This window comes from Danio rerio, chromosome 18 (genome assembly GCF_049306965.1).
Source record: "Danio rerio strain Tuebingen ecotype United States chromosome 18, GRCz12tu, whole genome shotgun sequence".
Lineage (NCBI taxonomy): Eukaryota > Metazoa > Chordata > Actinopteri > Cypriniformes > Danionidae > Danio > Danio rerio.
Genome location: NC_133193.1, coordinates 9,966,210 through 10,088,105, shown reverse-complemented (window position 1 = coordinate 10,088,105; position 121,896 = coordinate 9,966,210). Strand labels below are relative to the sequence as shown.

The window sequence follows — 121,896 nt, the reverse complement described above, 5'->3', positions numbered from 1 at the left end:
TCGGAAACGGCCATGACATATCAAGATCATTGCATCACAGGGCTCAGTGACGTAAGAGAGAGAAGTAAAACATCTAACATGACTAATCCAGCTCTCTGTGAACTAAAGATGCAGCTTAACCGAATGAAGAGAGACTTGACGGAGTCGGGATACTAAAAGGGGGTGTGTCAGGCAGCATGCGTGTGTGTTCATCCATGCGAAAAACAGAGGTGTGTGTGTGTCATAGAGAGAGAGAGAGAGAGAGAGAGAGAGAGAGAGAGAGAGAGAGAGAGAGAGAGAGAGAGAGCAAGCAGTAAAACACACACAGGCACAGTCAGAGTCAAATCTTTTCCGCAGCAGGACGGCAGGCTGAAGGATTACTCCTATTTTAGCCTCTTCATCCACGCGTCCCGAGGTGAGCACATCTCTTCTGGCGCAGTCAAACTTTGTGTGTGTGTGTGTGTGTGTGTGTGTGTGTGTGTGTGTGTGTGTGTGTGTGTGTGTGTGTGTGTGTGTGTGTGTGTGTGTGTGTGTGCAGTGAGCTCCCTTGCTGGTGTGTGGATATGTGTCACTGTATGATGAAGAGAAGATGCGCTAAATACTGCTGCACTGGTTGATAATGTAGATCAGCATCCCCGTCTTTCCTGCTCTCTTGCTGAAATATAAATGATAAATATGCTGCATCCCGTTACCAGGAAAGAGAGTTGAGAAATATTAAGGAAAGGGTTGTGAAGTAGCCTAGGTCTTACTCTGCAGTAGTGGTTTGGATATTTGACATAAATATAGGCTGAATAAGATCTACTTCTCTGATGGATGGTTAATGGTTGCTTTAACGCGCGCGCGTGTGTGTGTGTGTCCTGTTCTCTGAGGTGCGTTTTTCTGAATTGGGTCACATGACTCGAGGGGATCGACTAAAACTGATGGTGTGTATGTAGGTCCAGTTTTGATTATGCCAAATTATAATTTAGTTTGTAATATATATATATATATATATATATATATATATATATATATATATATATATATATATATATATATATATATATATATATATATATATATCACGTGAAGAGATTCAGGATGTATCAGAATATTGGTTTTCAGATAAAATTACAGATAAAGGCTACTTAATTTAGCATTATTTTATTCACTCTTTCATTTTCTTTTCGACTTAATCATTTTATTAATCGGGGTGGCCACAACTGAATGAACCGCCAACTTATCCAGCATATGTTTTACGCACTGGATGCCCTTCCAGCTGCAACCTATCACTGGGAAACATCTATACACACTCATTCACACATATACATTATGGACAATTTAGCTTACCCATTTCACCTATATTGTATGCCTTTGGACTGTGGGGGTAACCAGATCACCCGGAGGAAACCCACACGAACACGGGGAGAACATGCAAACTCCACACAGAAATGCCAACTGACCAAGCCGAGGCTCTAACCAGCAACCTTCTTGCTGGCAGGAGATTGTGCTACCCACTGCGCCACCGTGATGCCCTACATTTAAAAAAAATATCTAGTAAAATATTATATAGTGTCATCACGGCAAAGATAAAAGAAATCAGTTATCAGAAATGAGTTAATAGAACTATTATGTTTAGAAATTAGTTTAAAAAATATTTGAGTTAAATTGAAAGCTAATAGGGCTAATAATTTCAATTTTATGAAATTCAGCTTATATATACAGTTAAATCCAAAAATATTTAGACATCGACACAACTTTAACATTTTTGGATCTATACACCAACATAATGGATTTGTTGAATTTGGAAATAAAACGAAAAGATGTGCTGTAACTGCAAACTGTCAGCTTTAATTTGAGGGTATTTACATCTAAATCAGATGAACGCTGTAGGAATTACAACAGTTTGCATTTGTGCCTCCCACTTGTTAAGCGTCCAAAAGTAATTCGAAAATTGGCTTCTAAGCTGTTCCATGGCCAGGTGTGTGTTATTCCCTCACTATCCCAATAAGAATGAGCAGTGAAAAGGTCCAGAGTTCATTTCAAGTGTGCTACTAGTATTTGGAATGTGTTACTGTCAACTTTCAAGATGAGATACGAGATGTCACTATCAGTGAAGCAAGCCATCATTGGGCTGAAAAAAAACATAGGAGAGATAGAAAAAACATTGGGCATTGCCAAAACAACTAATTGGAACATTCTTAAAAAGAAAGAAAGCATCAGTGAGCTCTGCAACACAGAAAGACCCAGAAGACCACAGATTTATTTCCCTGGTGAAGAAAACACCCTCAACAACAGTTGGAAAGATCAAGAACACTCTCCAGGAGGTAGGTGTATATGTGTCAAATTCAACAATCAAGAGAAGACTACACCAGAGTGAATACAGAGGGTTCACCACAAGATGTAAACCATCGGTAAGCCTCAAAAACAGGAAGGCCAGATTAGAGTTCTAAAAAAGCCATCACAGTGCTGGAACAACATCCTATGGACAGATGAGACCAAGATCAACTTGTACTAGTGTCAGGATCAAAATCATTCCAAGATGTAGAAAGATAAGACGGTTGAGGATTTCTCAATTTTGGCGCCTTGTCCAATCCAGGTAACACTGAAGAGATATTGGACTCCTGGCTGGCTCGCCAATTTGTCAGGATCAAAAATTATTCCAAGACTCAGGAAGATTCATTATAAAAGATTTAATGTTCTTGCAGCAAGGGGAATACACAGAAAAAAAAACACAAGAGGCTCCATTCTGGTTGCTCAAAGGGCAGTCCTTCAAGGCCAGTTTTACACAGGCAAACAGATGATGATGCATTGTCTTTAATCATTGGTCTAAACAGTGTGTTTGGTAGAATCCTATTGATCATATAATCAAATCATTGTCAGCGCAATATTCCTGCAACTGGCACATTCCAACCATTCAACTGACTGAAAACTACAGTTCAGCATGTGATTATATCAAGAAGCACACAAATTTAACATTAACTTTGGGTTCCTTTAAAAGTATACATATATATAAAATAATATAAATAGAATATAATGAAATGAATAAAATTAATTTATCTAACAACTAGAGTGATGGGAAAAGTAGAGTATGGAGAAAGAAAGGAACTGCTCATGATCCTAAGCAGTGAAGCATGGTGGTAGTGACATAGCGTGGGCATGTATGGCTGTCAATGGCACTGGTTCTCTCATATATATTGATGAGTGCTGACAAAGCCAGCAGGATGAATTCGGAAATGTTTCAGGCAATATTTTCTGCTCATATTAGGCCAAATGCATAATGGAGGATGATCCAAAGCATACTGCAAAAGTAACCAAAGAGTTTTTGAAGGGAAAGAAGTGGAATGTAATGCAATGGCCAAGTCAATCACCTGACCTAAATCTGATTGAGCATACATTTCACTTGCTGAAGACAAAACTGAAGAGAAAATGCCAAAAGAAAAAGCAGAAACTGAAGACCGTTGCTGTAGAGGCCTGGCAGAGCACCACCAAAAATTGAACCCAGTGTCTGGTGATATCTATATGTTCCAGACTTCAGGCTGTAATTAACTACAAAGGATTTGCAATCAAGTATTAAAAAGTGAAAGTTTGATTTATCATTATTATTCTGTCCAATTACTTTTGGTCCCTTAACAAGTGGGAGGCACATCTGCAAACTGTTGTGATTACTACTGCATTCATCTGATTAGATGTAAATACCCTTACATTAAAGCTGACAGTCTGCAATTAAACCACATCTTGTTTGTTTCATTTCTATTGCGTTGGTGTGTATAGAGTATAGAAAAATGTTTGACACAATGAATTATGTCAATGTTCACTAACTTTTTATATGTATTTAATATGTATTTAATAGTTTAATAACTATTAATAGTTTTTAATAACTGATTTATTTTATCTTTGCCATGATGACAGTAATATTTTACTAAAAATATTTTACTAGATGTTTTAAAATAGTATAATATTTTAAAATATTTATAATATTTATAAAAATATTATAAAATATTTATCGTATTTGTAAAAATAATATTTTATAATATAAAATAAATACTATTTGACTAGATATTTTTCAAGACACTTCTATACAGCTTAAAGTGACATTTAAAGGCTTAACTAGGTTAATTAGGATAACTAGGCAGGTTAGGGTAATTAGGCAAGTTATTGTATAATGATGGTTTGTTTTGTAGACTATCGAAAAAAAAATTGCTTAAAGGGGCTAATCATTTTGTCCCTAAAATGTTTTTAAAAAAATAATAACTGCTTTTATTCTAGCCAAAATAAAACAAATAAGACTTTCTCAAGAAGAAAAAATATTATCAGACACACTGTGAAAATTTCCTTGCTCTGTTCAACATCATTTGGGAAATATTTAACAAAGAAAAGGCAGCTAATAATTCTGACTTCAGCTGTATGTATATAAATAAGCTTTAGTTTTCTGTTTCATTTTCAGATCCAACACAGAATGTAAGCTTGAAATGGGATCAGCGTTGTGTGACAGTGAGGTGTAAGATCTTCAGAGGAGTGTCAGCATGACCCCTCACCGTCAAGCTCTACTGCTGCTCTTCACTCTCTCCCAGTGTGCCAGTCTGTCTTTAAATAGAAATGAACAAGCCCACTTTTTGCCCAGCACAGACCCAGAGCCAGGCAAAAGCTCATCATGGACAGCAAAAATGGACCCAAGTTTATCCCCTGATGTACATCCCAACAGAGACCTTTTGACTGAACCAAACCTTTATATCACAACAGCCTCAAAAACGCAGTGGATCAAAACTGTAGTTTCCAGTAAAACCGAGCTTCCCTCGGATATCCAGAACGATGAAGAGGGAACTCAAACCGAGCAATCTGATTGGACAAATTTCAAGCAAGACAGATCGTTTAAAACTTCACTTGCAACGCTCCAGCCTTTTCCTTCTCAAACCTCAGAATCCAAATACAGGAATACATTTAAATCCAAAACTGCTGCAGAAACCAGCACCCATCGGACACTTAAAAAGTCCTTTAGTGCCACCCAGACACCATATGTTAGAGGAACTTTAGATGGCACTACATCACCAAAAGACCCATCCGAGAAAACAAAGAATTTAACAGACGCTCCTACAGGTAATCAAATTAAAGCTACATTAGAGCCAACTCATGCGTTTCATGACAGAACTTGAGAGCGTGTGAATGTGCAGAAAACACAATGCAAACATGTGCTGCTGTTTGGTTGACTTGGTTGATAAATTTCCACTGCAATAATAGAACCGGATATGGCATCTGTGGCTTTATGCATATTTAAGGTGGCATAGATGCATTTGCATGACTATTTCAGCTGTATAAGTTGATGTGATGGCTCTGAGCATGGATAATTTAGTGTGGCAATAATGCAGCATTAAGTCTATACTGAATTTTAAGCTGGGGGTGACATGGTGGCTCAGTGGTTAGCACTGTCGCCTCACAGCAAAGAAGGTCGCTGATTCCTGGCTGAGTTAGCTGGCAATTCTTGAGTTTGCATGTTCTCCCTGTGTTCATGTGGGTTTCCTCCGGGTGCTCCAGTTTCCCCCACAGTCCAAAGACATGCCTATAGGTGAATTCAATTCAATTCAATTCAGCTTTATTTGTATAGCGCTTTGACAATGTCGATTGTGTCAAAGCAGCTTCACATAAATGGTCATAGTAACTGGATCAGGGTGGTTCAGTTTTTAGTGTTTAAGTTCAGTTCAGTTTAGCTCAGTTCAGTGTGGTTTGAAGTCGTTATTGAGAGTCCAAACACTGAAGAGAAAATTCACCGATCCTGAACCATACAAGCCAGTGGCGACAGAGGAGAGGGAAAAAAAACTTCACCGATAGGGGAGTGAAGAACAAAAACCTTGAGAGAAACCAGACTCAGTTCGGCACGACCATTTTAATTTCTCCGCTGGCCAAAAGTCTTGTGCAGAGCTGCAGTTTCAGCTATTGGATGAACTAATTCAGCAGTTTCAGAATTGGATGAACTAAATTGGCCATGGTGTATGAGAGTTAATGAGTGTGTTTCCCAGTACTGGGTTGCAGCTGGAAGAGCATCCACTTTGTAAAACATATGCTAGATAAATTGGTGGTTCATTCCACTGTGGCGACCCCTGGTGAATAAAGGGACTAAGCTGAAAGAAAATGAATAAATAAATGTTGAGTCTGGGAACATCCAGTATTCTTGCATGGTGGTTTATGTGATGTATCATTGTGATTTCTAAAAGTAATCCTGACTTATGAATCATATAAGCTTCTGACAGTGACTGCTGAACTGGTATCTCCTTTTACTCAACCATTAAACCAGTCAGCTCATATGAGTCATTGATTTAGGTTTTACACTATGGGCCGGTATAAGCTTCTGACAGAATGATAACCTTGGATAAAAATATCATGGTTAGACGGTATTGTGATTATTACAGCTCTAAAATATATTCTTTTTAAATGTCTGGATAAATTCAGATTTCATCATGTCAAATAAAAACTTTTTAAGACTGTTTTAAGAATATTATCAATTAAATTTCCGACTATCACAGTGCAAAACGCTAATAATTTAAAGTGGGTTTTTTTTAATTGCGCAATTAAAATTACAATTCAGTTATTTCTTAGCCACATATTTTTAATAATGTGTCCAAACAAGCAAACTCTAGTTAAATACATACACCTCATTAGCAAAACCTTTCTTTTTAAAAAGACACGTTTTAAAAGATGTAATAAACAAAATGTATGCACAACATAAATTTAATTCTTTAAAATATAATTTAGTTTTCTAATGTTCAATAAAATATTTTCTGAATTCTGAGGTCTAAATCAAGGTTAATATTTATTTTGAGGGTAGCTACTAGCTTCTAGATTTTTTTAAAATGCTATATTAAAAAAAAAAACTGTATGTTTTGGTATCATTTATTTAATCCACACTAACAATGAGATACTAATCTAAAAGTCTTCTGAAACAGAATATTTTTCACTGAATATTTTTCAGTAATGCAATGTAGCATAAACAATATTAAAGATGTTCAGACTGTCTCAAAGTTTTAAAAGCTATAATAAACAACATTTACGCACAACATAAATGTATGCATAAAAACATGAAAACATGCAGAACTTTTAAAGAAATGTTATTGTAAGGATGTACGGAAGACAATTAAACCATGTTGCTAAATAGTTAATAAGTATTAATTTAAGCCTTTAAATGTCACTATAAGCTGTATAGAAGTGTCTTGAAATATCTAGTAAAATATTATTAACTGTCATCATGGCAAAGATAAAATAAATCAGTTATTAGAGATGAGTTATTAAAACTATTATGTTCAGAAATGTGTTAAGAAAATCTGCTCCCTGTTAAACAGGAATTGGGGGAAAAAAATAAACAGGACGGCAAATAGTTCAGGCGGCTAATAATTTTAACTGTACATTATGAACATTTCATTCATTCATTTTCCTTCAGCTTAGTCTCTATTTCAGAGGCTGCCACAGCGGAATGAACCTCCAACTATTACAGCATATATTTTTATGCAGTAGATGTCCTTCCAGCCACACCTCAGTAGTGGGAAACACCCATACTCACTAATTCATACATATACATTTTGGCCAGTTTAGCTTATTCAGTTCACCTATACCAGGGGTGCCCAAACTTTTTCGTATGAAAAGCCAAAATCCAAATATCACAGAGAGCCATGGGCCGAAGGTAAACATACCAAACTATATTACATTAAAGTTGCCATGGATATGTTCCTAATTTATTTCATATGATTCAAAATAAATAAAAAACAACTTTTTAAATGAAAACTTATTGCACTAAAAACAAACAATCATCTTTATCACACAGCGAAGTTCAATGCTGAATACACTGGTCAAGCCTTTGACTTGATTTCCTCACCAAAGTCTCTGCATTGTCGGGTGACCATATGGACATGTAAACAAAATCTGATTAATTTACATCATTTAATAATACCATTTAACAATAAAACAAACAAACAGTTACTTTAGAAATGAATTGACAATTTAGAAACCATCCCCCATCATTCTCCCTCTCTTCTCAAATGGGATGGTGGGCCAAATCAAAGGTTACCATAGGCCAACTTTGGCCCACGGGCCCTAGTTTGGGCATCTCTGATCTATACCGAATGTCTTTGGATTGTTGGGAAAACCTGAGCATCCAATGGAGCCCACTCCATGCAAACTCCACACAGAAATGCCAACTAGTCCAGCTGGTAATCGAACCAGCGACCTTCTTGCTGTAAGGTGACAGTAATCACTAAGCCACCATGCCACCTATGAACATTTTAAAAACCTAAAAAAATAATGGCTTCTCTTCTTAATGGGAATGTTAATGGAACATTTTCAGAACCTAAAATTGTTAGCTGGGATCACACAATATGCTTTTGATTCATAAACAAGCCATTTCTTTATGTGTCACATTATGATTCCCTTAAGATTCGTTTGAGTGTATCGATGTTTTTTTGCCTACAGTCAATTTTGCCTACAGTCTTGAAGGACGTCTCACTAGATAGAAATTCTTGCCATTTATTTGCCAAGTCTTTTTACTGCATCAAATGTAATACAGGCATTCACATTCTCTCAGGCACATTATAGTTGAGCACTAACATTTCTGCTGAGCAGCAATGTCCCGAAAAGATGATGACACGTTTTAAATTGGATAAAGTGTCGGCTGTACACATCATAATTTTGTAATAAAGGGACATCAGCATCGTTGCACTGCCACTCCTTGTTTAATACTGCTGTATTGACATGAATAAAATCAGCTCAATGTCTGCATCAGTGGTGCATCCTCATCATGCTCTGCCTGTGTTCCACAAACTGCAGTGAAAACATCAGTATTCCAGCAACGCACAAACCGTTCATCACTGCAGATGTGAGTGGGATACAAGCCCCCTAGTGACTCATTGTGAAACTGATAGCAACTTCTTTTCTTTTTTGGGGTTTGGAGTTCTGCAGGGAATGAAAAACAATAATGAAAAAGTTACCCTTGTTTTAAGTTTCACGTGTTTAAATGTAAACTTCACTGTATTTCAAGAAACATAGGCTCATTTTACAACTCCCAGTTAAACAGTTGAGTTTTACCATTTTTAAACCCATCCAGCCAATCTTTGAGTCTAGTGAGGTTTTCACTCATGAGCTTTTCACTCATCATAGCACACGTGCTGCTGATGATGTGTCAGTAAAATTAATTTGATTTGATTTGATAATGGGAGCACTTTTAGCTTAGCTTAGCACATAGATATTGACATTAGATGTCTCCTACCCTGCTGTTGTCTATTGGAAAGAAAGCGTCAATAAAGCCACCATTTTAGTACAGGGTAGCGCTCCTTTGAAATGAAAGCGTGACCAAGCTGCAGTGGAGGACTGTGGCCATCCAGAGCCAGCGATATACACAAATATTTCAGTATGCAATTATTATTTTTTTTTTCTAATTACGATAATTACAATTTTTCATCCCTTTTCTACATTGATAGATGAGTGACTGCACGGGCGTTGCCGACAAAGAGTGTGTTTGTGTGTATGGAAATATATTATATATATACAGTTGTAGTCAGAATTATTAGCCCCCCTAAATTAATTATCAGCGCCCCTGTTTATTTTTTTCACCAATTTCTGTTGAATGGAGGGATTGTTTCAGCATATTTCTAAGCATAATAGTTTTAATAACTTATTTCTAATAACGGATTTATTTTATCTTTGCCATGATGACAGTAAATAATATTTTACTTGATATTTTTCAAGACACTTCTATACAGCTTAAAGTGACATTTAAAGGCTTAACTAGGTTAATAAGGTGAACTCGGCAGGTTAGGGTAATTAGGTAAATTACTGTATAATGATGGTTTGTTCTGTAGATTATTGAAAAAAAAATAGCTTAAAAGGGCTAATAATTTTGTCCCAAAAATGTTTTTAAAAAAATTAATAACTGCTTTTAATGTAGCCGAAATAAAACAAATAAGACTTTCTCCTGAAGAAAAAAATATTATCAGACATACTGTGAAAATTTCCTTGCTTTGTTAAACATCATTTGGGAAATATTAAAAAAAAAAAAAAAATCAAAAGGGGGCTAATAATTCTGACTTCAACTGTATATATATATATATATATATATATATATATATATATATATATATATATATATATGAGCTTAGCATAGATCACTGAATCAGATTAGACCATTAGTATCTCACACAAAAAATTTATAAGAGTTTTGATAATTTTCCTTTTTAAGGCAAGGCAAGCTTATTCATATAACACATTTCATACACAGTGGCAATTGAAAGTGCTTTACATAAACAAGAATAAAAGAGACAAGTATAAATAAAATAAAAACAAATTACACAAAAACAGATGAAAACATCGTAAAGTAGCTTTTCCATATATTCCGAAACACTTGTGTATCATATTTTCTTACTTTACTCTGGGACTTCCCCATTCTGGTGAAGGTACCCTCTGAATGTGAAGAGAAGCGTAGCTGCTTATGAGGTCGTTCACATATCATGTCTTTTGCGCGCAGACATATTGGGAGCGCATATTGTATGAGTTCGCATTTCCCAGGAGCACGCAGTTGAACACCTTGAGTCATGTGACAAGAACTGACTGATCGGCTTCATACTTTGTAATATACACATTTGGGTAGACTATTACCTCAGACAAACACGGAACAAATAAACACTGCAGTGCTTTTTCATACGATGGATGTCAATGGTATCCAGTTTTCCAGGATTGGAAAAAAGTGAATGATGAGGTTTTGTGCAAAGTATTTTGAATATGTCAAGCTGCTGTGATCAACCCATTGTAAAGTTTTTTTTGTGAATACTAAATTACCGAAAGAGCTGCAGTTTATTTTGTATTTTTATAGGTATATTTTATAAGTTTTAAAGGTAAAGTCAAAGTAAAGGAATTAGCAATCTGATTACTTTTTACATGAAGTACAGTAATTAGTAATGTAATCAAATTACAATTTTCTAGTATAATCAGTAAATTGTAATTACTTTTTTAAAGTAACTTACCCAACATTGTGTACTAAGAAAAGACTAGGAACTAGGTACTAGCAAAATTAAAAGTTGCTATTTTCTAAGTAAATATGTCTAGCGTAAAAATTAAGTCACTTTAGTGCTGTACCACGGCTGTAGCAGGCGCGATGATATTACGCAGCACCTGAAAATAGTCCCAAGGTACAGTACGTCTTAACATGCAATGTAAGAACAGAAGAGTCAAGCTTTGGAAACAAAAACTATGAAAGCTCTATTTTTAAATGTTTTGAGCGAGATGCTAATGGTCTAATTTGTTTCAATGATCTATGCTAAGCTAAGCTAAAAGTACTCCCTCCAGACCCAGAGATTGGCTGAATCAATTAAAAATGTATCAAACTCAACAGATTAACTCTAGGGAAGTCATAAATGAGCCTATTCCCCCCAAAAAGTGGAGTGTTCCTTTAAGATTTGTAATTCTATTTTGTCCGACAGAAACGACCTTCATTATGACAAGCCCTGAGCGTGATCGAGAGGAGCATGAGGGTGTTGAACATGTGAAAAAGGAGAAGAAAGGCCAGTCGACCAGTATTGTGATCAAGGTCACTGAAACCTCTCCTAAAACAGGTACGGAAGCATTCACTGTCAGAATGACCTCTATTTTAAATATATTAACTTTTGCTGCTGGATAAAAGAGTGCAATGGCTTTTCTGTGCTCCACAAAGTGCCTAAATGAAAGGTTACAAGAATCTAAAATTAGTATCTGTATGCATTTTAAATAGTCAGGGTCTTTATTTAAATTATAAATTTAAATAAATTTATGAAAATTCAGTCTTTAAAGGTGAGAGTTAAGCCAGACCCTGTGACCTTAATTACCACATGCTGAACGACTAATGCTAACTCTAATGCCGCAGTGAATTCCCCATCTTTATCAATACAGTAACAATCTCAATCAATCCTGCAATAATAAGAGTGTCCACAATATTTGAAAATAAAACGAGTCTGTATTGTGAAACTTTACTTCCATGCGCAGGTGTTTAAGTGACGTAATGCTATGAAAGTGTGTCAGTTTCTAATTTTTAAATAGTCACACACACGCGAGAACGGCAACAGGGTCAATGCCCTCTTATCTGTGCCATACGTGAATGTGTGTCAGGGATGAAGTGTGCGACCCATTTACAACAGCCTACTTCCACATCTCTTCTAGCTAATTAACATAGTCATTGCTTTATTTGGGCTTATGGTAATGCTGACATTCATGATCCTCCATTTTATACTGAAGTAACAGAATCTACTGTATGCTTTAAGATCCCTGTGAAACATCAGTGTGTGGTTTTGGTCTGTGTTTTCACATGCAAAATAATGTGTAAAAATAATGAGCTGCTTTTGGACAGTATTAGCTTTGTTTTTTGTGAATATAACCCAGGGCGCATAAACAGACCAAGATTAAGGCTGGATTACATTATCCGACTCAATTTTAGAGACATCATATAATTGTAAACCATTCGAACGGAATAAATACAGATAAAAACAGGTAAGCTTTACCTGACATGTTAAAAAAAGACACATGTAAAATATGTGCAATGCTTTTGAAATTTAGTTTTGGGACATTTTTGATGTGATCATATGTGCCTCATGTGAAATTGTTTTAAAAACAACCTATTTCAGACATTGATACATGTTCCACATATTTACCATGCGATTGCTCATGTTAAACTCATGTGAAGCTTGTGGTTTTCTGAAAGTATTATAACACATACAGTGTTGGGCAAGCTACTTGAAAACTGTAGTGAGCTAAGCTATTAGCGGCTCTACTTATAATGTAGCTTAACCACTAAAAGCTACCCTCGGAGAAATGTAGCAAGCTAAGCTAAAAGCTACAAGGCAAAAGTAGCTTAGCTACATCCAAGCTATTTTTGCATTTTTCATTTTTAAATCGAAGCAACAAATAGAGTGAGTCATGTCTTAGTGATCAATAAAACTGTCAGTAAAACATATGAGGCACAATTATTCAGTTCAGTTATTTACTGAAAATAATATGCTGTACTAAACAGAAACAAATTAAAGCATATAACAGTTAAAACAAAAAATTCCAATAAAACCAGGAGTTACACATTTAAAATACTATAGTAATTTTTAGTAAAGGGAATTATTAAGGAATAGGCATTAGCTTGTATTGTATATCTTTACAACTCTTCATTAATAAATTACACTACATTCTGTGGTATTATTAGTAACTATCATGAACTAATACTAATTACCATAGTATACTTTAGTCTTTACTACAGTATATATACAACAAATCAGGGGCTCACCCGTAAAACAGAAAGAGGAAGAAATCATCATTCTTGCCATCATATGGATTTACTTTCATCACTAGACATCGGCCTCACAGCTCCATGAATGTGGGTGCGGTCACTTATTGATCCGCGATCGGTAAATGTAGCTTGTGTGGACGCTACTGCGCTACTTGACTAAAAAAACTGCAGCGTTACTGAAAAGCTATTTGATTTAAAAAGTAGCGACATTGCTACCACGCTACTGAGAAATGTAGTTTAGCTAGTAGCGTCACTACTTGTAACGCTACTGCCCAACACTGAAAACAGTCATCTATAATACTTTTAAAGTACTGAAAGTTCGATTTCCAAAAGGTGTGTAGCATAATTAAATAATTTTATAATTATATTTATTATATTCTGTTTATAAAATCATTTACAAACCAAATAAAGTCTGACACTAACCTAATTGTTGTCTTTTAGCATCTCCTGGTGATGACTGGAGCAGGTCTGCCACACTTCCGGACTGCAACCTGGTTGGCTTTGGGATCTGCCAGTCATCTGACGCTTCAATTAACAACACTCTATCTACTCCACCTCCGGTTTATTTAACCACACCCCCTGGTGTCATAAACCCACCCCTTGAAGACCTGACTCCACCTCTACTGGTCCCTTTACTGACTGACTGGAATGCTGCCATGGCGACATGGGGCCTGGCATGGGAGTTGCAGGTTTACGTACTGGGCTGCGTGTTTATGCTTGTGGCTGCGCTTTCTGCGCTCAGCCTGATGTGTTTGCCATTGCGCTGGCCCTCTGGCTGTGCCCACTTCAGCCTTCTCCACCTCCTTCAACTACTAACAAGTTCCAGCCGGGCTCTGTGGCTGCTCTACGATCCATACGGCCAAAAAGAGCGCCTTCCCATAGGCTGGGCTCGACTGCTGCATGAAGCTGCTTATCCATGTCTTACCGCATCATTTGGCTTGCTGCTGTTACTGCTAACTGCCCGCTCGTGTACCCAGCTACTTTCCCAGAACACCCTGCAGCGCAGCACCTGCCTTTTGGCAGCCCTAGTGCTTCTGCATGTGGCCATTGTGATGGCGTCCATGGCAATACTGCAACTTTTTCCTACCCTGCAAGTTGTGCCTCTATTACCCGCAGCAGCCTTCGTGCTGATGTCCTCGATCCTTTCATTCACGTATCTGCTTCTCTATTGCTGTGCCCGTGCTGACGTCAAACACATTTACCGCCTCAATGAAAGCTCTCCTGAACGGCCATCATGTCATGCCAGCAGGTGTCCATTTACTGAGGCGCGGATGTGGGAGAGGGCGGCCAAGGCTGGGGTGTTTTCTGCCCTCTTCCTCCTGGCATGCGGAAGTCTTCGACTCTATGCAATGCTACTTGCAGGAGGATTAACCGGTGGAGTCATGGTTGGTCTGATGCCCTGGCCCTGGTGGGGTTTCCAGCTCAGCTGCAGAGTGTGTGAAACAGGAGTGTGTCTTACTCTCGCCCTTATAATCACTCACCCTCTTCTCTGTTGCGGAGTGCCTCCTTCCAAACCCGGGGGCTGCAGCTGGCTCTTCAAAAATCAAACTACAGAAGGCACCACATCTGGAAAACCCACAATCCTCTCGAGTCGGTGTGGCTGGTCACTACGTCCTGCAGAAAAGCTGGGGTTGTGTGAAGGAATAGTACGGCGGGAAAGTGAAAGTGTGCCACTCTACACCTTGGTGGAGCTTCCGCACAGTGAATCCGACGGACTGGACCTTCACTATCCCAGCAGTCCTCAGCACAAGCCTTCAACACAGCTTGCCCAACCCACTAAAACTAACAAAGCATCTCAAGCGTCTTCCTTTGCAAGTTTGGACGCTGATTCTACAGCAGATCTGCGTCCCCCTTCACCTATCGACCTACGCCGAAGTATTGATGAGGCCTTGAACAGCGAGGCTCTGTTCCAGCATAGCCTCTTCGGCTCCTCCAGACTCTCTCTTAGCACCCGTGGACCCCCAGACGGACAACCCTGTCGGGGCAACTCCACTGAAGTCAGCCTATACCGCACTTCCTCCTGTGGGGATGTGGACCCTGCTACTGTACCTAGTCGGTCCAGACAGTGGAGCACTATATCTGGGAGACCAGCTCAGGTCTCGGTCCACTGCGGTGGGATAAACTCAACAGAACACTCTCAGAGCAGCCTACATAGGGGCTCTCATTCTGGGCAGCAGCTCCACAGAAGGTACACCACCTTAGGGTCTACATCCTCCAGAGGGAGCGTGGATGTGGATGCCACTTCTCATGTTGATGAGCTCGCAGTTCAAGCTGAATTCATTAACGTCTGCAGGCAAATAGATGCACTTAGTATTAGCAGCGACACGATTGATCTATAGGTGAAGAAATCTGTATTGAATCAACTACATATTGTGCTGGAGTGTGGATGCACTGTGCTTACATGCAGAATTAGCCTTAAGATTGTCTGGAAAGTTTAACAATTGGACGAATTGGTCCAAATTGGCTGTTGGAGGGCCACTTTGCTGTACAGTTTAACTCCATCACTGCTTGTAAGTTTTCTTTTTGAGAACCTTTCCTGTGTTTGAATATGCCTACTTACTTTCATACTATATAGCACACAGCATTCATAAAACTGTAAATGACCTATTACTTCTCCTGAGATTGGAGTGTGTATCCAATGGACACTTAAATCCCATGAGGCCACAGGAAAGGATTCGGGCATGGCAGTGAAACAATACAATTGATGCTTGTAGGTCGAATAACAGTGACAATATGATGGATACAGTACCTTTAAATGTCATATATACTGCACACATTCATACAATATCGAACATTCATTTTGAACAGTCATAGAGTAAGTTTCAAGACAAATAATTATATGCTGTAAATAATAATGTACAGTATGTGATTTAGGATGCAAAGCTGGATATGGTGGTGGAGGTGTTCAGGAACAGGATTGAGCACCTCTGGGTTTTTTATTTAGCTTGGTTTGATGAAAAGATGTTTAGCCTATGGCCTAATTGTTGTTTTTTCTTGTTGTGGAATGGAACTTTAGAAATCTATTGAAGTGTAAATATGAGAGAAAAGCAAAAGTTTGCATGAAGACGACAAAGACAAACAGAAAAATCTATGCAGTTTCTTTTAAAATGCTAAATGCTAATTAGCCATTTTGATGGATCACTTGCCATTTTAGTTCTACAGGTGTTCCATTTTTAAGAGTTACTTAATTTACATCACATCTGTTAAACTATACTAGACTCAAATTGTTGCCAATTTGCATTCTCATGGCAAACTGTGGCTATGTTTGCAATAACATGCGAGCATATTGCTTGTACTGTTTCTGTAGTATGTGAAATTTCATTCATTTATTGATTTTCTTTTCGGCTTAGTCCCTTTATTATTCCGGGGTCACCACAGTGGAATGAACCGCCAACTAATCCAGAACTTTTTATGCCCTTCCAGCTGCCACCTATCACTGGGAAACATCCATACACACTCATTTACACACATACACTATGGACAAATTAGCTTACCCAATTCACCTATAGCGCATGTCTTTGGACTTGTGGGGGAAACCAGAGCACCCGGAGGAAACCCTAGTGAACACGGGGAGAACATGCAAACTCCACACAGAAAAGCCAACTGACCAAGCCGAGGCTCGAATCAGCGACCTTCTTGCTGTGAGGCAATTGTGCTACCAACTTCTCCACCGTGAAACACTATGTGAATGTTCTAACTGATTTACTGCATCTGCAATAGAACACTGAACGCAGGCACTGAATTAAATATGAAGTCACGTGACAACAATGTTGCTTAGCCTACAACTGTAAACAAATCTTTTATTGATGTCTAATGCATACTGTTGCACATGTACAGTACAGTGTGCACTAAGAAATATGCTAGTAGTTCATTTCAAGCATAGCCTCAGTCTTTGTAACACTGCAAAATATACACTTACTGGCCACTTTATTAGGTACACGTCCAACTGCTTGCTAACTCAAATTTCTAATCAGCCAATCAAATAGCAGCAACTCAATGCATTTAGGCATGTAGACATGGTCAAGATGATCTGCTGCAGTTCAAACCTAGCATTAGAATGGGGAAGGGAAGAAAAGTGACTTTGAACGTGGCATGGTTGTTGGTGCCAGACAGGCTGGTCTGAGTATTTCAGAAACTTCTGATCTACGGGGATTTTCATGCACAACAATGTCAGGTAGGATGGTAGGGACAGAATTTGGATTTGGATCCATCCTTCCTATATCAACGGTTCAAGCTGGTGGTGGTGGAGTATGGTGTGGGGGATATTTTCTTGGCATACTTTGGGTCCATTAGTACCAACTGAGCATCGTGTCAAGTCCACAGCCTACCTGAGTATTGTTGCTGAGCATGTCCAACCCTTTATGACCACAGTGTACCCATCTTCTGATGACTACTTCCAGCAGGATAACGCACCATGTCATAAAGCTCAAATCCTCTCAGACTGGTTTCTTGAACATGACAATAAGTTCATCAGTCACCATATCTCAACCCAATAGAGCACCCTTGGCATGTGGTGGAACGGGAGATTCGCATCATGGATGTGCAGCCAACATATCTGCAGCAACTGCATGATGCTATCATGTCAATATGGATAAAAATCTATAAGGAATATTTTTAGTACCTTGTTTAATCTATGACATGAAGGATTAAGGCAGTTCTTGAGGATAAAGGGGGCCCAAAATAGAAAGGTGTACCTAATAAATAGGCCGGTGAGTGTATATACTCATCATAGCTTAGCAGCATAGCATTGCTAAATATATGTGCCCATAAGCCCTCATAACGATTGTGGTGCACATATACTGCCCTCTGCAGGCTGTATAGACGAATAACATGAAATACAGTTTTTGCCTCCTGACAGACAAAGCCTATATAATGTAAGATCATCTCAATATTGGCTAGGAAAACGTTTTTATTTGTTGCCAAATCTTTAAAATGTGCTCTTTTTTTTAGTAACTGTCCCATTGACTGCTTTTGTTTCTAAATGGGGTGTAGAACATTACACATACACAGTTGTAAATCAATAAAAAGAAATTTTAAAACAATAAAGCAGACAAAACTAATACTTCAAGTACACATTAAAGAACCCAGTCTATAAAAACTCATTCTTTATTCTATAAACTGCATTATATTCAGAATAACAATCCAACAATCTGTGCAAACTACAAAATAGAGCTCAGTGTCACTTTCACAGCAAATGCGTACGACTCTCCTTCACTTCTGACCTTGTAAAATCTCGCAATTTTTTTATACTGTAAAATGTTTGATATATGTAAATCCTTCTAAGATGATGCAAGTGTGTGAAACGAATAAATAAACGTTGAGAAATGAGCGCCTCTACTGTCTAATAAATACATTATTGACTAGCATAAGGCGAGTAACAGTACAAACTCCCTGATTTTAAGGCTGATACTCATTATCCGGTCATGGTTCTAGTGCGATCTGATTAAACAGCAAGCAGCCTGCAAACGTATTCAAGAAAACTAATTCATTTCATAATAGATTTCAATAGAACTGAACTCATAACACTTACACATGTGGTGCACATGATTCACCTCAACATATATTATTGCTATTAAACCAACAGACGTTTTTAATTAGGATCTTTGGAACAAGACAGACTAAACATACCCTGTATACCACAAATATATAAGATACACTCTGTTTCACATACACACACGTATAGGATCTTCATATTTCAGAGTACATTCATAGTCTACATTTTTTTAGGGAAGCCCGAACAAAACAAAAATGCAGCTATGAAACAAAAGCTCCATAGGTTATTTAGTCCCAATGATGGCTTGCAATAAAGTGTTTTTTAAGTTTACCAAGGATTTGAGAGCCATCAGGAAGAAGGACAAAGGATTGAGGGTTGTGTAGAAATGGCTTTTTTTTTAGCTGCTGTGTTTAGTGACGGCCGGTGACGGGACATTAGGTCCAGCTCTTGGGTGCCCTCTGCTGCCAGGCTCAATATAACCGTTTCTCGTAACTGCCGGAAGACAAACAGAGCATTAAACATGAGCCTTTTTTCTCTACATATACAATTAAGAGTTTTTTTTTTTTACAAATATATTACCCATATAAAAAAACAGTTCACCCAAAAGTGAAAATATAAAAAGCACCATGGAAGTAAGTCTTTGTTTTTTCATGCACTTGTCCATTTTAAGTTGTTTACTGTTCATTTTTATTTACTCTTGGCTTTTGATCATTTTTTACAGCTTTATGTGAAAAAAAATCTAAAATACATGGCTAAATGCACCTTTAGTTGCGTTTTTTAAAATACGTGTCTGTAGATTTCCATTGCAATCAAGCCGGTGTTGTGCCGAGAAATGCACCCCCTCATAGACTTTCACTATAAAACCCAAAAATTTAAGGTAACTCAAACAACTGCAACAAACCGTTTGACTCTAATCCTAATGAGTACTGTGAACTTAATCAATTTGGGTAGACAAAGCAATTTGAGCACAGTAAAACCTAATAAATGAAGAGAACTCAAATCAACCGAGTACTGTAAAACCCAATAAGTTAAGGCAACTCAAACTGTCTGAGAAAACCGATTGGGACAAACCATTTGAGTTTAAAAAAAAAAAAACTAATCTAAGTACTGTGAACTTACTCCATTTAAGTTGAAGTAAAGAGGTATTTAATTAGCTCATTACCTTCAACACTGAGTTCAAAACTCTTTTCAAATGAGTAGAATTAACTTTCAATAAATTTTGAGTTAACCACACTCAGTTCATTTGATAAAGTTGACTGTTGGGTTTTATAGTGCAGCGTTCTCTGTTTACTTTTCAAAGAAAATAATAAAAAATCAAAGGCCAAAATTGATTAAAACCTAAAATGATTATTATTTTGATGGATAAAGCAAGCACACGATCTTAAAACACACTAGGTTTACAAATAAATGTAAAATAATAATATTAATAATATTGACTGTAGTGCTGGCTAAAATTATGCTTTTTGGTGGGTTTTAAACAGACATTTAGGCTACATGGAACACATAATTGTTGTTGCTGTTTTAAACTAAACTACACATTAAACAATTCACTTAATCTCATCGGTATTGTATTTAAAGTCAATCTATCTTTTTATTATATATATTTTGCAAGGAAAAGGTTCAATTCACGAATCTCACCTCAATCACTCTCATTAGAGTCATACCTCTATTATTATTATGTTTTAAATCACACATATACACTAAGACCAATTTGGTTTCTTCAAATCACCTATAGCGCATGTCTTTGGACTGTGGGGGAAAACCGAAGCACCGGAGGGAACGAAAAAAAATTTTTTAACGTTTTTTTTGTTGCATACAACTCCCAATTTTATTCATATCTATACTCTGATTATTATTTTTTTATTATTATTATTGTATATTTTTTATTCTGGCTGTTTTTAGTATTTTCTAAATATAAAGTGATAAAATACCAAACATTCTCTTCTGCAAAAACATTTGCCTCAATGCGAATCACTTCAAAAAAAGAAAGAAACTAGAATTTTCACCCGAATTAGACATTTGTGCAAGAAATATATAAAGAATATCACATATTTACACACTTAATAACCAACCTAAAATGTAAGTAAGTATTCACATTTAATTTACATCACCGACCAAAAGTTTGGGGTAAGTTTTTTTTTTAATTATTAATTTTATTTAATAATTTTAATACATTTATTGTTTTCGTCAAGGCAGCATTTATTATATGTTAAAAAAGTTAAATATTTATTTATTAAATATTTATTACTTATTGTAATTAGTTTCAAATGAAATTATTACTCCAGTCATTATTGCTTTTATTACTATTACCATGAATACTACTACTACTACAACTACTACTAATAATAATAATAATAAAATTAATAATATAATACTAATAATTATAAATATTAGAGTTATTTCTGAAGGATCATGCAACTCTAAAGACTTGAGTAATGAAGCTAAAAATTTAAAATCACTGGAAAAAATGATTACATTAAATTATAAACTGCATTTGAGCAGTTATTTTGTAGTGCAATAACGTTTCACAATTTCACAATTTGTACTGTATTTGTGATTAAATAAATGCAGCCTTGGTGAGCAGGAGAAGCTTATTTTAAAACATTTAAAAATCCTACTGACGCCACTCTTTTGAGCGGTAGTGTAAATGCTAATAAACATCCACACTTACATATTGCAGTTAGTTACAATGCACATGAAAACTGTAGCATATATTACTTTTATTACTGAATAAATAAACAAAATAATTGTTAAAAATTCTTACGAACCCCAAATTTTGAAATGCTAGTACACTTTCATGGTGCTTTCATCCCTTGGTCACCATACTATATGCATTCTTAGTGTAAAAAAAGACGCTTAAATCTAATTATGAAAAAGCATTCATTTTAGGGTTAAACGATCTCTTTTTACACTATGATCTCCCTCCCAAAGACAAATCAGTGAACATTTTACAAGTACACAACCACAGCAGGACACTAGCTTTTGTCTACATGATTAGACAGCAAGAGGTCACTAAAACAGTCTCAATGCCCACTAAAGAGCCCAGACGGCAGCACTGTTAACATTTCCAACACAATCCCCTCCACCAGTACTCAACGTTATCATCATTAGAGACATGAGGACTCGGAGTACTTACATGGCAAAAAAGAATATCTATGATGATGGCATAAGAGAAAGGAAGAGAAGACATTTTCACATGTAAACTCTACTTTTCCTTGATTGTGTAACAAAGGATGGACTGAGGGTCTCTGGGAGGAACTTTAATAAAACACACAGAGGGGATTGCTAAAGTTTTACGTGAACCATATTAATACTAATGAAGTCAAATGTGGTGTTTTAAGGGAAATGTGCTGTGGGGAATAAATCTTGCTGGGTAAAACAAGGCGGGGTTAAAGTGAGTGGGCGGGGACTTACGAATGCAGTCCATGAACTCCACCCTCAACCTGAGCAGACATGGTCCTCTTCTCGAACTTCAGCTCTCCAGAGTACATCATCGATCTACATGTAACGCAGGTGAGATGCGTAAAAAAAAGACAATGTTCTTTCCGTATTGGAATTTGGAGCAGAACATTTTAAGTCATAACCTGGATGTATAAATGATCTTCATTTTTTGTGTTCACAACAGATAACAAATAATGTTGATGCATTGTCATAACTTAAGACGTACATTAAACAGCCGATTAGAATGTTATCACTTGATTGAATGGACGTTATCAGTGGTTATCAGCTGATATATATGGGCAAGCAGAGGCCCTCTGATAGGCTCAGAGGGCTGTTATCATCCATCCACATGTTTAATCAGCTATAGATTACATATGGCAGCGACCGTAAGTCAACCAGAATTATTTAAATTATTTATTAATTTTCCCATAATGGTATTTTATTAACGTCTACCCCTACCCCAACCGTCACAGTAATGTAAAAACAGATCTGGATCTGGAGTTTTCTCTAGAAGTACAGCTGATTAACCACGTGGATGGATAATGACAGCCTTCTAAGCCTACCAGTAGGGGCAAAAGGCCCCTACTGGCCCATACCTATCAGCTGATAAACACTGAAACCATTTAATCAAGTGATAACATTCGAGGCAGGTACATTAAAGGATGAATTAGTATATGCTAACAAGATAGCTGAGAATTGGTTTACTGAACACAATTGGTGCAGAATGTACCAGTATTTTAGTTATTTATTCAAAAACAAAAAAACTGATCAATATGTAGATCTGTCATGATGTCTATTTTTTGTTGTATGATATATTGAGCCAAAGAATATTGTGATAAACGATATTATTGTCATTTAAATACCATTTTATGCCGCTCATCTGAATTTCTGTAGGTTTCAAGTCAAATTTAAGACTTTTTAAGACCCTTTTAAGATCATTGTGAATACATTTTTCTTATACAAATCTAAATACTTAGGATTTTTGCAATGGCCAAGTTGGGCCAATAGAATTTTTTTTTTCTAAATGTAAATGTAATTCTTTCTAAGCCAAATATTTTAATGTCAATATTTTTTTCAACATTTTTTTAACCGAATGCATTTCTGTTATAAAACCTTAAGTTTCATGCCTATTCATAAATATTATATCCACTCCACCTTACTTCTGTAAATAGTTTTTGTATAAATGAAAGGCACATAAAGGCAAACATTGCCCTGTTATTGTCATGAGGAATTATGTAATTGTTTATAGTTTTCTTTTCCTGATTAGAGAATTTAATTTAGAGAATTTTCTGTCAAAATGTCTAAATGCTGTTGTGATTGTATCTCTTTGCAATAAAAAAATTAATTTTATTAAGATGGATTGCTGATAATTGGATGTGTTGGCCTGACTGGCTAGCTTTAGTTGGACAGGGAAAAATGAAGACCTTTTAAAAATGATTTAAGACCTACAACACAATATTTTAATGAATTTAAGACCTTTTAAGGCCCAAAATTTACTGTTGAAATTAAAGACATTTTAATCCTGATTAGATAATGACACTCTTATATAATGCCAGAATGACAATATATTACAATGCAAGAACACTCTTCCTAAGAACACATAATATTTTTTTCTTATAAATATTTAATTTAATTATAGTCATTTTTTAGAGTCATTTTGATGCGGGAATGCAATACCTAGTTCAACCACTGGGTGTCAAACTTTCATTCATTCATTTTCTTTTCGGATTAGTCCCTTTATTAATCTGGGATCGCCACAGCGGAATGAACCGTCAACTCATCCAGCATATGTATCCAGCATATAATAGCAAATAGACGGCCTCAAAGCTCCTAAACATGAATAAAAGCTTTTCAAATGTCTGTAAGATAATGTGACAGTCTTACCGCAGAATGGACAGACTCTTTGCACCGATATCCTGACAGCCGTGTTGAATTCCTGCAATGAGGTATGGAACAAACTTGTGTATCGATCCTTTATCCTGAACTGAGCCAGAGACTCCCTGAGCCACCTTCACCTTATCACCTTCACTGGAAAACACACACAACACATGCACATTCAGCCAATACCTAGGGAATAAAATGTCATGCATGTGAAAAATAAAGAAAGATAAAAGTGAAAAAAAAAATTTCTAGATAAATTTCATTTCGAATGCTAAAAATTTAATGATATTACAAAGAAAGAGTGAATAATTAACCATTCTAATATTTATTGCACAATAAGAAGTGATGGTGGTTAGCAATGTTGCCTCACAGCAAGAAGGTTCGAGCCTCGGCTGGGTCAGTTGGCATTTTTGTGTGGAGTTTGGGTGTTCTCCCCGTGCTCGCATGGGTTTGATGTGGCATGGTCATGTGATTATAATAAACAAGTCTTTGTTAAGTCATTACTGTGTTGATTTTTTGTTAAATGAAATGGTTCTACACTCAAGTACGATCTGTTTAATACCATAAAAGCAACATGATTTGTGTGGGTTAGGCATACAATAGCTGACGATAACTGTTTTCAAGGTATATCACGGTTTGGAAAAGTCAAGGTTTCCTTGACCATTCCTAAGGTATGTGTAATGTTACTTTTTTTTTTTTTGGACAACAGTATCTCCAGTAGAAAATATATCCAAAGATGCCATTTTAAATTGTAACGAAATCTATTTTTGAATCTAATGAAGACAGCAGAAGTTAATAATTCATCTGAATGATTTGGCCAGGCGTGTTTACAGCTCCAAAATATGTTCAATCCTTCACAAAATAAAATATACTGTGTTCAAAGTAGAAAAAAGTTTTAGTTTTTTTGTTTTTTACCCAGACATCTAAAAAGAACTTATTTTAGAGCAGTACTCACAATAACGTGAAACCATGATACTGTGATATTTGTATCAAAGGTTATCATACCATCAGAAGCTTATACCGGCTCATGCCTAGTACGGGTTCATTCAGATCGCCCCCAAGTGGTCAATCACTGAACAGGTTACATAGTTTTTAACCTGATCTCGGATCAGTTTTTTTTTTTTTTTAATATAATGAGATATTTGTAAAACAAAAAGGAATAATATTAGTTAATAGCCTCTGGTTGTCCAGTTTAGCAGATCCCACAATGAAACACTATTATAAGCCTTGAAAATTTATAAAAGGACATTAATTATGCAGACAATATTTAATATTAAACAATAGGATAAGTCACATGTGTCAAACTCAGTTCCTGGAGGGCCGCAGCTCTGTACAGTTTAGTTCCAACCCTGATTAAACACACCTGATCAAACTAATTGAGTCCTTCAGGCTTGTTCGAAACCTACAGGTAAATGTGTTGAAGCAGGGTTGGAACTAAACTTTGCAGGGCTGCGTTACTCCAGACACTGGCCTTGACACCTGCGGGCTAAGTTAATCTTATAGGTTATACTACTTTTAATTTAAAGTTGTATATTTTTTTATTTGTTGCACTTTCATGGTTTTGACCAGCAGGTGTCCCTAGCATGTGGTGTTTTGAACCTATCAAAACCGTTAATCACTTCGCAAAACTATTGGTTAAATTTTTTTCAAGCTTGGAAAAGCTTTCTTTTTCCCATCACTGGTAAAAACAATATTACTTTTCCAAAAATACATTTCCAATATTCAACAACAAAAACTATTTTTTAAATATTAGCATACTTGTCTATTGTCATGGTCCCGGTTACCTCACCTCTTTTGTTTTTGTTCATTGCCTTGTGTTTCCTGTGTGACACCCATATTAATTGCCTTAGTTACTAACTGTTCTTGTTACCATACTTGTTAGATTTCCAGTATACAGTTGAAGTGAGAATTATTCGTCCCCCTTTGAATTTTGAATTAAATTTTCTTTTTTAAATATTTCCCAAATGTTTAATAGAGCAAGGACATTTTCACTCTGATAATTTTTCTTCTGGAAAAAGTCTTATTTGTTTTATTTCAGCAAGTATAAAAGCAGGTTTTAATTTTTAAAAACCATTTTAAGGTAAAAATGATTAGCCCCTTTAAGCTATTTTTTGGTAGTCTACAGAACAAACCATCGTTATACAATAACTTGCCTAATTACCCTAAACTGCCTAGTTAACCTAATTAACCTAGTTAAGCCTTTAAATGTCACTTTAAGCTGTATAGAAGTGTCTTGAAAAATATCTAATCAAATATTATTTACTGTAATCGGAGCAAAGATAAAATAAATCAGTTATTAGAAATGAGTTCCTAAAACTCTTCTCTCTGTTTACCAGAAATTGTGGGAAAAATAAACAGGGGGGCTTATAACTCAGGGGGGCTATTAATTCTGATTTCAACTGTATACATTTCAGTCTAATAGCTGAACAATGGTTGTATAACAGCACAATAATTATTGTTGCATTAGTTGTTGATGTTAGTATAGTGTTCCTGCTTTGTTTCATGTCCTGTCTTTCTGTGTCCTTGTTTTGGAATATTTGTTAAATCTAATAACTGCACCATCTTCTTTGTTACATGTATATTTTGATTGTTACAATACTTTATTGCATTTGTGTTATGGAAGTGTTCAGTGTGAAAAGAAAGTCTTTTATTTTTAATTAATTACTATTATGATATAAATGGAAACACTGAAGGAGATCGCACATCACGACGGCGTCCCAGCTTTGGCTCTGCAACGGTCTAAAGGTTTAGCTTCTGCTTTGATTAAAGAACAAGGTACCGAGACTTCATGTTTAATGTGTTTGCTGTATAGAGTTTGTTTTGTATATTGAATTCAAGTGATGTCTGTTTATTTGTGTAATGCTTTCATGTTTGTTTCACGGTTTATACATTTGTTTTTGTTTTTCTTTCTATACAAAGCTCTTACGGTGATGGTGGGGTCGATTTTTTTCCAGAGACTAGTGTGAATGTTGCACTCAAATAAATCATGGGAAAACACCAGTGAACGAGTCAATCCTTTATTAAGACAGTTATCTACAGTAAGCCAGTTAGCTACAGATAACTACAAACAGTATCCCTTTAATATAAAATATGCATGTATAATTAGTTTTTTATATATTAAGCATTATTACAACCAAGCTGTAATTCTAAAAACATTAAGAAGTTGTCTAAAAATATAGATGTACTGTTTGTAAGGATAATTAAAATCACAAATTTGTCAATGTTATTGTCACCACTGTCCTTTCCACTAGAGGATGCTGTTAAACATGATACATCATTTGAGATGAAAATGTTCATGACTTTCAGACAAACAAAAATTATAATGTATGAAAAAGGTCTACAATACCAAAATGTATAGTTTTCATAGCCAAAGAAATATTCATTATCATCTATACAGTATGTACACCTGCAATTAAGTGTAAGAGGGTTTACCTGAAGTAGCGTTTCTGACTGCTGTTGTTTTTCTCCATGGCGTCTAAAGAGCCCATACCACGGTATTTCTTGAGCCGAACTCCATCTGAGAAGAAATACTCACCGGGCGCTTCTGTGGTGGCGGCTAACAATGAGCCCATCATTACTGAAACAAAACAGGCAGAAGGAGAGGCTGTAGTAAAATCCAGACAAGCAAATCCCAGCTATTAATAACAATGATCGTTCAGGCAAATCAGGCAGAAAAACACACAAACACACACACACACCTGTGGACGCTCCCAGTGCCAGGGCTTTAACGACGTGACCCACTGTCTGGATGCCACCGTCGGCAATGACTGGGACCCCAAAACGCCGGGCGTATTCAGCCACTTTATATACAGATGTGCCCTGCGGTCTCCCACACGCCATCACTAATGATACACACACAAACATACACCTACAGTTGCAATCAGAATTATTAGCTCCCCTGAATTTTTTGCCCCCATTTTTTCCCCCCTAATTTCTGTTTAACGGAGCGAAGATTTTTTTTTTCAGCACATTTCTAAACATAATAGTTTTAATAACTCATTACTAATAACTGAATTATTTTATCTTTGCCATGATGACAGTACAGAATATTTTACTGGATATTTTTCAAGACACTTCTATACAGCTTAATGTGACATTTAAAGGCTTAATTAGGTAATTAGGTTAACTAGGCAGGTTAGGGTAATTAGGCAAGTTATTGTATAACGATGGTTTGGTTTGTAGACTAAAATTAAATAAAAAATTTATAAAAATTAATAAAAAATATAACTTAAAGGGGCTAATAATTTTGACCTGAAAATGGTTATCAAAAAATGTAAAACTGCTTTTATCCCTGCTGAAATAAAACAAATAAGCCTTTCTCCAGAAGAAAAAATATTATCAGACATACTTTAAAAATTTCTTTCTTCTGTTAAACATAATTTGGGAAATACTTAAAAAAGAAAAGAAAATTCAAAGGGGGGCTAATAATTCTGATTATTAATTCTGAACAATAATTCTTTTGTTTTTACAAATAATTTAAAAAATGTCTGAGTAATTTACATTTTATATGCACATTAACATGTAAATGATTATTTTTCTTAAAATAAAATTCATGTCAAATACACAACAATTATGTCCCAAAATCATAACACATGAAAAAAAGAAACCAATAAACTCAATTTTTTTTTCTATGTAAATCCACATACACATTATGCACTATTTGATCCACAATTTAAATCGGTTTCTTTTATGAAACAGGTTAAATAGTTTTTTTACACCATTATATATTTAATTTTAACATTTTCTTGTAAATAAATTATTACAATCCTAACAATAAAACAATTAAATAACTAGAATAAAACTTTTGCCTTTTCAGACTTGAAAGCTTAACTATGCATTTTTATTGCTATCTAAATTGCTTATTCTTAATAATTTGTTTTTTATTAAAAACAATAAACAAAATAGCTATCCCAAACCTCCAGCCATAAAATAAATCTTTTGGCATTTGCTTTGCTATATAAATACACAATTCATTTTAAAAGATAATAAAAAAATAAGAAAATAATAAATTATATATATATATATATATATATATATATATATATATATATATATATATATATATATATATATATATATATATATATATATATATATATATATATATATATATATATATATATTTATTTATTTATTTATTTATTTATTTTATTTTTTTATTATTTTTTTTATTTAATTAAATAAAATAAAAAAAGTAATACACACACACCTTCCTGTGTGATGCAGATGGATCCACAGCCCATGCCCACTCTTAAAGCATCAACACCAGCATCTATAAGATTCTTTGCTTGAGCTGCAGTCACCACTGGAATCAAAAGAAGCAGAATCAAGTCAGAAATTATCACAAGTGTGTAACTGAAACATAAATCATTACAACATACAGTATTGTTTTACCTATGGGGATTAAATTACCAATTTAGTCACTTCCTATTACATCAAACCATGCAAATTATTACTATTATTTTTGTTATAATAATCATTTCAGTTTATTTAGAAATTCAGGGCGAATGTTTGAATAAACATGTAGAAATATAGAAACAGAAATAGCTATTAATAAAATATAAACCACTTTTCACTCAGATTGCAGACCTTTAAAAAATTGTAATGTAAAAATGTAAAAATCCTACTATCAGGATTGTAACTTCTATATAAGAATAACATGAGAACAACATCTCATGGTGATGTTACTCATGTTTCTGTCTGCATCCGTTTAATGATCTGCAATACTGTACTCATATAAATGGTGAACAGAACTTACAGTAAACTATGTACAAAATAAATGATAGAGCATAATATAAAATTCTAGACTTTTAATGTCCATACAACATATATTTTCATATTGCACAGCCCAATCTCACAACACTCAATTTAATGACATTTAAAAGTGATAAATGACACACTATTTGCTCATCCTCGAGTGGTTCCAAACCTTCATGATTTTGTTTAACACAAAATTAGATGTTTGAAGAGTGCTAAAAAGCAATTGACATCCATACAGCAGTAGAAAAAACTAATGCTATGGAAGTCAATGGTCTCACTTTCGGTTTGGAACAAGTAAAGGATAAGTAAATGATGACAGAATTTACAGTGTTAGGATGAACTGTAGCTTTAATGTGTCTTCAGATGAGGAAACACTTAAAGGGAAAAGCCTTACCGTTTCCTCCAACCACCTGCAGTTCTGGGTACTTCTGTTTGATGTAGTTGATCATACTGATCTGAAACACTGAGTTGCCCTGAGAAGAGTCCTGAGGCAGAACAGAAAAAAAAACATACCACATGATCAATAATAAATCAAACAATGTGGAAGCTGCCAAATATTTTAATCATAGTTTAGCTAGGGAACAAACTGTTGTATCCTTTGGTCCTGCTGAAATTACATCTAGTTCCAGCCCTGCCCTTAACCAACAGATAGACACTTTAGTACAGCAAAAGAACTAGATTAGCTGGTTTAGGTGTGCTTAATTAAAGATCAAGATGTGACAGGAGTTTGTGTCCACGATCTGCAAATAAATCAGTTTTATGAACATCATTTGTAAGCAATTATATGGTTTGTTTAGACAAAGCAGTCATTATTTGGCAAAATAAAAAAACACCTGTCATCAAATATATTATTCAGTGTTTGACCTGCAAATTCAGATCTGCACATCTAAGATTGACATTTTGGCTGGATATTTCACCAGCATGGACCACAACACACTTTGAGCAAGACTTTTTGGTAGGGATGAAAGGGATGGTAAGGGAAGAGTGGGATGAAGGGGAATGGAAGTAAGAGGATAAAGAGTCAACAGGTAAATAGGTCGATCGGGAGTCCTACAATGATGCCCTGAGACTCAGCTTGGGGGTACTGTCTTTGTAATGTTTTGGTAGAGTGATTGGACCCCCTGATTCAACCTAGGAGTGTAGAGAGGGTTATAAGATTGTAAATGGGAAGCGAGGAAATAGAGGGAGGGTGGACTCAAGAGATCGCGAAGAACAGTGCTAGAGGGCTGGTCTGCCTTAAATAAGCTTTAGGGAGTAGGTGATTGGTTAGAATTGAGTTTCCACCCTTTGACTGAACTTATGCCAGTAACTTCCACATATATAAACTCATCTTGATTTGCTGGTTCACACTTTAAGGGCATAGTTCACAAAATAATTCTGTCATCATTTCCTCATACTTGACTTGTTTCAAACCAGTTTGATCATTTTGTATTTTGATCTGTTGAACACAAAAAATAAACATTGAAGAATGCTGGAAACCAGTAACCATGGACTTTCATAGTATTTGCTTTTATTGATACGGATGTCAACGCTTACCGGCTAGGCGGCTTCCAACATTCTTAATGTTTTTGCTGAACTATCCCTTCTTAAGTGTGTTTTCACTTGCTTCATGTTATGGGCCTCAAAGCACACAAACTCTCCGAACTAGGCCACCCCAAACTGCCTTTCAAATACCATTTGCCCTTAGCAGTTTTGCACTGAAAGAATGAAAACAAAGTAATGCTGTTTTCCTCCATCTAACACACGAAACTAAAAGCAAATGCTTTTGTTAACTTTGCAGGTGTTTGACTATTTACATTGTATTTTTAATCATTTGCTAAACTGGTTTTTATTTATTTAAATCAAGAAATTTGACACTCTGATTCTTTTTTTCTTTGCTTAAAAGCTTTGAACATGAAAACCAACCTCTTTACAACAAGCCCTGAGAAGGATATGCCTTACAAATACAGTAGACACAGTGGCGGACTGGGAAAACATCGACTACGATCGGCGAGTGAACAGTGGGGAGGGAGGGGGGTTGGGTGCTGAGTTAGGTGGGTTGCGATCGGGAATTGTGGCAATCGGTAAATGAAAAAGAGCAGTTGACATATTGGTTGCAGTGATCCGTAAATAAAGGGGGAGGGGGGTGTTAGGGTGGTTAGGGGAGATCGGTAAGAGAAGAGCAGGGAAGGGTGTTGAGGCGATGCGTCAGGTCACCAGGAAATGTCCCTATGTCCTATGGCCAGTCCCCCCCTCAGTACACACACACCGTCAGTATAATCATGTATGAGGATAAATCATTTAGACTGCAAATATGCCATCTGTTGGAATAAATGATGTCTCATTTCACATAAATGTCACAGAAATTGCGGCAGGGAACACACACAGTTTGCTCCATTCCAGAAAGCGGAAGTTAAGACATGTTGTAGGATTTTTTCTGTCAGGTTAGCCCTCATTCCCACTGAACATGACTTTGCTTACAAAAATGCAAGAAGCAATGCAAAGCAGCATAAAGCACATCGGTATCCGGACACAACCTCTGAGTACCTGTACACAGAGGTTTGCAATGATTGCCCCACCTTTGAGCTCTTCTCATGGGTCCACTGCTATGGAACTGACAGTGATGAGCTGAACTGCCTGTTAAAGCTGATGGTCCTTTAAGGGGCTGTTCACACAGAATGAGTTCTTCCTTTCCAATGTAATACTTTTCTTTTGTTTTTCAATGTAAACACATGGTTGATGGACTTGTGTAGCAGTTACGCTTGCGTCTCGTGTATTTTGAAGCACAGCGTACGTGAACGCAGTGTTTTTTAGAAACCATGTCAAGTTGAAAGATCTGTAACTTTCACATGCAGCACAGCTCATCACTGTCAGTTCCACAGCAGTGGACCAATCAGAAGAGCTCAGAGGCAGGACAAAGGTTGCAGGTTTCTGTTTACAGGCGCTCATTGGCTGTGTCCAGATACCTTCGGGTTTTATTTTTCCAAATCACTTCGAACTGTTGCCTCTCTTGTATTTAGAAGCAAAGACGTGTTCATGTGACTTCTCTCAATGTGGAGAAGCAGCGGCTCTACCCCGAGCTCCTCCTGTGTCACAGAGCTCCTCCCTTTATGTCTATAAGGGTGAGCCCTGCCACCTTGCGAAGGAAACTCAATTTAGCCGCTTGTATCCAAGATCTTGTCCTTTTGGTCATGACCCAAAGCTCATGACCATAGTTGAGAGTAGGAAAGTAGATTGACCGGTAAATAGAGAGCTTTGCCTTTCGGTTTAGCTCCTTCTTTACCACAACGGATCAATACATTGACTGCATTACTGCTACCACTGCACCAATTTTCTTGTCAATCTCACGCTCCATCCCTTCCTCACTCATGAACAAAACCCCAAGATACTTGAACTCCTCCACCTGGGATAAGGACTTTCCTCCAACCTGAAAATGGCAAACCACCTTTTTACGGTGGAGCACCATGGCCTTGGACTTGGAGGTGCTGAACATAATCTGTGTGAACTGCCCTTTAGGATGTTTCTCAAATACAGAGGAGTCAAAGTCAGTTCCTGGAGTGCCGCAGCTCTGCACAGTTTAGTTCCAACCCGGCTCCAACACGCTTACCTTTGGTATCAAACAAGTCTAGAGGACTCAAATAGTTGGATCAGGTGTAATTAGGGTTGGAACTAAACTGTGCAGAGATGTGGCCCTCCAGGAACTGAGTTTGACACATGTGCTCTAATACCATCTAATTCGTTTTTCCTATTTGTAGTTAAGATAACACACATGCTGTTCTGTAAAAGCTTTTGTCCTAAATATGGTCCTAATTGAATTTACCAAACAGACAGGATTATGATCTCTCTGTAATAAGTCCCCTGTTTCATGAATCAAGCTGAATGGATCCCAGGGGCTCTCTAATATCAAGGCAGAATAAGATTTATGTCCCCCTACTCCCTTTTGTACCCACCAGAACGATCACGTCCACTCCAGCCTGCATGAGCAGATCTAGCCGGTACTTGTCGTCCTCTCGGGTGCCGATGGCGGCGCCGCACAGGAGCTGTTTGCGGGAGTCTTTGGAGGCCAGAGGATAATCTCGGTTCTTCTTCAAATCGGTACGAGCGATTATTGCAACAAGCTCATCACTGTCATTCACTATAGGCAGTTTACCTGAGAGAGAAAAAAATGATGTGATGAAAATATTTGCGGTAAACATCACAACATAAACAGGACTGAAGTTATTGCGTCTACCTTTTTTACTGCGCTGTAAGATGTCATTTGCCTCTTTTAATGTTACACCAGCTGGAGCAACCACTAAATCTTCTCGTTTTGTCATTGACTGGAGGATAGAAGATTTAGCATTCAAAAAGTTCAGGCTTATTATTGAAATTCGGGAGTCTTATCAAAGAAAACATAATCTCAAAATGTCACAAAGCAAAAAAAATCATCAGGAGATCATCAGGAAACAAAAAATCTAAACTTTTTCAGCTGGTTATTTTAATAATTTCAGCTATAGTTTTGATTACATGTGCACATCTTTTTTTTTTAAATATCGTACTCTAGACAGTACTTAATTAAGAAAAAAATGTGCCTCGAGACTCCTGTCTCAGCGGTCTACAGACAATTCCTTTGTCTTCATGCTTGGTTTGTGCTTTGTATGCACTGTCAACCCTGGGACCTTATATAGACAGGTGTATGCCTCAAATCATGTCCAATCAACTGAATTTACCACAGGTGAACTCCAATGAAGCTGCTAAAACATCTCAAGAATGATCAGTGGAAACAGAATGTACCTGTGCTCAATTTAGGGCTTCACGGCAAAGGCTGTCAATACTTATGTACATATGTACATTTTTCAGCTTTTTTATTTTTAATAAATTTGCAAAAATTTCAAAAAATATTTTTTCACATTGCCATTATGTAGAACTTATAAACAAACAACAGCAAAAAGTTGAGTGAAAAGTTATATTTGGTTTATCAAAACTATAGCAGCCCAGGTGTGCAATACATTAAAACCTATTGCCTTCCTGAGCACGGGCTGAGCCACAGTGATGTAAAAGCTAAAGGTAGGATCCCAACGACTGTGCCTATGTCTTTGGCTGAGTGGTCAGTGACTCAAAAGAAGTAACACCTATACATGTGAATAGGTACTATTATACTGATGAGATAAGGGCTAGGCAAATGCCATTTATCTTGCTGACCCCTGCACTTCATTTGCACCTATGTATTACTGCCTATAAAAATGCATTTAAACTGAGTGCCTGGCTGCACTAGTTTCAGAGATTTTTCAATGCATGCCACAGCGACAGTGAGTCCTCATTAAAGAATTCTGCTTTAAAGAGGCCCAAAAAGCCTCCTGGTTTTGTCTCTTCTTCAAATTCACAACACCTCAATCTATTTAGGCCAATGTACAGTATTTTCTGTCACTCCATCTAAACACAATAAATAATATTAACTAATTTCAAGGCTGCAGAGGATTTACTATTACTTAAAAGTTGTGCTAATTTACTTATAAGTTGTGCATTCTAAATTAAAATGATTCAAGCTGAATTAGAAATTGAAAAAAAATGTGCAAACACATACCTCCTCCAGTGGCCTATCATAGTCTTTTTCTGACAGGAAGTCGATGTCTCGTGACGTAACAATGCCCACCAGCTTGCTGCCCATCTTTCCAGTTTCAGTAACTGGGATGCCAGAGAAACCGTGCCGTACCTTCGCTTCAAACACATCTCCTACTGTGTGTCGTGGACTCATCACTACAGGGTCTGTAATGAAGCCCTGCTCGAATTTCTGCCAATATGACACAAAACATAGTATTTATCATCGCGAACTCAAAAAAATCTGTATTATCAAAGTCTGCGAGTTATAAATCTACAAATCTAACCACATTTTTACTTCCTCCAAAGTTATATCTCTTACATTTAATTTCACTAACCTTAACTTTCCGGACCTCGTTAGCCTGAAACTCAGGCGTGCAGTTGTGATGAATAATTCCAATTCCTCCCATGAGCTATGAGGAAAAATAACTGGTAATGAAATGGAAAATTTACACTTTATATATGTGTTTGTAAATGTTACTTACAGCCATAGCAATGGCCATTGAGGACTCTGTGACTGTGTCCATTGGAGAGGAAATGAGTGGCGTCTTCAGGGTTATTTTCCGGGTCAGGGCAGAGGTCAAATCCTATGATGTAAAACAAGACTCCAATGAAAATCTGAGGCGAAAGTGTATCATGTGTTAGCATACAGCAGATGTTATATGTAGATGATGCTATAGTATGATCAATTATTATATTATTGAGATATACATAGGTCTACAAAGGTTACGGCCGATTTGGATCACGTGCCTTGATAAGCAATCACATCCTTAACATGATCTGATTTCTTGAGTGCTGTGACAGTCAACACTGTTTGAGGACACCATAGATATTGAAAAGTGCCAGAAATGTAATCCTATCCATTGCAAACCTGCTTGACTTTTGACATATATTAGAATTTTTTAATTAAAGGTCCTGTGAAGTGCTTTAAATTTTACATTTTTGTATTTGATGTTTGATGTAATCTCAACTGAACAATAAAGAGAGGGTGGGGCATAGGATAGCTCCTCCCTTTTATCAGGTACCTCAAATAAAAAGCAAATGAGAGGTGCCTTGAAGGGGGCGGGGCATATCAGATGCTTGAGTGTATTTGATTGGTCAAGATTTGATGCGAAACTGAAGAACGAGTTGACCCTCTCAAAAGGTGTATTTTTTTGCAGTAATTTGTCTTATTTTCTATTCAGTTATGAAGTTTAAATGCTGCATTTGAGTGACATTAAGCACTATTTTTTGCTGGATTAGCTTGTCTGGTGGTCATCATAACACTTTCTGATGTGCCAAAAACATTTTCTAAAGATTTAGAATAAAGAAATATGAAAAAAAAGACAATATTTATTTTTAAAATACAAATGTATGAGATCATATATCATTAGGAAAATAATATGAATTTTATAATTTTTTAATAAATTATAATAAAATAAAAAACCTAGCCTTCAAATATTGTTATCTTCAAATAACAAACTGGCCAGCACATTAAACTTTCTTCAGTCAGAATTTGTGAGGCACGGTTTGACTTCTGAGCCAAGAAGAAGAACAAATGAGCTCATGTATGGGACAAAAAAGAAATGCTGGACCTTTGTCAGTGAGTGTGGTGGAAGTGACAAATTGCAAGCATTTCATTTTTATACCAGTTTCATATTTTTTAAACACACATTTTGTCTACTAACAGATCCTTAAAAATAATACACTGAAACTAAAGGCCAGCTCACACTGTGCAATTATTTATTTATTTTTATCCTGAACAATTGTAGCATGTCAGACTGCACGAACATGGCTCCCATGTCACACTGTAAGATCTAAGCACCAAACACGGAATAAAACTCCCCTGGAGTTTGACGTCATCCCCCCATGACAGTTTCACTATCCCGCATTCTGAAATGATTCCTCGCAGCAAACAAACAATCTGTAGTGGCAATTTTGCACACAGCGTGTCTCAATAATAAAGCCAGGAAAAAAAAAAACTGTTGACATTGCCCCATGGTTATTTGAATGGTCGCATGGATTGCGTCATCAAATTCTGTGCTACTAATGGTTCTTGGACGCTCATTGCAGCTGTTGCCACCCCGCAGGCAAGTGTCTGAAATCTTCTGACATTGTCAGTACTTCGACAGTGACATCGGAGAGAAAATCTGATTGCAACGACATTAAGCGGCTGTCAGTGAACATGTCAAACCAACAGTGAAATTTCACTGGTTTTAGCCTAGGATTTCAGTAATCTTTTAGGATTTCCCAAATTTGTCTTAGACGACAAAATCGTGGCTAAAATCTCACCGTGTGAGCAGGGGTTTACATTGTATTTTAATTTCACTGGACCTTTAATAGTAACTTCTATTATGAGAACTATAAAAAAGACATGTGTTGCAGATTAGCCAAAATTATGAGCCATGATGAGCTTTTTTTATCAAAAGCAGCTACTATTTTTAAATACTACTCTATGTATATAAAATGGGTCTTATCAATCCAGGATGCTTATTGAAATTAATTAAATCCTAAAATGAAGTAAAAACACTCCAGTGTCTTTTGACTCCAGCTGAAAGACACTGAATTTCACAGAAGGAAAAACTTACCATCAAACATTACCAACTTTCTTGAAATCTTTATTTAAATTATCTTTATTTAGGTTTAAGAGAAGAAAAAAAACCTCACAAATTTGAAGCAACTTTTTACAACAAATGTTTATTTTTTATTTATTTATTGTCTTAACTATCCCATTAAAATCACATAATACTATATAAGATACTACTAAAGTAGCATATTAATTACTGGGTTAAAAACTATACCTACTGTCATGTCATGTGTTGTTTTTTTTTCCTCTCAAACACCTGTGTCTCATCATTAGCCACAGCTCAGAGTAATATCAGAAGTGCTCAAAGAAAAGACAAACAATGTTGTGTGTCTGTGTTTACATCAGAAAGTAACTAACCTACTGGGATAAAAAGTAAAACTCAAGACTTTAAGTAGACTCAAATTCCCAGTTCTTCAACGATGTAAAATAACACTATGCACATATAAAAACACACACACACACACACACACACACACACACACACACACACACACACACACACACACACACACACACACACACACACACACACACACACACACACACACACACACACACACACATATATATATAGCTCTGTAAAAATTCTGATTTCTTTGTTAACACAAATAATATCTATCACACTTAAAGGATCTTCTGTTTATATGAGTCATTAACTTGTTGGGACAGATTATCTAATCACTTACGTTGAAGCAAACCCTCTTTTATACTAAGGTTTTACTGAGTCATTGGGAACGAAAAGGTGTGTTTTTTAAATAATTAATGAGAGAAGAGTATTTAAATAAATGTACTAAGGTTTACTAAGGTCAGTTTACTGGTGTTTATTTGCACTATTAACCCATTTTATGTCTCTGTTGTTAGTAAATTATGTCCATTTTTTCATCTATAATTCTGTTTATATTCTAATTTGAGCTCTTTTATGCACTGCATTAGACATTATAAAAGGATTTGAATTTCATTTGTGATTGTCACTAGAACTTTTCAGCTTTGCACTTTCATAGGATCACATTCTCACGCTCATTTGCCCTTTTTAGTAAATTTGTCCCGAAATGTAGCTGAGAAAATTAAATTTGCTGTATCTTTAATTAAAATGTGTTTAAAGTTGTGGTTCCATTGGGGACTGATATTTGTGCTCTTGTCTTTCTCTCTCACACACACCTGAGCTTCACAGCCTGCGATAACATGCCCAGCACACCAGGGAGAGTATGGATGCTAACACAGCCGTCTAAAGCTCCCATCCACACACACACTCTGTCCTTTGCAGATCTTCCTCCTCATTAATAGTTAAACAGCTCCTTTTCCATCAACTCAGGTGATCCAAAATGATCATGCACTGTTAACAATTTCCTGCAAAATCTACAGTAACTTACTGTCAATTACAGGAAAAACTCTATATTTACCACACCATTTATCTTGCTGTATATTTATTTAAAGTACTTTAAGATATACAGTAATTTTCACAATTCAATTTAAAAATACAGAAACATACTACATAACTGTCCAATAGTATACATTTCAAATTACAGTTCAGTTCACAACTTACTGTAAATCAATTACAGACAGAATACTGTTTAAATTTACAGCAGCATTTATCTTGTTTTATATGTAAAGTATTGTATATCTTTACTGTAAAATATACAGTTATTTCCACAATGCAACATTTAAAATACAGTAGCATACTGCATAACTGTCCTACAGTATAATATAGTTCATATTACCGTTCAGTTCGCAAGTAACTTGCTGTAAATCAATTCCTGACAGATTACCGTAGTTACATTTACAGCACCATTTATCTAAAGTATGTAAAGTATTGTATATATTTACTGTAAAATATACCGTCGTTTTCACAATTGAACTTTAAAATACAGTAACATCCTGCATTACTATCCTACAGTAAAATGTAGTTCATATTACATTTCAGCTCGCCAGAAACATACCGTAGATCAATTACCGACAAAATACTGTATTCAAATTTACAGCACTATTTATCTTGCCCTATATTTATATAAAGCATTGTAGATCTTTACTGTACAATATACAGTCATTTTTACAATGCAACTTTAAAATACAGTAATTTTTACAATGCAACTTTAAAACACAGTAACAAAGTAACAAAACATTTACCTTGCTGTGTATGGATTCACAGTATTCTACATATTTATTTTAAAACACAGTAATTTTCACAATGCAACTTTAAAATACAGTAACATCCTGCATGTCTGTCCTACAGCAAACATCAGTTCATATTACAGTTCAGTTCGCCAGAAACTTACTGTAAATCAATTAATGACAAAATACTGTATTAAAATTTACAGCACTATTTTTCTTGCTCTATATTTATTTAAATCATTGTAGATCTTTACTGGACAATATACAGTAATTTTCACAATGCAACTTTAAAATACAGTAAAATACTGCATAACTGTCCAACAGTATTATTCAGTTCATATTACCGGTAACTTAACTACCTACAAATTACTTTGTTCAAATTTGCAGCACCATTTACCCTCCTGTGTATTAATTCACAGTATTGTACATATTGACTTTAAAATACAGTAATTTTCACAATGCAACTTTACAATACAGTAACATACTGTATAACTATCCTACAGTATAATAATTAATACTTCATATTAACAGTAACTTACCGTAAATCAATACTGACAAAACACTGTATTCAAATTTACAGCACCATTTACCCTCTTGTGTATGAATTCACAGTATAGTATAACTTAACTGTAAAACATACAGTAATTTTCACAATGCAAACTTTTAAAACATCCCTGCATAACTGTCCTACAGTAAAATTTAGTTCATATTAAAGTTCAGTTCGCCAGTAACTTAAATCAATTACTGCCAAAATACTGTATTTACATTTATAGCACCATTGCTGTGCATGCCTTTGCAGTATTGTACATGTTTAATGTAAAATGCACAGTAATTTTCACAATGCAACTTATATATATATATAATACAGTAAGATACAGCATAACTATCCTACAGTAAGTTTCAGTTTGTATTACAGTTAAATATTTACAACAGCCAGTGCATTAAATAAAAAAAGTGCCATTTTCTGTAATGACTGCTAAACGTCTGGTACTCACCACTTCATCCGATATGAAGTCAATGAACCCAGGCAGTATCAGGAAATCACTGAATGGAGAAGGACAGATGGCACAGTTAGGCAACAACAATGACCTTTAGCTCAGCAATTTATGAATCACACATTATCAAAATTACTAAACGCTTGTATACACACTCAAATCTGTGTCAAATACAGCGGGACAACTCAAAACATAAAACAAACCACAGATGATTGTGAATATCAGATATTATTACTGTGTGGATGGTTTTATGCAAACACAACACAAACGATTACTGTACACTATAGAAATATGAAAAGAGATAAGTTACAGTGATATATAAAGCCAAAAAAAATTTTTTAGCATTCTTTTTTTGAGAATCCTGAAAGCAAATGCATCACAGTTAGCACAAGTACTGTAAACCTGCTGTTTTAATTATTGATAATAAGGAATGACTCCTGAAGGATCGTGTGACTGTAAAGACTGAAATAATGATTTTGGAAATCAGCTTCGTATCGAGGAATATTATTGATCATATATTCAAATAATGATCAGTTAAAAGGGCACCTATGATAAAAATCAACTTTTAAATGCTGTTTAGAGATGTGTTGGTATAGTGTGTCCACTGTTGGAGTGATATAAACACACTAAGTCTCTTTTTTTTTAATTTCCTGACGTTAAAATAGGATCTAAATCCTGATTTTGAGACCCACTGCAACATGATGTAGGAGTGTGGTTTCCCCGCCCACCGAACTGATTGACAGGCACCATGTTTCTATAATAACTTGTATGCACATGTCCACAAAACATATTTTTTTGCAAATAAACTGGGATTAAAATATTTATTACAACTTTCTGTAATTTTTATGAGTTTAAAACGTTTTTTAAAACAGAGCATGTTTTTAATAAAGAGAGTGTAAAATCACTATGTAATTCTTGACCGCTATAATCACCACAGCTGCATGGTGTCAGTAAAGGCTAATATATTTATGTATGTGTGTGTGTGTGTGTGTACTGCAAATAGCATTTGTGTGAGACTCGTCATTTCAGAAAGTCTTGAATGAACTCCACCACAAATACATGAAATAAACTTACTTGGTATTTTTGACTAATGAGCTATTTTAGATTCATCTGAGTCTGTCTCTGTCACTGACTGCTTATCTGATGTAATGCGTGATGAGAAGCAAACGCACACATCGAATCGTTGAGCGTGCAAAAGTAGCTCATTTTCATTTAAAGCCACAGGCTACAAAAACAGCTACAATATCTTCAGACACTAAAATGGGCAAATTCTGGAGGCTATAATAAATATTCTGATGGGTATTTTGAGCTGAAACTTTACAGACACATTCTGGAGACACCATAGGGGTAAAATAGAAGCCCTTTAAGTCAATTAACATATCGCATTTTTATTTGAAAAATGAAGTCCTGGTAATTTTTTTTAAACTATAAGCAAACGATTGATAGTGTATTGATAATGAAAAAAAAATCCTTAATTGGTTTTATAATTTTTTAGGGTAACTTCCTGTTTGCAAACAATTTATATGGGCTAAATTTAATCTTGACATTGAGTTGAACATTACTAAATTGAATCTGTTTAAATTCAGCCCACGGCGGCACAGTGGCTCAGTGGTTAGCACTGTCACCAAACAAAAAGAAGGTCGCTGGTTCGAGTCCTGGCTGATGCAGTTGGCGTTTCCATATGGAGTTTCCATGTTCTCCCTGTGTTGGCGTGGGTTTCCTCCGAGTGCTCCGGTTTCCCCCACAGTCCAAAGACATGTGCTATAGGTGAATTGAATACACTAAATTGGCTGTAGTGTATGAGTGTTTGAATGAGCGTGTGTATGTGAGTTTCCCAGTACTGGGTTGCGGCATTGGAAGGGGATCCACTGCATAAAACATACTGTATGACAAAACAGTTGGTAGTTCATTCCGCTGTGGCGACCTTAAAAAACAGAGACTAATCCGAAGGAAAATTAATGAATGAATGAAATTTAGCCTATATAAATTGTATATTTACAGTATATAACAGTTACAGTTACTGTATACCGTGAAATATATGCAGTTTGGCCTGCAACATGCATGCAATTAACTTGGACACATACAGTACAGTACAACTCTGGGCTTGTTAAGATGAGTTATATAATCTACTTAAGATGTGGCATACAGAGACGTCCTGTTAATGTTCTTAACAGTGTCACCAATGTCACAAGCACAAACACATTGGGTCCTTCCAATGCTCTGCAACTGTTAACATGTGTGAGCAATAAAAAAAAAATATTTTTTTAATAAATGTATGCATTTTTTACCCAGACTACCAATTAAAGTACATTATTTTACTCATTAAGGCTACATTGAAAAACACAGGGGAGAAAAGGTAACATTTTGACATTTATGACAATTTAAATGTCTATTTTCGACTTTAATATACTTTTAAGATCTAATTTAGGGTTGTGATGGTAAAGAAGTGTTTTCAGATGATTTCAATCTTAGTCATTATAATTTGATTAATTATAAGTTATGCAAATTTATCATTTTGTATAAATGTCTTTACTGTCACTTTTGACAATTTCATGCATGAAAGCATTAGAGCACAATAATATTTTGATACAGGAAAAATGGGATGTGATTTGTTTGTCTCAGGAGGATGGGTTAGAAGGCACAGTTCAGTATCCCGTCCCTTGTGGCCTAACGCTCATAAAACCTCCATTAGACCAGATTAAACACTCCAGCCAACATGATAAAAATAGACATGTAGAATACTGCTCTACCAACAAGAGTTTTCAGAAGGCTGGGAGAATATAAACAAATAAAATACACTAATGTCTATAAAAATAAATTGATATTAAAGACGTCATGCACTGAGAAATCTAAATTTTCTTTTGACTCATTAGGGGTTATTTTGCTGTTAAAACGTCCTGCAAGTTGAGAATGCAAAACTTTAGCATAAAAAAGTTCAGTCACTTACATTTTCAGGCAACACTTTTTTCAGTTTTGATTGTTCGCTTACACAGCAACAGTGTTTTTTTGACTGAAAACACATCCATCTAAAAGCAGGTTTCAAAGTGGAAGTTTTTGAAAAAACCAGTATTGTTGTGCCCCTGTAAACAGCCCAAAATGCTAAGTCTTTAAAAACAATGACATTTTGCATGTGCATGGTACTTGGAAGGTGTAGATTAAAGGTTAATGCAAATAATCACAAAAAAAATTGTGTGGATTTACTTTACATTACATTGCATAGACTGTTCTGACTGTATTTCTATAATCTGAAAACCTCGTTGTTGATGTCCATGTTCATCATTTATTGAATTAAATTCAACATACTTGCTTATTTTCCGTTTCTTTTTTATTCATATTCAATAAGGGAAGCAAGTGAAACAAATTACATCAATAAAACTACTAATATGTTTACCTGAGTGATTTTTTGTGGATGGGAGTGGGACAAAATAATATATATTCTTGTGGGGGCGGTAGTAAAAATCCATCCGCACACGTCTCTATTACACACAGCAAATTATACATACACATCAGCACCGCCAAATGCACTTCATGTCTTCCACTTACTAACAAGGTGACAGCGCTAAATCTGACTTGTTGTTTTTTTTGGTCGATTCATGGAAGTTTAAACGCAGAAACTTTTGAAAACGTTTTTTTTCAATGCAGGGGAAAAGCTTCTATTTTTGTCGACATCGTGTAAATGCAAGACTATCTAAAAACAGCTATATTGAAGCCAACCTCCCAAAATTACAGGTTTTGGAATGTGCCACGTTATTACGTAACACTGTATCTAAACTCAGTCTCCACAGCAGAAGATTAACACCTGTTTCTACACCCGTACCTGTTTAGCTTCATCAACTTAGCCTGTAATAGGTAAACAAAAAGAGAGGCAACTGCTGGGGCCTGTACCATGAATGGGCATGGGATGACCTCCTAATATTGTCCTAATTTTATTTTTATTTTTTTATGTTTTTAATGTAATGTTTTTTTTTTATGTAATTAATTTTATTATGTTTTTTGTTTTTGTTTTAAACCTTTTAGGACAACAGTATCTCCAGCAGAAATGGTATGAAAAGATTTTAAATTGTAAAGAAATCTGTTTTTTTATTTTTTTTTATTAATGAAGACAGCAGAGGTTCATGACTTATTTGAATTATTTAGCCTGACATGTTTACTGCTGCAAAATACTTTCTCAAAATAAAATATTTTGTGTTCAAAGGTGAAAAAGAACATATTTTAGAGCAGTAATCACAATACCATGAAACCATGATGTTTTATCCAAGGTTATCATACAATTAGTATCTAAGTCAGTATCTAGGTTTTTGTGTAGACCATATGGGGCTTAACCATAAAGCCAGATTTGCTGGCTAGCCAGTTTCAGTTTAGTTTGCATTAGATTGAACCTGGGTTCCCATGAAGGTAGTATATCTCAGCTGCTCAGTAATATAATGGCAACAAAAAGTTATAAAAAAACAAGCTGCCTTCATGTTACCTGAGAAAAAAAAATAAAATAATTGGTGCCAACTAAACTAAAACTTAACTGGCTAGCCAGCTAATCCAGCTTCATGGTACAGGCCCCCAGTTCTACACAAAAACAAAACAATAAAGATGCTCTGAAGACAACAAGAAACTGTGCTGTGACTAGCCATGGGCTGGTATATGATTCTGACGGTATGATAACCTTGGATAAATATATCACGGTATGGTATTGTGATTACTGCTCTAATATATGTTCTTTTTTAATGTCTGGGTAAAAAAAAAATACAACATTTTCCCCTTTGAACAAAACATTTTTTATTTTGAGAAATATTTAACATGTTGGAACAGTAAACATGTTATGCTAAACAGCTCAAATGAATCACTGACTTCTGCTGTTTTCATTTGTTTCAAACACAGATTTCTTTACAATTCAAAACAGCATCTTTGGATATCTTTCAGCTAGACATACTATTTTCCTAAAAAAAAAAAAAAAAAGTAAATGAAGTTTTTTACACATACCATGAAAATGGTATAGCAGAAAATGTTGGCAGTTTTAAAACTATGATTTTTCCTAACTGCGGTATACTAAGTACCTTGAAAACAGTTATCGTCCCATGCCTAGCTGTGACAAGCTGTGAATAAACAGTCATTTTGCTTCTGATTCCAACATTAGTGGATTAAATTTTTATTTAATGAAGCTCCAAAACTTGTGAGTAGGAACTTTGCTCCTTTGTTTACTTCATTTTACCACAGATGTGTATACATACCAGGCACAATTCCATGCTGAGATTTCAGAAAGATTGAGAAATGACGATGATGTGCGACTGTATTTGATTCAGTTGTTGCATCGTACAAGTGTGAGCAGCATTTTTTATTATGTTAACTTCACTTTGGGGCAAAGCAGTGGCGCAGTAGGTAGTGCTGTCTCTTCACAGCAAGAAGGACGCTGGGTCGCTGGTTCGAACCTCAGCTCAGTTTGCATGTTCTCCCTGCATTCGCGTGGGTTTTCTCCGGGTGCTCCGGTTTTCCCCACAGTCCAAAGACATGCGGTACAGGTGAATTGGGTAGGCTAAATTGTCCGTAGTATATGAGTGTGTGTGTATGTTTCCCAGAGATGGGTTGCGTCTGGAAGGGCATCCGCTGAGTAAAAATGTGCTGGATAAGTTGGCGGTTCATTCCGCTGTGGCGATTCTGGATTAATTAAAGAACTAAGCCGACAAGAAAATGAATGAATGAATGAACTTTGTCTGCTATTACAGATCCTTTAATATGTGATGAGCATTTACTCATTTTCAAACTAAATCCCAGCAGCTATAAAGGCACTATCAAACATAATGTACATGCAAAAGTTTGCACTGGTGGACATACAACCATTATTTTTCAAACTTTCGAATAACGTGAAATACGCTAACAGTTAGCCAATCATACAAGCGGATGCCAACTTGCGAGTCTCCAATCAAATCAAGGGCAGAAAATAGCTTGTAAACTTTACATCACAATGTCTTTTGATCCAAAATCATAGTAACATTAAAAGTGGACCTCAGAGAATAATTCAAAAGTAAAAAGACAGAACACGACCCCTTTAGAGCATATGATGAGCAAGCAATGACGTCTGTGTTGTGATTAAGAGAGACTACACATGCACTCTGCTTTTTGCATTGTCCCATAAACATAGGCTGCATGTGCTGGGACTGAGCACTTGAGCTCCCCGTTGCTATGGAGACGTGGTTGCCATGGAGCTGAGAGCCATCTCACTGACAGATGTCCAGAGAGATGCCTACCTAGAGTGCAAGTGTATTTATGTGTGTGTCAGGGTGAATAGAAACATCATAGGAGCTGCTTTGGCAACACGCTGTCGCCGTGCTTGTTAGTCTATTTAATGCATAATAGTGGTTCTGTAAAATGTATAAGGCAGGAAAGCTGTGAACATGATTTTCGACTTACTTGTATGTGAGACCATCACCGATGGCAAAGAGTTGCTGGGCAGTGAGTCCATCCTCTGGAACATACCCTGTTCCCCCGCTGATCAGGTAATCAGCCATGCTGCAAACATGCACACATACAACAAAGAAGTTGTAACACATGCACTTGAGATTTAGGTTCAAGTTTGTCATCAGCGCTGCCATTCATCCACAAACAAAATTAAATTATATGCATCATAGTGCAAACAGATGATGTTGTGTTCATAAACCGGTGTATCACCTTTAAACTAGCTTGGATAAGGCAGAAATAGCACATGTCTGAAACTCTGGCAGTGCGTCATTTACAATAGACCATTTTAACTATTCATTCATTTTCTTTTCAGCTTAGTCCCATTATTAATCAGGGGTCGCCACAGCGGAATGAACCGCCAACTTTTCCAGCATATGTTTTACACAGTGGATGCCCTTCCACCTGCAACCCATCACTGGGAAACATACATACACACAAGTTCCAAGACCTGGTGGAAATCCACGCGAAAACAGAGAGAACATGCAAACTCTACACAGAAACTTGGGCTGAGGAAATCTATGAGGGTTTGTATAATTGAAAAAAATAATAGATAGACAAACAGACAGACAGGTAAACAGACAGACAGACAGACAGACAGACAGACAGACAGACAGACAGACAGACAGACAGACAGACAGACAGACAGACAGATAGATAGATAGATAGATAGATAGATAGATAGATAGATAGATAGATAGATAGGCAGGCAGACGTTGTACGTAAGTTAAATGATGAAAAATAAAGCAAAATTACACACGACACAATTATATAATTAAAATACATTCAAACCAAAAATTAGGAATTTCTGTTGTACTAAAACTTTCATTAATGACAGAACATTCATTTTAAAAGCGTGTTAGGTCGAAAAAACAAATAAATCCACTTACAGTCTCGAGTTACTTTCTCTTTCGGAACACACTTCCTTCTGCTGAATATTCGCCCCCATGTACAGTAGCTCACATGATGACTGCTACATTTTTATATTAAAGAGCGTGACGGATCAACGCGGGGTTCACTAGTCTCTCCTTCCGCGCAGCAGAGCTCTGAAGGGCAAAGCCGCTGTGGATGAAGGGTCTCCGGGCTCGTGGTGAGACGCGCAGTCTGTGTGTGTTTACAGACCGACAACAGCGTGAACTGAAGTCACATGATACATGCTCGCATCTCAGGGAGAGATGATCATCGTATGATGGTACTGAAAACTCCTCAAACCTGTTTCTAAACATTTTTTCGAGACCAGTTTTTGAATATATTCTGAGTGAAAAACCGAAGTAAAATATTTACTAGTATTTTGGTGTTAGAAGGCATATAACGTGCATCGTTTCACCTGATATAAATCGATTTAAAAAGAGAGAGAAAACGGAAAATGTCTTTATAAGTCGCAGTAGACTCAACAAGCAACACAAGTGCAGTCTTGATTCGTAAACAAATCGTTTTCAGTCGGCTCTATTCAATGAATCGATTGAATTGGTTCACTATCGATATGAACAACGCGTGTTGTCTGATTATTCAAGCTTTAAGGGATAGTTCACCCTGAACATTCTGTCATAATTTTCTCTCACCATTTGTTTTTTTTAACCTGTCTGATGTTGTGTCTTCCATTGAACACAAAAGGAGATGTCTTGAAGAATGTTGTAAACTCGTAATACTAGTTTTTCTATATGGAGGTCAAGGTTAAAAATTTCAGATTTCTTCAAAATATCTTTGTTAGTGCTCTAAAACTCTGAAATGTTTTGAAACCACTTGAAGGTGAGAAAATGGTGTGTAAATCTTCATTTTTGAGTGAACTACGACTTTAACTCAGTGACTGAATGACTTAAATGAATGCGTGTTTGTAAAACAGGTAAAGGTGAATTACAAATATTTTATTATAATAAAATAAATATTTTAGCCAAGACATACTGGCAACAGAACTAAACAGCACTTGGAATTGCAATTATTGCCCATATTTGGCAAAAGAAAAAAGAGTTTTTGAAATTGTAGCAAATTTATTTAAAAAAAAAAAGAAAAATCACATGCACATAAGTATTGACAGCCTTTGCTTAATACTTTGTTGATGCACCTTTGGCAACAATTACAGCCTCAAGTCTTTTTGAATACGATGCCACAAGCTTGGCACTCCTGTCTTTGGGAATTTTTGCCCATTCCTCTTTGCAGTACCTCTCAAGCTCTATCAGGTTGGATGGGAAGCGAGGGTATACAGCAGTTTTCAGATCTCTCCATAGATGTTTAATGGATTTAGTTCTGGGCTCTGGTTGGGCCACTCAAGGACATTCTCTGAGTTGTTGTGAAGGTACTTCATTGATATTTTGGCGGTGTGCTTTGGGTGATTGTTCAGCTGGAAGATGAATCACGCCCCAGTCTGAGGTCAAGAGCACTCTGAAGCAAATTTTCATTCAGGATGTCTCCCTACATGGCTGCATTCATCTTTCCCTCCTGACTAGTCTTTCAGTTTCTGCTGCTGAAAACATTCCCACAGCATGATGCTGCCACCACCATGCTGCTTCACTGTAGGGATGGTATTAGCCTGGTGATGAGCGATGCCTGGTATTCTCCAAACGTAACACCTGGCATTCTCTCCAAAGAGTTCAATTTTAAGAATGATTTATATTTCTGCATCAAGCGCATGCGTAGGCTATGGCGCAGTCTACACATGGACGCATAGCCCCAACATGGCCGTCAGCGACGCTGACCCGCACCTCTCAAAAAATGTAACTACACGTCGCAACGACGCATAGCGCAAGCTCTGTGATTGGTCGGCTTGGTAGCTCTGTCGAGTGTGGGTGGGGGTAAGAGCCACGCAAGACAGATGCAGCAAGTGTTTACAAGTTTTAAGTCCCGTGAAGGAGTTCCGGATGGAGACTGTTGTTTTGCATTTACCTAATGATTAAAGTTGTTGCATGTCCGCAGATTCCAGCCTCAAAATGAGTGAGTTTAAGCCATTTGTAAGGTACCATTCAGAAAAAACAAAACACCAGCAGAGAAACTCAACACTGAGGAACATAAAAACCTACTGCCATTGGCTAGTGTTTCGGAAGTGTTATTGCAAAGCAACAGCAACAGCATGCAGATGCAATGTGCGTGGGCATGCATTTATACTTCTGGGCGCTGTTGCTGTTGTTCTGCAATAACACTTCCGAAACATTAGCCAATGGCAGTAGGTTTTTATGGCAGTAGGTCATGCCGATCACTTGACGCAGAAGTATTAACCAGGCTTTAGTCTCATCAGACCAGAGAATTTTGCTTTTCATGGTCTAAGTGTCCTTCAGATGCCTTTTGGCAAATTCCAGGCGGGTAGTGGCTTCTGTCTGGCCACTCTACCATACAGGCCTGATTGGTGGATTGCTGCACAGATGAGGTGGATTGCTGCACAGATGGTTGTCCTTCTATAAGGTTCTCCTCTCTCCACAGAAGAAAGTTGGAGCTCAGACAGAGTGTTATTGGATTATTAACCATCAGGCTATTGATCACCTCCCTGACTAAGGCCCTTCTCCCCCCTTCTAGAGTCCTAGTGGTTCCAAACATCTTTCACTTAAAGATGATGGAGGCCACTGTGCTCAATGGAACTTTCAGAGCAGCAGTAATTTTTATGTAACCTTCCCCAGCCTTAAGAGACAATCCTGTCTCAGAGGTCTACAGATGATTCATTTGTCTTCATGCTTGGTTTGTGCTTTGAAATGCATGGTCAACCTCGGGACCTTATCTAGACAGGTGTATGCCTTTTCAAATCATGTCCTATCAACTGAATTTACCGTGGTGAACTCAAATTAAGCTGCTGGAACATCTCAAAAATGATCAGTGGAAACAGAATGTTCAATTTAGAGCTTCACGGAAAAGGCTGTCAATACTTATGTACATGTGATTTTTCAGTTTTTTTATTTTTTAATAAATTTGCAACAAACTTTTTTCACATTGTCATTATGGGCTATTGTGTGTAAAATGTTGAGTAAATAAATGAATTTAATCCAATTTGGAATATGGCTGTAACAAAAAAATGTAGAAAAAGTGAAGCGCTATGAATACTTTCCGAATACACTGTCAAGAAAGAAAGCTTTATATTTTGGCTTTCAATCACATAACAAAATGTTTTTAAGGTATATTTTGTCCTATCAGGGGGTTGCACTGTTTGAGTAACCTGTAGGCTACTGGTCCTAAGAAATAAAATTAATTTTTTTAGAAGTGTTTTTCATATTTAACAACTCAGTAGAGCTTGATTTACAACACAGTGTCTGAAATGCATTAAAGTTGCACTGCATTTAACTGCAGTTTAAACCTCTTTAAATATATAGGCAGCATCTAACACTCAAATGACCCTAAGTGGTTCTGCCATCTATTCCTGATGGACATTTAATCTTGCCCTCTTAACATACACAGACGTGCTGTTCTTCCTGGTGGGATTTATACTCTAAATGGGAGATTAGACCTAAACAGTGCTCTATCAATGTAATCCTTCGTTAAAGTTCTCTTCTCATCTGTTAAGAGAAGTGAAGCAAATGGAAAGAGAAAAAGTGTTATGGAAAAATGACTGTAACGGAAAAGTCCCTCTGGATTTCGATCGTTTTACTTCACGCTTTTGCATCTGAGTTATATGGAACAGTGAGTAGGATATATTTCAGATTATTTATAACACAGGAAGATGTTTAAGATGCTCTGAAGTAGCTAACCGATTATCGTGGCTGATTATTAGTGCAGATATTAAACATGTTTTATGATTATCGGTCTCTGTCAAATATAGTAAACGGTGCTCCATCTGAAAGCACTGCAGGTTTGAGTCGCTTGTATTGTGTATTTAAAAAAAGTCATATATATATATAAAACATACAAATTATGTGTGTGTGCGTGTGTGTATGTACTGTTCAACATAAGACCATATTTAACAAGATGTTTTAGCTAACACATTTTGTAACATCAGTAGCAAAATTATTCAGTGAGACGTGGCTTCTCATGCATTTATTGATTTTCTTTAGTACTTTTATTATCAGGGGTCACCACAGCGGAATGAACAGTATATAATCACAGAATAATCAATAATGACAAAGACGTATCAATTTTGTTCTTAATTTTGACAAATTTTAATTTAATTTTCTTTACACCAGAAAAGTTATTCAGAGCCTTTGTTATTCTAAATTAGTTGACTCTTTAATTCTGGGTAAAACAAATTCTAGTTACCCTCTTAGGGAACAAAGTGTCAACCGCATAGGGGAATCTGTGAATGAGGAAAGCCTTTGCTTGACCCTTAGCGAAGCACTTGAGTCACAGGTGTTGTTTTCAAAGCTGCCATGAGATAATAAGCCGTGATTTCAGATCTATAGCTGAAAACTCATGGGCTTCTTTAAAAAGGTGTCTTTTGTCCTAAAAGTCAAAACAACATCACAAACTGTTGTTAGTGACTGGACTTTGAAATATATATATATATATATATATATATATATATATAAGCTATAGGTTTTGACAGTTAGGCAAGTTAACGATGGTTTGTTCTCTAAACTATCGAAAAAAAGGGTTTTATAAATTAAAAACTGCTTTTATTCTAGCTGAAATAAAACATATAAGACTTTCTACAGAAGAAAATATATTATTATATTATGTCATACTGTGAAAATTTCCTTGCTCTGAAACATCATTTGGGAAATATTTAAAAAAGAAAAGGAAATCAAATGGGGACTAATAATTCTTATTTTATATATAAATAGCCACATATATATACATTCATTCATTTATTACATTTTTTTCGACTTAGTCCCTATTAATCTGGGGTCACCACAGTGGAAAGAACCGCCAACTTATCTAGCATACGTTTTACACAGTGGATGCCCTACTAGCTGCAACCCATCACTGGGAAGCACCCATACACACTAATTGACACATACACACAACGGACAATTAAGCACAACTCATTCACCTGTAGCACATGTCTTTGGACTTGTGGGGGAAACCGGAGCACGCGGAGAAAACTCATGCCATCACAGGCAGAACATGCAAACTCCACACAGAAATGCCAAACAACTCAGCCGAGGCTCGTATCAGCAACCTTCTTGCTGTGAGGCAATCATGCTACTGCACCACCGTTATGGCCCTATATTTCCATTAATAAACTTTAGAACTTTAGAAGAACAGAAAAACTATTTTATATATATATATATGCAAACTGATAAGTATATTATGATACAATTATATTTAAAATAGCCAGTTTAGGCAGGTTTACTGAGTGGTGGTTTTGTTTTCTGAGTGAAAAAAATAATAATTCACTACATTTGTCAGTTATGTTATCAGCTGATCTACAATGAATGACTTGTTTTGACTGGATAACACACAGGTCATAATAGACAAAACAGAGCATCTCCTCCTACTTCTCTCTTACTCACTCGCAGCTGTTCTTTTTCTATTATTCCATCTGCATTTTAAAGTCAAAACAAGTTTAAAATATAAAGAAATGATTCACATGCATAAACAAAAGAAATCAAAATGCACATGAATTATTCCCACAACACTATTAATTATTAATAGCTCGAGATGCATTATTAATCGATATTTAATTCTTAAATAACTAAGCAAATTAAGTATATTAATGGACATTATATATAAATATACACAGAATATATTGTCTGTCATTATTTATATCATAAATAAATAAACAACTTAATGAAGTTGAAATATATAGTTTATTTTAAAATATATATGTTTTGTACGTACACAAACATGTACGTACATTTGTATTTGTCAATCCTTTCAGTGTATATGACCAACAATAATGTCTTAAAACAGAAAAAAATAAAATAAAAAACTCAAAACAGTTAAAAGACAAAATTTGGGGGAAATAAACAACACCTCTTTGGTTCTTTCATTCGTTCAATCATTTTGTGGGGTTCATTCATTCGTTCGTTCATCCATTAATCATTCATCCATCCATCCATCCGTCCGTTTGTTTGTTCGTTCGTTCATTCGTTCGTTCGTTCGTTCATTCATTCAATAATGTTAAGGGGTTCATTCATTAATTCAGTCATTTTGCATGGTTCATTTATTCATCCAACTAATTAATGATTTTAAGGGGTTCATTCAATCATTCAATCGACCAGTCATTAATTCAATCAATCAATCAATCAATCAATCAATCAATCAATCAATCAATCAATCAATCAATCAATCAATCAATCAATAGTTTTGTGGACTTCATGTATTCAATCAACCAACCAACCAATTATTCAATCAATCAATCAATCAATCAATCAATCAGTTTAATCAATGATTCATGTTGTGGGGTTTATTCATTCATTCAATCATTTGTGGGGTTCATTCATTCATTCTATTATTCAATTAACCAGCTAACCATTCATTCATTAGTTCAATCAAACAATCAATCAATCAATCAATCAATCAATCAATTTGTGGAGTTCATTTAATGATTCAATCAAACAACCATCATTCATTCATTCAGTTAATTAATCAATCATTTTGTGGACTTTAATCAACCAACCATTCATGTATTCATTCATTCATTAACTTAATCAAACAATCAATCATGTTATGGGGTTAATTTAATAATTCATTCATTGAATCAATCAATCAATCAATCTATCTATCTATCTATCTATCTATCTATCTATCTATCTATCTATCTATCTATCTATCTATCTATCTATCTATCTATCTATCTATCTATCTATCTATCTATCTATCTATCTATCTATCTATCTATCTATCTATCTATCTATCTATCTATCTATCTATAGTTTTGAGCGGTTCATTCAATCATCCAATCTACCAATCATTCAGTCATTCATTCATTCATCCATCCCATCCATTTTGCGGGGTTTAGTAAATCAACAAATCATTCGTTCATTCATTAACTGCAGTGTAAAAGATGTTGGATTGATTTGTGTTGGGACGCCATGAATAAATCAAGTGTACTTATCAGTTTTTTACATATGTAAGTGACTTGAACATAAATCGATTAAGTTGTCCCAATAATTGTGTTGTTTCAGCTTATTTTAATTAAGTAGTTTGAACAAACAACAAACATGATTTTTGAGTGCCTGTTCTCACCTCTCTGGCTCATATCCCGCCTGTATCCGTGTGGCACTGTAGCGCTGGGCTGCCGTCTCATGCCCATGCCCATGCCCATGTAGTGTACTGTGAGTAAACGGGCCATTACAGTGATGATCCGAGTCTCGTAAAGGCATCCGTGGTCTGGCCGGCTCCATGTCCCCCACAATACGCCGGTAGTCAATTTGGTAGCCCTCCCTGTCCCCATCCACATAGCGTTCATACCCAAGCCCGTCCATTTCAACAAAATCCAGCGGGTCGCCCTCCACCGTGGCTCCGTTTGAGCCCAGTCAATCACAAAGAAATCCTGATTTTCGTCTCTCCTCTTCCTCCGAGACCACCTCACAGGCTTAGTAAATCAACTTTTGACCAAACTTTTCCACACAGCTTAAAAAAGAAAGCAGAATGTAAAATAAATGAATGAGAGCTGGGCGTCCTGGGTTAGATTTGTATCCAATTTGCATCGGCTATTAGCCTCCTTCAAACCACAGGAGTTTTGCAAGTACAAAGTAGTTTGCCTGTAGCAATTCAGATCAAGTTGGACTGATTTCCCCAAATTAAAAAATGTCCAAGATGAGTTTTTGGAGACAAGATGTAGATAAAAAAAAAAAAATAATAATAATAAATAATAAATAACAGTTCACAGTAGCTCCAAATGGTAGTTAACCGGATGGCAGACAAGTAGAAACTGAATGAGCCTGTATCTCTCTCTCTCTCTCTCTCTCTGTTTCACTTGAGCTAAGCTCTGTTTCTGACAGAAGCGCGTCACTTTCACAAAGAGGATTGCAGCATTAAGTGTGCATGTGTGTGGTTGTGTGTGTGCTTTAACAGGGGGAGGAACTTGTTGTGTGTGCTTGCATGGTGCTCAGTAATGGAGCGAAGGACAAGGTTTTTACATGCCCCACCTCTTGTTCTCCAAAGGTAACATTGCAGTGGAAAAGCATGCACTTGTTTAAATTAGTATACGCTTATTTGGGAGTCGTATTCATCCTTTCGAGCATACATACAGTACATGCATGCATTTCTATCACTATGTGTATGAACGCATAACCTAGAAACGGCTTTCTCACAAACAAAGTCAAATCCCAGGGTGCACTGATGGAGAGTGCTCAACCCTGGAGAGGATTCAGGTTGGAGCAACAGAAAGATGAAGAGAGAGCCTCTTGATGGACTAATTATGTGCAGACGCTCCATAAGAAGTGCTCAAGCAAAAACTGTGGCTTGAACAAACATGTTTGTTGTGCAGAGCAAGGTTATTTTTGCATTTACTAATTTGCTTTAAAGGGAATCATTAAGTCCCTTTTACAAGATGTGAGCCTTGATGTCCCTAGAGTGTTTCATCTCGAAAACCCCATGAATAATATTTTATAACTCTTTGAAACTTCTTCTTCTTTTAGGCTTTTTTGGTGACTGTAACTTTAAATTCAAATGAGATTTTGCCCCCAGTGCTTTTTTTAAAAGAGGGCGGAGCTACAAACGCCTATGTGTCAGCGTAGCAGCAGATTGAAAATAGACTTAACGTCATCTCAACTGAAAACAATTAGAAGGTAGTCTATGGACACTACAGTGTTTATTTGTGCATCTTAAAACTCCACATTTATATTGTCTCTAATGCCGAGTTCAGACTGCATGATTTTCAAAGTAGTCGTGTCACAGATGTTTTCACACTGCTTGACTATCCGGGCTAGCATTTCGCCGCTGCTTTGTTTACACGGCAAGATGGATCGGCGACAGGGACTTTCACATTGCATGACTTTACTATAGGAAGAATCGTCGACAACTTCGTCCAAACTACGTCTCACAGCCAAAAACACGTAGTACATCTTTTGTTATAACTACATAATGAGAAAGAAGCCTTTAATGGGGTAGAAAATGTACATATTTGCTCACCTGTGTTTAAAGGGAATTAGCCATTTCTTCTCAACATTGATAATAAACTAGTTTCTTTCTGTATGAAACGTCAAACAGACACGGTTGCTCCTGAGTCCTGTCAAACCTGCACTAGTTTTTCCTCCATTTCGTGGGTCCAAATAAACCAAAAAAGAGCGCTTTTTACTTCTCCCCCAGCCTCCCGCTGGCCTGCAGCAGGTATACACACACGCACACGCAAGTGAATGCCGATCTCTCATTGGCTGTAGGCGATCGCTGATGTTATTTTCAGTCAAAACTCAATTCACACGGCATGATTTGAATCGCCGACAGCTCCAGATATTTATCAAACCAAATATCTCGCAGGCATCGTCGACTCATCGGCGACTCTCTCCGATCGCGTCTTTGATAGTTCATACTGTGTGATTTTCACTCACGTGCACAAGCACCGATTTGCTTGTGATTTCAGGCATTTGTCGGCGATTTCACAAAACCTGTCGTTGAGCCAAAATCTGGGCTAAAATCACGCAGTCTGAACTAGGCATTAGTTGCTGAAATTATCTTTGGCCAGTGCGGTCTGTAAACTCTAATGGCTGAAGGCTGCTTCTCACTCATGGCTGTCTATGCTGATAAAGAAGAAATCACCACTAATGGACGGGGCTTTCCCCCTCTGCTAACACATACAAAGGGAGAATGTCAATCAAGCTTTTTCTGCAGACAGTTTTTATGAAGTGTGTTAATTTTTACCATTAGAGGCTGGTTATATTCACACACAACCAGGGCCGGAGTGGGACTCCTTTTCAGCCCTGGAGTTTCAAGCCTCAGACCGGCCCACCTCAGTTCATGCCTGACATTAAAATAAGGTCATTTCCAAATCAGTTTATATTGGCACTATCACGTCTTTTTTTTTTTTTTTTTTTTTTGAGAAAACAGCTGTTGTAGAACTTCAAATGTTCAACAACCCTAACAGTATTATATGTCTTAACAATAAAAATGAAAAAAAAATTACTTAGGTGGGGATCAAACCCGGGTTAGCAGCGCCATAGGCTAACATGCTATCCACTGAACCACAACAATTAATGATTGTGTGATGACACATCTTAGTTATATCATCATTAACCTGCAGCCTGCATCTTGCTCACTGAGCTGCGAGAAAATAGATAAAGAGTAGAGCTGCGGTAAAATAATTAATGAAAAGGCTGTGGTCAATTAAATAAATAAATTTAAAAAGTGTGGCTGCTGAGAGCAACAAATTCTGGAGCTAGGGATACCGGCCCTCGCGGCCAAAAAACGGACCGGCCCACCAGGAATTCTCCTGGTCCTCCCGATTAGCCAATCCGGGCCTGCACACAACTATGTTTAAACCCTATATTTTAAAAAAAAATGCATAATAGGTTCCCTTAAAATATCAGATTAGTTTTAGTTGGTTTTATTAAAGTTTTTTTTACTTTGTTTTAGTTTAGTTTTTTTGTTTTATTAATTGTAGTTTAGTAGGTGGCACGGTGGCTCAGTGGTTAGCACTTTCGCCTCACAGCAAGAAGGTCACTGGTTTGAATCCCGGCTGGGCCAGTGGGCATTTCTGAAATAAAGGTACAGCAGCTTTCACTGGGGCAGTACTTTTTCAAAAGATACATATTTGGTCCACATCCACATTGGTACCTCAAAGGGACATATTAGTACCCAATTGTACCTAAAAAGTACCTTTAAGGAACCATTATGAACCCTTCTGGTACAATTTTGTACCTTTTGAAAAGATACTCCTCCAGTGACAGCTGAGAGTGCACAGTCTAAAGACATGCGCTATAGTTATATTGGATGAAATAAATTGGCCGTAGTGTGTGTGTGTATGAAAGTGTATGGGTGTTTACCAGTATTGGGTTGCAGGAAGGGCATCCGCTGTGTAAAACACATGCTGGAATAGCTGGCGATTCATTCCTCTGTGGCGACCTCTGAAATAGAGACTAAGCCAGAGGATAATCAACAAATGCATAATTGTAGTTTAACAAGGTTAACAGAACACATCTAGTGTGGCTCACAGAAAAGTTTAGTGCACAGCTTACAATGGTTCTTGTACAGAGAACTTTGTAATGAAAGCAAAATAACAGTTTGAACAGACAATTAACCCCAAAACAATGAAAGTGCAACTTAAATGTACAAAAGTAAAACAAAATATGAAGAATTCAGACTAACATCTTTCTATTAAAGATCATGTAGTTAAATACGCTTAGTTAACATTTTTAGCTGATGAAGAAGAGATACAATATGTCGCACCATATTGTATAGGGTGACATGGTAGCTCAGTGGTTAGCACTGTCACCTCACAGCAAGAAGGTCACTGGTTCGAGTCCCGGCTGGGCAAGTTGGCATTTCTGTGTGGAGTTTGCATGTTCTCCCTGTGTTAGTGTGGGTTTCCTCCCTGTGCTCCGGTTTCCCCTACAAGTCCAAAAACATGCGCTATAGGTGAATTAAAAAAACTAAATTGACCGTAGTGCATGTGAGAGTGTATGGGTGTTTCCTTGTACTGGGTTGCAGCTGGAAGGGCATTCGCTGTGTAAAACATATGCTGGATATGTTGGCGGTTCATTCCGTCAGCCGCAGGTAAGATTTTCGGACTCTGAATATATGCTTATTAATTCTGAAGATGATTCATATTTTTGCTAATTATCATTTTAGTTTAGCAAAAAAAAAAATTAAATCTTATTGTTTTTGTCTTTTTTCAGCTCCAAATATCTAAAAAAAAAAATAGATCCAAAAGCATTTTGTAGTCAAGTAAATGATTTAACTTATTTTAAGGAAAAACTCACTTAATTAACATTTTCTTAATCTAATTCTGAAAAAAGACAAGACTTTTTTTGGCTTGAGGATTTTTTGTCTTCGTTTAAGAATTGTTAGATATTTGGACTAGAAATTAGATAAAAAACACAACGTTGACAAAAAGTCATGACAAATAATATATTTAAGCTATACTTTAAATTATTTTAATAAGTTAATCAGGTTTCATTTATTTTATGTCAAGGGTTTTTTGTAGATATTATTTCAGATATTTTGTGACTCATAAGTTTTTATCAAATCAGTGTAAGAAAAGCATTTTTTGCAGTAGGTTGTTATTTTAGTTTTACATTTATTGTGATTTTTAAAATTTACTTTCAGTTAATGAACATGTTTTTTTTTCACACATAGTTTTCCTCTTTAATCAGACATTTGACCTATTTTTTTATGGAAAAGGCAATAAGCTCTTGATTGAAGGTGTGTACACGTCTGCATCTTGAAGGAGGAGAATGGGTACACAAATAGGTGTTTATGTTACAGGACTTTATGTTGCCAGCCAGGTATACAAATCCCCTTGACGTATACATGTGTCTCCCCATCACTAAGCAGGAAGAATTAACAGACTTATGTAAGGAAGGCAATTGTTGCTACACTGCCACCCTCTGGCAAAACTCCAGCTAAACAGGATGGGGTGTGTGTTCGTGGAAACTGATGAACTGTATGTTCAGCGGATGCCTTGCTGGGGTGTATAATTACCAAGTACAGTGCTGTGATAAAGTCTAAGGCCAATGGTTTTTATGAACATCTATATTTTTGTTTTGGTCTCTTCATAAATGTAAAAATATTGAATGTACTGTAGAAATTGTATAAACAAAAAAAGTGTTTTCTGTCAGAAGTACAGTGCAATAAAACTGACTGAAGTTTTACACACTGACAGCAATTTTTGGTTGGTCAGAGTTTTTGGGTTCTCTTAACCCAAACGTATGGTAATCTGCTCAATACGACCTGATTTTATAGTCAAAAGTCTTCCTTAGTTTTTTGGAAGAAAAACTTTGGGTCTTTCTTTTCTGAATGGCTACATGGACTTAACTCCACGTTATATTTGAATAGAATTAGAAACACCACCTTTTGGAACTCGGAAACTTGGAAATGTCTTATTTTCTAACACACTATAAGAAATAATAACCTTGTTTAATTTCTGAAGACTTGTAATGATTCTTTCATTTTTCTATAGATCTATTGCAGTGTCTATATGTCGTTTTTGTATTTTATGTTACCATTTGGCTTGTTTTTTATTTTTTTTCATGTTTTATTAGATATATCAGCCATATTACCCTGCAGCCCAAGACCGGTTACTTACTGAAGCTAAGCAGGTTTAAGCCTGGTAAGTACCTGGATGGGAGAACACCTGGTTGCTGTTGGAAGTGGTGTTATTGAGGCTAGCAGCTCATCTTGCACTCTGTATGAGTCCTAGCTATTGCCCCAGTAAAGTGAAAGGGACTCTATACTGTCAGTGAGCAGTCTTTCGGATGAGATCTTAAGCCGAGGTCCTGACTCTCTGTGGTCATTAAAAATCCCCTGGCACTTCTTGTAAAGCATAGGGGTGTAACCCCGGTGTCCTGACTAAATTCCCTTCTTTGGCCCTTACCCATCATGGCCTCATCCCCATCCACCAAATTGGCTCTATCACTGTCTCTACAAAAACCACCTAGCTGGCGTGTGGTGAGCACTGGCTGCCATCACATCATCCAGGGGGATGCTGCACACTGGTGGTGATGTGGAGATATCCCCACACAGGACTTTGAAGTTCTTTGAGTGTACAGCCATACATGATAAATGTGCGATATAAACACACACATCACATTACATTTTGCACAGATTACTGTTACATGAAGAGTTTGTCTGTCTGCTCTTCGATATAAAAAAAAGTTAAACTAAAAAAAAAAACTGATGATAAATGAAAATGGAAAAATGTCCCATATTCTGATGTCATTAGATCATTTTGTGTGAGAAATAAACAAAAAATTCAGTTCTTCTAATGTATTTAAAAGCATTTTTGCCAGAAAACATCAAATCATACAAGTTCGAACAGGAATAACTAACAGAATTGTAATTTCTGAGGGAACTTTAAAAAAAAACTCTATTTCTTACAAATTAGTAAAATGATTTTAGTGGAAAAAATTACAAATAAAAGGGATAGTTCACCCTAAAATAAAATTTTTATCATTATTTACTATCTACCCACTTTCTTATGTTGAACCTGAAGGAAGATTTACTGAACGATGCTTGGGAAAAAAAAACAACCATTTACTTCCATAGAATTTTTTCCAAATATAGATGTCAATGGCAGCTAACCTCGCCCCAAACATTTGTCGGAATATTTTCCTTTGTGTTCAGCAGAAGAAATAAATTCAAATAGTGTTTAAAACCACCTGAGTATGATTTTAAAAATCTTAATTGTATATTTGGGGTGAACTATCCCCTTAATTAATTACTAAAATGCGTAGAAAGCTAACTTGACACCATTTGACAAATATAAAAATATAGTGAATTTATAAACTTTTAACTTGTAAAAAAACACCTTGCAAACATTAAATGTCCTCAGTGACTGTCTACTATTTGATTATATTAGTGAATATGTGGCTCTCATTAAAGATATAGACAAGCCACACCTTTTACTGACATAAACAATTAGACAGTGTTGCCAAGGCTCTGATGAAAGGCCTCATCTGTAAGTGACAGAGTGCTTGTGACAGTTGCAGGGGATTGCGGTAGAAAAGCCTCTTATAGGCACTGACTGCAGCCTCCCAATGCTAAGAGACTGCAAGGTTACTTTACACACACACATGCGCACACACACACACACACACACACACACACACACATGCATGCAAGCACGCACACAGACACAGGATCCAGCTGAATGTTTATGAATGAATCTGCTGGAAAACTTTAATCTAACAGTCATGGTTAAACTAACATACTAATATTATGATGTATTATCTTTTGGTGTCATGGTAGGTTGTGTGGGCAGCACAATTGCTTTACAGCAAGAAGGTAGCTGGTTCGAGCATCAGCTGTGTCATTTTCACTTTTGTGTTGTTTCTGTATGTTCTCCCGGTGTTCATGTGGTTTTCCTCCGGGTGCTCCGGTTTCCCCCACAAGTCCAAACACATGCACTATAGGTGAATTCGATAAGCTAAATTGTCTGTATGTGTGTGAATGCAAGAGTGCATGGGTGTTTCCCAGTAATGGTTTGCAGCTGGAAGGGAATCCGCTGCGTAAAACATATGCTGGTTAAGTTTGTGCTTCATTCCGCTGTGTCAACCCCAGATTAATAAAGGGCATAAGCTGAAAAGAAAATGAATGAATGTATGTTCTTTTCATACTTTTGTTACGCATGACATAATCTGTTTTACCTTGCTTGAAGAATTAAATTGATCACAGATGTGCAAAAATAAAGTTCAACTGCAAAATAAAATGTTTTAGTGCTATAACTTTTCAGCAAAGTGTAACCTTTATGTTTTAAAGGAATGGTTCACCAAAAAATTGCAATTTTCTGTTGCACACACACAAAAAATAGATATTTTGAAGAAAGCTGAAAACCTGTAACCACTGACATCTATAATAAGAAAACCAAATACTATGGAAGTCACTGGTTACATGTTTCCAGCTTTCTTTGAAATATCTTCTTTTCTTTTCAACGGAAGAAAAAAACTCAAACAGTTTTGGAACAAGTGAACGGAAAAACATTTTCATTTTGGGTTCAGCCATCCCTTTAACATCCCTAAAAATGTTAAGAAGTCCAGTATCCCTGTGTTTGCATGGTCTATGGAAACATCAATTTGTTGACTAAATATTCTGGTTAAAAATACAGGGTGATTCAGATGCTCACCTGATGAGATGACAAACTAATCCAGTTTAGCATAGTCGCTGACATCATCCAGGTGAAAGTGACTTTGACGGCGACTGTGTGTTTTGATGTAGCTAGACTGTCGCCACAAATAAATTGGCAGTTATGTAACATTTCCTATTTGTAGAGTTGCTAACTTTTAAATATGTATCTGTATTTTCATTCACAACATTAGGCTGGCTACATTCTCTCAGTTGATTTACGATTAATATGTAAATCAAAACTTTTCCCAGTACTGCAGCTAGAAGGGCATCCGCTGTGTAAAACATAGGCTGCAAAGTTAGCGGTTCACTCCACTGCAGCAACTCCTGATGAATAAAGAGAAGCAGAAGGAAAATTAATTAGTAAATCAAAAATGGCCATTTTTTGGTTCAATCTCGTGAATTAACTCGTTTGAAGTATTACAATTACAATTAATCTGTTTGAATCTACTCATATGTTTGAATCTGAATCAAAAGATTCGAACAGCTGTGTGAAGCATTTTTAGCAGAGAAAGAAAGAGTAGCAATAGAAACCATAAAGGGAAAGGTGCTAACGTTAAAACACAGTATTTAAACTTGTTCGGGAAGTTTAGGGTTGTAAAGCCTCTATCAGTTCATTGTCATTAACGATGCCTGATTAGCGAAGTTCGTTCAATGAATGAGTTTGAATCTGTTCGTGGTTCTGAAGTAGATGTTGGTCGTCTCTGTTGTGCGGTAAAGACAGCGATTATATTCACCGTTCGTGACTATACAGGTAAAAGACTCTTCAGCAAACACCTAAGCATGGATTTAATACCTTTTTGAAATAGATTTTTTTCCTGCTTTGTAAAGATTAACTCGCAGTTAATTTGCTTTTCTTTATCAAGGAAGGCCTACTAGCCAGCTTGCTTAGCCAACATTTTCTTTTTGTAAGCAGGCACTTTTGAAAGGGTTGAATATTGTGCGTGGACTCGCTTATCTATGTGATGTTAGATGGTTGTTGAGTCATTTTTTTACCTTATATTTTCAATCGAAGACTGTCACTGTATCTGCTGTATTGTTCAGGTCCAGCAGAGGGCACTGTTGATTTGTAAATCCTGAGGAATTCCATGCAAATGCCAACCTTCCCATGAAAAAAATAGGTTTTTAACTTTTTACCAAAATAGCGATGTGTAGGCTTGTATTTTACAATACTCTAAAAATCTCTGTCAGTGTTTTCAAACTATTATATTTCATTTGCCAAAGTCACACAAGTGACAATTTCACATCTGTCACATTCATAATGGAGAGATGTCACATCCATAACCAAATTTTTCCTCATAAATACAAAAATGTCAAATAAATTAAAATCATTGATTTGTGTTCTATCGTGAGCCAACTTTTATCCTTTTGATTAGCATTGTTTCTTTTGGATTGTGCAGTTTAATTCACAGAATTTTCTACAAAGTATTTTGTATACTGTAAAGTCACATACATTGATAACGCATGTTTATTTCCCTAAATTAAACTATAAAAAGGATTCATATTTTTCTGATCCCATAACTCTGTGGTTAGTTATTTTAGAAAATATAAACAGATGATTCAATATAATGTTAACATATACTTTCTTTGTATACTTTCTTTGTACTGTAAACGTCACATCCATGCCGCTGGAATTGCTCACCTGGCTGCCTTCGTAAATTATTAATAATTATGAGAGGAATTCGATATTCGAGCAAATAAAATCAAAACAAATGTTTTGTTTAGTTGTTTCATCAAAACGTCTCAACCAAACTGCAGTATGTTACCAACTGCAAAAAAGTAACTAAAAATACAAGCTTTTATACAAAGAATGCACATAATATGGATTAAATTTGTTATATTATAATTTATTTATTATTATTTATTATATATAGAGAAATATAATATATTATTATTATTATTATGTTTATATTGAATGTCATTTATTACATACCTCCACCCTACTACTACCAATATCCTACAGTTATTTAATATCATTTGTTGAAACATTACATTCATTCATTCATTTTCCTTCGGCTTAGTCCCTTTATTCCTCAGAGATTGCCACAGCGTAATGAACTGCCAATTAATCCAGCATGTTTTAAACAGCAGATGCAATTCAGCTGCAACACAGTACTGGGAAACACCCATACAGTCTCACATGCGCAATATAATATATATTATATTTATATACTACTAATATCCTACAATTATTTAATATCATTTGTTGAAACATTATGACAATTATTATTGTATTTTTATTATATATTGCAAAGTGATAATCAGTCTGGTTTGAAGTTAAACACTTCCACTATTCGTCTTAAGCTCCTGTATTTCGAGTATAAAGTCATACATTATTGTTGTTAACATGCGCTTTACTCTGTGCATAAATGCTCTGCGCTCCACTTTGCACCGATGCACAGTTTGGAAAAGCATGTCCTTCATCAACCACTCAAAACATAAGCACTTTCAGACCCAATTCAACTTTATTGTGTGATATTATTATTGAATTCTCTTTTAAGCGCTTCATGCTTTATTAAATCAATATGGCAGAGAAAACAAATAACTACCAGCAGGTTCTTTCTCTCCTGTATTGCTCTGCCATGTTATACATTATTTTTAGAGGAATTTCCTGAAGCTAGTGTTTAACTTTAAGGAAGAAACATATGAACGATCACATAAAAAATTGAGTATTCATTTCTTTTATTATTTTTTTACAGTCATAAACAATGTGAAAGCATGAAACATTAGTACATGCCAGCTCAACCTTAGTTTATGTCTGGAAAACTTTAATTAGCAAATGTTAAATCTGTTCCTTTGGTTCCTTAATAGTTAGTTTATCATCTAATCATCGTTTACTCTTAAATTGTTATTCGTATATCAATAAAAAATGCAAGTTTTATGTCAGCCTGCACTATTATGTGGCCAGGTGTGAATGATTTATTTGTCCAGTGACAAGATCAATACAGATCTGGCTGCAAATTGCTACATGATAGACCTCTAAATGGTCTTCTCACAACATGCATTCAATTTAAGATGTGAGAAATATTGTATTTTTGATGCATTCTATTGCAACACAGTACCTTATATATTCATTTCAATGCATTGCTGTTAATTAATCTTTTAATATTGTACTGCAGTATGACTCATTTGGCAATGCATAAGCCAATTCACTTATCTAATGAATTTCTCTAACAGCTTTTGCATTATATTAACCGTATAAAAATAAATAAATAATAAATTGGCAAACAAAAATAATAATTAAAATCAATACTTGGAGACTGGAGCATTGATTTGGTTTTGCGATCAAATCTCATTGCAGTGCTAGACGGTATTGATTTCTTTCCCACTTGTAGTCTTTACAGATCCCAAGAGAGATACTTTATATTCTCAGCAGGTTTAGAGAGATTTAATTTAAGCACATACTTGGATTTTAGTTATTCATTTGCTTTTGCTGGTGAGTGAGGCTTACAGTATATATCATCAATGATTGTTTTACAGTGGGAAATAGTATAACGGTGTAAATTTGATGAGTTTATAAGGACTGATTTTATTTATTCACCTCATTTATTTTCATTATTTTTTCTTGACACTTTCTGACATTTACATATTGAAGGTTTTAAACGTATATAATTATAGCCAAATTGTTACCGCAATGCATACGTTGAGGACTAGTTAGTTTGGGTTTGTTCACAGAGTAAAACTTTAATTCAAACAAGAAATTTGTCAAGTTTGGTGAAGGAAAAATCATGGTTTGGGGTTACATTCAGTATGGGGGCATGCAAGAGATCTGCAGAGTAGATGGCAACATCAGCAGCCTGAGGTATCAAGACATTTGTTCTGCCCATTACATTAAAAACCACTGCAGAGATGGATTCAGTATGGATTCAGTCGTCCAAGCTCATGGGGAGTCATACACAATATTCAATCTTTTTCCACTGCACCATGATTATATTCTACTTCATATTCTATACTGTACATTATTTCTGTTAAGTGACAAGACTTTTGTCTAAGCAAAGTCAGACCTTACTGTGCTAATTAAATCATTAAAATCAAGGCCTGATCTTATTTTATTTTGGTAAAATAAGTGTAATCTAGATGCCTTTGCCTTTTATATAAGCTACTTATGAGACCAAATGATCAACTAGAAGTCAAGTTATTGTTTGTTGTTCCTAAATCTTGTATAGGCGACAAGACGTTTGTCAGGTAGTGTACAATTCAACCAAAAACAACTTAACAAAACATTCACAACATTTAAATCACATAGACTGTCATAAAAATTAGTTATTTTGTAAAGTGCCTTAATTAGTTCAAATTTGGCCTGATGAACAAAAGAGTGTTTTAATTCATTAAGTCATTAAATCTATAGACTTATAGATGGTAAGAATTTAAACAAATGTATTCACTTCAATTTGTTCAAATAAAAATACATTTCCTCTTTTTTTAGAAAGCAAGCTGACATATTCAGGTAGCATATATAATGTGCGGTGAGAGTGAAATCAGATGCCAAAAACTCATTTATAGAAGCTGAATCGTTTATGCAAATGAGACCTTTTCCACTCGTGTATGTGACACATCTTGTTTATTTTCCAGACAGTTTAAAACTGCAGCGGGATTTGACTTCAAGCGTATCAAGATTGGCCTTTGCCCTCCTCCCGGTTGCGATTTTTAGATCTTTTCTTCATCCGACATTTAAAACCTCCATAGAGAGGAGAGATGGAGGCAAAAGGACAGAACATTCCCAGAGGTCTTCAGCAGGACGTCTTACCTGAACTACACTGTCTACAAGTTCACAGTAAGTGCCTAATGAGGCCCCTTGTTTGGCCTATGATGATTTTTATAGTGAACTTTATTTCAGGAGATGCATGTCAAGCAGCATGGTGTCACAAAGATGTCTTTGTTTTTAATGGAAGGGGTATTTTAATTTGTAAGGATGCAATACATTGATTAAAGTGGACAGTAATGACACTTATAATATTACAAAAGTACTGTTATATGTTCTGTATCTGATTGTATATGTTCTGATTATCAAATAATCGTGAAAATAAACTGTATTAGAGTTCACAAAAGTATTACATTTACATTTAGTCATTTAGCAGACGCTTTTATCCAAAGCAACTTACAAATGAGGACAAGGAAGCAATTTACACAACTATAAGAGCAACAATGAATAAGTGCTATAGGCAAGGTTCAGGTCTGTAAAGTCTAAGAAGAAAAGTATTAGTAAATTTAAAAAAAAATTTTTTTTTTGAGTACAGTTAGTGGTATATCCAGAGAGGCAATTGCTGATTAGGAAGTAAAGTGGAGACTAAATAGTTGAGTTTTTAGTCGTTTCTTGAAAACAGCTAGTGACTCTGCCGTTCTGATGCAGTTAGGGAGTTCATTCCACCAACTGGGCAGATTGAACGTGAGCGTTCGGGAAAGTGATTTCTTCCCTCTTTGGGATGGAACCACTAGGCGACGTTCATTCACAGAACGCAAGTTTCTGGAGGGCACATAGATCTGCAGAAGTGAGAGCAGATAAGAAGGGGTGCAGCCAGAAATCACTTTGTAAGCAAATATCAGAGCTTTGAATTTGATGCGATTAATCAGCGCAACAATGTTATTATAGTTGTGCATTTTAAATATTTTTTTATCAATACCATTTTTAAATATGTTGTAAATGTTTTAGTTTGGTTCATTAATATATATATATATATATATATATATATATATATATATATATATATATATATATATATATATATATATATATATATATATATATATTTCTTGTTTAGTTTTTAATTTGTGAAATTTTTTTATTTAGTTTTTATGTATTCATATATATATTCCTTAGTTTTTCAGTGATAGTTTTAGTAATTCGAGTTTAATAAATTTAACTGAACACATCCAGTGTTGACCAAGCGGTGTAGTGTTCAAAAAACGTACTTAATCCCTTAATCAACTTCCTTATTATTATTTACTACTATTTAAAAAATTCATATTGTATAAACTGACACTTAAACCAAAACCATACAAATGCAACTTTCATGAAGAATTATATAAATTATGAAAAATTTAGAGAAACATCTTAATATTATAGATCATGTATGTAGTTTATTTTATTTATTTTTTCTCAAGAAAAACATGTTTTTTAATGTAAGAAGTATGTTTTTTATACATTATAATAACACACTTGACTAATGTGTATGTCCAGCCTGATCTCACAAGGAAACAACTATTTTACGTTTTGTCAGTTTAGTGGCTAATTTGTAAGAATTAGTATGAGTTCAGTCATTTAAAAATGTACGATTTTAAAAATACCCAACCGTCATTGGGGATTGGCAAATTATACTAAATTGTATGAATGAGATCGTACAGTACAAAGTAATACGAATTAAATAAAAAAGTTACGAGTTGTCGTGAATTGTGTTGGTAATTGTGTCGACTACGCCATCTACAGGTACATCTCTAAACAGCCGCAGGTCAGATTTTACGTCAGAGATTGAGTGCTTATTAATTTTAAAAACAATAAATATTTTTGCTAAGTAGTCATTTTTTTCAGTTTGTTTTTCAATGACTGTTGATAGTTTTGGTTATGATGGTTTTAAGCATCTAGTCACTTGCTCTGGTTTACCTGGGGGATGTTTTTCCTTTTACGCAAATTTTTAGCTTGAGTTAAATTATTTGAACTTGTGCAATAGATGCAATTGATTGATGCCTCTATTTTCATGTTTGCATTGACTTTGTGTGTAATTTACTCACATGAATACTTAATTAACACTATGGAAATACATATAAATATTTTTTAATATTTTCAGTATGTATAGTTGTTATTTATTTTCTTATAATATTTCACTATGCTATTATTTAAATTTTTTATCAAATAAATGCACCCCTGTTGGACATAGGAGACTAATTGTAATACTTATAATGTCTTTCTTCAAATTGTTATTATCTTTCTTCTAAAATATAATGCTTTATTAGCATTATTTGATCCTTTTTATATTTTTGCATGCCATTTTTTCCCAATAACATTTTCATGGATTATTTTTCCCTTTTAATTTTTACATTTTTATCAAGAAGATCAAAAAGATCATATAAATAATAGGAATACTGACATTTCTGAAAGTTTTACCAGATTTTTTATTTGACAGGTTTTCATGAAAAACACTAGAGTTCATTTGATTCTCTGGTTATGTTTGTTTCCTCTTAAAATGGGATGATCTTTTGGACTTGTACTCCGTAGTGCATTTGATCCATTCATCAAAGGATTAAAAAAATGTATACCTCACAATCAGTTCCCATTAGCTGTAGCATTTAAAAACAGAAGCGTATCTAAGCACATTACTGCTGTCTCATGAATTAAATCTCAGCATGCACCGTTCAGACCGAGCGGCTATAATTGACAGATCTGAAGCAAACATAAATAATGTACTTTTTTTTTATTCTGTCAGAGCAAACCAGACCCTCCGCCACACCCAAAACCACTCCCACCCCCCAATACTGACATCTCCAGTCAGTCAGACCGCTAGTGTGGCTTCATTTGTCTTTGTTAGTCCACTGCTGCACTGGAGGCATAATTAGTCCTGTGTGGGTTAGAAGAACCAGCCAAGGAGAAACTGTGTGTGTGTGTGTGTGGTGAAAGAGAGACCCAGGTGTGTGAGCTTCAGTAAAACTGCACAAAGTAAATCCTTACAAAGGGGTCCTGCTTTTAACCCTTTCTGAGTGAGAGTCACATGAGACTAGATCCCGTATGGAAAGTCTAAAAAAAAGGAAAGTGCCACCTTCTCACCTTGTGTATTCGGTACAGTATGTGTGAAAACAGAGAGGGAAAGTCGCTGTATCTAATCGTATGTTTAGGGAAAGTATGTTAGGTCCCCTGAGGATTCTCTCAGTATTGTTCTCGCTTTCTTGTTTTTTTTTTTTTTTTTTTTTACCATCACACACATTCATTCATTCAATGCACTAAGAACAAAAGCAAAGATTGGAAGTAGATTTTTATGGTTTTTGGTTAAAAAAAAAAAAGAAAAAAAGAAAAGCGTGGTTATTTAGTCATAAATAGATAGCTAGATTGATCTATCAATACTAACTCTTTCTCTAACAATGCTTTGTTTTTTTAGTGGTGCCAGCCACCACCAGAATTTGAAATGATTTTCTTCTAAATTAGAATATTTTCTACTTATGACTAGGCCCAAACTAGGCCCACACGGAATCTGCGTGAATTTTCCGCAGAATTCCGCAGATTTCTGCAGATTTTTTAGCCCATTATTAATTCTGTTTATTTACTTGATTAAATGTGTAAATCTGAATTTATTCAGTTTTTATTCAGTAATTTATTAATTTTAATTTAATACATTAAGGGTTTAGTTATGATACTCCGCTGGATACTCCTAAAGTAAATCCGCAGAAATCCGCAGATTTTTACCAAAATTTTTCCGCAGAAATAGCAAAAAACGTCCGCAGATTCCATCTGGCCCTACTTATGACAAAAGTATTACAGTTTTCTCAGTGGCTTTGGTGCATTTCTCACAACACTATTTACATTTGCATAACAGTTAATGCATTTCTTAAAACAATTAGTCATTTGTGCACATCATAGTAGCAGTTTCTCATTCCTTCCAACTAATTGCGAATGCTTTTAGACATGCATCAATTGCTTTCATACAACTCTCTGCTGTTTTAAAACATTATCAGTTGCTTATGTCATGTCAGTCAGAATTACAGTTTTTCTCAGTCGCTTTGGTGAATTTCTCACAACACTATTTACATTTGCACAACAGTTTCTATCAGTTTATCATTCGCTTCTGTCATGTCAGTCAAAATTAACTAAACTTGTGAATGCTGAATAGTCACTCCATATAAAACTAAAGCCCTCATTTCATTACTTGAGTCATTACATACAAAAAATAGTTGTCAAAATCTGTAAAGCAAATAAAAAAAAACATTTTAATCTTTTTTTTTTCTGAAAATGTCTTTTACAGTTTTTCTCAGTCGCTTTGGTGAGTTTTTCACAACACCAGTGTATTTCTGCACAACAGTTAATGCATTTCTCAAAACAATTAATACAAACTGCAAAACCTAACTGATAACCTGCAAAAGCGCATCACATGCTCAAAATGGATAGTTCATTCCTCAAAAGCAAGTATTCATGTCAATCAAAGTGTCAGTGTCATCAAAATAAAAGGTCCTGACACCATTGTTTATGAACAAGATTGTCAAATGGCTTAGTAATGTTTTCATTATGACAGTTTACTCTGTATAATTTTTCCAATGCAAAGAAAGTCAGATTTTGGTAACACTTCCTGAAAATGCTCAAGACAGCACTTTATACTATTAGCACAGCTATTTGAAAACTACAGTAAAGTTAGACATCACTGCATTTAGTTAGGTATTTGAGTACAAGACACTGAATATGTATGTTTCACATGTTTACTGCATTTGCTCGTTGCAATTCTAATTTATTCACAGCATTGTGCAAAAGAATAAATAAACCCTTATTTACAACAAACATAAACCTCCTTTGGGTATAGCAGCGCACAACTGTAAACAATATTGCAGAACATATTGGAACTGAACCTACAACATACACAGGTCTGTAAATCATTCATGAAACTGTTCAATTTTTAAGACATTTTCAGGAAAATTAAGATTTTTAATAAAAAAAAATTAAATAAAATTTGCTAGAAAGATTTTGACAGCTAGTTCAACATTTTTGTATGTAATGACTCAAGTAATGAAATGAGGACCATTAATTTTTTTATGGGATGACTATTCAGCATTTACAAGTTTAGTTAATTTTGACTGACATGACAGAAGCGAATGATAATGTTATCAATAGCAGAGAGTTGTATGAAAACAATTGATGCATTTCCAAAAGCATCTGCTATTTGTTGGAAGGAATGAGAAACTGCTACTAGGATGTGCACAAATGACTAATTGTTTTGAGAAATGCATGAACTGTTGTGCAAATATAAATAGTGCTGTGAGAAATGCATCAAAGCCACTGAGAAAAACTGTAAATTGAACAATTTTCATAAATGATTTGCATACCTGTATATGGTGCAGGTACAGTTTCAATATGTACTGCAGTATTGTTTAGAATTGTGCACAGCTCTACCTAAAGGAAGTTTATGTTTGTTGTAAATAAGGGTGTATTTATTTTTTTGTATAAATTAGAATTGCAAAGAGCAAATGCAGTAAAAATGTGAAGCATACATATTCAGTGTCTAATACTCACACACCAAACAAGTATTGCGCCGCGCCTGGCATCACATTGCGCTGGGTGTATGATAGGGCCCTTAAAAACAAATAAAAGTACCTTAAAATAATGTATAACGAATTGCAGCAAATCTTATTGTTATGCTAATTTGTGCAGATCATTAAACATGAACTACAGTCATTTGGTTCAAGCACTACATATTATCTTCCTGCATTATTCATTTTCTCTTTTCATTCAAGCAAAGTGATGCTAGTAATTGTCTATTGGCACTTACCAATTAATTCATTCAGAGAAAGAAAAGGTGTGTGTGTGTGTTTGCTGGTGTCCTAAGTGGCCTCGTGGTACTTGCTATGATTTCTGTGTTCATTGACGGGTGGGCTCTCTCTCTCTTTCTCCTCTTCTCTCACTCTCTCCCTCTCCGCGCTCGCTTGTATCAGTCGGATTTGTGAACGTGAGAGCGCTTGTGTGTCTGCAGTGCTGCTTGGTCATTTGAAACGGCAGTCTCCTCTCAGACCGCATGTGTGTGCGAGTGTGTGCGCGTGTCTGTCCCAGCTCTCCATCCTCAGGGAGGAGGGAGTCTAACAGGCTGTTGGAGATCAAAGAAGAGACATTTCATTCGGATCAAGGACGGAGCTTGAACAGTGCTTTGGGAATTCAGAGCGGAAGGGAAGACGCCGAGTAGGGAGCAGGAACTGGAAAGTGTTGCAACCAAAGAGCGTTAACTGAACAATTGGCTGGACAATATTTGCAGGTGTTACAAACAGTCGACTTCAGGCTTGTGGGGCGCTTACTTAAAACATTTGTTTGCCCGTAAAAGACATCATGGCTGTGCAACTGATGCCCGAATCTGCCGTCTGCCTGCTTATGGTGAGTACGATGATCTTTGGAGTCAACTCTAAACACCTAAACACACCCTCAGCGTTGAGTTTTAATGAGTTGTATCCGATCCGATGCTTTTAAATGCTTCTTTTTGTTTTGTTTCACACACCCACAAAAGCAAAGCACGTGCGCTCTGCAGTAGCGCCACCAAACGCTGACCGAATTGCAGCACACTAGTATTGCAGAGGGGAAAAAAAGCCTTGACAGGTGCCCTGACATCAGCATCTACAAAAGTGTGTCGTTTCTCGAGAGCGTGCTTTTTTCACACACCGGGGTCTCATTACTGCACCATGGGCTTCTTTTTTTTTTAATAGTGCTGATTTTTCTTTCGCTGACTTAGTATCTCAGCCCGTTTGGCTGAATAAGGCGTTTAGCTTCTGTGCATTGTGTGAAATCAGGTGGATGATGATTATTGATTGTGCGCACCTGTTCCCATTGTGCTTTTGAGAACGGTTTTGCTTCTGAAGAAAAGCTGTGTTGTGTGGGATCACCTCTGGAAAGACGAGGAGAAAGCATGTCAGCGCCCCACCCCTTCTGCCCTACCTGTAACAGCTGTCTGTCTCCATGGTAATAGGCCACGGCTCTTTCTGACATGTAGAGAGGAAGGCGGTTAGACAGGCAGAGAGAGACAGGGAGAAATAAATAGAGAGCAAAGTGCACAGCAAATAAGCCTTCGTCTTCTATTTATCATTTTCTTTTATCCGCCTCTACCACCTCTGACACCGGAGTCAGACGAATCAAATCCAAATCTAGCAATTGCTTTGGAAATGTCCATTCAGGGATGGAATGCATATTGGAATTTTGGCTGGGACTGATTTGAGATGGATAAATAGCTTGAAATGGGTTATACTGGATTGTGGCTTCAGTGTTGTGGCTAAAGATGCAATTCGAATGCTGTACCTTTCTTGAATGCTTGATTCTTATTGGCTGATGAATATTCTTAGGTGTGCAATTATGTGCAAATTTATCGCATGGATTAAGTAGTTCCAGGCAGGTTTTGGCCAAATTACACTTTTATTTCAGTACACCGAGTGATTTAAGCTTTTTTCAGCCTCCAACAGTTAAAAGGACAATAAAACAGGCAAATATGAAATAAAAAAATGATGAAATGCAACATCTGAACAGTCTTCAGGAGTGGTAATTAGTATAAACGGAATAACTGACTACATGCTGTTGAATTATTAGAAAGCAATGCACACCAGATATGCTTCTATCTATCTATCTATCTATCTATCTATCTATCTATCTATCTATCTATCTATCTATCTATCTATCTGTCTGTCTGTCTGTCTGTCTGTCTGTCTGTCTGTCTGTCTGTCTGTCTGTCTGTCTGTCTGTCTGTCTGTCTGTCTGTCTGTCTGTCTGTCTATCTATCTATCTATCTATCTATCGTTCTATCTATCTATCGTTCCATCTATCGTTCCATCTATCGTTCTATCTATCTATCTATCTATCTATCTATCTATCTATCTATCTATCTATCTATCTATCTATCTATCTATCTATCTATCTATCTATCTATCTATCTATCTGTCTATCTGTCTGTCTGTCTGTCTGTCTGTCTGTCTGTCTGTCTGTCTGTCTGTCTGTCTGTCTATCTGTCTATCTATCTATCGCTCTATCTATCTATCTATCTATCTATCTATCTATCTATCTATCTATCTATCTATCTATCTATCTATCTATCGTTCTATCGTTCTATCTATCTATCTATCTATCTATCTATCTATCTATCTATCTATCTATCTATCTATCTATCTATCTATCTATCTATCTATCTATCTATCTATCATCTATCATCTATCTATCATCTATCTATCTATCTATCTATCTATCTATCTATCTATCTATCTATCTACTTATCTATCATTCTATTTTGGTCAAGTTCTCATTCTCGCTGTTTCTCATCATTCGGAAATCTTGCCAGGATGGTCAAATGATTCACACATGCTCATTCACACATGCGTTCACATTTGAATCCCATTCCAAATATAGACAGCTTAACATGTTGAGTATTCCTAAGGGCACTTCATCTCCCCTTGTTTTTAGGCAGCGAGATGATTGCATTTCCGTCAGATAACGCATTCATTATAGAGCCTCGGCGGCTGTATGTTTTTGTAACACCAGAGTGCACATTCAAGTACACACTTTATCATGTTAAATCTGTGATAGCATGAAATATTAACATGAGTTTGGATGAATATTAATAATGTATTTGCAGCGAACATTAATATTTCAGTCGGAACGTTAATTAAGACGCTTGACATTTGTTAGAGGCAGCAAACCACAATATAACACAAGCCGAAAAATCCACGGGAAACACTGTGGCTGTGTCATTCTCATTTTCTCTCAGTCTCCAAAGGGACATCTGTGTGTAAATGTCTGCCAACCCTGCTGATGAAGGGCCCTCGTTCCTCTCTCCCTCATTAGTCTTCCAATAAAAGCAGCAAACACTTCATATTTTCATTCATCTCTTGCAATTCTCCGAGATGCTCAGACATGGTTCAGTGTCGCGGTGACATCACAGCACGCATCTTTTTTTTCCTTTGAAGCATAAAAAACCTAGATAGGAAAATAGGATCAAAGTTATCAGTCGATCTGGGGGGACGCAGAAAATTATGCACACAGTATGAGCAGAAAACGGCCTCTTTTTTGCGCTGTTTACGATTTGCATGCATCATGGGACTCAGTAATGCTGGGGTATTCATAAATAAAAAAGATGGTAAACTGAACATCTTTAGCTGGTTGTGTGAGTCAAACTGATGGGATGTTACCTGTGATCTGAGCAATATTTGTTTAAATAATCTGCATACATCTCAGCTTTTTAGTTGATACACTTATACATACAATATACATCTAAAAACAGTCTATAAACCAACATAGGCTCATTCTGAAAACGTAGCCCCTATATACATTACTGGAGATCACAAATTATGTAGCCAGAAGTACAGTATGTATGGCTGCATATACTTTTTAGAGTTCAAGTCCATTGAAGATCGGTTCCAGAAAGCAGCTTAGACAAAAACTAAAGCCAAAAAATTAAATAAACAAGTAAATAACAGGGTGAGAACTTGGTAAAACCTGAAAACGTGGTAAAAATCAGGCGAGGGCTTTTCTTTTTCTGGATTGGTTTTGAAAACTGCCGTTTAGGTTTAGGGAAGGCGGTGGGTAGGGCAGTCTATCGGTGAGTCTGTCATTTAGTTAGTCGACAGTGGCCTCTGGTGGATTTACGTGAGAACAGCAGGCGTGAATGGCACTCAAGAGAGAAATTTAAGATCTGAAAAAGCAATCACAGCGGCCTCTGGTGGATTTGTGAAAACAAAATCTGCAAAAAAACGTAGCTCCTGGAAAATATTTTGCGCTCTCCAGAAATGTATATAGCGGTACGTTTTCAGAATGAGCCTGGGTTGTCTTATACAAAGCATAAAGCAAAATATCAACATGAATAATAATATTAGTATTTGCATTAATTAATTCAATATTTACAATTAAATATATATTGCAATTTTAAACGTGTCCTTTATATTTAAATGATTTCAATTTTTTTCTGCTAATTCCCTGATTTAACAAGGGTCGCCACAGCGGAATGAACCGGCAATTTTCGGCATCATTAGTCTAATTTTATCCATTCTTCCTCTAGTTCTCCAGTCTTCTCCAGTAAATGATTCTTTATTATATCTTATTAATATCAATGGTAAAATTGATATACAATTGTTACATATTTACAGTGGGGGAGGTATTGAATGTGTCACCATTTTTCTCAGAAAACATTTCTAAATTTGTCGTTGACTTGTAATTTTCACCGGATGTTGGTAACAACCAAAGAAATCCATATATATTCAAAGAAAACAAATCTAATTAGTTTACAAATGAAGTTATGCATAATAAAATGAAATGACGCAGGGAAAAAGTATTGAATACATGAAGAAAAGGAGATGTAGAAAGGCAGTGAAAGCCCAGACTGCAGCTGAAATTAGTAGTTATTTAGCAACCCTCTGCCCGTCATCATTGTAAATGAATATTCGCTGCTTCAGTTCAACATCTACACTATTTGGATGATAAAGATGAAACCAGGGTGAACATTTTAGCAAGACAATGATCCAAAACACAGCCAAAAATAAATAAATAAAATAAATCTCAAATGCTTTCAGAAAAAGAAACTCAAGCTGTGGAATGGCCCAGCCAATCACCTGACTTGAATCCAATAGAGAATCCAAAATAAAGATCGGATTTGATAGACGAGACCACAGAACCATTAAGATTTTTTACACTCTTTTGAAAGTCTATTAAAAAAATCACACCTGAGCAATGCATGAGAGGTGTCTTTAAGCTTCCATTACCAAAAAAGCCTTTTATATAGTTCAATACTTTCTCTTTACTACAATTTTTTCATATTTTTTTTTTTTTACCAAAATCCGGTTCAGTTTCATGTCAACAGCTCTAGAATATTTTTCCCAGAAAAAAAACATGACGTGTTGAATACTTATATTTCCCTTGCTGTATAATTGTTATAGTTAATGTCTTTGTGAACAGTGAAATATTTTTCAATATTCATTGAATGGAAAGGATTGAAGCATACTGTATACAATATATACATACTTACAAAGCACATGTTTTTAGAAATATTTTCTCACATCAGTATCATTGCTTTCACTTTTGATACATTTTTGCTAAATGAAAGTGTCAGTTTAAAGAAAACTTGTTATCTATTAATAGAATACTGCACAATTGCCATTTACAATTGATTATCAATATTAATATCACTTAGCCCTTAACCTGCAGTAGCAGAATATATGGATTTATGACACAATGTCAGCTGATTCCCAGGTGGTGACACTCCCTGCCGCCCCCCCACCACATGCACTTTCTGTGCTCACCCATCTGTTCCATTGCCATTGTTACAATAATGCTACACATCCTCACCTTCAGTATCAGCTGCTCCTTATCCATCTTGCCAATCAGACTAAATTAGTGTATAGAAACTATTTGCCTAAACATGTTTGCTTTTCTTGTCATTTCATTTACAGCACTGTTGTGTTTACACTCTCTTAGAGTGGCTACGACAAATACACATCACACATCTCCATTTACTCTGCATTCTTTTGTAGTATCAGTAGCATGTCATGATTTTGCCAAGATGTGATCCTGAATTAACATCTATGTTGATCCTGGAACATCAATCTGGTGGAAAATGTAATCTATACCTATTCCCTACCCCTAAACCCAACCATAACTGTACTTTATTCCCAAAATCAAAGGGGAATAATTTTTGGATAGCAGCCATGTAGAAGTGCTTAAACCTAGCCGTAAACCTAAACTTAACATAAACAGTAAACATATGCCCTAATTCTGATTGGCTGATTGAAATGTTGTTCCAGGATCCACATAGATGTTAATACTGGAACATGTCCTACTTGGTGAAATCAGGTGGGCGGTATCAATATCCTGCTGTCATATTACCAGCATAGGGTGAATTAACTCAACAGTGCGAGCTTTCATTCTGGGAAACTCTTTTCTTTATGGGGAAGAATGGCATCTGAATGCACTGAATGCTTCATTATGAAGTCGTATCTTTTACTCAGTACTATTTGTGCCTTGATCAATATCCTTATCTGTCTGAGATCCTCTGGGATGTTTAGTGCAGCTCTGCGACCATTAGAATATCGTTACAACAGCAGATTGTGGTACAGATTGTGCATTAAAGGGATAGTTCACCCAAAAAATGATAATCCTGTCATCATTTAATCAGCTTTTACTTGTTCCAAATCTTGACTGTTTTTCTTCTGTTGAACACAAAAGAAGATATTTTGAGAAATGCTGAAAACCTGTAACCGTTAACTTCCATAGTATTCGTTTTTACAACAAAATAACGTTTGTGTTCAACAGAAGAACGAAACTCAAACTTTGAAACAAGTAAAGGATTAGTAAATGATGATTGAATTTTCATTTTGGATGAACTATCCCTTTAGTGTCGCAATGAGACCAAAATTGACACTCTTTATTTTTGTCTATACTGTAAACATTCACCGGCCACTTTATTAGGTACACTTTTCTAGTACCAGGTTGGACCCCATTTTGCCTTCAGAACTCCCTTAATTCTTTGTGGCATAGATTTAACAAGGTACTGTAAATATTCCTCAGAGATTTTGCTCCATATTGACATTATAGCATCAGTTGCTGCAGATTTGTCAGCTGCACATCCATGATGCAAATTTCCCGTTCCACCACATCCCTATTGGATTGAGATCTGGTGACTGTGAAGGCCATTTGAGGACAGTGAACTCATTGTCATGCTCAAGAAACCAGTCTGGGGTTTAGTAGTTCCCAGTAGATCAGCAGTTTCTAAAATACTCAGACCAGCCCATCTAGCACCAACAACCATGCCACATTCAAAGTCACTGAAATCCCCTTTCTTCCCCATTCTGATGCCTGGTTTGAACTGCAGCAGATCGTCTTGACCATTTCTACATGCCTAAATGCATTGAGTTGCTGCCATGTGATTGGCTGATTAGAAATTTGCATTAATGAGCAGGTAGACAGGTGTAGCTAATAAAGTGGCCGGTGAGTGGATAGTATATAGTAGTGCTTGTTTCTCTGCACATAACCTTCTCTTTCCCACCACAACTACTTTTCTTCACTTCTGGTCATGTGAAATGCGTTTATGGCAGGCTATGATGAGGGTGTGTGTCTCATTTCTGCTCTGCCTTTATCCATTTGTCAATCTTTCTTTATTTTGTTAGAAACTTACATCTCCCAACAATCCAATCAGTTCCTAAAAGATGAAATCATGAAATGAAAAAAAAGGACAGTCTTAACTTCTGTTTCATGGCGAGTTTAGATGCATTGTGGTATTTCTGTTTGTGCCTTTCCCAATTAGTAATGCATGGTGGTAGCAGTTTCCAAGGGCATGTGTTTGACGCATGAAATGACGAAAGGCTCGAGCTTGGAGTCGGCTTTGATAAAAGTGTCTACTTGTAGCAGCATGTACATGTGCTTGAATTTTTAAAAGTAGCAGTTAATTAACATAAATGATAAGGGACAGGGGCGACACAGTGGCTCAGTGGTTAGCACTGTCGCCTCACAGCAAGATGGTTGCTGGTTCGAGTCTCGGCTGGGTCAGTTGGCATGTCTGTGTGGAGCTTGCATGTTCTCCCCATGTTGGTGTGGGTTCATTCCGCTGTGGCGACACTGATAAAGAGGCTAAGCTGAAGGAAAATTAATGAATGAATGAAAAGGGACAATAATTATGTTTCCATCCACCTATTTTTCAGTGCATTTTGGATATGCCCATAAAAAATGGTTGATGGAAATGTCAAGATGCGCATACGTTTTGAAAATGCGTATAAAACCTATGTGCATAACTGAGTGAGAAAAACTTTTTATTCGATAAGAAAAGATGTACAAATTCCAGTATGCGTATTAAAAGGTCATGTGACTTTGGTATAAGAGATCATGTGATGATAAAAATGTGTGTGAATGAAAAATGTGCATTCTTAAATGCCTTAACCATCTTAGTATTAGTGTTATAATAATATTAATGGCCTCAAGAATCAAGAGCATCTGTGCTCCGCATCTCACGTCTTCAAACACCACCGCTTCACTGCATGTAAGGATTGCCTTCTGAGGCACAAGTCGTTTATTAAGTAAAGTTTCACAAACTAATTTCGAGAGGAGCCCGTGATATGATTGTGCACGACTGGCTCCTCCTCTGTAATCAGTAATAATCCAATCAGAGTGATCCAAGCTTACTATAGATGGATTGTTTTCTCTCTACTACTCTATCTTCATTTTGGAAGAATCCCTCCTTCCACCCCATCTCCTCCTTTTCCCCCCTTTTCTAAGGGGGAGCTCTCGAGACCTACCTGATCTCGGATCCCCTTATATGCTTATTGTCCGAGCTCAGGGTTCTCTCCCGGGACAGCATGCCAAACCTGCTATAAACGCTAAGCTTATCTAAGTGGGAACTCTTGAAATGAAGAAAAGATTGACGCAGCTTCTCTCATCGCAGCAAACTCGGTTTTCTCTGTGGATATTTGGCGGCAGATAATCAGGAAGAGACGATTTTGTTCTATGACTTGTTGGATGGAAAAACTGCTTTATTCACACGTATTTTATGCTACAATACAGTTTTGCGCATAAAATTAATTCCCATTTTTGGATGGAAACATAAACCATTTTTCTTTCACCTTTTTTTTAAACCTGTTTGAGTTTCTTTATTTTCACTCACTTTCCTTGGCTAAAAGTCACCACAGCGGAATGAACCACCAATTGTTTCTTTATTCTGTTGAACACAAAAGAAGATATTTCTTAAATCAAGAAGCTTTTCTAGAGCTTTTTTCTAAAAATTGTTTTGTTTTTAGAACTAATACTGTATGTCGAAATTAAGTGAATTTATAAGCAAAAAAATTTGCCAAGGTGAAACGGTGGCTCACTGGTTAGCACTGTTGCCCTTACTACAAAAAGGTCGCTGGTTTGAGTCCCAGCTGGGTCAGTTTGCGTTTCTGTGTGAAGTTTGCATGTTCTCTCTGTGTTGGCGTGGGTTTCCCCAAAGTCCAAAGAAATGTGCTATAGGTGAATTGAATAAACTAAATTGTCCGTAGTGTATGTGTGTGCATGTAAGAGTGTATGAGTGTTTCCCAGTACTGGGTTGCAGCTGGAAACAAATAGCATATAAAACAAATGCTGGATAAGTTGGCTGTTCATTCCGCTGTGGCGACCCCTAATTAATAAAGGCATTAAGCTGAAAAGAAAATGAATGAATGAATAATCTTAAAATCTAGTTACTATAGTTATTTAATACTTGACTTGATAAGTTTGATGAACAAAGGGACTAAGACGAAGGAAAATGAATGAATGAGTAATCTGCCAATGGGGTAAACAAGTGAAAACAAGATTATTTGGCTTTGTTTAAAAGAAAAACTCACTTAATTTTTACTTATTATTTCAGAAAACAAGACAAGATTGTTTGCTTATCTAGAAAATGCTTCTTGATGTAATAATCTTAGATGTTTTTTGCAGTGTAAAAAATGTCTGATGCACTTTTGGCAAAAATTAACTTTAAAAAACAAATGATCATTTACTTGGCTTTATTTTGTTTGTGAATTATTTTTAAGTTGACCCTGAATATTGCATACTACAGTGTAGTATTGTTGTAATCATTTCATGGTAAGCAAGCACAGTTGCATATTGCGGTTGTCGTATTGGCTTTGACAGTCTCTGCTGAACAATACACAAAGGCCAAGGAGATTAGAGTCAAACATAGCAGGAAACCTCTCAGAATAAAAAAAAGGTCTCTTTTTGTCATTGCCATTCTTTTGTTTCCTTTCTAGCCTGCTGTCATTGCATACCACAAACACACTGTAGAGTTGGCTGCTGCCAGTGGAGAATGCAGAATATATTTTACCCTTTCAAATAACTTTTTTTTTGCAAGAAACTAGACATTTTCTTGGCCCTGAGTTAAATTTTGCATATTTGGCCCAGAAGTGCCGTGGCAAAGGCGATGACATAAGCAAATTCTGCCAATGAAAAGATTTTATATGCACAGTGAACTGCACTCCCATGTTAAGTAAACATTTTGTTGCTATATTCAGACATTAAAATATCCCACAAGTATCAAGATATACAATTAATAAAAAATAAATAAATAAATAAATATATATACTAATTTGCATGTTTTATTAGGTTAGAAATATTTCTTTTAAAAAGGTATTAACCGTTATTTATTTCTAAAACATTATAAATGAACATTAACTTTTAAAGGAATAGTTCACACAAAAATAAAAAATGCATCTCTTTAAGTGTGTTATGCAAAGTTTTGCATTTCAGAATGTGAATTAATGCTAATGTTGTAAATAATACATAATTTCTTGCAGTTAGCAATTGTTTCACTTTATAAGAACACTACATTTTTTTAATTACACAGCATTTAACTAATGTACTGTATTTTACTGTACTTATGCAGTTTGTTACTGTATTTGAAAGTTGCAGTGTGAAAATTGCTGTATATTTTACTGTAGAGATATACAAGCAATTCTGTAAATACATATACAGCAAGTAAATGGTGCTGTACATGTAAACACAGTTTATGTGATTCAAACAGCAAAAGTAGGATTAAACCATCGTTGACACTTGTAGTGCTACTGTATACATTGCATCCAGAAAGTATTCATAGCGCTTCACATTTTCCATATTTATTTATGCTACAGTCTTTTTCCAAAATAATTAAATTCATTTATTTTCTTAAAATTCTACACACAATACCCCATAATAACAATTTCACTCAATGTCACAATCCTGTCTCAGAGGTCTACAGACTATTTCTTTGTCTTCAGGCTTGGTTTGTGCTTTGACATGCACTGTCAATACCTTTTCAAATCATGTCCAATCAACCGAATTTGCCACAGGCAAACTCCAATTAAGCTGTTAAAACATACTTAATGCAGACTAAAACCTTCTCAGAGTGTTTAATTGTGTACTCTGGTACATATAAAACCACCTTGTTTCTAGGTAGACTAGTCAACCAGTGAGAATGAAATTTGCTGCGCTCCTCCAGCTCTGGCCATTGTTGTGTTGTGTGAACTTGTTGTGGGCGGTCTGTGGGTGTGCTGTCTGAGACTAGCTTTTATATTTTCTGCAAATGCTAAAGTTTGAATGTCCCTGAAGAACCAAGGGCATCCTTTACATTCACAGTTCTGTAAATCCAGTATAAGGAAGTGCTGTGGTACAGAGAGGCTGACACACTTTCCCCCAGTGTATGTGGTTATTATAGAAGTAAAGCTTTTGTTGAAATGTTTCAGTGAAGGCTGGCGTCTCTTCTGCACCACAGTCAAACCGACAAGACAAAAAAATAGGTTATAAAATGATAAACACAGGAGATAAAAGTAAACGCTCACTCATCCTATAAGAGCTCCCCATAGACTATATTATTGCTTCTCTCAAAAGAGTCTTGACAGACAGCACTTCAAATGTTCAAGCAGGCACAGCATGTGTTTTTTTTTACAGCTACACTTACAGACATTTACTCGATTCTGCAAAACAATTATTAATATCAGTTCACGAGTTCACACTTACAGATATTTGACTGAATAGAAAATGCGTATTTGGCGTGCTGTCCGGGGAGAGGGCTCTGAGCTCGGCAAGACACCCCAACTCATGTTATTCCCCTTATCAGGATGAAGAGATAGGGTCCGAGCGCAGTGTGTATCCCGGCTCCAGAATGCTCCCCCCTCAGATTTAAATAGGTATCTGGTTTAATAGTGTGGAGTTGGGGTGGTGGAGGGACGCTGAAGTCGAGAGAAACGGAGGTATGACGTGTTTGACTATTTGTAGGGGTTTGCTCTTGAGCTGATTGGATAATAGAATGATTGTGTGTGTGATGAATTAGCCTCGTGAAAGACTGATCATGCTCCTCCCGAAATTTGTTTATAAAACATCACTTATTTGTATACGCCTAATAAGAAAATTGGACAACTGACTTTTTAAATCACTTCAGAGTTTCTAGTTATGTTAAAAAAAATTAGAGATTTAGGCTTGGACAGTAGTTTCTATGAGGAAAAGAATGTGGTAAATTCCTTTGTGGTAAATTGTGTGTGTGTGTGTGTGTGTGTGTGCGCGTGTGTGTGTGTGTGTGTGTGTGTGTGTGTGTGTGTGTGTGTGTGTGTGTGTGTGTGTGTGTGTGTATTTAAAATCAGCAATAGTCATAAAGTACAGTTTTAAAATATTCCGTAATGCAACAATCACTAAGGCTACACTGTAAAATTTGCTGTTAAATTTACAGTATTACTGGCAATTTTGGTGGTAGTTTAACTGTACAGTTGTAATTGTTTATTTGCAGTGCACTTGTAAATTTTGCCATTAATACAAAAAAACTTGCGAGTAATACTGTAGTACTGTAAAAAAATACTGTAAAAATTGCAAGTAATACTGGTAAAACTTACAGTGTGTTTGTAAATTTTGCCAGTAATAAAGTGAACCTTGCAAATAATACTGTAAAAAAAGTACTGTAAAAATTGCAATACTGTAAAATTTAGTGCGCTTGTACATTTTACCAGTAATACTGTAAAAGAATGCCAGTAATACTGTAAAAAATAATGTAATACTGTAAATATTGCACGTAATGCTGTAAAAAATACTGTAAAATTGTCAGTAATATCATATAAATTGCCAGTAATACTGTAAAAATTGTCAGTAATACTGTAAAAAATAATCTAATACTTTAAAAATTGCATGTAATGCTGTAAAAATACTGAAAAATTGCCAGTAATATCATATAAATTGCCAGTAATACTGTAAAAATTGCTATTAATACTGTGGAAATTTACCAGTGATACTGTAAAAATGGCCAGTTATACTGTAAAATTTACAATGCACTTGTACATTTTGCCTGCAATACTGTAAAAATTAGCCATTATACTGTAATACTGTAAACAAATATTGTAATACTGTAAAAATGCCCAGTTATACTGTAAAAATTGCCAGTAATACTATAGAAATTGCTAGCAATACTGTAAAAATTGCCAATTATTATGTAAAATTTACAGTGCACCTGTCAATTTTGCCAGTAATACTGTAAAAGTGCCAATAATACTGTTATACTGTAAAAGAATTTCGTAATACACTAAAAATTGCCAGTAATTCTGTAAAAATTGCCAGTAATATTGTAAAATTTACAGTGCACTAGTAAATTTTGCCAGTAATATTGTAAAAAAATACTGTAATGCTGTAAAAATACTGGAATACTATAAAAATGGCAGTAATACTGTAGAAATTGCCAGTAATACTGTAAAAATTGCCACTAATACTGAAAAATTTACAGTGTGCTTGTAAATATTTCTGTAATACTGGCCATTTATACAGTATAACTGGCTTTTTTTTTACAGCATTACAGTATTTGTATAGTATTACTGGCATTTTTTTACAGTATTACAGTAGTTTTACAGTACAACTGGCAACCAAAATAACCAGTAATACTGTAAAAGTTACATCACACCATACAATTTGTATTTAGCATTCCCCATACAGGGTTTCAGCATTTTAGAGATAAAACCGCTTGAATATAAAGTCCTTGTATACTTTTTATCCAGTTTCACATCAAAGTACATTTGTTTATAGACCTAAATTGCCTTCCATAATGCACACAATATTTTTACATTTACGCTAACATACTGTCTGTCTGATGATGTCACCTGTATGTTAAGTCGGCTATACATTACAGCAACTACATTAAATATAATCTGCCCTTGATAAAAGCGGCCCAGAGGTCTGCATCTTCATTTTAGCAGTAGGATGTCTGTTCACACACTAAGCTAATGGAGAGGAATGGATCATCTCTCTCTCTCTCTCTTACAGTACAGCCCTTGAATCCGCACTAACCTCATTAAACTGCCTGCATACGGGACATGAATGGGAAAATTAGGTTTGAGATGCACACATGAAGATCAGAGTCTCACACACACACACACACACACACACACACACACACACCAGATGTCTCTGCCACATTCATTTTTAATCATGTTAGAGCTTATTACTGAGCTGGCCTTCCGTTGTTTGGCTTTATCGATGATGTCACCTCTATGTCTGTGTTTGTGTGCTTGTGTGTATATATGTGTGTGTGTGTTCACACAAAACTGATATATTGAGGTCAGTGGAGCGCAACACCTCTTCAACAGCACATCCATCAGTGTTTAGTTCGCCTAGAGAGGAGAGCGAGTTTAGTATGTGCAGTCCTGCTGGTTTAGTCTACACCTCACACTGTTTTGCCTGCTATTATTTTAAGTCTAAAAAAATGTTTAAATCAATAGTTCACACAAAAATTGATGTTCGGGTTGAAACAATTCATGCTGCAATTACCAGTTGTGACAAAAGACAAACATTCAAAATGCACACATTCAAAAAAGGCATTGGTGTTGCTAATGTAAAATGTTCATTAATATATGAAGAGTTCAGATGAAAAAGCCGCTAAACGTGAATGCTTTAGGCACGTAGTACACCAATAACGAATAGATTTGCTTCTAATCATCCAAATCCCAGCGTCAGTGCATTCAGAAATATCAGTTTGTTGGCAAAAGCTGCTAAACGCCACTTGCCTTTGACAGCAAAGCCGCTATATGCTGAGAACCAGTCAGAAGCGCGAATCGAATCATATGTTTTCATTGTAGCAGCACGGTGATACGCTGGCTTTAATAAAGAGACTGTTTTATTCCGCTTTTGATTTTAAAAGACGGAGTTTGAGGAACTGGATGAGCCTGTCAGACTGTCAGTGAATGGCAAATGAAAACGTCCCTTACCTCAAAACTCTGTGCAATATAGGAAAAGGAGAACACACTGTACAGTCGGAAGTGTAGCATGGATTCATAACGTGCTTTTGAGCAGCGACGCTACTTCGAATGAGTCCGATTTACTATACATTAAACAGCAACTGCATTTGACAAGAGACCGAGTTAAGATGCCGTTCTTTTATCCCACGTGAATGCTATGAGGATAAACAGGCAACCAAGATCTTAAGTATGGTGAAAATGAATGAATGACAGCTTTTCTGAACGGCATCTCCTTTTTGCCCTGTAGACCTACCTTGGGTTTTATTTAGTAATTTAAGTTATTTTTTAAAATATAAATATAAGGTATAAAAACTATACGTCATTTATATTACTTTATTATGCCTATACGTCTGATAAGCTTTATAATAATGGACAATGCACAGATATTGATGTTTCACAATGTTTTTACACTACATTATTTGAATCTACCAAGCTTAGGTTACAATGTTTGCAATGTTTTCATTGTTCTACTTACATTAAATTTAAATCAGAACATCAGAAATGACAACACATTGTTAAGATTTAATTAATGTGAGTTTTAAGTTATTGATTAATGCACTTACTTTACAGATTTCATTCATTCATTTTCCTGGCTTATCACAGCGGAATGAACCGCCACTTACTTGACAGATTTATATATTTTAAATTTCAGGTGGTTTGTGTAATGTGTTTTATATTTGGTAAAATAATTTTTAATGGCATCTTCATTGTCAACGAATTACACTGTCTTGTTCCAATAGGAGAATTTAGAGGTTTTTGCATAAAAAACATGAGTGGATTTAGCTGGTTTTGACGCAAAAGAAAATTTACCTGGTTAAAAAAAGAAAGAATTGTCTAAACACAATAATTTTTTTTTTATTTACTAGCTAATAACATTTCATTACGTATAAAATGAAACTTCTTAACCCTATCATATCATCATTATGATATATTGCCTTCAGTGATTTCCTGAAGATAAATACCAAAAAATAACGCAACTAGAAAAACTACAGCAGTCACTGTCGTCGATCTCACATAAAACAAGAGATTGATATGACCATATGATGATGTGTGCAGGTGTTGTAGTGCTGTCCCATTTCTTAGAGGTTATTTTGAAGGGGAATTGGAAGGAGTAGAAGTACAAAAATAGAATTGAGATTGGGCCTAAGTCTAATGATTATCTTTTAGACTAAACATGTTGTATGCCTTTAAAAGACTTAAAGAAGGGTTAACATTAAAGGATTAAAACACAAAAGCTGTCAGATTTGTGAACTAATGCTATTACAGATCATGTCTGGTTATTGAAATAAGGCCAAAATGAAATGTAACTAACCCTTCAATGTTAGTTTGGTAAATAATAGATTTAAATTTAGATTTAAACTGAAATAATGGAATTAATAAAACAAAATAAAGATATCTAAAAATATTTTTTAAAAATTAATATATGCTCAAACAAACAAACATACTAACTAACTAACTAACTAACTAACTAACTAACTAATTAACTAACTAACTAACTAACTAACTAACTAACTAACTAACTAACTAACTAACTAACTAACTAACTAACTAACTAACTAACTAACCAACTGACTACCTAGATTGCTTGCTAACTAACTAGCTAACTAACTATGCTACAGCTATAAGCTATATAAATACCGTTTAAATATTAGTGCATTTCATATTTTTATCTATTCTGTCTTATGTTTACAATTATTAAATATGGGCTACTTTGTATTATCTGTCTTTCTCTTTACACATTCGTTCGTTCCTTCCTTCATTCATTTGTTTGTTCGCATTTTCTAAACATGACCAACACATCCTAAAACCATTAGATTGCACTAATGACATTGTCATTGTTTAAGTAGTTCGCATCTGTAAAGACTTTAATTTTCAAAAATAACCTGACATAGTGAGAACAAAACTTTAATTACTTTATGAAATGATTGCATGTACTAGAGCTGTGCGGTTAATTGTAATCGAATCACAATCATAATTTGAAACGTTGCGATTAGCTAATTGCAAGAGTCTGCAATATGAAATATGTATTATCTAATTTCACCCTCCCACAGCAAATGTGTGACTGCCGTCTGTGTGTGATAGTCTTACTAGCCAATTGAGTGAGCACACTTTCATTCTGCCCCATCTGAACAAACAAGCAGAAAAGTGCGGACAAGTGAAATGATGGCATCTGCCACTTCAGAAGCATTAATAGACAAATTCATAAAAATAAAAAAAAGAACATCAGTAATATGGGAATATTTTAGTCACAGACACAAACAAACAGGTAATTTGTAAGACGTTGCAGAATTGTTGCCACAGTACGAGAAAATACAAAAACCAGCACCTAAAAAAGCACCACAGGCAGCTATAGGAGGATTATCTTGCTAAAAAGTCAACTAAATGAATTGCCAGCAACACTCAATCTAGTAGCAAGCAACAGCAAAGTACAATTTCAGAGTTGTTTCAGCCATGTTAGTTTGCAAAGTGTTCTGTATTTATATAATTATTATTATTTTTTATTTTATTTTCAATATTTTTATTGCATTTTTTTCCAGATAATACACAAACTTACAAATGTATATGAAAAATAGAAGTCCTATCAGCAAAGAGATGACATGAAATATATAGCAACAAAAACAAGAAGACTGTAGAACTCTTAAATCGGTCCCACTTTATTTTGAGTGGCCTTAACTATTATCTTCTTGCATCATAAACTACCTACTATGTACTTACTGTGTTCATTATTGTATTGCAGACAACCTCTGGTGCAATTTTGGGTGAGTTAGGCACAGGTTTGGTGGTATGGGTAGGTCTAAGAGTGGGTAAGGAATGGACAACAGTGTATTTAAATAAGTAATTACAGGAATTTCTTACAGATGATATTACATACAGGTATTTAATCAATCATAAGTACAATGTAAAAAACATGTATTTACACAATAAGTACATTGTAACAAATGATAAATTTCAGTGTAAGTACAACCTAGTTAAGGTCACTTAATATATAAAGTGGGTGGGACCATTAAATCAAACTTACACTTTTCTACCCCCTTCTATGCACCATCCCTCCCATCTCCCACCCCTCCCTATTATCTGAGGCCTTCAATAGGTATGCAAAGATGAATCAAGACACAGATAAATAAATAAACCAACTGAAAAAAATAATACGTAAATTATTAAATAAATAAATTAATTAATACATGGGTAAATCAAAAGAAGAAAATGTTATTATTTATTTATTTTTATTTTTTCATAATAATCTCCCTAATTTGCCTTCAACTTGTTCACAGAAAGTTAAGGTCATTTTATTTGTGTTTACTGTTTGTTCAGTAAACAAAAATGAGTGTTTAATTTCTAAATATTTATAAACAAATTTGAATTAATGTTGAAGTATGTTAATATCTTTTCAGTTCCTTTATTAACTAACACTCACTGCATTTTAGCAGTAAGAAGCTACAATTCAGAATATTGAGCTGAAGCTTGACTACAAAAATGTATTGCAAATTAAAATCGAAATGGCAATATCTGTCAAAATAAAATTGCAATTAGATGTTTTCCCCAAATCACACAGCCCTTGCATGTACAAAAAACTATGAAGTATTTCTTTCAAGGCTCAGATCAAGAAGAAAAAGCCATTTAAGCTGGTGACTGTATATGCTTACGCTGTATTTTGAGAGTCCTGGTCCTGTGTGTGTGTGTGTGTGTGTGTGTGTGTATTACTTGATATTCTGCAGAATGACATCATGCAGAGGGTCTAAGTGGAAGGAGGGAGAGAGAGAGGATGATTTATAACAGTATTGGGATATATAACCCCCTTCACACACACATAGCTAGAGTACTACAGTGACACCCCATATTGCTCTAAACATATAAAGCTACCTCCTTATTAAAAAGTGTGCATACAATTAATGAATTCCCTGCCAGTCTCTCTTTTCACTCGTCAGCTCGTATCCCGCGAGTAAATCCATCCCGGATGCGCTGCTTTCCAATAGGACGGAGGTTATGATATTGCTGCAGGAGGCTGCCGGTGTGTGTGTGTTGATCTCTGAGCAGTGATCAATATCAATCTGTGTGTATGAAGCAGCAGAGACTGTGGATTAAATATCACTGTCCGTAATTGAGGTGATCAATGGGGTGCTGTTTCCTGGGACCCTCTATTTATACACCTTATAGATCTGCTGGCTGCACTGCGGAGCTCAACCTCTCACCTCATGCGGCGGTTTGTCCTGTCCTGCTGGGTTTGTGTGTGTCGGAGGGGAGATATAGTGAGGTAATGTGGCAGAGAAGGGAAGATGAATAGATAGTGTGTTACAAATACTAGACGCTTCCTTTTTTATTTATGAAATGTATAATTATTAAATAATAAATGTGTTTAAATAAACCTATAATTAATAAAACATATTCTTGCATTGTTAATTTGAATAATTTAACATTTAAACATTTTAATTTTAAATTATTATTAAAATGTTTAAATGCCTGACTTAATAGATTAAGTATTAAATAACTATAGTAAATTAGATTTTATGATTTATAAAAATAAATGTAATAATTCTTATTCGAATTAATAAAACTTGGCGACACGGTGGCTCAGTGGTAAACGCTATTGCCGCACAGCAAGACGGTTGCTTTTTTGAGTCCTGGCTGGGTCAGTTGTCGTTTCTGTGTAGAGTTTGCATGTTCTCCCTGTGTTCGCGTAGGTTTCCTTGGGGTGCTCCGGTTTCCCCACAGTCCAAAGATTATTTATTATACCTTTCAGAATATTTTTGGAATTTTCAGACCTGAACATATTGTAGCTATTTTTGTTGCCTGTGCATGAAGCAGATCTCATGTTACGTTTGTGAGAAATATTACAGTAAGATCTTTCCCAATGATTATTTGATGTATTTGTTGTGGAGTTAATTCAAGCCTTTCTGCATTGATTAGTCACACACAATGTCGTTACAAAGTTCACGCACACACATACAGAGCGGACACACACAGCGCGCACGTTTAACTTTGCACTGTTTTTGCAGAGCAAATGTGTCAGTATACACGTTAGTATACACTGCTGTATGGATATCCATTATGTTGATATACAAAATAAACCTGATTTAAGCCCAAACTGGGATCTTCTTTTACAATTGTTCTGACATGCAGCTGTGGTGATGAATTACATAGCGATTTTAACGTTTTTAACTTACTTTATAACAAAAGGTTTTCAAACTTGTAAAACTCATTCTTGATCACATTTGATGATGATTGATGATCACAGAGAACTGAACAGATCTTTTAAACCCGATTGCTTTGCGCACGTCCTGACTTTTTGAAATGATTATATGCGTTACTACGGAGACATGTCAATACATGGCTGTCAATGAATTTGGTGGGGGGTGAAATCACACTCCTGCATCATGTTGCGGTGGGCGTCAAAATAAGAGGGATTTGGATCCTATTTTAACGTCAGGAAATTTTAAAAGAGAGACTTATTGTATTTATATCACCCCAATATGATTTTATTATTCTTTACGTGAACAGTTAATCTGTGCAAGCTAATTCACTGTAATAATGCATGTTTCAGTAATCTTCGATCAAATTCTGACCATTTGCTTTCATGTTTGTAATGGTGGTCCTGTTTAGTTGATTTCAGTTTGATGGCTTCAGTCACAATGTTTTTAGTCACACCCCTTTTACCATTAGTTTGCTACAAGGAAATGATGCAACATCAACATACTAAAATAAAAGTCTCAGCAACTTCAGTTTTAGACTTTATAATAAATTCTGAAGATGTGTTTAGTCCTCTTATTGCTTGTGGGTAACATTTTTTTATATACCTGTAGTTCCAAAGACACGTGATTTCTTCTAATTCATGTGTGTGTGTTGTTTACATATTCACATGTCAGTGTGTGTCTGCATCCATAGGTGTTTGTAAAAATCCTGGACCGCTGAATGTTTGAGCGCCACAGATAATTATAAATCCCATCTGCCGGCGAGCTCTTTGAACGCTTGCACCAACTGTGCAAAAAAAGGAGCAGCACAACAGTGTTTTTGTCTTGCGCTGTGGATCATCTCACTTCATCTTCCCTCATCCGAGCCCTAAACTGGGGCTTTGCTTTTGATTCCGTAGATTAATGTATAGGAACAGACTGTGTGTGTATGCATGTTGGTTTAACAGATTGTGTGTGTCTTTCAAGCCAGATGCATATTTGACACATGGTTAAGCAAGGAGGAACTTCAGATTTAAAGTTTGAAGTTCTGCAATAGGAGCAGACTATTAGATTTTTATCAGTTTATGACTTTTTTTATGCCATGAAAGAGCAAACCAACTCCTACAGAAAACCTGGGTGCTTGCTGTAAATGGGCACAGAAGCATTCAGACTCTTTTCAATACCAAATAGCTCTGAAAAGAAGCAGCAGAAGGAAAAACACCAGTGAAAGAGTGTGTGGCAGTGGTGTCTAGCTTCTGCGGATATTCAGTCCAATGCAAATTCATGTTCCAGTTCTGTTTGATGTTTACACAGTTTCTAGGCCAAATGCTTGCGGAAAAACATTTAATCTACACCATCAACAAGCAAGCGATGCTGTAGTATTTTTGTATGTTTTAAATGACACTTCATCTAATGTTTAATTTGTTTTAATTCATTTTTCAAAAACAAATACTCGTGATACCCGTGTATGCGTGGACATGGTCTAAGACACAACATAGGAACGTTCTCATAAACAGCAGTGAAGAAAAGTTTAGTTTGAGCATGGGTAATGTGGTGTATGTGTATTTTACTGGCCATTTTTACAGTACATAATTGTAAAATTGCAGTAAAAAGTCTTAACAGTGTAGTCTCCTTCTTTCTGATCAGTCTTAAAATTGTCGTGAAACAGCATGGATGGATCTTTATTTTAACCAAACTTAAACCGAGGATGACAATCTCTCACAGATCATGATTTTAAGATTGCTTGTATTCATATGTGACCCGAAGTGTGGCTGGGAGAGCCTTTTAATTAGCCTGTATATTTTCGCTGGTTAACTATTTGCCCATTTAAATTGATTTGTGTTATGGTAATTGCAAACATTATAGACTGAGCGGTGAGTTAAATAGAGGCAAACGAAGTATCGTATGTTGCTTGTTCTTACTGGATGGAAAGAAAAGTCTACATTTTCTTTAGAAATATATACTCTGAGAAAACATTTCTATAGGTGTTTATACAAGAAGGCAAGATAAATAGGGGAGAAAATGTTTGCAGGATAGAAAGGAGGAGAAAGGGTAATGTCCATGACTCGCATCGCTGACCGAGAGAAAAGATCAGATCAGATCAGCTGAACAGAACAGAGTTTATTTATGGGGTTTATTATTATGGAGGAGGTGTTAAGAGGAATAATGCATTCTGATCAGACAGCCTTGAACTTTACCTGTGTGTCTAGAGTCACAATTTCAGCACAGTCAGGAAGAAATAATAGCAAACATATTTTATCCAATGGATGGCTCTGACTTTAGATTCTGTCTTCAAGATAAATTAAAACAAGAACTACTAACACACACACTCACACACACAGACACACACAGACACACACACACACACACACATGCACACACACACACTACACAGATTACACACTACACCGAGTCTATAAGATGTGTACATATGCTGAAGAACCATATTATTTTTGGAAGAAATGGGTACATAGGTACAGTATAGATTGTTATTGACTATTTTAATCAAATGTATGTATATATATATATATATATATGAGCAATATCACACGAGTAGCAATTATATGTGGTTGTATATCAGCACTAGTGGGAGGTGTGCGTTGTGCCTTAGTGTCCCACCAGTGACAATATACAGCCATATCACACTGCTACAAATGTGATATTGCGTTTATACAACAGTTTGACGGCATAATTGCCTATATAAAAAAGAAAATCAAACACGGAGAGTCTCAAAACCCTTTTGTAAGTGGAACTACTTTTCTTCCAGGATTCATTCACGACGTCAGAACAGCAGAAATCGTTGCTCGTTCACCAAGCCACTTCAGAGCTAGTATTTTAATGATTCTCTAACGTTATGTCTAAGGTGATGACAAAACTGGTGATTTTGCTCACATTTTAAGATTATAAGGCTGAACGGCATGAAATGCCCTCCGTCTACAGCGATATCTCCCAGTATTTCTATTATTATAAAAATATACTATTATTTAGAGAAAATATATTTAGACGTATACAGTTGAAGTCAGAATTATTAGCCCCCCTTTGAATAGTTTTTTTTTTATATATTTCCCAAATGATGTTTAAGGAATTAAGGAACTTTTCACAGTTTGTCTGATAATATTTTTTCTTCTGGAGAAAGTCTTATTTGTTTTATTTCGGCTAGAATAAAAGCAATTTGAAATTTTTAAACATCATTTTAAGGACAAAATTATTAGCCCCTTTAAGCAAATATTTTTTTTGATAGCCTACAGAACAAACCATCAATATACAAAACTTGCCTACAGGGCCGTAGCGTCCATAGAGGTGACCTAGGAGGCCGCCTAGGGCGGCAGAATAGAGAGGGCGGCGTCCCCGACTCTACCCTCACCACCTGCGCCCTCAGTTATATCCACGACTAAGAGAGGGCGGAGTCTGCGATACTACCCTCACCACCCGCACCCTCAGTTCACGTCTAGGGCAGCAGGATAAAGATGGCAGTGTCCACGACACTGCCCTCACCACTCACGCCACCAGTTAGGCTATATCCGCGTCTAGTGCGATAGAATAGAGAGGGCGGCGTCCGCGACACTACCCTCACCACCCGCACCCTCTGTTATATCCGTGTCTAGGGCGGCAAAATAGAGAGGGTTGGGGTTGAGGGCGGCGTGACCATCCTTTGCCTAGAGCGGCAGTTCAGCTTGCTCAACTGGGGGGCTGGGATTCAGGGGGGCTAATAATTCAGGTAGGCTAATAATTCTGACTTCAACTGTATATTTAATAATAATTGTCAGTAAATAGATCAGCCAATCTAATTTTTACTAATTAATATTACTTAAATTAGATTAAAATGTATAAAAGAACAATTGATCAAACCAAATTGTGTTACTGTGTGTCTTAAATTCTTACAAACTTCTGCCTGACCAATATGTAAAATGTAGTGTTTGAAAGATTGTGGCAAAGCAAAAAGATTAAAATTAAACATCATATTTATATTACATATATTAACATACACATACACAGGTCATTAAATATTTAAAAACACACAGGACTTTAATATGAATTGTAATGTTTTTTTTATTTATTATCTTTTATTTCATTTTAATATAACCCTTTTTGTTTTTACTTTTTATATTGTGATAAATGGTATTAGATTTAATTAAGAAATAATGTCAAGAGCCAAAAAAATAAATAATTATCATCCTTTTAAACACAAACAGGTCATTAAATCATTTAAGACATACATGGCTTAAAATATGAATTTTATATTAATATTTTATTTTTTATTAACAAAAATGTATTTTATTATAACTTATTTTTAAATTTTTATTAAATTGTTAAATTATATTAAATTTAATTTAAGAAATTAGGGCCAAAAAGATAAATACTAATCATCATTAAAAAAAAAACAAATGTGCAATAATTACATTATATTATATATGTTATATAATTAAATGTATTAAATAGGTGGCATGGTGGCTCAGTGGTTAGCACTTTTACCTCACAGCAAGTAGATCACTGGTTTAAACCCAGCTGGGCCATTTGTCAGTTCTATGTGGAGTTTGCATGTTTTCCCCATGTTTGCTTGGGTTTCCTCCAGGTGCTCCGGTTACCCCCACAGTTCAAAGACATGCGCTAAAGGTGAATTGGGTAAGCAAAAATTGTCCATCGTGTATGAGTGCATGTGTGAAGGAGAGTGTGTATGGGTGTTTCCCAGTACTGAGTTGTGGCTGGAAGATCAATCTGCTGTGTAAAACATATGCTGGAATAGTTGACGGTTCATTGCACTGTGGCGACCTCTAAAATAGAAACTAAACCAACGGAAAATTAATGAATGTATTAATTTATATATTTATTTGTCCAAGTTTTTTGGTCTTTGGGTCTTTGGTTTAAGCTAGCCATTCTTCATTATCCGCATACATCTTTTTGCTTTCACTCTATGGCAAAGAGCAGTGTTTTTTGTTATGTTCACCTCTTTTCCTTTTCATGTCCCATGGATGTAAAAGTCCATAAAGGTTTTGAATGACACCCTGATGAATAAATGATGACAGAATTGCAGATCTTGCCTGAACTGTTCCTTTCGGAGAAGCCATCAGTACAAAGAGGAAGTGATTAGCAGGTTAGTTATTTGCAATAATTGTAGTTTCTGCCAATAAAAGAGGTCTGTTCACCCTACAGATGACATGTGTAAAACAGTCGGACTGTAGTCAGTTAAATCCCGTAAGAGAAATAGCTGATGTTTTAAAGACGACACTGAATGACTGGAGCCTCATGCATTAATGGAGTATTTCTGCTGTTTCCTATACATATTAATATCATTATGGTATCTCTCTGCAGCTCGTTGTGTGTTTTGAGAGCGTGTCATTTCTTTGTGGGCTGTTTCATGCTTGACTAATGGCGGGGCTCAAGGTTATCACTTTAGCTTGGCTCGCGGAGATGGTCTGATCATGAGGGGCCAATTAAAACCTGTATAATGAGATATGATCTACACAAAGACATGTGATACACACACACACACACAGATACACAGATACAATGGCACTCAAGGTCTTTTGGGATTTTTTTTTCCTTCGATGTTTGTCTGGACTCCTTTCCGACACTGACAACCCATAATCAACCCTGACAGAAGAAAATGCGCAGAAAATGGAGAGAAAAATGTGTGTGATAGTAAAGCGTGCGCTATGAAATGCTAATAAGCATTTGTGTGTGACAGACAGAGAAAGGGGAATTCATTTTAATCAGTAAACAGCCTCAATCCATTTCAGACACCCACCAGTCAGCCTACACATTAAAACACACACGTCGCCAAACCTGGAGGGGATTGAAAGTGGGCGATCGAGATGGATATTTTCAGAGACAGACTTTTGAAACACCCACATTGAAATACACACTTTGACCGAGCCCTTCGACATGTGGAGTAATCGATTCAGACCACACACTTTCACGTAGAAATCGTAACATATGTTGCATGTGGTTTGATTTTTTTTTGTTACTTTTTTCTTTGTTACTTGTTTCTTTGTTACTTAATTTATTTGAACTAATTATGAACAATACATCCCCCAGAGATGGGTTGCGGCTGGAAGGGAATCCGCTGGGTAAAAATGTGCTGGATTAGTTGGCGGTTCATTCCGCTGTGGCGACCCCGGATTAATAAAGGAGACTAAGCCGACAAGAAAACTAATGAATGAATGTATGAATGAATGAACAATACAGAATTTATTTGATCATAGTTCAACATTTTCTAATGCTTTATTAACATCCAAGTTCATGCTTGTTGACAGTTATTTTACTGTAGAATTCTAAAAATAGTTCATAAATATATAATGAATTCAGAAGTCAAAATTATCTATTTCTATGAGTCTGCTATTTTATTTAGCATTCACAATGCATTAATTAAATGATCAAAGTGCATTTTTGATATTTAAAAATAGCATTTAATATTTGACAATGTTTTGGTATTTCATGTGATTTTATTGTTTAAAAAATTGTGTATTCTGTTGAAATAAAGTGGTTTTTAAGAGACATTAGCATCTCCGTGGCTCTTCTACTTTCCATAGTGTGCAGTTATGTGGTGAATGTGGCAGCGGAGGATGGTTTTGGAAGGGTCTGCTCCAGCAGCAGGGGAGTTGCATTAGTACAGAGATGGCCGTGCCACTGTGTGTGTGTGTGTATGTGCATGAAACCATCTGCCTCAGCGACCCAACAGATGTCAGTGACTGAAAACCCACACCATGGTGCCGAGGGAAGGCAGACCAAATCATGTTATGATTAAATTGGGTGCCTATATGAAGAGCACGTCTTAATGCCCTACAATTAAATGCTACAAATCGAATTATTCACCTGCATGTCATATTTTAGATTAAATAGTGTTTCTTGTGAGTCTCTGTTCTTTTGCAGCAATCTGGGGAATTGATATATTTGATGCATGAAGTTTCTGCTTGTTAATGTCTCACTACAAATACAATATATTACGTTTGGTATAATATGAATTGTGATGGAGTGGGAGGAATTTAGGGGTTCAGATTTTCTGTTTTATGTCAGTCAAAGTTAGCTCTTTCTGACACTAATATAAAATAAAACAACACTACGTGAATGTAAAAGAGCTTGAACAGCAGGTCTGTCTATGATTCACTCTGAAAATGTGATTGACGGGCTGGTTTCTGACAGTGAATTGATAGTCATAACTTGTCGGGAGAAACGCAGATTTTCTGACAGACTGAAGATTAATTTATAGAACATAAAATCACCGTGGCTCATGTTGTCAGATGTTGCTCTGATAGATTGTGTTGTCTGTTTGACTGAATATTAAGTATGATTTTCTAAATGCACTTGTATTTAAAGCACCCTATCATTAGCCAATAATACATTGGATGAGTCAAAACGATTGACCTTTTGTCTTTTATGGCAAAATCATTTAAAAATGTTCTCCCTAATATAGATACACTCACCGGCCACTTTATTAGGTACACCATATAAGTACCGGGTTGGACCCTGTTTGCCTTTAGAACTTCAAACTTCAAACTTTGCCTTCAATTCCTTGTGGCATAGATTCATCAAGGTACTGAAAATAATCCTGAGATTTTGTTCCATATTGACATTTATTACCACAGAACTGCCACTCACTGGATATTTTTTCTTTTTCGAACCATTCTCTGTAAAGCCTAGAGGTGGGTGTTGCGTGAAAACCCTAGTAGATCAGCAGTTTCTGAAATACTCAGACCAGCTTGTCTGGCACCAACAACCATGCCACATTCAAAGTCACTTAAATGACCTTTCTTCCCCATTCTGCTGCCTATCAGATCCTCTTGACCATGTCTACATGCCTAAATGCATTGAGTTGCTGGCATATGATTGGCTGATTAGAAATTTACACTAGCGGGCAGTTGGACAGGTGTACCTAATAAAGTGTATATATAATTAATTAGCACACAAAAAATGCTGGGTTATTTCAATCGAATTTTGGGTTCAATACGGACTAAACCAACTGCTGGGTTATTTTTTAAATTAAATTATTTAACTAAATACAACCCAACATTTGGGTTAGTCCATACTTTAACCAATTTGGGTTTAAACAATCATTTCTTAGAGCAGGGGTGCCCAAACTGTTTCTTATCAAGGGCCAAAAAGCAAACTTGGTTGAGGGCTGTGGGCTGAAGATGAATACACAAAAATCATATTATGTTGCATTTGCCATGGGTAATTTCATAATATATTTTCTAATGTTTAAAAAAAAACTAGAAAATGTTGCTTTAATTCATATTAACTAATGGATTATCGTTTTTAATATTTTATGAGTTCAATGCTAAATACACAAGCTGAGCTGCCTTTGCTTCTCCCTTTGCTCACAGATGTCTTTTGCATCTGTCACTTGACAGTATTTACATTTTAAACGTCTAATTAATTTACAAATGTTATTTAATTGCTCATGTGGTTTTTAGCTAAAAAAAAACAATGTTCAATTTAAAGGGGGGCGAGGCAGTGGCGCAGTAGGTAGTGCTGTCGCCTCACAGCAAGAAGGTCGCTGGGTCGCTGGTTCGAACCTCGGCTCAGTTGGCGTTTCTTTGTGGAGTTTGCATGTTCTCCCTGCCTTCGCGTGGGTTTCCTCCGGGTGCTCCGGTTTCCCCCACAGTCCAAAGACATGCGGTACAGGTGAATTGGGCAAGCTAAATTGACCGTAGTGTATGACTGTGTGTGTGAATGTGTGTGTGGATGTTTTCCAGAGATGGGTTGCGGCTGGAAGGGCATCCGCTGCGTAAAAACTTGCTGGATAAGTTAGTGGTTTATTCCACTGTGGCGACCCCGGATTAACAAAGGGACTAAGCCGACAAGAAAATGAATGAATGAATGTAAAGTGATGATCTTTGTCAAAGGCATTTATACAATTTGCACCATTATAATTATTATTATTATTACTATTAAACAATTACGCTTTCAGATGTGATGGTGGTCTAAATCAATAATATGCAATGCTAAGAACTTAATTTTGACAACATAATAGCATTTTATTTTCAATATTTAGATTTTATTGAAGTCTCAGACTCTATATAATCAAATTGTTGTATCTCAACTAAATATTTAATCCTATGTCCATACATCAATGAAAATCTTAGTTATTTGGATAGGCTTTGGATAGAATAAAGCTCAATAAAAAAATTGTCCCTTATGACTCGTTTAGTGCTCCAGAGTGAATTTTATATTTAATTTTATTTAGTTTGGAGTCTGCTACAATAGTCATACCCCTCCTAGGCCAAAATAATGTTTGTAATTCTGTAGCATAACCTCTTTTCTGAAGGTCATGCTACAGAAAAGGTGTTTGTCAAATAAAACTGCATTCTTAACATTGATAACAGAAACCAAACTCTTCCAGGCCTCAGATACTGTACAACTGTTTAATACTTTCCGTTTGAGGGTCAAAAGAGACAATTTGTTGTTTTCCATTAATGCAAATATTTGTGTTGGAAGCAGATCTGGGATTACTGATCAACTGATTATTTTCAGGCAGTTCAGAATCACTTTTGAGAGACAGTAACATCATTAACTGTGCACTTTGCAGACCTTTTACTATCACAAACAGATATACTACACAGAATGTAAGCTGGTCATGATTTTGCCAAGTATGATGCGATCCTGGATAAACATCTATGTTGATCCTGGATCATTTTTGTTTTAAAATGTAATCCATACATATTCCCTACCCCTAAACTCAACCATACCTGTAAATTACTCCCAAAATCAGAGGGGAATAGTTGTATAACCTTAAGCCTAAACTAAACATACACTGTAGACATATCCCTCAATACTGATTGGCCGATTGGGATGTTGTTCCATGACTTGGTGAAATCAGATTGATTTTGAGACCTACCTTATTGCTTGCAAATGGCAAGTTCATACATTTATGAGTTTTTAAAAGGGTGATTCAGTCAAAAATAAAAATCTCATCCTTTTCCCATCATGTAATGTTATACCTTTATTAAAAAAAACAAAAGTCTTCACCTTTGTCTTCATAGCAACAGATTTTTATGGCATCTTGTGATCCCAATGGGAATCCAAGCAAGAAAACAGGAAAATAGGGCAGATTATTCTTCTCAAAACTGAAAATACCCTGTCCTTAGAGACAGTCTTAAAGTTCAACAAGCCTGGCTGTAGATTGAGCTGTCAGCTTTATGAGGATATGGTGCAAAATGCTTTTTAAAAGAGCATGTGGTCCACGTATAGTGTTTCTCCACTAGAGGGAGCTGGAGGATAAGACACATCTTATGAGAGCAAGAGAAAGATTGATTCAATGGATAGAATGAACAGAAAGCAATTTACATTATTAGAATGGATCTGGAGTCATAGTTTACTGGAAATATATACAGTATTTATGCACATTAAGATAAAAAATTATATGTTAACAGTTCATAAAGACTCTATTTAAAGATTACAGTGTATGTCCAAAATGCTAATTAAATATTGTTTGACTTTTCTTTTGTTTTATGGTAAAGTTTAATTTTACAATGCAGTTTTAATGCTGTAATATACCTGATAACTGTGAATTATTCAATATTTTATTTTGCAATACATATTTTCTGCGTGCTTTAGATTGAGATAGAGCCTAATTTGATTAGGCTTGCTAGTCACGAGCAAATTAAATCCATTTGCAATTTAGCAAAAAAAAAAAAAAAAACATTAATAGAGCACCAATTACTGATTCAAATGAACCGCATCCAGAAAACCCCACAAAAAAAAAAAAAATGTGCCAGATGAATTCACCGAGTCCCACTAGATGGCTCCCCGATCCTGACAGATGTTTCAATCTCCACTCAGTCTGAGATTCCCTCAATGCAGCATGTCTTTTCCTGCTCGGCTGAAATGAGAAATCGACCTCTGGACTGCGAGACACATCAGGCGTTTGTCCCTCGGTGACTGTAGTGATTGTGTGACCAGATGCTTGTTTGACAGGGTATTTGATCTATGCATCAAAACACAGAACTAAGACAACATTTTTACTCAGCATTATATAATAATGAGTTTAATAAGTAATGTTGTTATTAAATAATATTTTGAAGAACATTTTTATTTTCATATTTTACGTTTTCTTTTTTTAGTTTCTAGGTTCTGCCGGTTGCAATGTTGCAAATTTTGATTGCCAATCTTAAGCCAATTGTAATGGTTTTCCCCAACCAGCGCAGAGTTCAGGGGACCAGAGGGAGTGCTCCGACTTGCCCCCTATTTATTATGCATATATATATATACACACATCATGTATTTATTTAAGAAATGTTTATCTGTTTTTTGAAATAAAATATACATGATGCAAATTATAAGTACATTTAAATATGCAACAATATTGTATCGATACAATGATGTGAGTCGGGTTACAACTGAGTTATGAATCCAGCAGCTTTATTTAAGAAATGTCAGACAGGCAAAGTTAAAACAAGGAGAGACAGTAGCATTTAGGTAATCCAAAGCATAGTCGAAGTCACAGGTGAATGGTCAGGACAGGCAGCAAAACAGCGTTAACAATCAAACAAAGAAAGGTCAAAACTAGGCTAGACAGGGCAGGGAAAATGCTTAGAATTAGAACAAAACTAAGCAAAGGGTGTGTGTGAATGAGGTGTCTTTATAGTCCTAGTAGTCAGTCTATCATGAGCTCCCAGCTGTGTGTGTTAATCAGGGGAAATCAGTAACTGGTGTGTGAGTGCAAAGACTTTTGGCATTTGTGGATCATGTCAGTTGCAAAATTGTAGTTTGGGTGATCTGCTTTGTGCAAATCTACTTTCAAAATCGCATACTTCCATACTATTTAGTACGCTAAAAACAGTATGCGAGCCGAGTTATACGTCCGAATTCATGGAATTCAAAAAACAGCATGTGAGACCTACTACTACCTGCGAGATTCTGAAGTGCACATCGTGCTACACTATCTCATGATGCACCATAAGAGAATTCATGAATAGGAGTGACGCAACAGACGCGGGTGACTTATAGGTCATGTGATAATGACAAAATGTTGGATGTAAGACTTCCAAGTTCCATTCACACTATTGACATTCGTACTATACAGTACATACCTGTCAACCCCTCCCATTTTTTCCAGGATTCTCCTTTATTTTACAGTTCTATCCCACTATTATCCTGTAAAGGTATTTTTCTGTATTTCTCCCATATTTTTAGTAATTCTCTGATGGGTGGCAAACATTAAGGAGCCAATCCTCCCTATACACAACCCATACCGCCGACTCACCAAGGGACGCCCCTTGCTCTTAAATGTGGGTCTGTTCTGTGCTTTCATTTTATTTAGGCATGAAAACAGTTTGAAATAAATATAAAAACGGCAGGATTCCCTTCCTTTTCATTACAGGTGACGTCTCCCCTCCTATGCAATCCTCAAAACTGTCATATAGCAGTGCGTGACTGTCAGCTGACGCGCTCCATAGTGATCAATAGACTCCTAAACGGATTCTGTACACGCCATTTGAAGCAGAGCGAAAATCTGGGTTTTGGGTGTGTGTTTGAACAGACATACACACATAATAATAATAATAACATCTAAAGATGTCGATCTTGGTGTTTTTTATTATTTTTTTCAAACACAACTAATTTTGTACTAAATGAGCATGAAAAATTAGGAAAGCAAGCAAACGCTTTCATTATAACTTTAGATCTGTGAGTCTTCAAAGTGACACTTCTGTTATTAATGTAATCAAACGAAAATATAAGGTATAAGGGATATCCCTTATTATGGTGGGCATATTCCTTATTTTCACATCCCAATTTTGACAGGTATGATATTACAATGTACTTTTCTAATGGCCGAGTAGTATGATTAAATTTAAATGCAGTACCTACTAGGCGATTTTGGAAGCTGCCCATATTTTCCAGAGATCTGATTGTGACAAAGATTGTTTTGTATCATTTTGGTTTTACGTGTGTTTGTGTGTGTGTGTGTGTGTGTGTGTGTGTGTGTGTGTGTGTGTGTGTGTGTGTGTGTGTGTGTGCGCGCGCGTGTGTGTGTGTGTGTGTGTGTGTGTGTGTGTGTGTGTGTGTGTGTGTGTGTGTGTGTGTGTGTGTGTGTGTTTATCATATCTACATAATGAATATATAATACACACACATTTATTATGCCAAAACAAACTTTTATTTTGGATGATTTTTTTTTATATTTCTAATTTCCTTTATTTTTAAATATATTTTTAAATTAGTTTAGTACATCTGCTTTAACTTATTTCAGATTTTTTCATTATCAAGCTTTTTGGTTTTTTATTTTCCCCAAATATTCACATTTTATGATTTCAGGTTTTGTTCATTTAACGAAACCTAATTTCCTGTCTTTTTTGTTCAGGTAAAAGCAGAAGCTGTTACATTTAAAGATTTAATCTCTAACAAATTTAACTTTTGAACATTTTTGTCCATACTGTATGATATCTTCCTGAATTAGCTTGTTTGACAGGGTATTTGGTCTATCTGTAGGAGTATGTATGTAAACTGCTGCACACACGTGCTAAATGAAATCATGGCTGTGTTGCTAATTATGTTTATTTGCTTGACGCCACATCTCCAAGTGACTTCATGCACAGCCTTTATCATTTTGCTCAGTGATGAGTATACTTTTAGATTTAGTGTGTGCATTTTTGTTGCTTTAACACTCTCTGCTGACGTGCTAAATTTCTTATGTGTTACCGTCACAAATAATTTTTATTTTAGAGGTGTACGTTTCCATCTGTCTGCTTGATTTAAGTCATTTCAAATCCCTCTGCCCAAGCTCAAAGGTGAAAGGTCGAAAAGGCCAAACGAATTGTTTTTTTTGCTCGTGTTTTAAGGTCACTTCATCTCTAAACGCACCCTGGGGGAGAGGTGCAAAAGAACACAGGAACAAGAAGAATTTTTCACTCAACACTGGTTATATTTTTCAGTCCAGCATACACACCTTCCTTTTAATTTACGTTTAAAAAGTATAATGTTGTTTTGGTAATAATGTATAAAAATACATGTATTTAAGTGAAACTAAGGTGATGAATAATTAACTTGCTGACCGAATTTCTCATTAAAGAATTATAATTAATGTTTGGTGGTTGCTTTTTCATTTTTTTTTTTAAAGTTCATGTTTCTGGCATCAAATTTGTCTCATTTGCATAATGTTTGTAGCTACCTTTGGCACAAATTAAGAGTATAGTGCAATGATGAACTGTTTTATACTATTAATTATGAGGGCTGGGGTTTTTTTTTATTTTTTTTATTAAACAACAGCAAAGATACAATTTAAACATGACATCAAAAATGCAAATGTAACTAATAACATAAATAAACAAAAAAAAATAAATTACATAAATTAAATAAATAACAAGACAATTCAACATAGAGATCTTTACAATGATATTATTTTAAACTTTCCAGTTGACAGCAAATTTACTAGTCAGTTAACTTTAGCTCCTTTGCCACTATAATTGTATTTTTACGTTTTTCGCTATTATTATATTGGAGCGATTCCATATACAAATGAAAATCTATAATAGCAACCTTTAAACAAGGTTTAGAGTTATTTAATCTGCATTTATGAACATGAAATTTTACCAAATAAAATCAAAAGATTTATTATAAATTCCACGGATAAATTGTTTGAAACAAAATAAAAAAATAACATCTTTGATGGTCAAATTAAAACTAAAACCTGATTTATTTATTTTTTTGGACATACAAGGATAGATCTTCTCAAAATGTATTTGAATGTTCACATTCATAAAAAAAGATGAATCAAAGACTCTGGGTGATGTAAACAGAATGAACAGTTTCCATCAGTCTGCTTAAATTTAGTTAATGTGTAATTGTTTTAAATTTACATTTACATTTGCTAACAAATGTTGTGTACAATTTTTAGTTCCCTGTATTTATTACCTATGCAGAAAAGAAAACTCTTTAACTCTTTCTTTAAAAGTGAGATTATTAAGATTTTTAGGTTGGAAAACACAATCTGAGGAGTAGGAGACAAAAAAAATCTCAATTTAATTTCTGTTCAATTTAGTTTCAAATAGGGGATGAAAACAACTTTATCTATAGCTTAAAATATATATAGCCAGACAGTTTTCACTTTATTTACTTACATCTCTTGCAAAAGAGACTTGATCGCTTTTACAGTATTTATATCTTTTTGCAGACATTTGAATCCAGCATCAGTATTCAGCAGTCTTATTCCCAGCGTTTAGTGTGTGTGACACCGTCTGCTGCATTTCTCTGGAGAAATCCCCCTCTGTCAGAAACAATACATCACTACATACCTTCACACACGTGTAGGGGCTCAAGGGAGTTTTCTAAGTGCCTGTGTGTGTGTATAAATTACATGTGAGTAGTGTGTAAAGTGCGTGTGTAATGCCATCTCTCGGCCTGGGACGCTGGTGTGGCCGTGCAGTGCTAAATGACATCGTAATGCTGGACTGACTTATGATGGCAGGGCACATGTGAAGGAAAGTGTTACTGCTTCAAATTATGGCAACAGATCTCTTTTCCAAAGGACAAGAAATGGCTTCATAAAAATGATGAGTTTGGTCAGGCTTTTGAGCTCAGTCTGGGATACATATTTCATACATAGTGGCGAAGTTGGGAGAATTTTTTTTTTATTCAGAGCACAGACTAGGTTCACCTAGTACTAAAACCCTCTAGTTTTACTTATTTATAGAGGATCTATCTATCTATCTATCTATCTATCTATCTATCTATCTATCTATCTATCTATCTATCTATCTATCTATCTATCTATCTATCTATCTATCTATCTATCTATCTATCTATCTATCTATCTATCTATCTATCTGTCTGTCTGTCTGTCTGTCTATCTTTCTGTCTGTCTGTCTGTCTGTCTGTCTGTCTGTCTGTCTGTCTGTCTGTCTGTCTATCTATCTATCTGTGTATCTAGTCTTTCTGATTGTCATTCATTTGTCTGTTTATTCATTCATTCATCGTTTACCTATAAATCAATATATTGTTTTATTAATTAATTAATCCATCAGACAGTCAATCCGTCTATCCATCCATCAGTCTCTCTTTCAACTCATCTATCCATACATTTTTCTATTTCTGGCTCTGTCTGTTTGTGTTTCTCTCCATCCAACCATCCAATTATTATTCCATTGAAATGCTTATCAATCTGCACCCATATATCTGTTTTTCATCCATCTATCATATCCACCCATCAATCCATCCATCCATCATCCATCATCCATCCATTCACAATGTCTATTGTTCCATCTGTTTCTCAGTCTATATACACACCTATTTTTCCATCCAATCGTCCATCTATCCATTCCTTCATTCGTCCATCTATATGTCTATCATTACATTCACGCATCCATACATCTGTTGTTCCATCCATCCATTCATCCATCCATCTATTCATCCATCCATCCATCCATCCATCCATCCATCCACCCATCTAGTCTCATTCTATCCATCCAACCATCCATCCACCCATCCATATGGCTATTGTCCCACGTGTCTCTGTCTTTCCATATATATATTGTTCCATCCATCCATCCATCCATCCACCAATCCATCCATCCATCCATCCATCCATCCCGCCATCCATCCATTTAACCAGTCTCAGTCTATCCATCCATCTATGTATATTATTCCATGTTTTTCAGTATATGTATACGCTCAATATTCCATCCATTATCCATCCACCCATTCATCCACCCGTCTATCCATCCATCCTCTCATTCTATCTATTCATCCCTCCATCCATCCATTTAAACTGTCTCAGTCTATCCATCCATCTGTCTATTAATCTGTTTTTCTGGTGTATCTAAAGGCTCATTGTTTCATCCATTCCTCCATCTATCCAATCTCATTCTATTCATCCATCCATCTTGTCTCATTCCATCCACCATCCATCTTGTCTCATTCTATCATACATCCCTCCTTCCATCCATACATCCATCCATCTATCCAGTCTCATTCTGTCCATCTATTCATCCATCCATCCATCCATCCATCCATCCATTCATCCATCCTCTGTAACACCTATAAATCCTACAAATGAAAGTCTTTTTAAATGTCTGCCAACACTTTTAAAAATGTGAAACATGAAACCACCTATTTAGATATCTTTATCAGATATCAGGATCGGTATTCTACTACAAAAGTAGTTAAATTTACAATCTTTACTGATTAATTTTAGGTCATGAAATTTAGGTTCAGATATAAACCTAAGCGTTTGCAAAAAAGACTTAAGAAAACAAGCTCAGTTAGCCTGTAAACATGTTTTAACAGGTTAAGCAGCATCATGTGACTTGCTTTTTTAAATAATGTCATTATCTTAAAATAGCAATGCATTTTGAGTCTGTCTACTGTATGACAATGGATGAAATCCTTTGCCAGTATGGGAAGTAATGCCAGACTCTCAGGGGAGTTTTATTTCATTATTTCCTCTTTTATCTCCTTAAATGCATTGCAATACTCACTCTGTGGGATAACAGTAATCTCTCCATTATGGGAGGGGATGGTTTTCTATTAATTGAATCCTGTGGTACTCGGAGAGAGGAGCAGATGACGCAACATGTTGAAGTTCTGTCTTCTCACTTGTACATTCATGCAGAGACTCACCATGTGTCGGTTCTACAGGGGACAGAAATCAAGTCTTGAGCCCAATAAGTCACAGTTTGAGTTTTGTTCTCATGGTTTAACAGTGATTTTTTTTTATAATAGTCTTGCTTTAAGACCCAGATTTCCATTACATTCTGTGCAGTACCGAAGTGTCACTTTATTTTAGTGTCAAAAAGGAAACCAGTGTTCTTAAAAAATAGGTGAATAAAAATATATTTACTTTTTAGATCTCAAAGGTTTAAGTGCAAATACTTTTCTAGATTATTCATTTGACTAAGACTGGAAATTTATTTAAATAATTAAAATTTAATTGATTTTGATTGATTTTGTGAATTAGAATTTTATTTATTTCAATCACATTTTAGATTATTTGCTATGTTGTTTGATCATATTTTGTATTAAATGCTTTATTCTTATACTTTTGTTTCAAATTATATTTGCATTTTTAAAATGTGACTTCTACTCCAAAAATCCCATAGACCTTTTAGCACTCCCTAAATCCCAGATAGAAAACCTTCTCTATAATCCATCGTTCATCTAGATCAATGGTTCTCAAACTGTGGTACGTGTAAGAGTGGTACGCGGGCTTCCTTTTAGTTGTACGTGGAGGAATATGTCATATATCCATGCAAAATATATTTTAAAAACTTTTATTACAAATTATTTATATATGAATATGATTACTATATTTATGAGGTCCAAGCAACGTATCCAGGTTTTGATGAATAGTCGACTATATGTTAACACATTACATTTAAGTCCAAGAGTGTTTTTTTTTTTTTTCAAACTATAGACTTCCATTTTAATTTAACTTTTAAATTAATGTTGACATTTTATTTTGTTAGTTTTTTACCTGTAAGCACAGGGCAGTGTTAATGTTCAAACTATTTATAATGTTTAAAGTGGCTGACAATAATAAATATTCTTAATAATAGGAATTAATCTGCCTGTTTTTTGAACTGTGCAGAGCTGTAGCTGCTTAATTAGGCCTACTACGCTACTGTATTTCAATACTGTTTATTATGGTGGTACTTGGAGAGACAATTTTTTTCTGAGGTCGTACTTGATGACAAAAGTTTGAGAACCGCTGATCTAGATTAATACATGTAAGTGTAATTGGCCATCAAAGGTAAAATTTAACACCTAATTTTACCTTCCTAATCAGATATTTATTTGCATTCAGCCTTTGCATGCCCTCTATTTGGGCATCGCAACCCACTACTTTATTCACAGTGCGTAAGAAATGACTGCATCTGATGATGTTATTGAATACAGTGATGACGTAAATGGTGGATGCAGCACAGATAGATTTCGAGCCTTGGAAATGGGCAGAATAGCCTGAAAAATCATGTTTTGCCATTAGCTGTATGAATGGACGTCACACAGAGCAGAAACTGGCTGGCTGTCCTTCTTTTTGTTTGTGCTTATGTGTGTGTGTGTGTGTGTTTGCATGTTTGCCCTGGCACTGGAGGCGGGAGAGAGACGGAGATCAGAGATGACGGACAGACCGCACTGTCCCGCTTCCCGCTTGTTTCCTGCTGTCTCCCACCCCCACTGAACCAAAAAAACAACAACAGCAACAACAACAACAAAAAAAAAACGCAGTGAGGAGCGAAGAAGAAACACAGATGCAGCCATCACTGCTTGCCGTCTGGAAAGCCAGGCAGGGGTTGCCCTTGACGACAGTTGCTAGGCGACTGCAGAGCGAGTGACTTCATACTTTAGTGTTTGCAGGGTCTCCTTCACACAAATGCAAGTCCTGCTTTACTGGGGCTTTTCATCACCTATAATGATATATGAAAGCAAGACCTGCAGGAACACAATGCGATTGTAAAAGTGCAGTGAGATTGTAAAAAAGCAATGAAAGAACTTAAGTGAGTCACACTCCATAACAATGAGGTGACGCCTTTTTCTTTTATGATATGTTGGAAACTTGAAAGTTTGTGTCTTCCGATTTGAACATAGAACTGCAATATTGGCTGGTTTTAGCTGGTTGACCAGGCTGGTTTTAGAGGGGTTTTGGCCATTTCCAGGCTGGTTTCCAGCCATTTCCAGCCTGGTCTTTGCTGGTCAGGCTGGAAAATGACCAGCTAAATCCAGCTAAAACCAGCTTGACCAGCCTGGTTTAAGCTGGATATAGCTGGTTTTGGCTGGACTCCCAGCTTGGCTAGGCTGGTCAAGCTGGTTTTAGCTGGTCATCTCCCAGCCTGACCAGCTAAGACCAGGCTGTAAATGGCTGGAAACCAGCCTGGAAGTGGCCAAAACCCCTCTAAAACCAGCCTGGTCGACCAGCTAAAACCAGCCAACCAGCCTAGGCTGGTTTAAGCTGAATTTTTCAGCAGGGATAATTATATATATTTATATTTTCACATATTATCAAAATATATCTATACTGTATATATCATCAATGAATAGTTGTTTCACTGTTGACCCACCTAAAACTATTGTATAAAATTATCATCATCAAAATAAGTTCTCTATCACCAATCCACCTAAAAATGATTGCTTAAAAATTATTACAGAAAATGTGCAGCTGCCAACCAGAAAATCCTATAATTGTCCCTGTGCTTTAGTTAAAATGATGAGAGATTGAGACTGGTAGAAGCTGAGAGCAAAGCAAACAGCATCTCCATTGTGCATTTACTCAGAGCCATCAGGGATATGAATGAATGACCAAAGTTGTGCAGGGATTTCATCATGAACTTCCAATCGATTTGCTAGTTCATACATGTGTGCTCCACATATTCCACACGTGTTTGTTTGTGTTTGTATGTATGTATGTGTGTGTGTGTGTGTTTGTGTGTGTGTGTGTGTGTGTGTGTGGGGAGCAAGAGCAGACATGTTAATGCTCTTCAAACAAGCCCAATGCCGTGCAGTTATCAATAACACACACACACACACACACACGCACACACAAACACACACGTGCAGCCCTGAGGGTGTGAATCTGCTCAGAGATAATATGACAGGTCTGCTGTGCTCGTCATTGATCCTCACTTTAACGCATCGATTCTGCCACAGCCTATTGTTGTCAATGGTTGCTATGGCGACTGAGCTGCTCATGCACGTTTTCTTTGTAGATTTAAAGGTGCCATATAGTGAAAATCTGGATATACCTAGACATAGTTGACCATTCAGTACATGGAAATGGCATACCATGAGCAGGGCTGGGGGATTTTACTATTCAAATAGTTTTAATAGTCAAAACAAAAATATTTAAACAACACATCTGATCTCTTTATAATTAAATAAACATAAGTGTTTAAGAGATTCTTAAACTTGATCAATAAAATGTTTCAAAGTGTGTCCAATGGTAAAGGTAGATCAACATCTGTCAGGTGTCAATAATAATTATACAGTAAACCTCAAACTTTGTAAACAAAACAAATTATGATAACCAAATCTGAGCTTTCGAGTAAAATAACTTACCATCATTATTCAAATACACTATGCAACATTACAAATTGGGAAGTTGAATGACTACATTACCCCCTATGCTGAGAAATCTTTCAGATGGGGAGCTAGTGGATGGTACGCACAAGAAAAGAAACCAAAAAGCCACTCTGGCGACATCTTTACATTCTTTTTTATCTACAATCGCTTCACTGCTGCCATACGGCACTCATATTCATGTGTATTGTTATTCTGACCTGAAGTGACAAGCACGAGAGCGTGGTTTGGAAAAGTTCCGATGTTTTTCAACTAGGCACTCTTGGAAAATGCGTGCGCGTCACGTGTGCGCCACTTGCACACCACTCCAAGCTGTGCGCTCATTTCATAATAGCGATTCATAACGAAACTTCATACCAAACTTTTTTTTATTGTTATTGACAATAGTGTTCTGTCAATAAATGCCGATACCAATTTTATCGCCCAGCCCTAACCAGTAGTATCAAACACCATTGTTTCCTCATTCTCATTAAATCTATTACGATTTTTAAAGTTAGTTTCAGTCTGTTAGTTTTAAGGTTATCTATAAGCTAGTGTGTTCCCAATCAGTGACAACAATCGCCATTAGAAAACATAAAACTAATATAAACATGTAATGCTTGCAGTTTGTCACTTCCGCCTACATAGATCAACGATTTTTTTTTTTATCTCACCTCATACTTCAATTTCTCATTGAATCTTGACCAATCAAATGCTCTCTAGAATCTGGCATGCCCCGCTCCCTTCAAGAAGCTTCTCATTTGATGTGCTTGATCTCTGCTGCTCTCACTGGCAGAGCTGTGGTAAAAAAAATAATCTCTAGTTGGCTGTTTTTGTAAAGGGGAGGAGCTACTCTATGTCCCACCTTCTCTACATTTTTCTGTTTCATTACATCAAACATCGAATAACAATTGCACATTTCAAAGCACCTCACAAGACCTTTAAGTGTAAATTCCCAATGAAAAACAGGCAGATCGAAACAAAACATAGACTGTTACATCACACATGGGAGCATTAATATACACGTCCCAGCCTGCGTTTGATTGGCCAAAAGTTTGCTAGTGAGACTACAACAATGATCCTTTTCTTTGCTTATTTGTAAGTTTATTCATTCATTCATTTTTTTTAGCTTAGTCCCTTTATTAATCAGGGGTCACCACAACAGAATGAACTTATCCAGCATATGTTTTACACAGTGGATGTCCTTTAAGCTGCAACCCAGTCCTGGAAAACATCCATGCACACTCATTCACACACATACTCTAAACTCCAATTTAGTTTATTCAATTCACCTATAGTGCATGGACTGTAGGGTAAACCAGAGCACCCGGAGGAAACCCACCCTAACACGGGAAGGAAATGCAAACTCCACACAGAAATGCCAACTGACCCAGCTGGGACTGATGACCTTCATGGCCAATCAATTCTGTTGAGCATGTGAACACAATGGCAAATCAGCGCTGTTTAAGAACACACTCAACAGCGCTCAAATGTTAGCAGGAAATGGACGTTTTTAACATTCCAATGTCGATTGGTACCGAATTTCTGTATCGTGACAACCCTGCTTCTTACGTCTTTATTTTATGCCACCCCGACGATGCTTTAGGCCGAAGTTTGAAGTTACTTTCTTCTGTTGAACACAAAAGAAAATGTTTTGAAGAATGTTGAATCATTGGTTTTATTTGATTTTTTTAATAGAAGTCAATGGTTACCGGTTTCCAGCATTCTTCAAAATATCTTCTTTTGTCTTCAACAGAAAAAAGAAACTTATAAAGTTCTGTAACCACTTGAGGATGAGTAAATTGTGAGTCATTTATTTATTACTTTATTTATTGGGGTGAACTATCGCTTTAATAGGAATTCTCTATCAGTGGAAGCAAAATTAATTACGCTCTTTCCAGTCGTACAAACACACCTAAACCGTCATCCACAATGAATTAATAAAAAAGTATAATTCCTGTTGAGAGCTTCAGCCCGGATGGAAACAGTCTTTAAAATGATTGGCCTGATGAATTCTTAATTGCTTCATTTTAGCTTATGTTAATGGCGACTAATTGATGATTACAGCCATTAGTCCAAAGCCGTCCCACTGTGAAGCCTGTTTCTCTGTTGTTTCCAGGGGGCGAAGAGCCATTAGCGGGATCCTAGCGCTCTATAGATCCTAATGAAAGCCTTTAGCAGACACACTTAGAGAAAATTATACTCCAGCCTGGATCTGCTTTGATATTAGAGTCAATATTTACACAGAGTCACAATGTTCAGCCCTCTATTGCCATGTCATGAGGTAATGGTTCATCTTTTGTGTCTTTCATATAGGGCTCGGGGTGTAGTGCTTTAAGCAAATATGTGTGATATGTCAACACTGATGGACTATGTGTACTGATTTGTCTTTATAGATGGGGTAAACACTTGCCTGGCACAAGTAAAAAATAAATAAATAAATTATCTCTGCCCAATAGCTTCATTATATATTTTTGTAATCCTAATTTGGAAGGTGAATATTTGACCATTATGCCCCATTCACATGGGGCGTCAGCGTCAATGCCTCCCATTCACTTTGAATGGGTCACGTCAAGCATGCCGAACTGAACTGTGTGTCAGTCTGCACCGCTTTAGTGGCGTTGCTTGCTGCAGAAGGTGGACATTTCTCAACATTTCAAGCACCAATTAAAGTGTCAGCCAATCGATCGTTTTATGCAAATTCCACAGCTCAGACAGTAGCCGATTGAGCACTTGTTTCATCAGCCCCAACTTTAGACACGCCCTCCGTCAAGAGTTGACTCTGAAGCCCTGTGTGAATCGGGCAATAACCCTCTCGAGGCAGGCGTTGCAGATTTGCAACAGTTAAAAATTAACTACATTATTACTCCAGATACATATTTTATGAGTTTTTTTACTCAGAAGTACCACTGCAGGGCTTGGTTGTCCATTAGCAACAAACAGTTTCCCCACTTACTCACCAGATGACACAAAAGTTTCTTGGAGTACCACATGACAAAGTGACTTGGAAACATGACCTACTCAGTGAGGATTTGAGATATTGGATTTGGATCCCATATTGCCACTGAAAAACTATTTGTTACATTGTTTGTATATAAAAAGTTATTGTTCATATCATATTCAGTCATCAGTGTCTAATTACCACACTGGGCCAATGTTGCAAATCTGCAACATCCCAGAATGCCTTGCATGTGAAGGTCTCTCTAAAAAAAAGTCAGGATTCTATTGTACTACCCCTATACTACTATATATGTAAATTTTCTCCAAATATTAGAATTTTCCTGTTTCTAAAACTTAATTTGAGCCTGAGAGGGATAATAATTTTAATCAAGTGAAACTGGGCATATATCGTGCATATTTTAGTAGATAACAAATAGATTAAATTAAATACAAATGTTTACTTCTATTTTACTCTGTTCTGCTCCGTTTATTATTTTGTGTTTCTAATTATTTATTTTCTTCCATTATTTAACTGCTTTTTATAAACCGGCACACTATTCTGCCACAGACCACAAAATAAAAATAAAATAAAACTCTACTAAAAAAATATATTTTTTCCAACTAAGTTTGTATTTTTGCTTAAATTACAAATGCATATTTTACAATTCCGATCTACAAACTCAAAATCATTAGTTTGTCTTACAATTATACAAATAAGTTCTGAGAATACAAAGCCAGATTTATAAAATTTAGATTTAAACTCTAAATAAATTGTCCCCTCTTAATTCTGAGTTTATATCTTTAAGTTATTTTTTCCTCTAAATTGTAGAACAAATGTCAGAATTGGCTTTAATATTCTGTGCTAGAGACAAACCTTAATATAAGTTGAGTAAACAAAAAAATGAGAAGAAACTAAATAATTACGGATACCAAACAATAAATAGAATAGAATAAGTTCATATGCATGAAGGAGCATTTCAAAACAAAACACATTCAGTATTTTATACTAATAATAAGAATATTTATGTTTGGTAACATAATACCAACAAGTAGAAATATGTGAAAGAAAGCCTGTGTTGGTGTGTTTGTTGTTGTTGTGAGTGTGATATGCCTTAAGCAGTTTCACACTTGCCATCAGCACCTGCTTTTAGTTTCCCAACCTGCTTTGACAACTCCAAAAACTTGTAGTAAACCTATTTTTGAATATCTTTTTGGCTCAGTCAATCAGGTTTCCTTTGCTTATTGAATTGCTAAATTGATTTCCAGTAATCACTTCAGGTGGATTTTTATTTATAGCCCTCATTAGACATTTTGACACATTTTTAATATATATATTCATTGATCTGATCTGTTCCATATAATGCACGTTTTTTATTTGGATGCAAGTTAAAATAAAGTAATTTTTTCAGGGTAATATTGATGTTGTATTATTAGAAATGAATGAATATTTTTTAGAAAAGTGAACAGTTTTTGAGTGAAGATGAGTTGACAAATGAATTCAATATAATCCCATTAATTCCTATAGGATTAAAACAGGCAATTCTCAGATTGTAAAGTTTGTTAAAAATTTTATTAATATTAATAATAAACATAGATTGTAAAAAGTCTTATGAAATAATGTTTATTTGATTCCAAATGGCAAACACATTGCAAATAACAAAAATAAATAGTTATCACATGTGAGTGTATTATTAGCTGGGTTTCCATCACCCTATATGTTAATGATAGCATGTCAAAGGGACTAAGCCGAAAAGAAAAAGAATGAATGAAGATATTCATATAAACTTACACTTAAACTTCTTCTGAGCTCTGGCACATTTTCGTCTGGCAAATTTGTGGGGTCTCGCCTCTCGTTAGCATTACTGTCATCGCGAGACAATCCTTTCTGAAAAATTATTGAGAAGAACACACGCATCTTCAAATTTGAGCAATCAATGTTTGCACAGAAACAAAAACAAAGATATTTTAAAGTAGGTTGAAAATCTTTTTCCCCCTAATTTGCTTGCCAATGGCTACCAGGGCTTGTAACATGTTAAAACAACACATATTATTCTTTTGTGAGTGACGTAAAGCATATGCTTCGTGTAACAAGTGATGGATAAGTTGGCGGTTCATTCCACGGTGGCAACACCAGATTATTAATGATAGTATCGTATGAGAAACGGTAATGGAAATGCAAAATTTTGAATAAAAATCCCTTAATTTGCACAAACGCTTTTTTTAAAATGCTGTCGACTCACAGCAAGAAGGTCGCTGGGTCGCTGGTTCGAGCCTCGGCTCAGTTGCCGTTTCTGTGTGGAGTTTGCATGTTCTCCCTGCATTCGCGTGGGTTTCCCCAAAGTCCAAAGACATGCGGTACAGGTGAATTGGGTTGGCTAAATTGTTTGTAGTGTATGAGTGTGTGTGAATGTGTGTGTGGATGTTTCCCAGAGATGGGTTGTGGCTGTAAGGGCATCCAGTGCGTAAAAACTTGTTGGATAAGTTGGCAGTTCATTCCGCTGTGGCGACCCTGGATTAATAAAGGGACTAAGCCGACAAGAAAATGAATGAATGAATGTTTATGCGAAAAATGGGCGGTTTTGCTGAATAAACTCTAACATACTGTAGCGAACATTACACCCGCATTTCTAGCCATCAGTCTCTATTATGCTTGCCTTGTTTACTGTTGGTTGCTAGGTTACCAATACTACAGTCAGCTGCCCTAACAAGTTGACGCAATTTCACCTAATTTCCATTTGGGAATTTTTTGTCTGTGAAATAATTAATTTTTTAGAAACTTTAAAATATTTACTTCACATTAGGATGGAAATGCAGTTATTAAACGGAAAGTTTACCCAAAAAACATCATTTACTTACCTCTGAGTGATTCTATATTGAGTTTTTGTGTTCAGGACGAAAAAATATATGTATTATGAGAAATGTTTGAAACTGTTAACTATTGAAGAATGAATATAAAACATATTTGGAACAAGTGAAGGGGATGTAATTCAATTCAGGTTTATTTGTATAGCGCTTTTCACAATAATTATTTCAAAGCAGCTTTACAAAAGGCTATTGCTATTCTATGGTTATTCCAGAGTCTAGGAGCCATATATGAAAAGGCTCGACCTCCTTTAGTGGACTTTGCTATTCTAGGTACTACCAGAAGCCCCGAGTTTTGAGATCTTAAAGAGTGGGTTGGATTGTAGCGAGACAGAAGGTTGGTTAGATAAAAGGGAGCCAGACTATTTAAAGCTTTATAGCTATTGATTTTCATAGCAGAAAAACAAAAGAATAAAAGTCAATAGCTACAAGTTTTTAGCTAAATATATTTTTTGGTGTGTTCAAGAGAATCTAAAACATATTTGGAACAAGTGCAGGGGGTGTAATTCAAT

General features: G+C 35.9%; 3 protein-coding genes across 6 annotated transcripts in view; 2 read left to right on the top strand and 1 right to left on the bottom strand.

The window, feature by feature from the left end:
- Positions 1-315: 315 nt before the first annotated feature.
- On the top strand, positions 316-18,562 carry prrt4a (proline rich transmembrane protein 4a). Its single transcript, XM_021474389.3, has 4 exons — positions 316-394; positions 4,406-5,055; positions 11,412-11,543; positions 13,676-18,562. The coding sequence occupies exons 2-4, from the start codon at positions 4,485-4,487 to the stop codon at positions 15,571-15,573; spliced, it is 2,601 nt and encodes an 866-aa protein (XP_021330064.2). The 5' UTR covers positions 316-394; positions 4,406-4,484; the 3' UTR covers positions 15,574-18,562.
- impdh1a (IMP (inosine 5'-monophosphate) dehydrogenase 1a) lies at positions 18,325-56,390 on the bottom strand. 4 transcript variants are annotated; one of them, XM_005159007.6, is made up of 16 exons: positions 55,524-56,390; positions 47,436-47,534; positions 41,037-41,085; positions 35,852-35,953; positions 35,705-35,779; positions 35,353-35,559; positions 34,021-34,108; positions 33,740-33,939; positions 30,205-30,295; positions 29,260-29,355; positions 27,749-27,892; positions 27,483-27,627; positions 24,054-24,197; positions 22,143-22,226; positions 21,865-21,881; positions 18,325-19,220 (listed from the first exon to the last, which is right to left on the bottom strand). In XM_005159007.6, exons 1-16 carry the CDS (start codon positions 55,760-55,762, stop codon positions 19,126-19,128), a joined length of 1,875 nt encoding a protein of 624 aa, XP_005159064.1. In that variant the 5' UTR covers positions 55,763-56,390; the 3' UTR covers positions 18,325-19,125. The 4 variants fall into 4 exon arrangements, with proteins under 4 accessions (XP_005159064.1, NP_001002177.1, XP_005159065.1 ...); NM_001002177.2 differs by lacking the exon at positions 55,524-56,390 and adding an exon at positions 48,371-48,641; XM_005159008.6 differs by lacking the exon at positions 21,865-21,881 and having other exon boundaries at positions 55,524-56,352.
- Positions 56,391-74,673: 18,283 nt separating this feature from the next.
- The window catches only part of frmd4a (FERM domain containing 4A), a 291,695-nt gene continuing 244,472 nt past the window's right edge, over positions 74,674-121,896 (top strand). The window contains exon 1 of the mRNA XM_009293451.4: positions 74,674-75,105. Within this exon, the coding sequence (XP_009291726.1) occupies positions 75,061-75,105 (45 nt within the window). The 5' untranslated portion in view covers positions 74,674-75,060. The remainder of the gene's footprint in view (positions 75,106-121,896) is intronic.

Coding starts and splice junctions, on each gene's coding strand:
- prrt4a (XM_021474389.3), top strand. CDS start 4,485: ATGACCCCTCACCGTCAAGCTCTACTGCTGCTCTTCACTCTCTCCCAG. Junction 5,056..11,411: donor TTTAACAGACGCTCCTACAG/GTAATCAAATTA, acceptor TTTGTCCGACAG/AAACGACCTTCATTATGACA. Junction 11,544..13,675: donor TGAAACCTCTCCTAAAACAG/GTACGGAAGCAT, acceptor GTTGTCTTTTAG/CATCTCCTGGTGATGACTGG.
- impdh1a (XM_005159007.6), bottom strand. CDS start 55,762: ATGGACGGGCTTGGGTATGAACGCTATGTGGATGGGGACAGGGAGGGC. Junction 41,086..47,435: donor GGTGATGGTCTCACATACAA/GTAAGTCGAAAA, acceptor TTCTCCATTCAG/TGATTTCCTGATACTGCCTG. Junction 30,296..33,739: donor GAGTGGACGTGATCGTTCTG/GTGGGTACAAAA, acceptor GTTCTGCCTCAG/GACTCTTCTCAGGGCAACTC.